This window comes from Camelus ferus, chromosome 12 (assembly GCF_009834535.1).
Source record: "Camelus ferus isolate YT-003-E chromosome 12, BCGSAC_Cfer_1.0, whole genome shotgun sequence".
Lineage (NCBI taxonomy): Eukaryota > Metazoa > Chordata > Mammalia > Artiodactyla > Camelidae > Camelus > Camelus ferus.
This window is the reverse complement of record NC_045707.1, coordinates 5,899,598-6,040,168: the sequence shown is the minus strand read 5'-3', so window position 1 is coordinate 6,040,168 and position 140,571 is coordinate 5,899,598. Positions and strand designations below refer to the sequence as shown.

General features: G+C 40.7%; 1 protein-coding gene across 1 annotated transcript; it reads right to left on the bottom strand.

Annotated features, from left to right (window-relative positions):
- Nucleotides 1–23,491: 23,491 nt before the first annotated feature.
- Nucleotides 23,492–90,422, bottom strand: EP300 (E1A binding protein p300). Its single transcript, XM_006174708.3, has 31 exons — nucleotides 89,071–90,422; nucleotides 71,870–72,507; nucleotides 63,903–64,079; nucleotides 62,558–62,819; nucleotides 61,832–61,945; nucleotides 60,692–60,937; nucleotides 55,304–55,397; nucleotides 54,611–54,748; nucleotides 52,811–52,928; nucleotides 51,968–52,142; nucleotides 49,553–49,630; nucleotides 49,243–49,352; nucleotides 47,621–47,758; nucleotides 46,592–47,029; nucleotides 45,332–45,511; nucleotides 44,962–45,106; nucleotides 42,937–43,055; nucleotides 41,510–41,749; nucleotides 41,050–41,138; nucleotides 39,079–39,159; nucleotides 37,101–37,157; nucleotides 36,355–36,432; nucleotides 34,614–34,681; nucleotides 33,569–33,719; nucleotides 33,301–33,447; nucleotides 32,550–32,663; nucleotides 31,532–31,697; nucleotides 30,616–30,780; nucleotides 29,660–29,821; nucleotides 27,021–27,302; nucleotides 23,492–26,798 (listed from the first exon to the last, which is right to left on the bottom strand). Exons 1-31 carry the CDS (start codon nucleotides 89,162–89,164, stop codon nucleotides 24,603–24,605), a joined length of 7,260 nt encoding a protein of 2,419 aa, XP_006174770.2. The 5' UTR covers nucleotides 89,165–90,422; the 3' UTR covers nucleotides 23,492–24,602.
- Between the last annotated feature and the right edge of the window lie 50,149 nt (nucleotides 90,423–140,571).

Here is a 140,571-nt window from a genome sequence, read left to right as displayed (position 1 = left end):
TTGGATGAGCATAAAGCTCTGAAACTCAGACATACTCTTAGCTGCTAGTTTAAAGCAATACTTGTGCTGGATCTGCTTGTCCCTTCCCAACTCCCAGCAACTGTGTCCCAGCAACTCGGATCACCAGGACACAGCGTTTTAACTATTATTACTTTTTAAATGTTTACTGATTTGGGCTGGTCCAACTATGAGGAGTCCTTTAGGTGAAGTTGAAACTGGGAGGTAGTTGGATAGAAGGTTGATTGAATTCTGAAAATTCCAACTAAGTATTTTGGGTTTTCTAAGTAATTATTTTGAGGGCATCCATGATAAATAATAATTTTTGTCCTTCCTATTGACAGGTTCACCTCCTAGCAAATTATTGGAAGGAACATGAGAAATGTAAGTAGGGATTTGAAATACCAGTTAAAGGGACTGAAATTGTTTATTTGCAGAATAATGGCAGTTAATTTGGTGATGACATTTCTAAGTGTACAGTTAATTGGCAGGTGCTCATCCACTGCTCATTTTTGAGGGGTGTATTTACTAATGCCTGCAGCGAGGTCTACACAGGTGGCAGTCCAAGACCACAAACACTGACAGATAGTCTGAGAGATGCTATTTTTTTTTAGCCCCCCATCAACCTGTGAAAGGGAAGAGGGGCAAGTGCTTTGTAATGTCTGTGATGTGTGCTAGGTATTTTCTGGGCTAAATGTTATCACTTGTAACCTTGTTTATAACCTTGTAATCTTGTTTTTCTTCATAAACTTAAAAGGCAGGAGGGGTTTTTATTTTAGAAATGAGGAGAGTGAAGCTTAGGAAAGTTAAGTAAACCAGGCCTGTTGGTGCCAAAAAACTTCACTAAACCACACTTTTCACATTGTTGATTGATCCAGGTTGAGTCTGTGAATATTTAATGAACAGTTACTTATGCCAGGTGCCTCTGAGTATTTTTTAAATCCTCATGAAAACCCACCATGCTTTTTGCTCACTTCAGCTGGTCACCTTGAAGTCAACTAGCAAGGTGACTTAGTCGACTTAAAAAAAAAATTGCCCACTCCCTCCTGCAGGACAGGAGATAAGCATTTATGAATCCATGGTGATGTTGTAGCCTCTCTTTCTAAATATGATGTGGTACTGTGGGGACACCAACAGTAGTAATTCCTTTAATACAATCCTGGCATCTCAGAAAGGGTGGTACAAAGTAGAAGTGTGGGTCTTACGTAACAGATTGAATTGTAAGAGCATATTCTTCCACCGATGACAAGTAAATCTGAAAATGTCACTAGTTTCCTGTGATAAATACACTCAATATTTTTAAACTTTTTAAAAATCGATTTTTATATTTAGTAGCTAACATTTATAAATCTCAATATTGATTAATGTGACTACACTGATCTGACACTTGGACCGGTTAGGTGTTACTTATGAAAAAAACATCTGGTGGAAATTCCAGCATGACCAGTAAGAAAGGTGATTGGTAGATTGTTAAAAGGCCTTTGCCTTCAGATGCTTAAAACTGAGCACTGAGGAAAATAGACAGAGGCAGCCTTGGTCTTAACCCACCTCCAACCAACCTCCACAACTCTGGTTTTTTAAAAGAGAGTATAATCTAACGAACTCTGTATAAAGCTACAGTAATCAAGACAGTATAGTGCTGGTGACAGAATAGACAGAGCAATGAAACAGAATGGAGAGCCCAGAAATAGACCCGTATCCAAATAGTCAACTGACGTTTGACCAAGGAGCAAAGGCAATACAATGGTGCTGGAACAACCTGGACGTTGACATACAAAAGAATGAATCTAGGCAGGAGCATACACCCTTTGCAAAAATTAGCTCAAAATGGATCATATACCTAAATGTAAAACACAAAACTGTATTCTATACAAAACTATGTATAGAAGATAACATAAGAGAAAATCTAGGTGACCTTGGTTTTTGGCAATGACGTTTTAGATACAGCACCAAAGCCACGATCCTTGAAAGAAAGAACTGATTAGCTGGGCTTCATTAAAATTAAAAATTTCTGCTCTGCAAAAATATTGTCAAGAGAATGAAAAGACAAGCCAGAGACTGGGAGAAAATATTTGCAAAAGACATATTTGATAAAAGATTGTTATCCAAAATGTACAAAGAACTCTTAAAATGCAATAATAAGGACACATCTCGATGGTAAAATGAGCTGAAGATCTTAACAGACACTTCTCCAAAGAACATATACAGATCGTAGATAAGCATATGAAAAGATGTTCCACATCTTGTGTGACCTGGAAAATGCAAATTAGTATGACAGTAAGATAGTACTACACACTATTAGAATGGCCAAACTCTGGGACCCTGATGACACCAAATGCTTACGAGGATGTAGAGCAACAGGAACTTTGCTGATAGGAATGCAAAATGGTATAGCCACTTTGGAAGACAGATTGGTGATTTCTCATCAAACTAAGCATAATCTTACCATATGATCTGCCAGTTTAGCTCCTTGGTATTTATCCAAAGGAGCTGAAAACTTATGTTCACACAAAAACCTAAACACAATGTTTATAGAAGCTTAATTCATAATTGCCTTAACTTGGAAGCAACCAAGATGTCATTCAGTAGGTGAATGAATAAATAAAAACTGGTATCTCCAGACAATGGAATACCATTCAGTGCTAAAAATAAATGCGCTATCAAGCCATGAAAAGACATGGAGGAACCTTAAATGCATTTTACCCAGTGAAAGATACCAATCTGAAAAGGCTAGTTACAGTATGATTCCACCTATATGACATTCTGGAAAAGGCAAAACTATGGAGACAATAAAAATATCAGTGGTTGTCAGGGGTTGTGGGGAGGGAGGGATGAGCAGACAGAGCATGAGGGGTTTTTAGGGCAGTGAAAACACTGTATGACATGGAAATGGTGGATACGTGTCATTATACATTTGTCCAAACTCATAGAATGTACAACACCTAGAGTGAACTTTCATGTAAACTATGAACTTCAAGTGACAATGTATCGATGTAGATTCGTTGGTTATAACGAATGTACCACTCTGAGGTAGGGTATAGCTCAGTGGTAGAGTGCGTGCTTAGCGAGCATGAGGTCCTGGGTTCAATCCCCAGTACTTCCATTAAAAAAACAAAAAACAGAAACCCAAAGTGGAGCCAAGTATACCACTCTGGTCAGGGATGTTGATGATGGGGAAAGCTATGCATGTGTAGTAGCAAAGGGTGTATAGGAAATTGCTACACCTCCCTCTCAATTTTGCTATAAACCTAGAACTACTCTTAAAGTCTGAAGAGCTGATTTTTTTCACTCTTTTGGCTACAGAGTTGACTGATTATTTTCTGTTCGTTGCTTCTTGGGCTCGTAAGCTAAAAGTCAAATCTCCTCCCACCCGCATTGCAAGTGTACAGGATCTGATGACATGCCTTTTGTATACTAACTTAGTCCCTCTTCAAGCTTTTTTAAAAAAACTGAAGTATAATTTATTAAAAAATTTTTTAATTGAAGTATAGTCAGTTTACAATATTGTGTCAATTTCTGGTGTACAGCATCATGTTTCAGTCATACATACACATATGTATATCCATTTCTGTGTTCTTTTTCATTATAGTTTACTACAGGATATTGAATATAGTTCCCTGAGCTATACAGAAGGAGCTTATTATGTATCTATTTTATAAATAGTAGTTAGAATCTGCAAATTTCGTACTTGAGGTATAATTTATATATAATATCCCTACTCCGCACTCTACAGGCAACCACTGTAATGATTTCTATAATCATCAGTTAGTTTTACCTGTTCCAGAACTTCATGTAAATAGAATCATGAAGAATGTACTCTTTTGAGTTTTCTTTCATACAGCATAATGTTTTTCAGTTTTAGCCATATTCGTGGAAGTATCAGTACATCATTCATTTTTATTGTTGTGTAGTATTTCATTGTACCAATTTGTTTACCCATTCACCCGTTGATGGACAATTGAATTGTTCCCAGTTTTTGGCTACTGTGAAGAAAGCTGCTGCAAACATTCTTTTTGTGGACTCATGTTTTCATTTACTTGAATAAATACCGGAGTTAGAATTACTGGGTAATAAGGAAAGCATATGATTAACTTTATAAGAAATGGCCAAATCTTCTTCTAAGATGGTTTTACTGTTCTACTGTCTACCAGCTTTGTATGAGAGTTTCAGTTGCTTTATATCCTTGCTAACATTTGGTATTGTTGTTAGTGTTTTCATTTTAGCCTTTCTGGTGGATATGAACTGGTGTCTCATGTAGCATTAAAGAAATCAACTTTATTGAGGTATAATTTATACATAGTAAAGTTCATCCATTTAAAATCTATAGTTCAATGGGTTTTGACAGATGTATACAGTTGTATAACCACCACCAGAATCATTTCCATCACCCCCCAAAGCTCCTCTGTGGAAATCACTATCATCTTTCTGTCCCTATGTTATGGCATTTCATACAGTGTTTAGTCTTTTGCATCTGGCTTCTTTCAGCATAATGCTTTTGAGATTCAGCCATGTCATGTGTATCAGTGCTTTGTTCCTTTTGATTGCTGAGTAATGACGCACCGTATGCGTGGATCACAGACTGGTTATACAGTCACCATTTGTTGGGCTATTTACACAATTTGGCTATTGTGATAAAGCTATCCACATTCACATGAAGGGCTTTGTGTGGACAGAGGTTTCTCTTTCTCTTGGGTGAATATCTGGAAGTGGGTGTGCTGAGTGGTGTGGAAAGTAGGAAACTGCCGAAGTGATTACAGCATTTCCAGTTCCCCCAGCTCGGGGTGAGAGTTCCTGCTGTTCCACGTCCTTGACAATACTTGGTCTTGTCAGTCCTTTTACTGTTGGCCATTCTACTGGGCAGGTAGAGGAATCTCGTAGTGGTTTTAATTTGCATTTTCAGAATTACTAACGGTGTTGAGTATCTTTTAATGTGTTTTTTGACCATTTGTATACCTTCATTTGTAAAGTGTCCAAGTCTTTTGCCCATTTTTATAAATTGGGTTGTCTTTTTTTATTATTGAGTTATATGAATTTTTAAAATGTAATATGAATGTAAGTCCCTTGTCATATGCATGTATTGTGAGTATTTTCTCCCAATCTAAGACTTAACCTTTTTTTTTTGATGGGCATAAAATTTTTATTTTGATTGAAGTCTAGTTTATTCAATTTTTCTTTTATGATCAATGCTTTTTGTGTTCTAAGAAATTTTTGCCTACCCTAAGTTTGCAAAGTTGAACCAACTTTAAATAACTGGTATAAATTCCACATGGATATGATTATCATTTTTATACATTGCTGATTCAACTAAAACTCACTAATAATATTTTTTAATTTACTAATTTTTTGTCTGTGTTCATGAATGGTATTATCTGTAGTTTTCTTCTTACATAGTGTCAGGTTTTGATATCAGAATTATGCTGGTCACATAAAACAAGCTGAGAAGTATTCCCTTCTCTCCTTTTGAAGGAATTTGTGTAAGACTGGTGTTATATCTTAAATATTTGGTGTAATTCACCACTGAAGCCATCTGGGCCTGGAGTTTTCTAGTGGGAAGTTTGTTAATTATGAATTCAGTTTCTTTATTATAGATGATGGACTACTTATATATTTTTATATTTTCTTGTATTTTAGTAAATTGCATTTTCAAGAAGTTTGTCCATTTCATTTAAGTTGTTAAATATATTGGCATAAAGTTACTCATAATTTTATCTTATTATTCTGTAGGTTTTGTAGGGATGTCCTCTCTTATTCCTGATGTTGGTGATTTGTTTTCTCTCTCTAATTAATCAGAGATTTATCAGTTTTATTGGATGTTTATTCCACTTCCCTGTAATGTAATTACTGATTGTATTTTAGTCTGACATCTAGATATTTGTTTTCTCTTTGTCCCTCTCTGCTTTTTGTTCCTTTATTTTGCCTTTCCTGTATTGTTTCGGTTAATTGAACATTTTAAAGTAATTCATTATTTTTCTTCTGGTGACTTTTAGCCAGTTCTTTGGTCGTTTTTCATGTGGTTACTTTAGGGATTACATATCTGTCCTTAATTTATCACAACTGGCTCATATTTAATGAAACTCTTTACAACAATATCATTGTGTCTATACCTCTATTGTCCTTTGTACTGTTGTCATTTATTTTACTTCTATAAATGATATAAATTTCACAATACGCTGTTATTTTTAGTTTAAAAAGCCAATTGACTTTTTTAAAAATTTAAGAAAAAAAAGAACAATAGTATTTTATATTTACCCACATATTTGCCATTTTTGGTGTGATTCTTTCCTTTCCATAGATCTGAATTTTCATTTCTCCTTCCAGTCTGAAGAATTTCCTTTCTCATTTCTTAGAATAATAAGTGTCTGCTGGTTACAAATTATCCCTGCTTTTGCTTCTCTGAAAATGTCTTTATTTCATTAAAATTTTTTTTAAATTGTGGTAAAAAACATATAACATAAAATTTACCATTTTAAAGTATAGAGTTCTGTGCCATTAAGTACATTCACATTGTTGTACAGCTATTGTTTCCATCTATCTCCAGAGCTTTTTCACCTTCCCAAACTAAAACTCTGTACCCATTAGACACTAACTCCCCAACAGAATAGAGTCCAGAAATAAACCCTTGCATGTATGATCAAATGACTTGCAACAAGGATGCTGAGACCATTTTGTGGGGGAAGGAGTCTTTTCAACAAATAGTGCTGGGAAAATTGGTTAGCTATATACAAAAACATGAAGTTGGACCCTTACCTTTACATCACGTACAAAATTTAACTCAGAGTGAAGCAAAGACCGAAGAGACCTCAAAGATCTAACTATAAATTCCCAAGTGATCTAATTTGAAAGACCTAACAATTAAGACTATAAAACTCTTAGAAGAAAACATCAGAGAAAAACTTCATGCCATTGAACTTGGCAATGATTTCTTGGACCAAAAGCACAGGCAACAAAAGTAGAAATCCATAATCTGGACTACATCAAAATTAAAGATTTCTGTTCATCAAAGGAAGCAATCAACAGAGTGAAAAGGCAACCTGCAGAATGGGAGAAAATAGTTTCAAATCACGTATCTGATAAGGGGTTAATATTCGAAATATATAAAGAACTCGTACAACTCAACCCCAAACCCCCAATAACCTGATTAAAAAAATGGGCAGAGAACTTAAATAGGTATTTCTCCAAAGAAGATCTACAAATAGCCAACAAGCACATGAAAGGGTGCTCAACACCAATCATTAGGGAAGTGCAAATCAGAACCACAGCAGAAAACATGTGTTGGTGAGGATATCGAGAAATTTGAACACTTTTGCACTGCTACTGGGCATGTGAAGTGGTGCAGCCATTGTCGAAAACGGTATGGCAGTTCCCCAAAAACTAAAAGTTTCAGATTTGCTAGATGAAACATGTTCTGGATGTTGGTTGCCCAACAATGTGAATGTATCTACTGAACTGTTTACGTAGAAGTCGTTAAGATGTTTAATTTTATGTCATGCGTATTTTGCCACACTTAAACATATTTGAGAGAGAAAAAAGTACACTAATTCCAATTTCTAGTTTTTGGTGATTATGAATAATGCTGCAGCGCACATTCTTGTATAGGTTTTTGTGTGAACATAAGTTTTCATCTCTCCAGGGTAAATATCAAGAAGCAGGATTGCTGAGTTATAAGGTAAGTGTATGTTTAGCTTTATAAGAAACTTGCCAAACTTTTTCATAGTGGTTGTACATTTTGCATTCTTAGTGTATGAAGGTTCCAATCGTTACACATTCTCACCAGCACTCAGAATTGTCAGTTTTTTCCCCTCCATTCTCCTGGGTGTGTAGTGATTATCTCGTGGTTTTAATTTGCGTTTCCTAGTGTCTGGTGATGTTGAGTCTCTTCTTATGCTTATTTGCCATTTGTCTTTTTTAGTGAGGTTTCCAGATCTTTTATGCATTTTGAACAATCGCATTGTTTGCTTTGTTTTGTTCAGGTTTTTTTTTTAAATTGAAGTGTAGTTGATTAACAATGTTAGTTTCAGGTGAACAACAAAGTGATTCAGTTATGTATATACATACATATATATTCTTTTAAGATCTTTTTCCATTGTATATTATTACAAGAAATTGAATATAGTTTCCTATGCTGTATGGTAGGTCCTTGTTGTTTATCTGTTTTATATATAGTAACGTGTGTCTGTTAATCCCCAATCCCTAATTTATCTAACTTATCCCTCCCCTCCTTTCCCCTTTGGTAACTACAGTTTGTTTTCTGTGTCCATGAATCTATTTTTGGTTTGTAAGTAGACTTTGTATAATTTTTTTTAGGTTCCACATATAAGAGATATCATATAATATTTGTCTTTCTCTGTCTGACTTACTTCACTCAATTTGATAATCTTTAGGTCCATTCACGTTTCTGCGAATGACATTATTTCATTATTTTTTATGGCTGAGTAATAGTCCATTGTGTGTGTGTGTGTGTGTGTGTGTGTGTGTGTGTGTATGTGTGTACATACATACACATACACACACTCCACATCTTCTTTATCCATTCATCTGTGGATGGACATCTAGGTTGCTTCCATGTCTTGGCTATTGTAAATAGTGCTGCTATGAACATTGGGGTGCATGTGTCTTTTCAAATTATAGTTTTCTCTGGGTATATGCCCAGGATGAGATTGTTGGATCATATAGTAAGTCTATTTTTAATTTTTTAAGGAACCTCCATACTGTCCTCTGTTTTATACAGTTTTGAGGTAGAAGTCCTTTCTCTATTCTGGAATCAGGGTTTATTTTTATTGCAATGTAATTGACATATAACATTATATTAATTTCAGGTACATAACATAATGATTCCATATAATGTATATATTGTGAAATAATCACCACAGTAAGTCTGGTTAATATGGATCACCACACACAGTTACACATTTTTTCTTGTGATGAGAACTTTTAAGATCTGTTCTGTTAGCAACTTTCAAATATACAGCACAGTATTATTAACTGTTGTCACCATACTGTACATTATAACCCCCGTGACTTACTTATTTTATAACTGGAAGTTTGAACCTTTTCACCGCTTTCACCCATCCCCCACACCCCCACCTCTGGCAACCACCAGTCCGTTATCTATATTTATGAGTGTTTTGCTTGTTTGTTTTAGATTCCATATATAAGTGAGATCATAATGTAATTAACTTTGTCTGACTTATTTCACTTGGGATAATGCTCTCAGGGTCCATCCATATTGTCACAAGTGGCAGGATTGTCTTTTTTTTATGGCTAAATAATACTGAGTTGTATGTATATAACGCATATTCTTTATTCATTCATCCATCCATGAATGGACACTGGTTGTTAATGTGTCTTGACTGTTGTAAATAATGCTGCAATGAACATGGGGGTGCAGGTATCTTTTTGAGTTAGGGTTTAGTCTTTAGATAACCACTGAGAAGTAGACTTGCTAGATCATATGGTAGTTCTAGTTTTAGTTTTTTGAGGAACTTCTATATTGTTTTCCATACTGGCTGTACCAAATTTATATTCTCATCAGTGGCGCATAAGGGTTCCCTTTTCTCCACATTCTTGCCAATGTTTGTTATTTATGGTCTTTTTGATGATAGCCATTCTAGCACATGTGAGATGGTATCTCACTGTGGTTTTGATTGGCACTTCCCTGACGGTTAATGGCGCTGAGCACATTTTCATGTACCTGTTGACCATTGGTATGTCTTTGGAAAAATGTCTGTTTAGGTCTTCTGCCCCTTTTTTAATCAGATTGTTTTTTGGTTTTGCTATTGGGTTGTATGAGTTCTTTATATATTTTGGACATTAATCCTTTATTAGATATATGATTTGCAAATATTTTCTCCATTTGGTAGGTTGCTTTTTCATTTTGTTGATGATTTCCTTTGCTGTGCAGAAGAAGCTTTTTAGTTTGATGTAGTCTCACTTATTTTAGCTTGTGCTGTGTGTGTTTGGCTTTGTGAATACCAGTTTTTGTTATATACGTGATTTACAGATACTTTCTCCAAGTCTATGGCTTATTTCATTCTTTTTGCAAAACAAGTTTTAAATCTTGATAAAGTCCAATTTTTCATTTTTAAGTCCTGCTTATAGAGCTGTATCTAAGAATTCTTTGCCTAACCCAAAGTCATGAAGATTTCCTCCTATGTTTTCCTCTGTCTTATAGTTTTATGTTTTACATTTAAGTCTATCATCCATTTTGAGTTAATTTTTGTAGTTGATATGAGGTATAGGTTGAAGTGGTGGTGGTTGTTGTTTGCATATGGGTGTCCAGATGTTTCAGTACAATTTGCTGAAAAGACTATACTTTCTCTACTGAATTACCCTTCATGAAAAAATCAATTGACTGTATTTTTGTGGGCCTTTTCCTGGACTCTCTCTTTGATTCTTTTGACCTGTGTGTCTGTTCTTTGTCCAGACCCACACTGTGCTTAGGAATGTGTGTTGGAGGGAGAAAGGCTGGAGATTGGGAGACTAGTTTGGAAGTTACAGCAGAAGACTAGGAAAGAGAATTTCTGAGGGCCTTTCCGGGCCCGTGGGGATGGACAGAGGGGACAAATTCATCAGTGACTCAGGAGATAGAATAGACGAGACTTAACAGTGGATGGGGAACAAATAGGTGGGAGGAATCTAGGAAGACTTCCTGGTTTCTTACTGGAGCAACTGGAGGTCTGTGGTCATTAAAGGGGCCTTAAGACTTGTTTAGGGAGTGGGTGATGAGCCCAGTACAGGCGTGTGGAGTTGGAGGTACCTATAGTATATCTGAGGTGGAGCTGTTTCCCTTGTCTTTGGGAAAAGCGTGGACCTGAGGCTTAGGGGACAGATCTGGGCCCAAGACAGAGGTTATTAGGTAAGACTCCGGAAGTGAAGGAGGTCAACCAGGAGAGTGTGTTGAGAGAACTGCAGAAATCTGAGAAGCACCAATACTCAAGAAATTGGCCAAAATTGTGAAACCTGTCTGGAAAGAGTTTAAGGAGGGTGGTTGGAGAAGGAGGAGGAAAATCAAGAGAGATGGTTTAGGGAAGTTAAAGAAAGAGTATGTTTTAGAAGGAAGGAGTGGGCAGCAGAATACATCTTGAAGAAAAATCCAGAAAAGTAAGAAAAAAGGTCAATTAAATTTTTAAAAATCAACTTTATTTCAATATGATGCATAGATAATAAAATGCATCTATTTTAAGCATTCAGTTCAATAGGTACCCACCACAAACAAAAACTCAAACATTTCCACCGTCCCAAAGAGTTCCCTGATAGTTAACTTTGCAGTCAGTCCCCACTCCACTCTTTGGCCCTAGGCAACCACCATTCTGATTTTTGCTACTAATAGATTAGCTCTACCTTTTCTAGAACTCCACATAAATGAAATACAGTATATACTTTTATATCTGGCTTTTTTCCCTCAGCATCAAGTTTTTTTGAGATTCAGCCTTGTTGTTGTGTGGCTTAGATTCTTTCTCTTGCTGAGCAGTATTCCATTGGTTGGGTGTCCATTCACCTGGTGACAGACATTTAGGTTGTTTCCAGTTTGAGGGGTTATGAATAAAGCTGCTGGGAGCATGTATATGCAGTTCTTTGTGTGGACAACTGTTTAGGGTAAGTGTATGTAATATATTGTATATGTATAAATTGTAATAGCTAGAGTAAACTCTAAAAGCTATACAAGTGAATGCACTAAAAGACACTATAGATAAATCAAAATGAAAGTGTTCAGGTAACTCACAGTAAGGCAGGAAAAAGAAAACAAATGAAAAGCAGAGACTACAAACAGAAAACCAAAACCAAAATGACAAAAATAGATAAATTTCTGTATAGCACAGGGAAATATATTCAATATCTTGTAATAACCTTTAATGAAAAAGAATATGAAAACAAATATATGTATATATATATGTATGTATGACTGGTATATTATGCTGTATACCAGAAATGGATACATTGTAACTGACTATACCGCAACTAAAAAAAAAAACCAAAACGACAGATTTAGGGCTTAATATACCAATAATTACATTAAATGGAAATCATCCAAATGTACCAATTAAAAAACAGAGACTGGCAGAAGGATTTAAAAACATGACCCAATTATATGCTGTTTATAAGAAATTCCCTTCAAATATAACATAATGATATTAAATATAATAATTGTAGGTTGAAAGTAAATATAATAGGAAAGATATACATGCAAGCATTAATAAAAAGAAAGCAGGAGTAGCTATATTTATAGTAGATAAAGTAGACGTTAGAACAAAGGAAATTGTCAGGGACAGAGAGGGATATTGTATAATGATAAAAGGGTCAATACACCAAGAAGACATTGAATCCTAAATGTATGTGCACCATACGACAGAGCTGCAAAATACGTGAAGCAAAACTGATAGACCTGAAAGTAGAAGTAGACATCTCCACAGTTATACTTGGAGACCTCAACACCAGTTGACAAACAACTAGACATAAAATCAGCAGAGATGTAGAACTCAGTAACACCATCAACCAACAGGATCTGACGGACAATCTACCCAACAACACAGAATACACATTCTTTTTCAAGTGCCCATGGAACGTATACTATAATAGATTATATCTAGAGCCGTTAAGCAAATCTCAACAAATTTGAAATTATTGAAATCATATGGAGTATGCTTTCTGACTACTGGAATCAGTGGAATCAAACTGGAAATCAGCAATAGAAAGATACTAAGGAAATCTCCAAACATTTGGAAATTAAATAGCACACTTATAAATAATCCATGGGTCAAAGATGAAGTCCCAAGGGAAATTAAAGAAAAAAATTTTAACTGAATATAAATGAAATACAACATATCAAAATTTGTAGGGTGCAGCTAAAGTAGAATAGAGAGGGAAATTTATTGCACTAACTGTTCACATTGGAAAAGAGAAAAAGTCTCAAATCAGTAATCTATGCTCCTGGGGGAGGGTGTAGCTCAAATGGTAGAGTGCATGCTTAGCATGCACAAGGTCCTGGGTTTAGTCCCCAGTACCTCCATTAAAAACAAAAACAAAAACAAAAACAAAAACACTATGCTTCCACCTCAGAAAATTAGAAAAAGATAAACAACAAACCCAAAGAAATAATAAAAATAAGAACAGAAATCAATGAAATTGAAAACAGAAAAAGAATAGGAAAAATTATTGAAGCAAAAAGCTGGTTCTTTGAAAAGATCAACAAAATTGACAGACCTCACTACTAAAATCAGGAATGAGATAGGCAGACTCTGAAGTGATAGTAATAGAATACTACAGACAGCTCAGTACACACAGATTTGACAACATAGGTGAAATGAACCAATTCCTCACAAAGTACAAATTTCCTTTATCTCATAAAATATTAATAAGTAATTTGAATAGCCCCATAACTATTAAAGAATTTGAATTCATAATTTTAAAACTCCTAATAAATCTCCAGGCCCAGATAGTTTCATTGGAAAGTTTTAACAAATGTTTAAGGAATTACCGTTAATTCTACACAACCTCAGAAAATAGAAGAGGAGAGACATTCCCCAGCTCATTCTATGAAGCCAGTATTACCTTGATACCGGAATCAAAGACAGTTAAAAAAAAAAAAAAAAAAAAAAAGGAAAAAAGGAAACTACAGACCAATATCTCTCATGAATATAGATTCAGGAATCCTTATCAAAATACTATCAAATAGAATTCAGCAATATTTAAGGAGACTTATACACCATGACCAAATGACATTTACTCCAAAGATGAAAGGCTGGTTCAGTATTTGAAAATAAATCAGTGTAACCTAGGATATTAATAGGTGAAAGAAGAAAAATCATATGATCATATCAATTGATAGATAAAAAGCATTTGACAAAATTCAACACCGATTTATGGTAAAAAACTCAGGAAACCAGAAATAGAAGGGACTTCAACTTGATAAAGAACATCTGCAGAAAACCTACAACTAGTATACTTAATGGTGAAATACTGAATATTTTTCCTTTAAGATTAGAAAGAAGGCAACAGTGTCCACTCTCACCACTGCTAGGCAACATGGTACTGGCAATTCTTGCCAGCACAGTAAGGCAAGAAAAGGAAATAAAAGGGATATGGATCAGAAAGGAAGAAATAAAACATTTCTTTCTGTGGATAACATGGTGGTCTATGTAGAAAATTCCATGGAATCAGCAGCTACAAAAACTTACTAGAACTGAGTGAGTTCAGTAAGGTTATAGGATAGAAGATGAACATTAAAAAGTCATTTGTATTTCTATATACTATCAGTGAGACTGAAATTTTAAAAAATCTTAAAAAAGGAAATTAAAATTAAAAGTATAATGTCAGTAACAATCAATAAAAAAATAAAAAGAAATACTTAGAGGTAAATGTAACAAAACACATACAGGACCTGTATGCTGAAAACTACACAACAGTGGTGAAAGAAATCAAAGGAGATCTAGATAAATAGACATTCTGTGTTCATGGGCTGGAAGATATAATAGTAAATATATCAATTCTCTCCCAATTGATACAAAGGTTTAACATAATTCCTATAAAAATTCCACAAGATATTTAAGATAAATATAGACAAGATTATTCTAAAATGTATATGGAAAGGCAAAGGAGCTAGAATATCTAAAAAATTTCTGAAAAAGAATAATAAAGTTGGAAGAATCACTCTACCTGATTCTAGACTTACAGCTACATTAAACAAGATTGTGTTGGTATTTGCAGATGGATAGACATATAGACCAATAAAACAGAACAGAGAACCCAGAAGTAGCTCCACATAAGTATGACCAACTGATTTTTAACAAAGGTCCACAAGCAGTTCAATGGAGGAAGGATAGTTTTTCTAATAAAGGGGCTGGAGCAACTGGATATCCATAGGCAAAAAACAAAACAAAATAAAAAACCCCACAAAAATCCTCAAGCTAAACCTCTGAACAAAAATGAACTTAACAGCGAAAAACAATGTGACAATGAATATATATATGTTCATGTATAACTGAAAAATTGTGCTCTACACTGGAATTTGACATAACATTGTAAAATGACTATAACTCAATAAAAAATGTTTAAAAAAATGAACTCAAAAAGGATCAGAGATTTAAATGTAAAACATGAAACTTTAAAACTTTTAGGTGATATTCAGGACCTGGGGTTTGGTTGAAGAATTCTTAGACATAACACCAAAAGCATGATCCATAAAGGAAAAAAACTAGTATGTTTTACTTTTATCAAATTTAAAACGTTTGCTCTGTTAAAAAAAAAACAAACACCCTGTTAAGAGGATGAAAAGACAAGCTATCAACTGGCAGAAAATATTTGCAAACCACATATATGATGAAAGACTCATGACTAGAAATTATAAATTTCATTTTCTGTTAGTGGCTGGTATATAAAAGTGCAAGTGATCTTTGTAAACTTTTTATATCCTGCTACCTTGTGAAATTCACTTATTAGTTTAAGCAGCTTTTTTGTAGATTCCTTAGGGTTTTTTATTTATCCAATCATGACACTGAGAATAGAAAGAGTTTTATCTCCTTCTTACCAACCATTTTTACTTTGATTTCTTTTTCTTGCTTTATATTGCTGGCTAGAACATCCAGTATAATGTTGAAAAGAATTGGTAAGAATGGAGATTCCTGCCTCATTCCTAAGCTTAGGGAGAGAGTATTTGCTTTTTCATTATATGGTGTTAGCTGTATTTTTTTTTTTTATAGATGCTGTTTTAGGCTATGAGGTTCACTTCTGTTCCTAGTTTACTGAGGATTTTATTATGAATATGTGTGTCTATTGAGATGATTATATAGTTTATCTCCCTTATTCTGTTAACATGGTGAATTTCACTGTTTGTAATACTAAGCCAACCTTGAGTTCTTGGGGTAAACCCCACTTGATCATGATATAGTATCCTTTTTATATATTGCTAGACTTCATTTGCTAACATTGTGCTTAGGAGTTTTTACATTTATGTTGATGAGGGCTATTGGTTTTTAGTTTTCTCATACAGATGGCCTCCAATTTATAATTTTTGACTTTACAGTGGTGCAAAAGTGATACATATTCAGTAGAAACTGCACTTTGAATTTTGAATTTTGATCTTTCCCTGGGCTAGCAATATACAGTACAATACTGTCGTGATGCTGGGTGCGTGGGTTTATTTCTGGATTTTCTATCCTGTTCCATTGATCTGTGTGTCTGTTTTTGTGACAGTACCATACTGTTTTGATTATGGTAGCTTTGTAGTACAGTTTGAAATCAGGGAGCATGATTCCCCAGCTCCATTCTTCTTTCTCAAGCTTGTTTTGGCTTGTTGGGTCTTTTGTGTTTCCATGCAAATTTTAAGAATTTTTGTTCCAGTTCTGTGAAAAATGTCGTTGGTAATTTGATAGGGATTGCATTGAATCTGTATATTGCCTTGGGTAGTATGGCCATTTTAACAATATTAATTATTCCAATCCAAGAACACAGTATATCTTTCCTCTATGTCATCTTCAGTTTCTTTCATCAATGTCTTATAGTTTTCATAGTACAGGTCTTTTGCCTCCTTAGGTAGGTTTATGCCTAAGTATTTTATTCTTTTTGATGTGGTGATGAATGAGATTGTTTCCTTAATTTCTCCTTCTGCTGTTTCACTGTGAGTGTATAGAAATACAAATGATTTCTGTATATTAATTTGGTATCCTGCAACTTTTCCAAATTCATTGATGAGCTCTAGTCGTTTTCTGATAGCATCTTTAGGATTTTCTATGTATAGTATCATGTCATCTGCAGACAGTGACAGTTTTACTTCTTCAATTCTGATTTGGATTCCTTTTATTTCTTTTTCTTCTCTAATTGCTGTGGCTAGGACTTCCAAAGGTATGTTGAATAAAAGTGGTGAGAGTGGGCATCCTTGTCTTATTCCTGATATGCTTTCAGCTTTTCCCCATTAAGTATGATGTTAGCTGTGGTTTTGTCATATATGACCTTTGTTATGTTGAGGTTTGGTCTCTCTATGCCCACTTTCTGGAGAGTTTTTATCATAAACAGATGTTGAATTTTATCAAAAGCTTTTTCTGCATCTTTTGAGATGATCATATGATTTTTATTCTTCAATTTGTTAATGAGGTGTATCACATTGATTGATTTGTGGATATTGAAAAATCTCTGCCTCCCTGGGATAAATCCCACCTGATCATGGTGTATGATCCTTCTAATGCATTGTTGGAGTCGATTTGCTCATATTTTGTTGAGGATTTTTGTATTTATAAGTGATACTGGCCTGTTATTTTCTTTTTTTGTGATACCTTTGTCTGGTTTTGGTATCAGGGTGATGGTGGCCTCATAGAATGAGTTTGGAAGTGTTCCTTCCTCTGAAATTTTTTGGAATAGTTTTAGAAGGATAGGTAGGTGTTAACTCTTCTCTAGATGTTTGGTAGAATTTGCTTGTGAAGCCACCTGGTCCTGGACTTTCGTTTGTTGGGAGTTTTAAAATTACTGATTCGATTTCATTATTGGTAATTGGTCTGTTCATATTGTCTCTTTCTTCCTGGTTCAGTCTTGGCAAATTGTACCTTTCTAAGAAATTGTCCATTTCTTCTACATTGTCCTTTTTGTTGGCATGTAGTTGCTCATAGTAGCCTCTTATGATCCCTTGTATTTCTGATGTCAGTTGTGACTTCTCCTTTTTCATTTCTGATTTTATAAATGTGGGCGCTCTCCCTTGTTTTCTTGATGAGTCTGACTAAAAGTTTATCAATTTTGTTTATCTTTTCAAAGAACCAGCTTTTAGTTTCATTGATCTTTTCTGTTGCTTTTTTAGTCTCTTTCATTTATTTCTGCTCTAATCTTTATGATTTCTTCTACTAACTTTGGGTTTTGTTTGTTCTTCTTTCTCTAGTTGCTTTAGATGTAAATTTAGGTTGTTTATTTGAGATTTTTCTTTGTTTCCTGAGGTGTAAGCTTGTATTGCTATAAACTTCCCTCTCAGAACTGCTTTTGCTGTGTCCCAGAGGTTTTGTGGGTTTTTTGGGGGGTGAGTCAGGGGGAGATAATTAAGTTTATTTATTTATTTTTTGATGGAGGTTCTGGGGATTGAACCCAGGACCTCGTGCATGCTAAGCATGTGCTCTACCACTGAGCTTTACCCTTCCGCTCTGATAAGTGCCTTTTGATAAACAAAAGTTATACCTTTTGATGAAGCCCAGTTTTTTTGGGGGGGGAGGGTGTTGCTTGTACTTTAGGTGTCATATCAGATTAACCATTTCCTAATCCAAGGTAATGAAGATTTATTCCCATGTATTCTTGTATGATTTTTATAGTTTTTAGCTCTTACATTAGGTCTATGATCTATGTTGAGTTAATTTCTGTATATAGAGGTCCAACTTCATTCTTTTGAATGTGGGTGTCTAGTTGTCCCAGCACTATTTGTTGAAAAGCCTCTTCTTTCTCCTTTGAGTTGCCTTGGCATCCTTATTGAAAATCCATTGACCTTAAATATATGGGTTTATTTCTGGACTCTCTATTCCAATGATTTAAATGTCTCTTCTCATGCCACTACTGTAGTCTTGATTACTGCATCTTTGTAGTTTAAGTTTTGAAATCGGAAAGTGTTAGTCCTCCAAATTTGTACTTCATTTTCAAGATTGTTTTGGCTTCTTTACATTTCCATATGCATTTTAGGATCACCATGTCAATTTATGCTAAAAAAGAAAAAGCCAGAAGATATTTTGATAGGGATTGCATTGAATCTGTACGTCAGTTGGGGTGCAGTACAGGCATACCTCCGAGATACTGAGGGTTTGGTTTCTGATCACTGCAATAAAGCAAATGTTACAATAAAGTGAGTCACATGAATTCTTTGTTTCCTAATGCATGTAAATTATGTTTACACTGTGCTGTAGTCTGTTAAGTGCACAATAGCATTATGTCTGAAAAAATGTACATATCTTAATTTAAAAATACTTTATTGCCAAAAAATGCCAACCATCTGAGCCTGCAGTGAGTCATAATCTTTTTGCTGGTAGAGAGTCTTGCCTCGATGTCGGTGGCTGCTGACTGATCAGCGTGGTTGGGTGGCTGTGGCAATTTCTTAAAATATGACGACAGTGAAGTTTGATACATCAGTTGACTTCTTTTCACAAATGATTTCTCTGTAGTGTGCAATGCTGTTTGATAGCATTTTACCCACAGTAGAATTTCTTTCAAAATTGGAGTCAGTCTTCTCAAAACCTGCTGCTACTTTATCAACTGGCTTTGTGTAAAACTCTAAATCCTTTGTTGTCATTTCAACAATTTTCACAGTATCTTCACCAAGAGTAGATTCCATCTCAAGAAAACACTTTCTTCTCTCATCCGTAAGCAGCAACTCCTCAGTCATTCAAGTTGTGTTACGAGGTTGCAGCAATGCAGTCACATCTTCAGGCTCTACTTCTGATTTTAATTCTCTTGCTGTTTCGACAGCAGGTACAGGTACTTCCTCCACTGAAGTCCTGAATCCCTCAAAGTCATTGACAAGGAGGGTTGGAATCATCTTCCAAACTGGCTGTTTATGTCGATATTTTGACCTCTTCCCATGAATCACAAATGTTCTCAATGGCAGCTAATGGTGAATGGTGAATAAAGAATGATGAGTTCTTTCCAGTAGGTTTTCAGTTTACTTTGCTTAGATCCATCAGAGGAGTCATTAACGTATGGAAGCTATAGCCTTATGAGATGTATTTCCTAAAAATAAGACCTGAAAGTCGAAATGACTCCGTGACCCATGGGCTGCAGACTGGGTGCTGTTTGAACGGCAGGAGAGCAACGTTCGTCTCCTGTACGTCTCCGCCAGCGCTCTAGGGTGGCCAGGGCACTGTCAGTGAGCAGTACTATTTTGAAAGGAATCTTTTTTCTCTGAGCAGTAGGTCTCAACAGTGGGCCTAAAATGTTTGGCAAACCATGTTGTATACAGATTTACTGTCATTCAGGCTTTGTTGTTCCATTTATAGAGCACAGGCTGAGTAGATTTGGCCCAATTCTTAAGGGCCCTAGAATATTCAGAGTAGTAAATGAGCATTGGCTTCAACTTCAAGCCACCAGCTGCATTATTCCCTTTGAAGATTGGAAGCCCGGCTTTGACTTCTCTTTAGCTATGAAAGTCCTGGATGGCATCATCTTCCAATATAAGACTGTCGTCCACATTGAAAATCAGCTGTTTTGTGCAGCCACTTTCATTGCTTATCTGAGCTGGATCTTCTGGAGGACTTGCCGCAGCCCCTACATCGGCACTTGATGTGTCAGTTTGTGCTTTTATGTTATGGAGGTGGTTGCTTTCCTTAAGCCTCACGAAACAACCTCTGCCAGCTTCAGACTTTCCTTCTGCCTTTCTGCCTCCCCTTTCCCAGCCTTCATAGAATTGAAGAGAGTTAGGGCTTTGCTCTGGGTTAGGCTTTGGCTTAAGGGAATGTTGTGGCTGGTTTAAGCTTTCCAGATCACTAAAACTTTTTTCTTATCAGCAATTAAGATGTTTTGCTTTCTTATCATTTGTGCATTCATTAGAGGAGCACTTTTAATTTCCTTCCAAAACTTTTCCTTTGCATTCACAAGTTGGCTCACTGTTTGGATCAGCCTGTCTCAGCTTTTGACATGCCTTCCTCGCTAAGTGTAATCATTTCTAGCTGTTGATTTAAAGTGAGACATGCAACTCGTCCTTTCATTTGAGCATTTAGAGGCCATCATAGGGTTATTAATTGGCCTGATTTCAATATTGTTGTGTCTTGAGGAACAGGAAGGCCCCAGGAGAGGGAGAGGCAGGGGAATGTCTGTTTTGCCAGTGGAGCAGTCACGTTACACACATTTATTGATCATGTTTGCAGTCTTCCATGGGTGCACTGTGTGGTGTTCCAAGATAGTAGCATCAAAGATCACTGATCACAGGTCACCATAGCAAGTATAATAGTAAAAATGAAAAGGTTTGAAGTATTGGGAGAATTACCAAAATGCGACACGGAGACAGTAAGTGAGCAAATGCTGTTAGAACAATGGCACCGATAGACTTGCTTGGTGCAGGGTTGCCACAAACCTCCAGCTGTAAAAAACGCAGTATCGGCAAAGTGCTTAAAGTGACGCACAAGTAAACAAGGTTGCCTGTACTTTCTTAGCAATGTTAGGCCTCCCTAGTCTTCCGATCCATGAGCAAGGATATCTTTTCATTTATTTAGGTCTTTAATTTCTTTCAAGGATGTTCTGTAGTTTTCAGTGTACACGTCTTGCATGTCTTTTGTTAAACTTATTCCTAAGCATTTTATTCTTTTTGATGCTGGCCTGTGTGTTCTTTAAACATGGTGACCTCATCATGAACATAACATTTTGGAAAACCATCTCTCTGGAGACGAGGTTCTGTGGTTGGGAAAGGAGAAGCCTGGGGAGCTTATCTTTATGATTCCTTACTTTTCTCCCCCTTTCAGTTTTTAGTCTATATTTTGAATTTACTTGGCATGGGGCCCTGTGTCAAACCTATTAACGTGCAGCCATTAGAGGGCTTCTCTACGGTGAGGGAGAAAGGATGCGGAGAAGCAGGCTGTGGAATCCAGCAGATGTTTGGCTTTCTCGGTAGCTGTGTGACCTTCCGCATACATCTGAGCTGCAGCTTTCTCATTTGTCATTTTTGAGGATTCAGTGAGCTAAGCAACTAAAGTAACACCTGGATACTGCTGGTGCCCATTGGGCCCGTTTCCTAGATTGATGTCTTAGAAACAACTTTGTTGGAGACTTGTGGCTCCTTTTAGCTCTTCCCAACTTTTTACTGTGATAATTTTCAAATATACACAAACGGTGAACTAACCTTCTTGTATTCCTGTGGACTAATCCACATCTTCCCCCTCCTAAAACTGCCTCTAGTTTGGGCAAGGACAGCTTTTCTCCCCTCCCTATTTAATTATTTCTGCCCCTGCTTTCTCCTTGCAACATCACAGTGAAGAGGTTGACACTTCAACCCAGCTATCTTCAGCCAGAGTCTAGAGCTGTAAAAGCTGGGAATTTACTGCTTGGAAATGGGTGAAAATTCTGTGTTCCCATCCAGGAGCTCGAATCAATCCTGGGCCCTGGTAACGGGGAGCACTATGGGAGACTTTCTCCGACAGACACTCAACATGTTCTCTCTGGTCCCAGCCAAGTGGATTTGAAGTTGTTTCCCAACAGGATCAGATTCTTCACTCTTGTGGGTGGAGTTCCTTCTCACCCCTCTCCACCTTTCCTGGTTCATTTCCCCTCCAAGATCCAGTTTAGCTAACTCTTTTTTGGGGTGAGGAGGAGGGGGGGTAATTAGGTTGACTTAAATTTTTTTTTTCAATGGAGGTGCTGGGGATTGGACCCAGGACCTCATGCTTGTGCTCTAGCACTGAGCTATGCCCTCTTCCAGTTTCAATTCTATCCTTTCCAGAAACTCCCAATTCCTCTCAGCCGGAAACGATTCCTCCTGCTCCCTCTGTCCCGCTTACAGCACTTAACCTTTATTTCATCTTGTTTAAGCATCATTCTGTCCTCTTTTCTAGATCTCAGGCTGGCTAGCTGGAGGGCAGGGCCGCATCCTGTCCATGCTCGCTGTCCTGCCTGGCAGACTGTAGGTGCTGCGCGTGCATACATTTGCTGGACCACTGACCTGAGGCAGGTGGATGCTCGATAACATCTGCTGGGGTGGGCTCTGATTCATGCTGACTATGCAAGTTCACTTCACACCGAGATACTGGTTGTTTTGGTGAGACAATGTAAAATAGTGGGAGAACAATTAGGAGTTTGAATTAAGCTACTTGAAGAGATCTTTTTTCTTTAGCCCTTAGCAGAGATCATCGTCAGTGTAAAACTCCATGACGATAACAAGGAAGACCTGCCTAGTGATGCCAGCGCAGCTCCCCGAGTGTCCTCATTTCACACTCACTCACAGCCGATGAAATATTCGGCTGGACGGAGGACTGGCAACCTCCCCATCCTTCCACACCCAGCACAGTACCGGACTCCTTGCTGCCATCTCTTCTGGGTTTTATTTTCACGTTTTCCTTTCCTTTTGTACAGCCTCTTTCCCCGCCGACTTCTTGGTTGGCAGTTAGCAGTAACAAAGTATTTGAACAGAACTGGGATGTAGTATTGCTGCCCTGGCTCTAAGTGCTGCTCTTTCAAGGGCTTACTTGTAACTTAGGCAGATGTGACCCCTCTGAGGTGCTCAGTCTTATCCCTGCAGGATAAGGGTGACTGGAAGACCAGGAGGTCATCCACAGGGGACCACAGAAGGAGGGCTTACATCAGGCTGTTGAAGGCTAATTACTATCAATTCAGACGGACAAAACTGACATCTAGCTGGTACTTCTTGTGTTTTCTCCTGAACTTTGGACAAATTTACCAACATTTATTTCTTAAAATCCATTTTTGTCACAAAATCACTTTAGGTAATAGTTAGCAAGGACAGTAAGCGGGTGCTTTCACTTCCCCCCCCGAATCCTACACATCAAGCACTTCCAGTGATGCTCCCAAGATAGATGTGAAGTCAAGAAGTGAAACAAAGTCAGGTGTCTGTCGCACACAGTTTATTTAACAATAGGTAATAAGAAATCAAATTTAACAGTCTATACAGTGATCCAAAGTTCATATTTATAAGTAATCAACTTTAATTGCATGATTTACAAGTTGAGGGTTTTTGCTTTCTATTTTCAAGTTTTACAGAAAGTGTGTGTGTGTGGGGGGTGGGAGGGTAAAGAGGAAGAAAGCAAGCAAAGAAGAAACCCCAGGGACATTTTGCATGTTAAAATCATCCCATTGGAATCGTTTCTTACCCTCTTTTTAATTTTTTCCTTTGTTAGATGTAAAAATAACGAAAAAAATTCTTTCAAGAAACAGAACCACAATATATAATACATCAATTTGGCAGCTGCCCCTGTATATTTTGAAAAAGTCATTTTTCTCTCTACATGTACAAATTACTTTAATACTTGAAGTTTTTACGCTCAGACTTACGGAATAGAAAATTTTCTGGAGCACAAAAGTTGACTTGAGGGGAGGAAAGGGGAATTTTTTTTCTTTTTCTTTTTTTTTTTTTTACATTTTTAAAAGAATGAACATCTTTGCACCCAGAGAAAAAAAATTGGTATTTTAATATATATTTATATATATTTATATATATATAGAATGTAATTTTAAAGTAACATTAACCCCTTTTGTCCTCTGGTTTTAGAAATGTTCTTTTTTAACTCTTCCATAAAGTGAGGAAAATAGGGAAAAATGTCAACCATCTGCACCAGTAAATAATAACTATTAATATTACATATTTTCATTAATTTAAAAAAAATAATAAAACCTATTGGAGGTGCAAGGCAGGAGCGTGTGGTTGGCTTCACAGACCTCAGCCTCCTCCCAGTGCACACCTGAACCACACACACAAGGGGAAAAGCAGGCTGGGGGTGACCAGCCATAACAAAAATATATTCTTTGTACTCTATCGTCCCTCAGGTTCATCCTGCATGTTTGCTTTAAACCACAAACAGCTACTGCACAGTTCTTATGTGTTCCAAGGAAAATTGTCTTTTAGGCTAAGAAAGATTGAAAAAAATTGTTTTCAGTACAAAAAGTCTTGTTAAGAGAAAATAATTTTTTTGCTCCCAAAATACTACAAGGTGTCTCTAGTGTATGTCTAGTGTACTCTGTGAGAGGTTTGAATTCAAGTCTGAGTTATCGGTGCTAAGTCCCAGGTCCGTGGCGCTTGCACCATGGAGGTTTGCCATGCCTGGGTTGCTAGCGAGCTGAGAAAGCATCGAATTCTGGTCCGGGCTGGCAAAATGCCCTTGTTCCATGGGGTTGCCCTGGGCAGCTACCAGTCCAGGATGTGGAGAACTGGTCTGTGGGGAAACGTGGTGTGGAGAAGGCTGAGGCTGCATCCTCGGGGACGGGCTGGAGTGGGGGGGCTGGGACTGCGGCCGCGGAGAAGGGACAGGCTGAGGAGAACGCACTTGGTTGGAGAGAGAAGGAATCTGCTGGCCCTGGAGGTGTGGGGACTGGGCCTGACTTGGGAGCATGTGCTGCTGGGGGCTCATGGGGTTGGGCTGAGCCGGCGATCCCATCTGCTGCTGAAGGAGTCGCTGCTGATAGGCCTGCAGACTGGCTCCTGCCTCTGCGCCCAGGGCCTGCGGGAGCTGGCCCATCTGTCCCATGTTCCCCTGCTGTATCTGCTGCATGTGATGCTGCATCCGCTGCTGCTGCTGCTGCTGCTGCTGCGGGGGGTAGCCAACTCCCTGGGGCTGCTGGAACTGGTTGTGGTTGGCCATCCCGGGGCCGATCCCTGGCCCTGCGCCCTGTTGCTGCTGCTGCATCATCTGCTGTCGTCTCAAGATGTCTCGGAACTGTGAAGGCATGGCGTTGTGATTCATGTTCATCTGCTGAGCCTGGGGGCTCATCCCTCCCATCGGTGGCTGGAGCTGCTGCTGCGGTTGCTGCTGGGGCAGGCCGGCCCTCGGGACGCCCGCCTGCATGGGATTCATGTTCTGCATGGCTGGACTGGAGTGGACGCCCTGCTGGCCTGGCATGGTAGGTGGCTGCAGCCCCGGTTGGCCCTGGGGCATGCCAGGCTGTCCCGGGAGGGGCTGCGGGTTAGAGTTGGCGTACTTGGCAGCCCGCTGCTTGATGAACGCCGCCAACAACTGGGGGTTGGCGTGAAGGATACTAAGCACCTGTTGCTGCTGTAGGGGAGAGCTGGGAGACCTGAGAGTCCGCAAAAGGTTTTGTAAGGCTTGTTGAGACACAGTGCCTGGTTTGAGAGGGCTCACACCGACCTGGCCCAGTCCGGGCTGGGGAGCCATGTTCAAGGGCTGCCCATGCTGTGACACTGACATCATGGCTGGCCTTGGCATTCCGGGCTGCAGCTGCTGGGGTTGAGGCAACCCTCCTTGGGCCCACGGTGGTTGCTGCTGCATCCCTGTGGGCCCCATCCCTGGCTCCAGATGCCCGCTGGGCCCTCTGGCCATGGGGGGCGGGTTCATGCCCATGGGGGCCATTGGAGTCATCTGGGGCATCTGGTGCTGAATTGGCCTTTGGAAAATTTGCACGTGGGCCATCTGGCGCTGCGTCTCAGCCGCCCTCTGAATCTGCATTGCCATTTCCACTGCAGCAGGTGGAGGTCCTGGAAGGGGTGGCTGAGCAGTCTGAGGAGGGGTCGGAGGGGTCACCTGTCCTGCTGCCTTACCCTGGGACACAGGGCCAGTGGCTTGAGTCCTGGGCAAGTAGGGCGGCATGCTGTTGGGGGGAGTGGGCTGGGGCTGTGATGGGGGCTGGGGCTGGGGCGTCTGCGGGGTGGTGGGCTGCTGGCCCGTCGGTGTGGTGGGAGTGGCGGGCGTTGGGGAGGGCAGGCCCTGCTGCTGCCCCACCACGCCAGTCCGCTGCATGCTGGCCATTCTCCGGCGAAGCATCTGGGCCTGCTGGAGCCGGTGCTGCAGTTGCTGTTGCCGAAGCTTCTGCTTGATGTTGAGGCAGAAGGGCACAGGGCACTTGTTCTCCTGGCAGTGCTTGGCATGGTAGCAGCAGAGGGCGATGAGCTGCTTGCAGATGGGGCACCCTCCATTGGTCTTCCGCTTGCAGCCCTTGGTGTGCTGCACGACCCGCTTCATCTTCTGGCAGGAGGGCAGGGAGCAGTTGGCATTTCGGCACTGGCAGGCGTGGACCAGAGACTGGATGCAGCGCTGGATGCTCAGGCGGCGGGAGTCTCCCGGGCTCTGGGTGGCTGCGGCCTGCTGGCTATTGCTCTCATCATCCAACCCAAGACCTAGTTTCTCCATCTTGTGGTCGTGGTTTTTAGTGTTATAGCAAGTGATACACAAATCATAATCCTGGGGGAAAAACAGGTGCAGGTCAACTTTCCAAGGCTGAAGTCATTCAAAAGCCTTTACATATTCCGCTTGGGCTACAAAAAAGCCCCTTTTTAGAGAAAGCTGCTTCAGCCAGACCACTCCAATGAGGCCAGGCCCCACCCACCCCCAGCCTGTATAACCTCTGACTGCGTCGCCTCTCGAGGCCCCCGCAGCCGCTCCCGTCCCCCCCGCGGGGCCTACCTCGCACACGGTGCAGTGCCAGCGCGTCTCTACATGGTGCTTGCACTCATTGCAGGTGTAGACGAAGCGATCCTGGCTCTGAGTGTGCAGCTCCACCAGCATGCACATGGTGGACCACTGGGCTCTTCGGAGTGAAGAGAACTCCAGGTGCTTGTCCCTGGCGAGGGTGAGGAAGGCATCCCGCCCATCCATCAGGTCGCAGGGGATGAGGGGGTCGGGATCAACAATGGGAGGCAGGGAGTTGGCGGCAGGGCCGGCGATAAGACGGATCACAAAGAAGACCTGCAAGACAGAAAGCTTAATTCCGATGCTGGAACTGGAGCCTTGGGTCAATGGCAGCAGAGCCCGGCTGCGCAGCTGTGGGGCTGGGACGCCCCATTTAGTTTTATGACCACACCACAAGGTTACCTGAGACAAGCCCCCTCTCTCCTGCTTCATGTAGGCCTGTTCTTCTCTGGGATGGACTATGACAAGCCTAAAAACCTACACCTTATCTTTTCTATCTCATCCAGTAATTCCTTCCAAGCAAGAGTGGTCTGGGTTAGGTAGAGCACGTGTACAGTGGACCTTCTGCCTTGAAGTGGTCTGCTCAAAGATGCAATCCACAGCTTAATCTGACTCATCACAAGGAAACACATCAGACAAATCCAAATTGAGAAACATCCTACAAAACAATTGGCCTGGCGTCTTCAACAAACTGCCCACATCATGAAAGAATATAAGGCCAGGAACTGAGACCTGGAAACTGAATATGACACACACTCTTGGACTCGACCATAAGGAGCAGACATGAGACGGTGGCACAAAACCACAGCATGGTCATGTAGAGAATGTCTTCTTTCTTACAAGGTATTTGCTGAAATAGAGATAAAGAAAATGTAGCAGGGTGTTAACAACTGGTGAAATCAAAGTGAAGTGTTTCAGAGGGGGTCTTCTATTTAACTCTCCTGTTAAGTTTGAAGAAGAAAAAAGTTGGTAGAGGTGGGAAAGATAGAAAAGCAAAACCTCCTTAGTCCTTGCTACAGAAGTGGCAAAACTTTTGTTCAATGAAGTCTGAAAATACAGAACCACCATTAATTTCCATAATCATCGCTGTAAAGGCTGCAGCAGGAAGCTGGTATTACATACGTAACAGTAAAGTGTAAAACGGCTTCTTCAAGAGATCAAGAACTTGTGAGCCACTGCTGTGTTGCCTTCTATATTCTACCAGTTTTTCGGAGGCTGAAAATCTGTGCCAACTGGCAGTAACATTTGTAATATACTTGGGTAGCAATGTTTACATAAAACAAGTCTTTTAAGATACATTTCTAGAAAAAGAACATAGAACAAGAGCACACACACTGAATAGATACATGAATCAAACAGATGCCAAAAGCTAAAAGCATCAAGGAAGGACTGTGATGTGTGTTTGACCTTGTAATACTGGGTTTGATATTAACTGTGGCTCAAAGAAAGCACTCCTAAACACTGAATCTAACCAGTGGGGGAATACCTGTAGCAACCCATTCAAAACAGGGGCAGATAAAACCATCTAGTGACTTCCTAGTTCATCGTCTTTACGGCCAACCCTCCAGTAACAACCAGCATGATTGACTCCACTGTATGTCACCCTAGAGCTAAGAAAATACTTGACTTTAACCTAAATTGACAAACTTAGATTCTGACTCCTAACAGATGACTGTCACCCTACATCCTCCTCAGGGTAAACCAAGTCCCAGATGTACTCACAACTGAAGTCACATCTATTATGATGTACTGTAAGGGCTTTCCCTAGTCACTGTGATGACAGAATTTTGTGACGCTAAATATTGCTCAGAATAGCTGATCATCATCATCTAAGTGAGGATCAGTACCTAAAGCCAGGCCTCGACTTCCCTCCCCACGTAACAGCCTCTTCCTATGAGAACTTGATTATGGTGTCCCAACAAAGTCAAACTGAGAGGTTAAAACAAAACAAAACAAAACCCAACAAAAACCAAAAACCTGACATGAATTACCCTTTGAGACCTCTCATCTTGCCAAGGATGATGCTGAGGAAAAAAACCCCAACACACCCAATTACATCTCCAAACTACCTACAACAACAAGCAAGCAATTTAAATAACAAAATAATTCAAAGTTTTAACTTTGCTGAGAAGGGGCTGTAAGTGCATATATTCGAGTTTAACTTTTCTTCAGTTCTCTCCACTTCCCAATTCCCTTTCAGGAAGGCAAACAATCAACATTTTCATTCTTTTGTTTTGCCAAAGTTCCATTACAAACTGGAACGGCCAAATGGAGCTCAAAGGAGCTTGGGCTAAAACAAAACAACAAAGAGATACCCAACAAGCCAACCTCCTGAACAATGGACAAAAATACAAACATAAGAGGACTGCAAACAACAGGGTCAGACAGACAGTGCTGGTACTCGTCCCCACAGCATCTAGACTTGTAACAGCTGCGTATCAGACACCTTACCATCCCTGTTCGCACCACCCACTCCAACCATCCTCATTTTCCCTTCTTTCCCCTTCAAATGATTTTTTTTTTCCCATCTGATTTTCAAATGGTCTCTGGTGCTCACGTCAACCTCCAACCATGGTGGGCAGTTTTTTAGAAACGCTGACCCAGTTCTGTCCACTCTCGCGGCTGTATCTCACCTCTTTGTGCTTCTCCATGGTGGCGTACAGTTTTTGCGAGAGATCATTGGACACATTGGGCATGCCTGGCTTCTTCTTATTGCCTCTGCTCAGGCTACTCTTGTTTTTGCTGGTTTTCTTATTATTCTTCTTTTTAGCATTCTTGCTGTCTCCCTTTGTCACCTGCAGGTTAGCACAAGGGGACAAGAAAATGTTAACTATTTAAGTGACGTGAGCAATACTAATGGTAAAAGACTCCATTTTTTGAAACTAGAGATCATAACCTTACACCTTCCACTAGCTGCTCTTTTTAAAGCTGTTATTTACAGTAAACTAAGGTTTACTAAAGTTTTGTACTAGTTTTCTCCCAGTGAAGAATCCTTGCACTGATGCTTCTTCATCAAGAAAATGGCAGCCTTAGCTTTTTGATCAGTAGAACCTGCAGACCAGGAGACCCCTCTGATGGATCCACACTATCCCAGACTTGAGGACAGGGAACAAGGAGCAGGGGAAGAGTGCGTGGAAGTAGGGAGCCAAAGACCTCAGTTACATTTCCTTCCACTCACATTCTAGAATTTATGGGCCTACCATTCAAAAAAAACCTTGAAAACATTCAATGATTTTAAAGGCTGCAATTATATGGCCTACAAGGCCCCAACTATTCATAATCTAGACCTTTACAGAAAGTAAAGTGTCCTGGCCCCATGCTCTAGATAGATAATTCTCTATCAGTTTTCCAGGGTTCCTTTCCTTTGGTTTCCATTACTGGAAATCCAAGATTCCATTTAAAAATGGGGTCTGATGCTAAAAAGGTTGAAAACCACTGAACTAGAACCACAGTAACTTATCTAAGCCGTTGTTTCCTGCCCAACTTAAAGAGCCCAGAGCTTTGAGGCCACAATGAAAATTTAAGCTCACTTCTGGGTTATACATGAGAATCGAGGTAGAGGTGGGAAAGGAAAATGCAAAGCCCTCACATCTGTGCTCTCATTGCTGGTGTTCTCCTCTCGCTTCCTCTCTTCCTCCTCCTGCTCCAGTTCCTTAATGCTCTCTTCCAGAACATTGGGCCAGAAATCACCCTCAAAGTAAGGCAATTCCTTCGCGCTTGTTAATCGATCCTCAGTAGCTTGTTTAAAAATATCCTGTGAAAACATCCACATACAAATGGGATTTTTTTTTTAAAAAAGCATTTATTATACTGAAATAGTCATAGGTAAGGGACACAAGAAACATGAAGGATTAGGTGGGTCTTCTGGAAGATGGCAGAGATTTTATGTCCAACCTCAATGCCCGAGAGCCATTTAGTGTTTCAGACAGTGGAAAGGCACGATCTGAGATTGGTATTTCTGGTTTCCGCAGTCCTCTACCCATGAGGACTGGGAAATCGCCTGCCTTTATGTTACCAAGAGGGAAATTATCCTTTATGTTACCAAGAACAATGGCAGAGGCAGCATCTTTCACACCGTGGCCTTTACACTCAGACAGAATGCAGTGTGGCACAAGGCATGCCTACCCTGCACGCATCCTTGAAACATCAGCATCCACTGAGAAATATGTTCTAAACCACCCAAACTATAAACAGTGGAGACTGTATGGCTAAAGAATGACTCGCTGTGCTGCTCAGGTAGACATCCAGTTCATGTTTTCCTCCCCGTGAGTAAAAACAGGTAACAGATTTAGTAGAAGTTCTTGTCGTGAGATACTCTGTAATCACCAATGGCTATTAAATAAACATCTTAATAGTAATTCATGGGGAAAAAGCCCCACTTTCAAATCAGCTTAATTTCACAAATTCATGGACGAGGGAGAACAAACAAGATTTTTGTTGAGACAGTTAAACAGCACAGAGCAGCAACATCAGTCATTTTCCAGTTCTGTCCCCCAACTCCTGACCTTGTAGTCATGGACAATTCGCTCGGACACGGCCTTGTCCAGCATCTTTTTGTACCACTCCTGCAGTCTCTTGGGCTTGGGTATCTTCTGGTCAGGGGGGTGGCAATGGAAGATATAGTCGTCTCCCTCACTTGGGGGACATGCCCAAATATGCCCTGTTGTATATCTAACAACATAAAGAGAAGAAACACTCAAGAGAAAAGATCATCCATTCTGAAAAGAATGCTACACTATATTTGGGGGAGGGGAGGAGAGGTAATTAGAAAGTTAATTAATTGGATAATGGAGGTACTGAGGGTTGAACCCAGGACATGCTAAGCACAGACTCTACCACTGAGCTATACCCTCCCACACGAGAATGCCACACTTTCAAGTGTAGAGTGGAGTCATTACAGAAACCAGTGATTTCGCCCAAGATGACACAAAGTGTACGATCCACATCAGATGGACATTTGTAGGCCAGAACTAGGCATGATCCTGGATCAACACCCTTCAAATTTGCACTAAAGGACCAAACAAAAGCTACAATGCAAAGGAAAATGAATCCATGTCGACAAGAGAGCTAAATAAAATGCACATTGTTAAGAGAAATAACCACCACAGGTGATGCGGAATACTCTAAAGCACACATACACCTTGAAGGTAAGGAACCCGTCTTATGGACTGTTTTAAATCTCTGGACCTTAGTTTGATTTTGGTTTTTGATACCCAGGTGTAAAAGAATCAAATGCAATTTATCGTTCTCTTTAATGGGTAATAATGTTCAAATCTAACTGCATTCTAATAGCTTAACCAAACAAAATAATACTAGTCTGGGATGGGTGCAACTAGGGCCAAAATATCCACCCCCCCCCCCCCCCGGCAAAGGATATCTAACCAAGTTAAGATTATAGTTCTACTAGATGAAAACCAAAGTTGAAGAGTAAAGACAAAAAGGTCAAATATTTGCATATCTTAACCTATGTCTCACCATAACACCCAGTGGTAATCAGTTTAAACAAATTGCTTTTATGCTTACCCTAGTTTCTTGACGTATTCTAAATATCCAATTAGAATTTCATGATAGACTGCAGTCCTCAAGCATTTAGGACGGAAGAAATGAACACTATCGAGGTATGATATGTATACTCTCCTACACCAAATGGGGAGAAAGAAACCAAGTCAGGTCACATAACCAGTTCCTACTGATGTGGCTACGACACACGTTCTCTCTTCAGCGCTCTCTGCTCACCTTGTCATTTGTGATGCTTACCACACGTTACTAGTTATTTGGGTAAATGACTAGATTTTGGGCCTACAGCCCTATTACAGTCCCAGCAGCACCCAGCAGGTCCTGACAACACAGGACATCAATCAACAGTGATGGATCCAAATACATCCTGGCAGAACTCTGATTCTGGCCTTTGTACTATTTTGGAAACGAAAAATTCCAAACCATATCCTATCCCATTTGCACGACATTCTTTCAGATATCTCAGGAAGGTACACGACACAACCTAGATTTAAGTACATTTTCTGAAAAGCAGTCAGTTTGTTCCCTATTTTGAATTTCAAGTTGCTATTCATATCTCTTTCCTTATTACTGTGACCACAGAAAACCAGTATTTTGTCTTTTGGGTTTTTTTGTTGTTGTTTCACTTCAATATAAAGTACTCAAGATTTTGCATTTCCAAACCAAGCACATCAAACACTGTCTTGTTCATTATGCCTTTTCACCTTATAACTTCAGACTCCCATGCAAATCAGAAAGTGGCAGTTGTAAGCCCTACCTCTGGTTGGGCGGAGGGCAGTCGGAGCCATACTCTTGCACGTGCATGCCGAAGAAACACAGGTCAACACCATCAATCTCTTCGAAGGCAAAGAGGGCTTTGGTTCGATATGGAAAGGATTCTGCCATCTCTCCACTATCTACAAACCTGTACAGTGCACATTGGAGGGAAAACCCACAACATCTCCGTAAAACTAGAATCACCAGCAGTAACCGTGTGTGCTCAACGGTGGATCCACAAGAGAAGAAAAGGGGAAATTATTCGATACCTTGCTTTCATGCCTGGTTTGACTTCCACAGTTTTGTCAGAAGCATGAACTACCCGCACAGTGACCTCTCCAGACTCAGGGTGATTCTGTCGCCTCAGAAAGTCATTCACACGATTCTCCAGAAAGGTGCCAAGCCTAGTAGACGGCAACCCTAGGAATGCAGAAATTACACATTCAGTAGTAACAAAGGTGCATATTTATTACTGTCAGTCTTATAAGGTTCAATATGAATTTCAATTCTGCTTTTTCAATACTAAAGGGATAACTTGCTGGGTTTTGTTAAAAGTTAGCAATGTAGTCAATACTTAAAAAAAATTAACATGGAACACTTCGTGAGCCTGTGTGTCCTCCCCGCAGAGCGCATGCTACTCCTCTCATATCATTCTCATTTCAGTATATGTGCAGTTAAAGCAAGCAGGGTAGTCAGTATTTTTTAAATGTTACTTTCCTCAACTTTTTATTTTGAAAAGTTTTCAATTTCAGAAGATTCAAAAAACAGAAAAGACATCCATATGCACTTTGCCTCGACTACAATAATACTTAAAAACATCTGGTAGGTGCTTTGATAAACCTTATAAAGAATAAAGCTCAGCAAAACAAAACAAACAAAAACAAAAAAACCCCCAAACGGCAAAGGCATGTATAAAACTGAAATTGACCGCCACCCCCACCCCACTGAAAAGATCACATAGGTCTAAAAGCAATCCTTACTACGTAAGGGTATTTACACAAAACCCAGGGAATCATTCATGAGATGGCAATTCTGACCAAGTATTTCCACATCTGGCCCCAATCAGGAAGTGCCCCAAATACAGAAAAATGTAGCAACAAAGAAAACACATATCCTTCTTTTTACAAATCATTAGGTCTAATGAATTTCACACCAAAAAGTACATTTCAGTACAACTTAAATTATAGAAAAAATTTGATTTTTACTTTAAGTAATTTAAATCATATTAAAACAAAATAGTTCATTTTGGATGTTTAGTTTTAACTATGCTTCAGTGAAGTTTTGCCAAAATTCACCTGTAAGAATGAAACTTACTTTTAGCAGAAAATTTATTTTCTTTTCTAGTTCGTGCAGTTTTCTTTAAACAGCCATCACAGACAAATCTAAAATATAAACCAAGACTTTGCTTAAACAACTTAGAGAAATATTTAAATTAATGTGTACTAGGGGGAGGGTATAACTCCTTGGTAGAGTGCATGCCTAGCGCCCACGAGGTCCTGGGTTCAATCCCCAGTACCTCCATTAAAAATAAACAAACCTAATCACCCCTTCTAAACAAAAACCAAACAAACAAAAAATTAATATTGTAGTATAAAATCTATCTTATGTATGTGTAAAGTTGCAATTCAGAGAGATATTTCTAAATACATAACAAAGAGTTAATAAAACTAATAAAGAGCTCTTAGAAAAATTTAAGAAGGAAAAAAATTAAAAACCTAATTAAAAAACAGGCAACAGGCATGAAGAAACGTTAGGGCATATAAAATGGCTTACATGTGCAAAGATGATGAAGAATTACAGATTAAAGCAGGAATTCTTGTGGGTTTTTTTTTGGCTAATCACATTGGCAAAAGTCTACATGCTACTGGTGGGGATGTAAATAAGTACATTTTGAAAGCAGCGCCAGATTTTAAATGTACATTCTCATTGCTCCAGCAATTCTGTAAGGATGTGTGCACAAGTAGAATTTCTTACAAAAACTGGGTTCCACATTAAGTGCTCACCAGCCAACTGACTCATGTTTAGTTGCAAGGATCACTGAAGTATCTTAATTACTCTCACCCACTCTTGAGGAGGGTACTGAAAAGGCTTATCTAAAGACAAGCCATGTAAACATCAACTGCTGTGACTTCACTGTTTTTTTCTGGAAATTTGTTGATTAGCCTCCCCTTTCCTGTGACCTCCAAACCAGTGTCAACAGTCAGTCCAAGAAAGAGTAGAGTAGAGTAGAGCTCTCGTCCTACTGCGAGTTGCTGAGTGCGGAGACCCTCCCCCAGCCCTTCCCTTGGAACACAGCTGGGATCAGCCCCGTTCCTGGAGAGTGAGAAGCAGCCCAAAGCAGTAGACAGATGAGTGTCACAATGGACAAAAACCCACTCTGTGAAAGTCATTAACAATGTGCAACCTAAGTAAATATGTGAAGAATATTCAGAAACAGAACATGGGGCCCAAGAATACCTTGTTCACTGAAGTCTGTATCTGGTCACTGTCACGCAACCCTGCCTTCCACTGAACACCGATGTAACTTACAACCCAACCCACTGAAAACATTTTAAGTCAAATCCTAACCAAGGTCACCATTTAGTATACTGTTCATTATGATGGTCTCTCAGAGGTAGAAATAGGTGTCCCCTTGGCACCCTCCATTACCCATATCTTCTAATTTTTCTACTGCATAAGTAAAATTCAGACTCTGGCAAATTTAACTGAGTCTAACACCTCCTTGCTGGTTTCTAGCTGCTACAAGTTTCTTGTAATCTCTGCTGATAAATCTTTCATTAAGTATTGATTTTTGATGAACAATGACCACCAAAGAATTTAAAAAATGAACCAGCAGAACAAACTTCCTTGTATATGGATTAAAAATGCAAGAGAAAGATTTATATTTTTGGATTCTAGGTTATTTAATGTTTTAAAACCAGATTTTACTTATCTTTTCCCAATCCAAAAAATAATTTTCAGAGACAGCAACTTTGAAAATATAATTATTGCAAAGAAGACTAAAACTCACTAAAGTTCACAGGAAAAAAGTCGAGAGAAAATACTTAAGTCTCACCCAGATGGCCAGATGATCTCATGATGAAGAACACAGATCTGATGCATCTTTCTTCCACACTCTGTACATTCAACAAACCTGGAAATGAAAAGTCAAAATGTCAAGATTAAATCCAAATCTTTAACCAAATAAAAACTTCCGATATTTCCTGATTTCTGACAATTCAAAAGACAGCCAAGGTCATGTCCAAAGAACTGAAGTAATAGTTTTAACGAGTTCCTGGGTTAAAAGTTCCTTAGTGTTTATAGGTAGAGCAAATCTCAGAAGCAGTTAAGTTCAGTCATTAAATGTGGCAATTTTAAATGTGACCATGGAAAGGCGGTAAAAAGTGAAAGATAAAGACGACTGCCTTCCAACGAGTCCAACACCATCATATCCATGTCAGGAACGCCCAGAACACCAGTACATCTCTGCACAGGGTTCTGAAAGGCCTCACTATAAAGGGGGGGATTATGAGCTGGTTTGCAAATGCAGAGGACAACAGGGCTGGAATGCATGGCCCTGAGCAGAGGTAGCTTGGTGCTTCACTTAGGCCTACATATAAAACACCAAAATATTACGTCAATTTAGTGAAATGTAAATGAATCCTAACCATAACGTGAACTTTAACTTTTCTACCATCTGTGTTAGGTATGTTACAGATTTAGCCCAAGAATAGAGAATCATCTCACTGGCTATGCAAACCAAGAGAATGAAAGGAAGAAGGAAACTCAAGGTGTACTGACTATTCAAGGGGAACTACTTACAGTTCAGGATCCAGTGTGTCATTTTTTCTCTTCGAAAATTGTTCTTTATTTATTGTACTAAGGAAAGAAGAGGGATACAATGAGAAAAGGCAACATAGAAAGATAATTAGACCACTGTTCTAACCAAAAGGAACAAAAAAACCCATCCTGTAAGTGGGTTATTTAAATCTTCTAAGACTAAACCAAGGATACAATAAACTTGTACATTCTTGCTCCCACAAAATGCACATTTACATAAAGAAATGCCTATGTTTTCTGGAAAGAACTTTAGAGTAAATCTACTCCCACTTATAGGAAAAGGAGAACCCAGTAAGAACTAGGCATATGGGTTAGTTCTTTTCCTTTTTAAATCTTGCCCACTACTCTTACTGTTAGGTATCTATACCTTTTAATAGTTTAATGTTTCTAGACTGAACAAGGTATATAAAGATAGTGTGTACAGAGGGACCTAAATCACTATTTAAAAAAAAACCTAATTAATCAGGACAGTCTAGTCAAACAACTTTTATATTAACAGAAAACGTCTATATTAAGAATATATATTTCAGGTCACTTATAGTTGGCCAAAAAAGGGTATTCATTAAGTTTCCACATGGCCTCCCATCCTGAAATCCAGCGTACCACAATGCTCATAGCCTCACAAATATAGAAGCTAACAGTCTTACTGTCAACCTAGAATTAAACTTCAGGGGGCCCAACTTTGACTAATGTGGTTCCTCCTCACAAAAATGAGGACATTTCCACATTTAAGCTGTATCCGACTGGTTATAGGCTAGAGACTCATCATTAAATGGCCTGAAGTCTTGCTACTCAAAGTGTGTTCTGAAGACAAGAAGCACAGAATGATCTGGGAACTTGTTAGTAATGCACAGATTCAGGCCCACTGCCACATTCAGAACTGGAAGAGGGGCCTCTGCACTGTAAAGTCAGAGATGAGCTGTCCGAAGGTACAGGACACATGGGGAGCCACTCGATAGCACCAACTGTAAGGCTGTCTCCCTTCCTGCATCAGGGAAAACTAGCTGGAGCAGACTTCCCTGGTTTAGCCAAGGGTCAGAAAATCTCCTTAAGGTTCAAGGGGACCTAATATCTAGTTTCCAGACCAGCACCAGTCCCCACTATGTCTATGGTGACTGAGGACAAAGTACAACTTCAAAACCCAATTTGGAAACATTAACCAGTTTTTCTCAGAAGCCCTGTTATTACTAGTAACAATTCCGTACTTTTTTTTTTTAAAATGTTCTCAGTTGCTTCTGTTTATTATAGGTTAAACTGGAAAAGAAGCTGAAGAATATTGAAAAGACAACACGCAGTTCTTTTTTTCTGTTAACAATGCAAATTTCAATGTCTAACTGAATCTTAGAGATCAGACGTACCATGAGGCAGTTTAGGCTGCGTCTGAAAAATTTTCTTGGCATTTACCAAACCACAAGAGCTTGTGAGACAGCAGAAGTCCAACCAAGTGTCTTTCTATAAGTCACTCTAACAAATTCCTAAATCCCTAATGTTGTGAAATCATATTCACAATTGTAATGATTTGGGTATTTTTAACCTGTATGAGAAAGTTGAATGGTGGTTATTTGGTCAATTTCCCTCAAACTCAACATAGCTAACAGTGAAACTAACTTTTTAGGAGTGAAGCTGGCTGTTTCCTTATAGAAGAAATATACCTAAAATGACCATCCAATACTGATGTATTCCCTAGATCAGCACTGAAAGAACCTCCTGCTGTGATGGAAATATTCTCCATCTGTACTGACCAATATGGTAGCCATTAGCTACAGATGTTTATTAAGCAACAGAAATTAGGAATTTTAAGTTTTGTTTGCTTTAAGTTAATCTGTATTTTACTAGCTCCCTGCGGCTAACGGCTATCACACTAGACAGCATAAACCAAGACCACTTAGAAGCCTGAGCATAATCACCTAACAAAACAGAGAAATAAGACAGTACTTTCCAACATAACATAGTTACTTACGTTTGAGGCTGGGAAGGGTCATCCCCCAAAGAAACGCTCTCCCCTTGGATTTCATTGAAACACTTCTCACAGAAATGATACCTGTCGGCAAGAAGGCCATACTGGGGTGAACTGTTCCGTTCACACAACACAGCCCAAGCCAAGCAACGAAGCCACCAATCACAGCAGGCCAAGGAGGGGGACGGGAGCAGAGAGCAGGTCATCAACGGCGACAAGGACATTCAATGATGCAGATTTATGGGCCCCACAGTTTAGGTTTGGTTTTTGGTTTTTGGTTTTTTGCAATCAAAGCCAAGTGCAGACAACGACAAGCATGAGGGAGAAAAAAAAAAAACACAAAACAAACGAAGAAATGAGGGATTGCAGGACAACAAAAAACATAAAACGCAAGACAACACAAAGCAGAAAGCCAAGGCAAAGCACAGATTAGCATTAAATATCTCAATGGGATCACAAGTAGCAAATGATTACAGCAAATAAAACAAACAAGTCTCACACAGACCTATACCCTTCGGTTTTAGTAATTAACGCTACTTGATGCAAATAATCAAAAGGATAAGGAAGGATAAATATACTGGGGAGAGAAGATCTGTTACTCTATCACCTAAACATGGCAATCACTCTTCTCCCCACTTTCAAAGAAAAAATCCATTAGGGATATAGTATCAAGAAATCATCTAAAAACCACTGTAGTCTGAAAAAAAGTTTCTTTTTGATCAAGGAAGCCACATAAGTACAATGAAAAGTCTGCACAAGCAGTTAAACAGACTGTGGCACCAACTGACATCATTTAAAGGGGAGAAGAAAGGCAGTGGTGTGTGCAGATACATGATTACATTATTTCTTGGTACAAAGACTGCAAGCGCCGTAGACTGGTGGTAAAAGTCCAGAAACGCTACATAAATGTCAAGATGACAGCACAAGCAAAGTTTCGTGCCAGCTGTCACTTGCTTTTTTGAACACAAGGTGCTTGTAACAACTTGAGACCACTTCCTAAGTTTTAATGAGTAAAAACTGTGGATTCTAATGACTACAAAGCATCAGGGAGAGTGCACCTAACTTTGTAAATAAAACAAAAAGTTTAAGTGATCTTTTCAAAGCTAGAAATACAACTGTAGCAAACAAGTTCAGCAAAAAAAATCACTGTGGGTTTGGTTCAAAGTATTAACTGTCCAGCCTTGCTATTACTGTCTCAGAGCCCCAAGTAAACACCTGATGCCAGCTATATTGTTGGCTGATTAAGATAGTAAGTGCAATTTGTAATTATAGCCATTGTTTGAGCAAGAGAAAATAAGGCAGCAGTGTCTAATTTACTAGAAGCCTACCATCCACTGTCATATTCAAGTCTGTGTAAGAAGAGTCTGGTACAGAGTTACTTTTGGGGGTATTCCCTTTTATTTGCTTAAGAGAGGCAAAAAACCCGTTTTTTTATATTCCTCTGTTTTTATATACTCCAAGAAAAACTTGGGAGTTTTTGGATGGATAGGCTGTACACAAAAAGGAAACATTTCCTAAAAGATACAGCTGGTTAACAAACTTTTGATTAAAAGTTTTCTGGGTAGTTTCGGGAATGGTGAAAGCCAGCAGCAATTTCATGGACAAGTAGAAAGACTAATTAGTTTGAAAATTTTGTTTTGCTAGAGGCTGCGGTGAGCTGGAAGAGGACAGTGGAAAGAGAAGTGGGGCCTGGGACCTAGTCCCATGTATGCCACCAACTCATGAAATTGCTTAACTTCATAAGGCCTTGGGTTTCTGCCTTATAAAAATATGGGCCCAGACACAAGGCTACTTTCTACTAGAAAACTGTGTAATTCTGCAAACAAAGGCAGAATGCAAAGACCAGAACTTGTGCTGTACAGCTGTTTTCAAGCAAGTTCCACATGAACCATGACTGTATGTGTGCTGGTCCTTCCGCATGCACTCCCTAGACACGCGGACACTCTGACCACAGTCCACACAGGTCAAGCTTACCTGTTCTGGTAACTGTAGTAAGTGGCATCGCGAGGGATTGTGCATAACTGTTTGCCATAGCAACAGAGTGTCTGTGGAGAGAACTCCAACTGCAAAAGAAACCATTTATTAAATATGGTTTGAAGGGCAAGCTGAAATATTTATACTGGCAATTCTGAAACAAAAGTCAGTGAAGTCTTAGTTCTCATTTATGTGAATCACAACAGGCAGTTTCGGTTTACTAGTGTATTATTTCATCACTCTGAAAGAAGCTTAACAATCATATCCTTCCACCAGTTACAGAGAACAAGAGGAGCTCAATGTGAACTGACATGCCTAGGAGAACCAGCACATGCCAGGCATTGTGCACCACAGGGAAATATGACCCTATGAGTCCCTATTCAAGATGAACTTACAATCTGATGATTCAGAATTCTAATTGGTCAAATTTTCAATTCTCATCTGTGCAAAAATTTCTTACCTTTCTGCCACAACAGTATCCAAGGCCCTGCATCACTGGGTCAATTTCTTGTTCAAAGACCTCAGATAACTTGGAGCAGTATTTGTATACCCGTGATGTTTTCCGATTATATAACCAGGCATTGTTGAACATAAGCCAAATGTCGTCCACATACTGCCAGGGCTCCTGATACTGTCCAGTGTCTAACTTCCTCTTGATGGTAGAAAGATCCATGGGGCTCTTCACAATATCAAAGTAATCCTAGGATAAGTGACACCCAGCAACATTATCCAAAATATATTCAAGGTATATGGCATAGCTGGCTATAATCATCATTAATTTTCCAGGTAATGTTGAGTTTTGGTTTGATGTGTCTGTATTTCCAAAAATATGATTGATGCCCATCACTCCTTTAAATCATCGGTCTACAGAGACACGAAGCAGCCCAGAGCAGACAGAATAACAATAACTATAGACTTTCTAGACAGCAAGCTGATGGTCTACAGAAGTGATTCCAGATACTTTACCACAGTATATGTGCGATCAGTTTAAAGACCAAGAAGTCAAAGACCTTTAACATTTTACTACTAGAAGGAGCCTAAGTCCAGAGAACGTCAGTGATCCATCTAAGGTCATGGGAAAATATAGGGGTTAAAAAAAATCCTAATGGATTTTTGCCCCTTGAAGCACTCCAATGCCTTACCCAATACCACTTAAAATCCTCAAATGAAACCTGCCAGCAGCTGGTAGGTAAAGGCAACTCTAAAACCAGATGAAGCTAATTTGGGTTCATCTTTTCTATCACGAACTACTGCTACTCAAGTGATAAAAATAAATAAGCCAAATAACTCAGCAATCCCACTCCTAGGTATACAACCAAGGGAAATAAATTAAAAGATATGTAACACACACAAACTTGTATGTGAATATTTATAAATGTGCTATCCTCAACAGCCAAAAAGTCTGAACAACCCAAATGTCTATCAACTAATGGATGGGTAAACAAAATGTATATATATCCATACAACAGAATATTGCTGGCCATAAAAAGGAATGAAGTACTGATCTGTGCTACAATATTGTCAAATCTTGAAAACATCATGCTAAGTGAGAGAAGCCAGTCAGAAAGAACCACATTCTGTAAGATTCCATTTGATGAAATGTCCAGAATGAACAAATCCATAGAGACAGAAAGTAGACCAGAGGCTGACTGGGGGATTGTGGGAGGAAATGGGGACTGACTGCTTATGGAGATGGGATTTCCTTTTTGGGGTGAGGAAAATGATCCAAAACTGACTGGGTTGATAGCTACACAATTCTATTAATCCACAAAACCTGCTGAACTGTACACTTTAAATGAGTGACCTGTACAATATGTGAATTGTATCTGAATAAAGCTGTTGACAAAAAAAAAAAAAAAAAAATCATGAGTACCAACCCATACTTACAGGGATTCCTAGAAGTTGAGGGTCCACAGGTTGACGAAAGGGGAGGGATTCTGGATCCTGTCGATAAAGTGCCTCCAGTGTTGGCATCAGTGCCTGTCTTAACTCTTCAGGTTTGAAAACTTAAGAGTACATTTGAAATTAGTTACCATTTTGAACAAAAGAAGAAAAAAAGTTCAAGTCAAAGCTATAAAAACTATGTCAAGACTCAGAAAACACAAAATTCCCTGCATTGTCTCCATGAACTATCACTAAGGGTGTACTTCCTGTCTAATTCCTGGTCGGCTTCAGATAGAGCCTTCAAAACACCATGTCTAGGCACCTTTAAATACCCGGCTCAGCTAATTTCTCAGTCAAAAACTCAATTAAGATAGCCTTGACCAAGCAGAAACAGAATCCTAAGCCTTCCAAAAAATTCATGAAGAGACTTGTCAGAATATTCCAAAAGATACACATGACAGGCGGGGGATGCTGTCAAGCAAGAATAGAAAGAAGCCCTCCTTTGTGATACAGTATATAATCAGTCAGAAATTAGACCTACTATTGTCTTATCACCAAAGAATCAGGACCACTGAAGGCTAGGAGTCCTTCATTAAAATGCTTCAGCAGAAGACTTACTTATTATTTTAATGGCAAATGTTAGGTTTAAGTCTAAAGAAAGAGAACTAAATTGTTACTGCCAGAACAATGGACTCAGCTAATCAAAATACATTTGTATGTGTTCTTACTAAATGTTTCCTAAGTCAGGAAAGATTTGCTGGTGTGTCCTGAATGGAATTAATTTAAACTACTGTTAAAAAAGCTGGTCAGTAAGGGTCCAGTTTTCAGCTTTAAATCACTCTGAGCAGCGGTTTTGTTACTTTTCTATTTACGAATTAATTTTAACTTAAAGAGGATACCCACTTATCAGTACCTCACATATTCTTTACCCCATGGTAGGGGCTGCCGTGAAAAAAATTAAATAGATGGGAGGAGAAGCGTCTTTGTCTCTCATACTTTGTTGTGCTCAAAATAAACAATTTAAGCAGATAAAGAGAAATTCCTAATGGTAAGATGGGGTTTGTTGCAGCTTACATTAAAGTATCTCAATATATAACAACCTTTTTTTTTTAAAAAAGGTTAAACTATTATAGTTGATTTACAATGTTGTGTTAGTTTCTGGTATACAGCACAGTGATTCAATTTATATATATATATATATATTTTTTTTTTTTCCCTTTCCATATTTTTTCATTATAGGCTTTACAAATGACCTTATTTTTAAATGAAAATAAAATTTTAACCACATCACTTCCAGTGCATTGCATTCATGGGAACACTTTTATATACATCATCTTCAAGAGCCAGCAGATTCTCCCTTGAGATAAGTCCTACCTGTGCCACTAAAGGGGTTGGTAGAGCCACAAGAAGTTCTAGTCCTAAACTATTTAGTAAATTAATCTCTGGGGAACTGTTTGAGTTTAACACCTTGCTAAGGACTGCGACCTGCTTGGCTTTACTATTACTCGGTAGCGTGGTTCAGAGCAAAGGTTCTGAACCAGTGTGCCCAGGCTCACTTACCAGCCTAGTCAGCCGGGGCAAGTTCAGTTACCTGACCTTGCCCAGCCTCAATTTTCCTGCCTGTAAAACAGGAATCAAAGACCCCACAGAGGTGCTGTGAAGTTCTCACAAGAGACAAAGCACGTGTGTGGCCAGTGCCTGGTGTATAGCAGGCTAACAAAATACATTACAACTATTATTGTTTCCTGCATTTTAGTCAAGGATATTATTTAATAATCTCTCTCCTCTGACAGGTAATTTTGAGAGGCTGTTAACAACCCTAGTGACTAAAGAAAGCAAATACACATAAAGGAAAGAAAATTTCTTTTTCCAACATTAGTAATACTGATGAGACCAGGTCAAGGGCTCCAGGCTTAGTGAAATCACATTAAAGTCCATTTCCCACACCTAACAGCTCAATCTCATCTTCCTGAGGTCTCTCTCTTTTTTTTTTCCTGCCTCCAGAAATGCAGAGTCTAAGAGACTTACTCTTCTTCTTTGACTGTCCTGGGACTGGAGGTGACTGGGTCGCTGAAGTACTTGGCTGGTCTTCCTCTTCTTTTGTTTCAGTTTTCAATTCAGTGCCTCTCTCTTCTGTTTCTGTAGGTTCCACTTTACAGTCTTCTGCTTTAGTCTAAAAGATGAAGTAGGAATTTTTAGATTCCAGAGACATGCAACTAGGAAGCAGTAATACCATTATTTTATGTACTCTCCCCTGTGGATGCATCTGAAGACCCGTTCTCACATGGAAATCAATAAAATGAGATCTAATTATCAGAATACATTCCTGTAACATATTTAATGGGGTTCCGAGTCTGAGATCCTAACCAAAAAACAGCAGTAATTGCCCTATTCTCACCTCTGGAATCTCCTCTGGCTGTGTATCTGCTGGTTCTGGTGGATCCACTTCCATTTTAGTCTCCATTTTCACTTCCTGTGAAGGCTGCTTCTCAGGGATGGTCTGAGAATTCACTTCTGTGCTACTAGTAGATGGAGGGTTTGATACCTGCCCTTCAATGCTTACAGTTGGCTGGGAGAGCTGGGTGGAAAGAGGGGAGAAACAAAAAGTTTGCCTGTCATACAACCAGAATGTAGGCTACACAGCAGGATGCCATGATCAACCTATTTATAGGCTAGTATCATTAAACTATATCCATTTATGGTACTGTCACGTACTCTACCTATTTCACACCCTTGAAGTAAATTGTGCTTAAGAACAGGAGACTGAGGACTTGCAAATACTGGCTGGCTGATTATACATGAAAGAGACAGCAACTGTTTCTTCAGTAACTCATTCGGTGGCAGTACGTGAGGGAGGGGAGTTTCAGAAATGACTGCCTCAGAAGAGCTCTTACATATAGAGAAATGGAAAATAAGAGTGACTGGCAACCTTCTTTTTAACTTCTCATTAGAAAAAGTTTCAAATGTACAGAAAAGTAGAGACTGTAATGAACACAATGAGCCACGGTTTCAAATCACCACACTGTAATGGGATAACTAACAAAATCTCAAATTTTCCCAAATCTTCCAATGACATACCCCATGAGAAGTTAGTATTTTCAGAAATAATATCAGAGGCTAGGATGAACCAGTCACTGATGGACAGTTTTTTATGAAGTAGCTGTGACTCATTCTGCCAACATGACAGAGAACTAAATCAGTGTCAGTGGAAGTCATGACACAGAGTTCTGCTAGTAAGGACATGACTATGGGATGTGCATTTGGATTTCCACTACACACATAACAGTCCTCTCACAAGGAAGCTACGGGGTGTTCCAGGCCCACACTCTTCTCATCTTAGATCATGATTTTCTAACTTTGGCTAGGACCACAGACACTCTTAAATCCATGATTTTGTTTCATTTGCTCTTGATAGAGCAGATCAGATCATATGAAAAGATTCTTTTAAATTTCTGTAAAATTCATGTGGTGTATATTAAGTGTCAAACCTAAACAAAACTTCTGAGCTCCTTTTATGTCAGGTATCGTTACAGGAAAAAAAGAAAGGAAACGAAGTGTGTAACAGCAGAGTCTGACCGGGGAGACAAGAGCCAAGAGACGTGGATCCCCCAGGACAGCGGGGACGACTCTGCTCAAGACGCTCGTGCTGCTTACTTACCGGAGTGGCCGGCTGCGGTGGCAGCAGTGGCGCCGTCGGGGTGGGAACAGAGGCCGCGGTACTTTGCTGTGACAGAGGCTGCTGCTGCGCCGGGTCAGCTGGAGGAGCAGCAGGAAGTGAAGGCTGTACTTGGGGAGGAAGTTGCGTTGGTGGTGGTGTAGGTGTCTGTCGTGGAGGTGGGTGCAGAGCCTGGGACTGGGGCCCGGGCGGCCCTGCTGGAGGTGTAGGAACAGGGCCTGGAATTCCTGCTGCTGGTGGCTGCTGAGCCCCTATGCTTGGGGGAGTGTGGTGAGGGGTGGGGGTACGACTAGGGACAGGAGAAGGTGAGTTCTGGTGCAGAGCTGGCTGAGGGAGAGAGGGACAGTGAATGTGGCTCCCTTGAGATCCAGGAGGCATTATAGGAGAGTTCACAGGGCAGGAAGAACCGGATATTTGTGCCTGTTAAAATGGAAACCATAAGAAGGTGCAATTCAGAACAGAATTAAAGAAATATCTCCATAGGCATTTACATTTAAGGACACAAACTGATTAAACAGAAGCTGGTAGTGAATGCCTCTGTTTTCAAATGTGTCAAAAATCCTATTCCTAGGGGCATATCTTGGGATAATCCACCCAACGTAGTAATTAAGTAGACTTAAAAAAATTCAGCAGAACGGCCTCCGCCACTGCAGAGGCATGAGACTGTTGAGCTGTTCTGTGCTCTCTTTAGCCAGAGTTCTTCATTCTGCATTGTAGTTCTTCAGTAAGACATCATTTTAAAAGGCATTCACTATTTTAAAAAATGATTAAACCTGTTCTTTTTAAAATCTAATCTTTCTTACTTATTAGCAATTAACACCATTCCTATGTCACAGAGTAATCCCTTCATGTTCAGAATACCATGTCCATTAACTGTTCTTATTAAAAACTTAATCACCCATTTTCATCCATTATTTGCTGCCACCCTTCCCTGTAAAAGCCCAGATCAAAAGAAGTTCCAAGAAACACGAAAACAAGTTAAAAAAACAGAAATCCAGTTGTAAGACATACTTGAGACACTGGTGCTTGACCGCCAGACGGAGCCAAAGGCATATTTGTTACATTCATTCCCTGTGTTGAGAACGCAGTCTGCGGAAGGAACTGGCTCTGGCTGGAAGGCTGCTGCATGCGAGGCCCATAGCCCATAGGCTGCACAAAAAACACATTCAAAACACAGAGTACCAAGTTGCTTCTTTTCAGTTATTCTACCACAGCTGGAATCACCAACCACTCTGGCCCTGCTATGGAGAGGGTGCTGCAACAGGAGCTGACCCTCATGAAAGATAATGGAGAACAGCCTCTCAGCTTACCTAACCCCACTCTGAAGAAATTACACAAATGCATCTAGAACTATGACAAGGCACAGGGGTAACTCTTTGTTTGCATACTCTTTTAAGTCAGAAGAGCAAACCACAATTTCATCAAGTCTTTGCTCACATAGGTGGTACTGTAATAGCACAAACTACAGGACTCCATAATGAGTCACTATGGAGTACCAAAGGCCAAAACCTTCGTAATCTAAAAAAGGTATTTGTCTTATAGATTAAAATGAAGACTAAGACCCCTCATTAAACATGGCAGACTGGTGCTAGACATTATGCTAGGTAACTTCAAAAAGGCCCAAGGACTGACAGCACTAGCTAACTCTGACAGAGAGGATAAGGGTTGGGGTCAATAAAGAAAGGTGAATGACAGGTTCAGAGTTTGCATAAGGAGCAGTGAAGTGCTCAGAGTCCCTCTTCTCTAGTCTCTAGAATCAGGTACCCGGCCCTCCAACACCCATGACAGTTTTCTGCCTGGGTAGGTTCTGTGTTTGGGGAAGACAGACATTAGGAAGAGAGATGACTATGTCAAAACATGCAGACTACTCAACATTGAGATTCCAGGTAAGGGTGACTGGCTGCTCTTATAAGCTTTCTAGTACTGTGACTATGAACAGTACTTGGAAGCAAACCTTTCTTTAAATGTTTATTTTATATATAGTATAATCAAAAGAGTTCTTAACTATAAGGTTCCTTACATACACTTCAGATACCTGCTTTTCCCATTTAAAGCTGTAAACTGCTTTCATGCCATCATATAAGTTCTGAAATTATTGCTTATGGAGCATTCCAATTTACAGATGTACTATAATTTAACCATAACGAATCCCTTAATGTACATTGAGGATATGGCCTTTTTCCAAAACACAGTACACATAACATCCTTAATGAATTTTCTTCAAATTATAGCCTTTTAATATCTCAGTGATTTATTTCTGTACGATAAATTTCTAAAAACATGTAAGTAAAAGAAGTGGGGAAAATTAAAGACTTTAGTATTCACTATGTAATTACCAGATATGGTTTAGTTCTAATCATGTATATATTAAAGAGCAAATACAACAGAATTACAGGAAAAAAAAAAAAAGGCTAAGGGGAGAGGGTACAGTGGTAGACCACATGCCTAGCATGCATGAGGTCCTGGGTTCAATCTCCAGTATCTCCATTTAAAAAACTCAAGGTTAAGGATTAATTACTTACAGTCAACTGTTTAAGCAAATCTAAGAATTTGTTTACCGAGTATAAACAAAGAAAAGGGAATTTCAAGATGACAGGTAGAGGACAAAAAGATTACCCAGAGGTCAAACTTACCGGGTTGAGAGTTCCAGGTTGAGCTAACTGTCCATGGTGCTGAAGAGGAGAGGTTTGCCGGGGTCCAATAGGGGGCTGAGGCATGCTCATCTGGCCAAATTGATTCAAACCTGTGAGTAAGTGTAAGATATTACATCTGAGCACCTTTATGTAACTGGAGAATAGAAGAGCTCTTATTTATGATTCTATGTAATTTTATCAGGACAAATAAAGGAACCTGCTTCCAACAGTGAATGAACAGCAGATAATAATCTTATAATACACCAGGGACTCTGTTTAAAAAGGTACATGGATTTCTTTCATTACTTACCAGGTTGTGGAGTTATCCGAGGCATCATCTGGCTTGGCACACTGCCACGGATCATAGAAGGATCAGGTAGAGGGCCGTCTAGAGTGGAATATAGAAAAGGTTAGAACCTTATCTTTCAGGCAGCTATTTCCTTAAAAACAAAAAAAGAAACTCTACAAAAATATCTTTAGTAATGTCTTACAGAATCCAGTCTGAATATGAAAGGAATAAAGCTATGAACTGGACAGGAACCCGAAAAAAATGTTAGTTCTAGAATACAAGAAGAAGCCTCAAAATGGTTTTGGCACATTTCTTTATGAACCAGAGTGCTTTCCGCACTGACAGGAAAATAATCTAAGGTCTTATATTTAAAAAGACGACTACAGCATTGAATACACTGTTGTTTGATTAAGCCTGATTCTTCCGTTGGTATGCAGAATACCTCTATACATAAGGACCACACACTGGCCAAGTTCCCCCAACTCCAATAACGTGTTTTTATGCATACAAGCCCACCGTGAACACTGACTTTAAATACACACATTATACTGCACTACATATCATGTACCTCTTAGATACAAAAACAGAAATAAATATAGATACGTAAATTCTAATATTTTCTTGGATTGTCTGCACATTCTTTAGCAGCACAGTGCTTCCCAACATTTTTCACATCAGGGTGCACCAAAAAAATAATGTTTCTTTCACATTCTGGGATGCCTGTAGTGACCCAGCTCTACCCTGCACCGCCCCCCTCCCCAAGTAGTATGTACTCAAGCTTCGGGCAAACCTGTGGCAGACTGTGCTCTAAAGAGAAGGCCACCATTTCAGACAACTCTCAAAATGTCCTCTGTCACTACTGCTCATTTACTAAAAAGTTTGCTATACTAAACAGCAACAAATAGGACTCCTACTGTATATTAAAAAAATTAGTATCTTTAATATGAATATATTGTCCTTGGTTTGCCCACTAATTATGTTTATGATTTCTTCTGTTTTTCTTTTTTCTTTAAAGCTTCCAGTATTTAGAGACTTTTCTCATTTCATTTTATATTTTCTTCAATATTCTGTATAGTACTTTTTAATTTAAAGTTTTAAAAAATTTGATTCTTCTACAGTTAATTTCTGTGTGTGAGATAAGGTGGGGATCTCATTCCATAAACATATACTCAAGGCCATTCAGTTCCACTAATATTTGTTCCTGCCTGCATCAGTACCATACTGTTTTCATTCTAATAGGAGACTACAATTTAATATGAGACTTTTAACTTGGCTCAAATTTCTAATGAACTCAAGTAAATTCTACCACACCCAAGTATCTCAAATTTGTCCACTTGTCTCTATACCTTAGTTACTGCCCTACTTCAAAGCATCAGCAATGAAGCAGTGTCCTCAACTGTAGTCTTCACTTTTTTTCTGAACAATTGTTCCACCTAATCAAAAAATACCTGTGTTTTCCTTTGCCAGTGGGGCCTCGGTGCATGCTAGTCCCTCTGCCAAAAAAGCTGATGCTGTTCTCAACTCTTCACACCACGGTCCAATGAGAAAGTGTATCTAGCACACTGCAGTTAACAAACGAGGCTGCTAAAAGCCAGTGGCAACCAAGAGTTCTCCATTTCACTACTTCAGGACCTGCGGGGGATGAATTTCTCAGCCCACCTATAATCCACTAATGGCCTAAGACTTGGTACCTACTGGCTCTGTTGGCACTATCTACATGTAGTAGGTAGTGAGCTTTCTCTGATTCAAAGTACAAGTTTTCCCTATCATAGCCTTTCACACATCATTTACACAGCCTGTATTCTTCCTCACTGTTCTATACCTGTATCGTATTTCACTGCTTGGAACCTAGTAGCAAATCAATGAATGAGTAAGGGAATGCATAATAATCTTGGCTATCTGGTTAATTCATCAAGTCATGAAGGCTGCTTTAACTAGAACACTGAACTGTCAAGATGAATTTTAAATGATGCTTCTAAAAAATAAACAGTTCTTCCAATATATCGTGTCAGGAAGAAAGTGTGACAGTGTAAGTAACATGATATTGTTTGTAGGACGTATCAAAGTCAGTGAGGCCTCTGCACCTGCTCAGTCTACATCTATTGGCTGCATACAATATACAAGTCAGTGAAAACCTGTGGACTATCAATTCCACGATGTCACTGTGAGAGAAGAATATCTTCTACGAGAGAAGAATATCTTCGGTACTAAAAATACCATATAACCAAGACATATAAAGCAGCAAGTCCAGTAATCTTAAATATACTGTTCAGCTACTGCTTTTACTGGAAGCTGAATTATTTTCTTTGAAAAGGCAAAAAAGAGTCATTTGAAAACTCTAGAATAGTTACCAAAGCTACTGAAAATTAGTGAATTTGGTTATGAACCATTTTATTACAATTTCTCCCCAAAATAACAATAATAGAAAGCACTCACTTGAAGTCATTCCTGGTTGTGGCTGTCCCATGTTAGGCCCTGGGTTCATGGAAACTGGCCCCATGCTTGCAGCACTTGGTAGCATGTTCTGTTTCTGTAGTCTAGTCCTTCGTTTTTCTTCTAGTTCTTTCTGGATTTTATAGATCTTCTCAGCTAGCAGGTGGTAGTATTCCGCCTTTTGGAATTTTGTAGAGATGAGGAGAAAAGATGAATTACCATGAGGTAACAAAAAAATGAACTAAGAATAGATACTAGCTTCATTTAAAGAGGTAGGAAGAAATGTAATGGGAGAAGAATCAATCTAATCTACTTTCTTAAATCATTCCAAATATGAGCTCATGTTTGGAACGATCGTGTAAAAAGCTGCTTTATTATGAACCTACAGAGTAAAGCATGACCTCTCAAAGTAAGTTTACAAACTATGTGCTGGCAATTTATAGCATGTGGAAAGAATATGCTACATTTTTGAAGAAGTGCCAATTTAGAGAAGAAAGTTCAACTGATATGGAAATACTACTTGAGATGAAAATACTAAGCAGCTGATTCACCATATTCTAGTGAAAATAGCACAGAGCTGGTAACAGCTCAACCACTTTTCAGCTGACAGAAGGACAACCCAGATAAAGTGCCTCGTGAGTGCACTGTATTATTAGGAGGAAAAATGTAAGATTCTTGACATACACTTTAAGAAAATTGCTTTGTTATCGTGACTCCACAGTGAGACTAAGACAGAATGGCTAAAGGGTATCCTGTGAAGTTCAGTATTTTCCGTGTACATGTAACAACGAGGAATAACCAAAAGAGGTCCATTTTTGACTTTATATAGACAAAAAAGATGCTCACTCGATTATTTGCAGATTCATACATGTCCCCTTCCACTTTCCGGGCATATGCAACTAGGTTTTCCATCCGCCTGTCTTTTAAAGCAGCAGGATCCGGAGTAGGAAATATGGCTTGAACACTAGGAACAGAAAATCCTACCACTATTATACCATGTCAGTTTTTCGTTCTTGTCATACAAATATACAGTATTTTAAACTTCTTCCTGATTAGTAGTTCCCCATTTTTATACCATGAACACATTAGGTAAAATTTTAAAATGAGGGGTAAGATGTGCTCAAATATAAAATACTGACCAAAATGAAAATGTCTCTGCGGTAAACAAAGGGTTCTCCTGATCAGAATCTAAGAAATGACTCCATAAAAATACTCTCTGGTCCCTGTAACTCTAATGTGGAGCAAAAAAATTATACTGTGCTATTTGCATAAAGGAAGTGAGGAAACATAACCTTTGTCATAGTATCAAGTAGCAACAGCCTTAAGATCCTTCTACTTTCCTAAATTCAGCTTAGTCAAATAAAACCTAATAATCTACAAAATCTTAAAAGATAAAAAAAAACTTGAAGTGAAGGGGGCAAAAATGCATAATAATTCTGTTAAATTCAGTATCTTTTACTCTCCAGCAAGTCCCTACAAAATGCTTGGCACTGACATTCCAGAAGATTGACAGATGTGATTTCAACCACTAATTTATCATATGGACACCTTATGTTCACCTGTACCTGAAACAACCATGTGGAGAAGAAATAAATGGAAGCTTAGAAAAATACCTAAGTTAGTAAGAAAAAAAAATCCACAAGCATATAATAAACATTTCACATTAACTCAGATAACAAATCCCAAACAATCTACTGTCTCTGTTCATTAAATAAAAGTTCCTTAACAGCTGGATCACAAAATAAGTTTGTTTTCGTTATTCCTTATTAATTTACTGTATTAACATCTCAGTTTTCTCTTTGTCAAATTCCATTTTTAGTGCTATCATTTGAGAATTCCTAAATGAAACTCAAGTATAATTGGTAGGCTAATGTAACATAAAAATAAAGATAAAAGACAGGTCACAAAGTTCTAAGCCAATTAAAAAAAACGAATAAAACGAAAAGCCCTCCATTAAGTGAGGGGGGGGAACTGATACTTCCAAGAAAAAAAGAAATTCTGCATTTTTTTTTGAAGTATAAACTCTGTAATCAGTCAAGTCTAATCTCTATCTTTAGGATATTGGGTGCATTACATTTTACCACTCCATATGCCTTCTCCCTCTTTCATCTGAGAAGAGAGTGACTGTGAGGCAGTGTGCCTGGCATATATCAACTTCACAACAAATAGCGCAGAGGTATTTCACAAACTATTGATATGTGCACATTTGGAGGGACAGAAGACCACAGAGAAACCACCCAAACAGATTCAACTTGTCAAGATAATAAAAGCTTTACCAGGGACAACAGAAAACAGCACTGACACTACTATTCTAATGATCTAAGACCTAGCTTTTCTTTTAAAATGAGTTCTGTAAAGGCCACTTTACAATTTAAATTTAAAGTGAAAACATCTTAAATAATGAGTTGATTACTGTCACTAGGCAGAATTGTTTACATGCTGTTAAAGCTGAAAGACTCGTAATGAATAATGGCGAAGAAGTTGAGAAGCAGAGAATAGGAAGCAGGAAAGCCACAGAAGAAGTATCAGCAGCAACAGCCAGGCTACAGAAAAATCACTAACATTTCTCTTGTGTTTAAGTGCCAGGCAGATTGGAAGCATGTTGACCTGTAACTGTTTATGAATAAGACATGCCTACAATCTTACAGTTTGTGAACAAGATGATTTCGAAGATCCTGAGTAATATCTTCATGCCACTGTTTCCGAATTCCAGTACTGGATGGTTGAGCTGCTGTTGGCATAGGACCCAGTGAGGCCACACTGGCATTTTCACTCATCATTGGGCTTTAAAAAGGAGTCGTGAAATAATAGTTTTAGTGAAGAAAGGTAGGAGAAAAGAGGATCTCATTTAAGTAGAGCTGATAGGGCCAATACACCATGACAAGTCCATTTACATAAAGAAGTCTGGGGGTGTGCATGTGTTTATATCTGTGTGAGGGAAAAGAGTTATTAACCCACAACATTTTGTTGTTTGGAGAAGTGGATGATGTGTTTAGAAGACTAAGTCTTGTGTTACATAAAACTAAGCTGTCACTTTGACACAGCTCATCCCAGGGAATCCACTGGACAATGGACTAATCCTTAACCCTGGGATAGAGCAAACTCGTTTTCTAAGCAGCTGCATTTGCAACACCCTACTGTATGTGGGAAGGTGTCTGCTACCCCAAATAATGGATACAATTTTTAATTAGGTTATAGAAAGCATAAAGTATGAACTCAAACATACTATTTGTCTTCATTCATCAAGGATATCTTCTAGTCAAGGAAATTTAAAAACTCAAAAAAGGAATCCTAACAAGTGTCTGAAACCTGACAAAGGGCACAAACCACAATACTTACTTTTGAGAATTTATGGCTGAATGCAACATCGAGTCAGAAAGAAGATTTGACGTTTGAACCCCTACACCTCCGTTTACTCCCATAGGACTAGCACCTAGGTCAAAACAAAAAACATGATAGAATATCTTAAATACCAGTAACAACTTAAAAAAAAAGAGAGAGGAGGTGGAGAAAGAGAGAGAGAAGGAAGAAGGAAAAGTGATGAAAGTCCTAGAAGAAAATGTCACAAGAAACTTTCATCTTTGAAAGACAGACCCAAAATAGAATCTTTAAGGACATTTGAGTAATAAGGAAAATAATCACCATAAACAAAGTTAAGAGACAAATGACAAATCAGGGTTAAAAAATACTAGCAGTACATATAAAAAATCACTATTTACAATATAACTAGCAACACACATATAAAGGCTAATTCACAAAGCACCTTTACAATCCAGTAAGAAAAAGACGAATAATCCAATAGGAAAGGAACAAGCAATTTACATAAAAAGAAATGCAATAGGTTTAAAAAATGCACATATGCTCAACTGCATTTAAAATAAAACTTAAAGTAATATATTTTTCTGTATGAAATTTTGAAATCTTTTTAAAGTTTGAGAATATCAAGGGTTGAGAAGGGTCTGGGAAAAAAAGAATTTTCTTTTAAAAAATTATTATTATGGGGAGGTTAGGTTTATTTATTTTTTAATGGAAGTACTAGGGACTGGACCTAGGACCTCATGCATGCTAAGCACGCACTCTACTACTGAGCTATACCCTCCCCCCTAAAAGAAGCATTTTCAGTGAAAATCCATTGGTGTGTAAACTGACTCACTTTATTTGGTAATTGCTAAATAAATGAAAAAATGCATGCACATATTCATTGATTAGGATTTCCATTTCTGATATTTGTCTTACAGTTATACTCATACATGTATGTACAGATGTAAGAGCAACGTCAAAGAAGCAAAAAACTAGAACCAGAATTGCTTAGGGAACTGAATTATACATGCACGTGCTTTTGTAAGCACAGTTTATGTAAGGACATAAGGAATCTAAGTATGATGGTCCCTAAAGAGGGTAATAAAACTGTCTGGGTTAGAGTTAAACTATTTTTTATTGAATATTCCTTCAGACTGGCTTGAATAGCTCTATGTGCATGTATTACTTTTTTGATTAACAGTTTTAATGAATATTCTATTTCCTTAAAAACATAAAACAGCAATGTTCAGATTTTCATGCGGTTAAAATTTTTTTGATACACAATTCTATTAATATACTCCTCAAGGTATTTTGGTTAAAGACAAGAAAACAAACAAAACTTCCCAGTAAAATGCAAATAATGAACTAGATTCTATCTAAGTCAAATCCTGTTGCCTTTTTTCATCATGCTTCCTACATGCTTAGGCAGAACTTTGCTTCTGACAGCATCAGGGTGGCTCTGAAATGTAGCTGCTGGTAGTGGTCTTTAATTGTCTCAACTGCAATTCTTTATTTGTCACCACTGTGTTATTTTTAGAGAAATTATGTACCCTTAAGGCATATTTTTTAATTGGTGGTAATATTATGAAGGTAAAAGAAAAAAGTGATTACACTGAGTATCAGTTTACTTATCTTACTGCTTTCTGATGGTACATGAAAACATAGCCAAACATTCTCTACAAAGTATCCAGGTCCACTTAATATTTCACATTGACTGTGAGTAATGGCTCATAACTTCAGAGGGAATATTCTTACACAGGATAGTATTTAAGACCCTAGGAGTGAGCATTCACTTGAGAATACAAAAATGTAGGAAGTCAGACACTACTGGCACTGACAAAGAGTAAGTCAGGAGGAAAAAATGAACAAGGAAAGAATTCATGGCACCTAAAAAATCAGGGAGTATATTATATGTATTTTTAAGCCCAAGGAGAAACCCTCAGCCCTAGGAGTATATATTTTTTCTAACCCCTAATAAAATCTTTATAGGAATATGTTAATTTAATATGAACTAGAAGATTAAGAATGTGGTCAAATATGGTCATGGAAGGCTTACAGAAAAAAGCTCTAATTTTGGGCTCTGGAGTGGATTCCCTCTTCCCCTCCCTGCTACAGAATCTCTATAACCTGATATACGTAGTAGCTACTTTTGTTTTGTCTACTTAGTCATTTACCTGCCCACCCAGACTAGAGATGTCTTAAAGTAGGGACCATGTTACCCCCTTTACTAGTTTTTTCCAGCACACAGCACATCTGAGTGAATGCTGTTAATCATTTATTCAAACACCCTTGTCAATCAAAGGACCTAAAATCTGTAACTGAGAATGTCCCAGCATTACAGCGGTTCTGTCACAGAGGGAGACACATCTGTCACTGTGAATATTTTCCCCATGGAAGCATTAGTATAAATGTCTGCTCAGGCACTTCATCCTACCTAGTACTATATACTTCAGGTAAAGGTCGTATGACACAGACCCTTACTCATAAGTAGTACTTCTTAATATCTGACAGTCTGTTGGAACATAAACTAGATATGATGTCTACCAAATAAGTGAGATATAAAACCTTTAGAAGAGAATACAAAACAAAACTCAAGTTCTTGATAGTAACAGTTCCAGAACTTCCATGAAATAGCTGAAAAATGGGTAATCAATAATTTGAAGGTCAACAATAAAACAAGAGAATAGGGATACTATAAGGGCTAGCTAAAAGCAAAGAATCCCAACAAATTATTAAAACTTGATGGCATACCACACGACAACCCATGACATACTCATCCCCAAAGTGTTTAATCAGGATCTAATTTTAAGGAAACAGTCAGACAAATCCAAATTATGGGACAATCTACGAGGCTCATGAAGTCACTGTGTGATGAACAAAGAAAAGGTGGGATGACTTCTAGATGAAAAGAGACAAAAGACACTTAACTAAATGAATGTAAAACACTTGACTTTTGGGGACAACTGGATAAATTAAAATACAGACTGTACTAACTAGAGGATATTAGCAAATGTTCAATTTTGCAGGTGTGGTAACAATACTGTGGTTATGGAGTTGAGTATTCTTTATTACTAGGAAATACATGCCGAAATAGTTAGCAGTCAACTGTGAAGATCTCTGAAGTCCACACAGACTCAAAGCAAATGTGGCAAAAATGTTGAAAATTAGTAAATCTAGATAAAGGGTATCACATAGTCTCTATTGGACTATGACAATTTTTAGCAGGTTTGAAAAACCAAATTAAAATTCAGGAGAAAAAATGTACAGAAGTCACTAAAACACTGCCTTTACTTTAAATCTGCAATGATTATGAAGGAAGAATCTAAAATATTTTAAATCACTACTGGGGAGATTACATAGATGTGCTTCTATGGCCCAAATTTTCTGACAAAGCTTTCCTATCTATCACTTTGGCAGGGCCCCCAAGGATACATTAGGGTTAAAATAATATGGGTGAGAATTGACAGAACTAGCCACTTGGAGCTCAATCTTAGAAAAACATAAAAGATAAACATTTTAGGTTACTGAGTAAGTAAAACAATACTCAAGTAAACTGCTTTTGTTTACAAACAGGATAAAAATCTCACACTGTTAGGGAACACAATTTAATCCTGTTTGTGGATTTAGCCTACTAGATCAAGTCCAAACCTGAAGCATCTTGAAACTTGATTAATCTTACTCCTAAAATAATAATTTTAAAGACACTGAAAAAAGGGAAAAAAAGAAATTCACGAAGCAAATTTTCAAGTAATTTTGTGGGTATATACAAATGTATATACAAGTATACAGATGATACAAGAAAAGATGAAAAGAATTAAACTAGGAACTATACACAGAAATTTGAAAAATTAATGGAAAATAATTACAAAAATGAAAACCTAGGCCAGAGGTAGATAACTTCACTGGGTCAAGATTCTAAAACTCAAAGAAGATGTACTCTGTATCACTTGGAAAGGGAGAGAAAAAAGCAATCATAAGTTAAAAAGAGAGAGAGTAAAGGTGAAATGAAGTCCTCAGATCTCTCTTTTAATACATACATAAGAGCTTGAAAATAAGCCTGAAAAGGCAGGAATGCTCTCCATCCCAGTTTCTAGACCAGTTTTTAAAACTCTTCACTCAATAACTGTTTAACAAGTTAGCACTGCTTTTCATGAAATAATGCACATTTCAAGATAAAAATAACAAAAATCAACAAGATTACATTTTTACAAGAGTGGTGTGCCCAACTGTTTTCTCATTTAGAATCAAACAGTGGGCAGAAACTAAGCCTACCGCACTTATGAATGGAAGGCTAAGAGTGGGTTTCATAGGCAAAACCATGATGGATTATTCTGAATCAGACTTTTCTAGTTACAGAAAAACATCATCACCAAGAACAATTTTAGAATAACAGGCAAAGTATTAAAAAGCACAGGCTTACCAGAGCTGGATATTTAACTATTTATACAAAATGGCTTATATGTTCGACTGCCTGACAGCAAAGGGATAATTATAGGGCAATTCTCCTTTATCTTACCATATAATTAAGAGAATAAAAACCACTGTGAGTTAGGATATTAGAACACTGCTCACTTCCCCTTCCCTCTCAGTTGTATCATAGGAAGAGGTTAAGCAAACAAGTATATTTGATTAACTATTTCAAAGGCAAGCAAACTACTTCTGTTGCTAGATATATCTGGAAATCTACATTAACAATAACTAAACATTTCAAACCAAAAGAATTTTTCAAGCCAAAACACAACTGTTTCTTTGTGCCTTTTAAAAAAGCAAAAATAAATAAATAAAAGGGGGGGGCCCTTAAATGTCCAACAGTAACAGACGGTTCTATACAAAGAAATACTATACAAGCATTAAAAATGATACATTAAGTATGGAAACTGAAAAGACCTTCACATTTCGTAAAGAAGTAGCCTGTTATAACACATGGGATCCCATTTCTAGAAATATAAAGTCATTGGGATTAGGAAGGATATAAACAAAGTAAAAGTTGCCTCTGATACATGGATTACAAGGGAATTTTTATACTACAATGTTTTTATGTTTTCAAATTTTCTTCTTTTTTTAATATTGAAGGACAGTCAGTTTAAGATGTGTCAATTCCTGGTGTACAGCATGTTTCAGTCATACATATACATATACATATACATATATACATATATTCCTTTTCATTATTTGTTGCAAGGTACTGAATATAGCTGCCTGTGCTATATAGTATAAATTTGTTGTGTATCTATTTTATGTATAGTATGCACTGCAATCTTCTAAAAATTACTTTAAAATGAGTCATGTTACAAAAAAAGTAAGAGAGGGAGAGAGACAGAAACAATAACAGAGAGACCACGATAAACCAAGGAGTTAACCTTGCATATTACTTGGCATTTACACGAACTGATAATCTCATCTGTCACTAGGAGGCCACAGACTTACTCATGTTGCTCATGGGTCGCATCCCTTGAGGAGACTGCCCCGACTGCTGGTTCTGCTGGTTCTTTGCTTGCACCTGGGGCTGTGTCGGCATCTGATTTACTTGATAGGGTAGTCCAAGGGCTGCATAAGCTCTTTCTATAGAGCTGGGATCAATCTGACTAACAGTGCTTAGGCTGGGAGTAGACTGTTGACCCACCCCTAGAGAGCTAGTATTTCCAAGTCCAACTGGTGCTCCAGTCAGAATTGCTGGAGAAAACAAAAGAAACAGTATTACAACATTAAAGATGGTGAAAAAGAAAACACTACCATGTTTGAGTGAATTTTAAACACAAAATTGTTATGTGATTATGAAATACATGCATCTCATTTCCTATTATTTCCCTGAAGAAATTACTGGATGCATAACTGAGTGGTCAAAGAATCACTGGCATGTAAGGCTTTTGATCCAAAATACCCAAAAGCCTTCCCATAGACTGTATCAATGTTCCCACCAACAGTGCACAAATGCCTCAAAGCCAATACCAGGTAGTATCACTTCTGCCAATGTGACAGGATAGACATGGTACTTCTTCATTTCTTAATTTAATAGTGAACTTTATGGTATTCCCTCCCTCTAGCAAACTATTTCGTAGTCCCAATTCTCCACTGGGCTATTTACGATTTATCTTTATGGAATTTAATTCCTTTCTAACATGCTATATATTGAGTTCCAAATTTGTCTTTCAATTCTTAAGTTTTGTTTCCAGAGGAGTTGTGGGAGCTGCACTTTCTACTTTTGACCTGTCTTTTCTATGAAAAGAAGCTCCTCATCACCCCAGGCTTGTAAAACTAATCTCAAACCTTTTTTCTTTTTTTTTACATAATTTCAGATAATCTAAATATTTAGATCGCTCATATAAAAGAGTAACTTGCCCAATGTCAAAGCAATGATCTTTCTGGATCGTATTTTAGGTTAAAAGTAGTTCAATTCTAACCTTATTAATATGACATTAAGTGGTAAATGGAAATAATCTAGTATTAGCTCTAGGCAGTCAGAGGAACTTCACATAATCAAGAAATACTTTAAATCTCACCAAACTGCATTGGTGAGAGTCTGAGAATACTTTTGATATAAAAGCTTCAAAAGATTTAAACACTTACACTGTTGATTTCTCTTATCCCCAGCATTCTTAAGGGGGAGACACACAGGGCAATCATGCCTTGTACAATTCTTCCAGTGTGAAATGATTTGTCGAGAAGATGCACAGTGTGCCACTAAAAAGAACAAAAATGATTGTTTTTCCAAATGCAGCTTATATTTTTATATTAGTATCAACTAACTTATCAATCACTTAACAAGGGCTACAAATGTTATTAACCCATTACATCTTCATAATACCTCTACAGAATAGTTGTTAGTACTCATGTTTTATAGTTGAGAAAACAGGTAAAAACTGGTTAAGTAATCTGCACAAAGTCACAGAGCACCCAAAGTGGGATTCAAACTCAAGCTGGTCTGGCTTCCAGAGCCCCTATTTTCATCATAAAGTTGTGAAGTCTATTTTATTCTATAAAAATCTGTAAAAATAGACTTCTAATGACTCCATAAATACACAAATTATATTAAGTTGAGTAACATTGTTTTTGTATTTACACTATGCTACACTGGGGCAAATCAGTCAGTAGGAATCATCACATCTGGGAAGTCTCTAGAACTTCCTCTCCTACCACATATCTCTAGATACTCATTCACAAAATGATACTGACTTTTACCATAACCTAATATAGAGTAAGGCATTATCAATAAGAAGTCTCAAAATAGAGATATTTTGAGTACTAACTGTAAGTATTAACGGCTGAGCATGAAAACGCCTTGAGCCCACTCACCTTGGCAGGACTTGCCTGACTGGCAGTGTGTCATGTGGTTAAGGACATTCTTCATTGTCCGACAGTGGGGAAGGTTGCACTGCCGCACTTCCCCATTAGCCTGCTCCCGGCGCTGGCACTTGTGAGCGTGCAAAAGGAGAACAAGCTGCTGCTGGATGAGCTTGCGCTTCTCTGGATCAGCCGTGTGTGCTCCAGAACCCATCCCTTGGGCTACCGGAGTCACCAGGCCCGGCTGCTGGACCTGCGGGGACTGCTGCTGGCCCTAAGGGATAAAACAATAAAGATACATTTAATTTTAGGTGTCATGGTGTGCTACCTCCCTATTAAATATGCACCTGGAGATTTTCAATGAAAATCTTTAAGGACAGACTCCATTTTTTTTTGACACAGGGGATTCTAACATAAATAAATGAAGCTTTCTACAATCAAGAAGCTCAATTTAATAAGAAAACAAATTACTACATAAACCAAGCAATAAAACCAAAGTACGTATAACATAAAGAGAGCAAAAGAAAGAGGAGAACACGGTAAGCTCCACTGTGAGGGGTAGAAGGAAGGAATCTGTAGTGAACAGTAGGTCCAAGTTAGGTTTTGAAGAATAATGAAGATCTTCTTGGGAGACCTGGCACGGCCTTTCAGGTGTGTAGAAAATTAGTTTTTGTAAACTCTGGAGGAAATTTGGTTTTTCCAGTAAAAAAGTAAACATTTCTGGGGACAGAAATGCCATGTATTATTCATCTTTATATCTCCAATACTTCGCTGAGTCCTGAAATATAAGCATTCAATGAATATGACTGAATGCAATTCCTATAGTACAATTTTTTTTCCAAAGACAATTTTTTCCATGGACTACTTGCTATATTTACAACCAGAAATAGTTCTACTTTAGAAAAATAGCAATGTTAGAGGCTTTGGAAATTTTTCCGTAACAAAAATCACATTTAAAATTAGTGTGTAACTTTGAGAGGGAAGTTACTTCTATGTAGGAGTATCAGATACATATTAGTTGGTGTGGTCACTGAGAGCTGGAATCCTGTCAGAGAGTCCTTCCCAAGAGGAAAAAGGTTCCGTTTTCATATCCTACAGAAAGAAATGTTCACAAGAAGGATATGGCAGGACATCAAAACTTTCACTGTAGCAGCCCCACTTGCTCCTATTTGGACCAGCACCCTTACTGATCAATACAAGTAACAAAACACTATGTGAAATAGAAGGCAGAAGCTTCCTCGATCACAGGGGCCATCCATTACATCCTACTGTGTATAGCAGATGATATCAAAGTTTAACATAATTCTTTTCTTAAAGTGTCAGGTGGAAGACAAATTTTAGATAGATTACTACTCACCATGTTGGGCATTCCTCCACCAGGAACTGCCTTTTTGTCCATTGCAAACGGAGGTAAGCTATTTGGTAGCACAGACTTTGTTGGAATCTGGAGACCAAGGCCACTGGTTCCAATCTGCTGTCCAGAATTCTGAGTATATGGTGAACTGTAAGGATTTGGGTTGTTCATCATTCCCATCTAAGAACAAGAAACAGAAGAGAAATTAAGATTGTTATTCTCCATACTAATAGAACATTACCATTTCCTTTCTTTTCCCACTTCCTAATTAACAGACAATTTTAAAAGAAAGTCTCTGTATATATAAACATATTGTAATCTGAGGGTCCCAGGTACAGTAAATTTAGAGCTGTCTTCTATAAATAAGATAAATGTTTTAGAAAAATCTGTGTGTTCATTTAGCTATATAACTGCTAAGCAGGGTTTGCCATTTTTCTCCACTTTAAATGTACTAAATGACTTTCATTTAATATGCAAACATAATAAATTCAATTCAACTCAATTAATCATCAAATCCTTAAAAATTAAATTACAGTTTGATTTGTCAGAGCATTTGAATGCTTATTCCAGCATTTTGTTTATAAAAAAGGTAGAAAACTCTTAGTTTGGGGGATATGTCCTTTTTTTTTAAATTTTTTTTAAAAAAATTTTTGGAGGGGAAGGTAACTAGGTTTATTTATTTAATGGAGGCACTGGGGATTGAACCCAGGACCTTGTGCAAGCTAGGCATGTGCTCTACCATTGAGCTACACCCTCCCCCTGATATGTCCTTTTTTTATTTAGGAACACAGTAGACTTTTTCAATCTGAAACCTTTAAAAAGATCATCCAAACTTCAGAGTCTGCACCATTTCTTGCTGTCTTACACCTAGCTGTTTTTATTAAATTACCTCCTTTGTTCTTAAAGTAATTTGTGTGTGTCTGCAAACCTTATCTACTTCAAAAAGTAAGTTTTTCCCCTGTGTTTATGCAAGTCCACCTGGAATCATCATACTGGATAATGATTAACTTAAAGAACAGAGTATTAATTATTCAGAAGCCAAATATTTTACTGGTAATGATGCAACTTACAGTTCTATTCTTCCATATAAGGTCCCACTATAAGTCAATCATCACCCACTAGAAACATACAGCAAGAACTCAGAACAGAAACTAAGAATGCTACCACTGCTGACCAATTACAAGGAGTCATAAGGGATTTCTATATTCTTCTCAAACGTTCTATCAGAGGGTCCTTCGAATTCTACATCTAATCACCCACCCTCCATCGTTTCCATGTATCCGTGCCCACTATCACTGTCTTAATTCAAGCCCCTCATCACAGCTTTTATAGACTGTCTAACAGGTTTTCTTGCCTTCTGTTCTAACTTTTTTCTATTCATAAAGGGGAAAAACCATAGTATACCAGACCCTTCATGATCTTCATAAGTACTGACTACTCTCCATGGCATCCTATCTCCTGTACCCATTAACTTGCAAACCTGAGAGTATCACGCTTCTCGAATCTCCAACATTTGTTTAGGCTTTCCCTTTTCCCTATAACTAGGCAATGGTACACCCTCCTTTCCTATTTGACTTCTGAATGCTAACCTGTAAAGGAAATAAAATACTAAGTTTGTGAATAGGCAGTCTAATTTTCATTTTTTCTTGCTTACTTGGCTGGTACAAAGGTAAATAAGTAGCTGCAGATTCTATCCATCCTTTAAGATACATTTCAAAAGTTACCACCTCTGTGAAGTATCTATTATTCTAGACAGTTCTTTTTCAACCCAAACAGAAATGTTCATGCCTTTATTTATAATATAACATAGGTGATAAAAGTATCTGTGAAAAATGTCTTCTATCCACAGACCAAAAGATAAAGAACCTTAGTTGATTTTTCTTTGTAGCCCTGTCATCCCAAACCTGGCTGACAAAAGAACTCGCTGACTCAGGAAAATAGAAACACAAAGTAAATTGTATGAACTCTGTAAGTAAAATTCAGTTCTTTATATCATATGCAGTCAACTCTGCAAATTTATATGAATATAACATCTTCATCAGTTCAAAGGTTCGCCTGTAGTGGGAAGGCAAAATATTAAAGAAAAAATTAAAGAACATTTCCCAGAAAGGTTAGAGACTAGGAGTTAAGTAACCTGCCTAGTGCTCTAATAATGATAGGGAACGAGACTGTGTAAATTGGCACAGTTTGGGCGTATCATAAAAAAATGGGGGTGGCCTAAATGGTAAGCATCCAGAGTAAAAAGTGTATTGTCTCCAATAACTGGAATTTCCTATGTGAATCTGGACAGTAAGATTGTAGGGACAATCAAATGAATATAGAAACAGGCTTAAATTCAAAGTTCAGGTTTCAAACATGGCTAGGAGTGCTGCTACTACATATGCTTTTAAAGTACTAATATTTATATTAATATAGTTCCAATGATATGCACATCTCCACCTGGAGGAGTTATATTTCACTTGTGTTTCTTATTACCATGCAAATTCATGACAGACATAAAATGAAAGCCATTCTATCATAGAACTTGCACGACAGACCATAAAAGACCAAAAGACAATAGATTATGCTTGTAAAGAGTCCATAATTTACATAAATTAAAATGCTGGGCTTTGTAAGATGCCTTGGTATCTCGTTAATAAGCATAATGTCTTTATCAAACATCCTAGTAGAATCTGGTCTTTCACACATTTGTTCACACAGACACTGCCTTGTGCAAACAACTACACCAATTGAGTTTCAACCAATTCCTGATATTGCTTGTTCCCTCAATCACCACGTATTACCTAGAAACTCCAAGTTCACTCTATGACAGAGTACGGTCTCAAATATACAGACTGCACTAACTGCTGGTCAGCTGGCAGTAATTCATTCCTGATACTTCTGGTCACTCTGACCAACAAAGACTCTCAGGCTTGTTTTCCCATCTCCTTCAGAGTTCTGCCGCCAGCATTAGAAAATAAAATAAAACCAATGCCCCTCATCCCTACCCTATCCCCCCAACCCTTACAGCTCCCCCATCAAATATAACAAGAAGGGAATATACTATACCTAATTTCTGCTATACTGTAGTTAGTTATTAGAGCTCGTTCCCTTCCCTACAGATAATGTGATCCAGATGTCCAACTACCCACCACCTACCTGAACCACAAAGATACAGATCTCTACCTAAACTGAAAAGGCAGAGGACCAGGAAGCCACAAACAGTTCTAAGGCAGCTAAAACCAAAGGACCTGCAGGGCACTATTTTATCTTTCTTTAAAAAGAAATCTAACTACACAGGTTGTGTCTAAGCATTCAATATATTAAAAAGAAACCTTACGGAACACAGGAACACATATAACACATGATGGTGAATAAATATTGACATATAAATAGGAAAAATAAAAACTAGTGCCCAAAATACAACAAATATAACAGTTTAGAAACATTAAACACAGTGACAAAAATCTCTTAAGACTTGCAAGCATCAACAGTAACACACAACAACACTAACTGTGACTCCAAGATTCACCAAATAATAAAAACAAAATTAAACTACATTCTGACATTTCCTCCTACCTACTGGATTTGATAATATTTCTATATCCAAGTCATATGCCAGGCATTATGTTAAGCACTGGGGTAGGGGAGGAGATATGCTGATAAACAAGGAAGACTAGGGATCTCTCAGATCCTACATCCAATCCTAAATATTTTTCAGACTCATTCCCATTACTTTTATACCACTGCCTTAGTTAGGGGGCCTCATCACTGCACAGGGACTATTTTAAGTTGATACTGCACACCTAAAACCACATCCATCCAGATTGTAAATCTGAGCATAAGATTCTCCTATTTAAAACCCATCAGAATATGGCCTTTAAGGCCCATCTTTTTCTCTCTCAACATGGATTCTTCCTCCCTGCCTTATACTTAATACCTTCCTAACTGGTCCTTCCTGCTTCATTCCTTGCCTATCCAAGAACACCCAAGTTCTAAAAGATGCAAGAGATAAATCATTACTCTTAGTTTAAAATTTTACAGGTTAAATACTCTTTAACATCACATGCCAAATACCATCACAAACTGATATTAATTTTAAGAGAAGAGCTCCAAAATGGACATTAGCACTCTTACCTCCTTAAAAAAATTTTAAGAGAAAAGGAAAAAAGAATTATTCCTAATGCCAGTACTCCTTTGGATAAAGTTCGCAGTTGGCTGTTTTTTGTTATTGTTGTCTTTGGTACTAGTTTCATCAATCACAAAGCATGTAAAACCTTGGATATGTATCTATCTGGATGCCAGGTAACACTTTATAGCAGGTGAGGTAACCAGAGACATAGAAAAGAGGGTTAGGATTTGTATATTCTTTTCCCCTCGATCTAGGGCTGCAGAGTAAAAACTGAAAAGTAACACATAAAGAGGCTCCAAAGTTCTATCTGTGAAAGGTTCAGGGGTCACTAAGATGGATTACAAAAAACAGGCATGGCTCCTGCTCTTACAGGTCTCAGTCTAGCAATGATCATGTGTATGTAAGTTACAAGTAAGCCAGGAGGTGAAATGCTGAGACAGCAAACAAAAAACCCCAGTATTTGTTTTTAGCTGTGTAGGTCTTATGAATATTAAGAATTACAATAACAGAATGACATTATACTATAGTGATGAACGAACATTTTTAATTCAGAAAGACAAGAGTTCTCTGTAGTAACCTCCCTCACTTTGTTTCCTTACCTGTATAATATGAATAAAACTATCATTTCATAGGGCTGATGTTAGAATTAATGGCCCCAACACATATTAAGTATCTTTAATAATCAGGAGTTCCTTAGAATTTGGAGCTAAACACTGATATACGTACAAGTATACTGTCTGACACTGAAACTAGTCTCCTTAATCATACATAACAAGATCCTTCATAGAATAGCTTTGTTTCTATTTTCTAAGGGAACCCCCCCAAAACCCCTCCAGAATATTAATAAACACTTATTGAATAAAAAGTCCTTAGTTTCAAAGAAAAGTAAACCTTCCATCAAATTTATATAGTATTAATCCACTGAAGTCTCTGGTACATCCTCCAGCCAGCTGCTATCCATGGGGTACACTGATTTGATCTCCCCATTACAACTGAGAGCTATGCTGCTACAGACTCCAGCTTTAACTACACGATGTGGCTTTAATTTCCCCCCTCCTCATAAAAATGTTAAAAGAACATCACAAAATGGGAACTACAATACATGCACTTGCTAAGACTACTACTCTAATAATAGGTGCTTACTACTATATGCCACTCACAAAGAGCTGACTTGTATTAACTGATCTAGTTCTCCAATAATCCCATGAGGTAGGTGACACTTACTCTTACTATTCACATTCCACAGATGGGAAAACTGAGGTACCGTAAGCAATTCAGTGTAATGTAGCTACTATGTAAGTGGCCAAGTCCATTTTTAACACAGGCAGTACAGCTCATAGTCCACACCAATAACTATGATGCTTTTTAATTTCATTTCTTCCTTCATACTTAAGGGGTGGCTATTGAAAAAGGATTTTCAAAATTTTTAAATTTCTTTTGTCACCAGCATTTTTGAGGAGGCAGACATAGTGTCTTGTGAAGTTAATGGGGACTGAAATGATCTTAACTGAAAAGCTTTGATTTGCAATATGCAGGTAAATAGGAGGAGGCTGGTGGTATAGACCAGATTCTCATCCAGACAGTATCGATCAGAATCTGCACACTATTCTGCCTTTCACTGTACCCTCCTGAACTCACTGGTCAGAAATAAAGACCTAAAACATTTGTCTCTGATTATTTTATGCTGACTAAAATTAAAGATTAGGGTGAAAGGGGGTATGATCCAAGTTTCTTCCCATAAGCCACCATCAGCAAGACTTCTGAAAGACTGTCATAGTAATAAAGTCACAACCTACCTACCTGCACATTTTGAATCACAGATTCATTCATAAAAAGAACTGTGTACAAAAGCCACTACTATGTGCCAACAGGGTTCAAGTTATCAAGTCTCAGTTTCTCATCTTAATTCCTAATTCTTAAATATCACCAGAACTCTTACTAGTTTTACAAGAAAGGTAACGAATATAATCAACTCTACAATTTTAGGACCTGGTACTTTGGAAGGGCAACTGCTAGCCAACAATTTGAACAGGCTGATTTGAATTTATTTTAATCTTTAACAGGAAAATACAGAGAAGGCTTTTTTCCTCTCAAAGAGAAAACTTTTATAAAAGTACTAACTTTTATAGCAATTCATTTCATCCCCAAGCCTCCATAACTCCAAAAGACTGATTCACTAAACATTTAAAACTCTTATGTGTCAGGCACTGCTGTTACTTGGTTTACAAGTATCAACTTACAAATATAAAATATAGGTGGGACTCATTTAAAAATAAAGCTTTTATATTTGAATCCCCCTCTCCCATGAAAATACAAGCTCCACAACGATGGGGATTTTGTCTGATTAATTTATTGCTATTCATCTAGTCCCCGAAACAATGCTGATGCAAGAAATGTGTGATCTGGATTGTAAACAGAACGGTACCCCACTCCAACCTAGGCATTTTCCTAATGAGCCCTTCCTTACTATTTGTATTTACAGCACTTACCTGGAACACTATAAATTTACATCTTACGTGTACACTTAGAAAGTTTAAGTTCCATAAAATGAATTGATTCACTGCTGTATCTTCAACATCAAAGCTAGGACTGAGTAAATATTTGCTCAATCAGTGAAGGTTTAATGTCTGTCATCCACCTCCACCCCCAAATGTAAACATCAGGAGGGGCAGGGACTCTTCATAGGTATGTTCCTTGAAGAGGTACTGACTAAATCATCTACTTTTCTGTTTCTGGTTCTCACTTCAAATATTCTAGGTAAACCACATCCACACAGCAACATAAAAGTGCCAGAAAAGGATAATCTATAGAGTAGACACGGATGCCAAAAGAATCCCTTCCTAAGAGGTCAATATTCTTTACTGTGTAGCAAAAAAAATATTTGGGGGCTTTCATGTATCTATACGTGACCTCAGCACCCCCCACCTCCCAATTCATCCACATGTCTTAATTTCATACTTAAACTCTCACCATCACTATTCTCAGGAACACAGAAGTCCTAATGCCTGCTCAAATTATTCCTCTTACAGAACAAGCTTGCTCCCAACTCCTTCTGAAAATCTTATCCATCTCTAACATCACCTTCCAAATGAAGCATTCTCTTTCATTCAACATGTATTTAACAAGTACCTGCCAGGCAGTGGCAACTATAATGTGATGTCATTTTAAGAAAAGGAGACTAAAATGTGTAGGGAAAATATGGAGGAATAAGCATCAAATATATGCTTATAATATCTTAATTATACAAAGTACACATTTAAAGGGTTTAAAAAAATGTATTTAGCATTCTCTACCTAATACGACAAAGAAAGTAAGCTTTAAAAAAAAACAAAAGCAGCCAAAATCAGGCTAACTGGAAAACCTGGAATGTTGGTTAAAGTTTCACAGTAAACTAATGCACCTCAATTTCATTAATTAAAGGAAAAAAATAACACATCTTTTAAAAACTGGGAACAACTGAAGTCTATCTGAAGACAGTATAATGCTAGCTATCACAAAACTGTGGGTTTTTTTTTTTTTTAAGGAAGGCTGTGAAGGCTAAAATAAGATGAATTAAAAATGAGATGAAAATATTCTAATACTTGTGCCACAGGGCCCAGGAATTAACTGGCAATCATTTGGAACAAACTGTGAAGGTATACAGTACTAGTCAGGTGCAAAATAAATGTATCACTTACATTACATTTAATGTAAGAGCTTCATAAAATCTGTGACAACCCTTGGCATATATGTGGGAAATGCTATATAATGTAACAAGATTAAACATGTAAAGAATAAATGAATAACTGACCTCAAGCCCTCCCCCTCCATCATTGCAACACTCCAAAAACATACTGACACACACCAAAACTGTACTCACCTTAAGAGGCTGGGGGCCTCTCAATCCTGTTTGTCCTCCCATCTGAGGAGAGCCTTGCTGCAGTGGCTCAGTCATTAAGTTGCCAGCACTTCCCATGCCTGGGTTTGGGTACTGCATATTAGGTCGCCCCCGGCCTGCTCCAATTGAACCGTTCATGACTTGATTAGGCATCATCCCCTGTCCATTGCCTGCAGTCAACATTCCAGGATTCATGCCCGCATTCATCCCTGTGTTCATTCCCATGGCAGGTTGATTTACTGGACTGTTCATCATACCTGGTGCAGATGGTGCGGGACCCTGATTTGGTCCACTAGTGCCCATCCCCATGTTGGGAGAAGTCAAGCCTGCCTGTGCCATTGGGCTTTTGACCATGCTATTTATCAAACCTAATCCAGGACTGTTCTGTTGGGGCTGGCTGGCCATGCCTTGGCCTGGGCCACCAACCCCCATATTGAGGTTAGGGGAACTACCAGACCGTAGCAATTCTGACAGCTGTTTATGTTTAGAGGCTGCATCTTGTACTATGCCAAGACTTGTCTGAAGCTGACTAATATCACCACCATTGGTTAGTCCCAATTCTGTAGAGTTGATTAATTCATCTGGTAAGTCGTGCTCCAAGTCAAATAGAGAGCCAAAATCTAAAAAACAAAGAGGAAAGACAATAGTTAAAAGTATGACAGAGTCAAAAATTACAAATTTCTCTGTACTTTGTTCTTGATAATAAGTATTTCTAAATCTCACTCCATGGAATACTATCTATTTGTATTGCAGTTTTTCATGTTATACTGAAAAGTTTTATATATGTATGTATAGTATTTGGTCATGCCAACAAGTTTAAACACTTACAAACTGTACCTAAAATAAGACTGAAGGAAAAAAAGGATTACATCTTAGTACAATACCCATTACACAAGTTGCCAAGTTTGTACTGACAGTCATGAAAAAATAAACAATTAAACTGTATGCTATTCCAAAATTCCTTTGAAGAGGTTAAAATAACTTATCCATACACTAAATTCAGAATGAAACAAAGGATTTAAAAGATAACAAAGAGAAAGACAACTGATAAAAAGATCTGACACTTGTAGACCATTCAGTGTAAGCTCCAGGAAGATGGGCTGCCTACCACTCTTTACCAAATTCCTATCCCAGTGCCTGCCACAAAGTTTAGTAAATTTGCTTTCACCGGGCCTCAGACTACAGATTAGTTTTCCTTAACCCAAATCTGGCTGAATAGGCTAGAAACCCAAGCCTCTGGTTCCTTCAACAACATATAAACCACCCCTACTCCACCTCTGCCACACCCCCACCAAAAAGAGGAGGCAAATTATAGAGCGACCCCGGGTTTCTCATCCTTGGCACTATTAAACATTCTGGGCTGGATAATTCTTTGTTGTGAGGGAAGGGGAGACTGTCCTGTGCACTGTAAGATACTCAGCAAACCCCTGGTCTCTCCTCTCAATGCCAATAGTATCCCTAGCCCATTTGTGACAGTCAAAAATATCTCTGGGGGGAGGGTACAGCTCAGTGGTAGAGTGCGTGCTTAGCATGCAGGAGGTCCTGGGTTCAATCCCCAGTACCTCCTTTGAAATAAACAAACAAACAAACCTAATTACTGCTTGCCCCCCCCAATAAACCAACAAAAATATCTCTAGATATCACCAAATGTTCCCTGGAAGTGCAAAACTGTCCCTGGTTGATTTGTTGACAGTATTAACTCATACAGATTAAGGTGTTTGAGTTTCCTTTTAATTCTCCAAGTAGTTTTCACATTAAAAGGGCATTGTTGGGTATTTAAAAATTAAATATACTTGAATCTACAACTAATAATCCTGTTAAAAATCATCCACCCACTGAAGACAAGATATCACTTTAATAATGATTGTCTTGGCCCAGTTACCCTTGGTTTTTAAGTACAACTCTTCCTCTATGTGCCCTTCCTGTTCCTGTAGCATTCTATCATGGCACTGAAATTATACGTGTCTGTCTCTCTCCCCTACTCTCATGCCATCTGTTCCCCACCACCACCCCTCCACCTCACCCCCGCACCCAGGCTGTAGCTCTTTGGGAAGGACAAGTCTTACCACTTACACACCAACTCCTTGCCTAATGCCCAACAGAAAAAGCAACTGGTCATATTTTAATTGAACTGAATTGCATTCCAGGATCTTGGGACATGATTTAGAGTTCAGACTGACAGAATTATTCTCTTTTCTTTTGAAAAATCATACATGCCCCTCCATCATAAAAATAAAATGCATCTTATGAATAGTTTTGCAATATAAACAAAGTTTCAAATAAAATTTACCTGACATCACTACTCAAAAGACCACTGCTTAATATACTGATGCATTTCATCATTTCTTTCTATTTACATAATTCACAAAACTGTGATCATACATACTTTTAAGTGATTTTGCATTCTACTTTCCCCCTGGAGTATAGAAGGAAACGTTTATCACTGGCATATTTTTAGGGTTAAACATTTAGAAAAAAATTTAAATGTCTACCTATATAGCAATTTTAAAAATATGCATGTATCTAAGTGATAAAAGGGAAAATAAAAAAGAAACTGAGTGGTAATCAAAATACTACATTTCAAAACTTAAAAGGCTTATGTTAGAAAATAAAGCTTGAAATTAATGAGTTAAGTATCTACGTTATGTTAGAAAAACAGTGGAAAAAGATGATCAAAGATAAAAGCAATTATCAACAGAAGAAATACAACTGAGAGGTTAGCAACAAAATCAGAAGTTGGTTCTTTGAAGAGAATAATAAGATAAACTTCTGGGAAGTTAAGAAAAAAACGAAATAAAAAGAAAGTAACACTATTAATCAATTTTACACAAAAAATTTGAAGAGACAAAAATGAGTAAGTTCCTGAGAAAATACTCAACAAACCTTAATCAAAAATGAAATTATATCAGATAAATGTCCCAGCTTCTCCATGGCATAAAAGGAAAAAAAAAAAAGAATGGGAAAAGTTGTTACCAAACAAGAGATTCAACAACCAGATGTACCTTGTTTGGGTCTTGATTCAAATTAATTGTGAAAATACATTTTAGACAAGAATCAGAATAATATAAATAAAGGCTGAATAGTGGGTAATATTAAAAAATTATTAATTTTGTTGGGTATGACAATAGCATAGTTACTATGTTAAAATAAATCAGTAAATCATTTTAACTAAGATACATATTTAACTATTTCTAGTGAAATGACATGTCTGGGATTTGCTTTTTAAAACTCAGTAGAAACTCTAGGGGGCAAAATTATCAGTAACCTGAAATAATAGGCACATGGACGAGTTCTTTCTACTATTCTGTTAAACTGAAATATCCCATCTTAAAAAATTTAAGAGAGACATAGAAACCCTGAACAATCCTATTGCTATTGAAAAAAAATGAACCATTGGTTAACCTTTCCATAAAGAAAACACCAGATCTAAATACTTTTATAGCCATGTCCCACTGAACTTTCAAGGAAAAGACAATTCAACCTTTCACAAACATTTTTAGAAAATAAAGTACTCTAAAAACCACACATGGCCAATACTAGAAAAAAAAAATCATGAACACAGAAACAAGAATCCTTAAAGGGGAGAAAAAAAAAATCAAATTTATCAGCATCTTAAAAATGTAATTTCATGATCAAGTTGGGATAATCTCAGGAATCCAGAAAGGAGAGGTACGCATTAGAACCTTAGACCACCTACACATGTTATTTACCACATTAACAAAGGAGAAAGAAAAAGTAAGATTCATCTTAATGGCTGTAAAAAAAAGCACTGGATAAAAGTCAATACCCAATTCCTCATTAAAAAAAAAAAACTGTAACAATCAAAAACCTGATGGGAACTTCCTTAAATCGACAGAAAGGTCTCTTTCAAAACCTAAAAATTGACAGCAAATATGCATAATGGACCAATATTAAAAGTAGCCTCTTTACATGTATAACTGAAAAATTGTGCTCTACACTGAAATTTGACACAACATTGTAAAATGATTATAAATCAATAAAAAATGTTAAAAAAAAAAAGTAGCCTCTTTAGCATCAGAACAAGACAGATACCCAGCTTCTATTCAATGTTGTAAAGGAGTTTCTAACCAAAGCAATAATACAAGAAAAATTAATGAGTAAAAAGATTGTAAAGGAAGAAACACAACTTATTGTATGCAGATGAAATAACTGTCAACATAGAAAATCCAATGCAAAGAATTAGAAATAGTGAGGTTAGCAAGGTGATGGAACATACCACAAATATAAACAAATTAAACTGCATTTCTGTATATCAGTAACAAATGATTAGAAGTAAATATAATAGGGGAAAACAGAAAAAAATCTGACAGTATTATTAGATAATATGTGTAAATTGCAAAACTGAAGACCACCTAAATAAATAGGATATTATCACAAACATCTGGGTACAAGTCCTCAATATTATATAAAGACATCAGTTCTTCCCCAATATTGACCTATAGCTTCAATGCAATGCCAATCAAAATCCTAAGTTTTTCAGAGAACCAGACAAGATAATTCTAAAATACACACAGAAGAACTGTTTCCATCTCTGTATAATAGGAAAGTACCCACTTCATAGGTTGTGAGGATTCAGTGAGTTAATACAAGCATTTAGAACAGTGCCTAGCAAAACAAACAAACAAACAAAAGGTAGAACAGTGCCTAGCACATATTAAGCACTATGAAATGTTATCTACTATTATTATTCAGTGGAATCACTACTTATGAGACAAGACTGGCTTATAATAATGAGAGCAAACTTTTATCAAGCACTTTCAGTTTGTCAGGCACCGTCTGCGGCTCCTCAATAATTGTATTATTCTTGTTGATCCTCTAACAATCTCAGAAGTAGATAATAGCCACATACAGAGAGTTCACTGAGGAGAAATCAACTTCAGTAATAAGGAAGACTTGCTCTAGGCCCTAGTCTTAAGGATTTTAACCTGTACTACAGCCAAATCTGTTGTACTTGGTTGCTGTTTTATATTTATGCAAAACATTTAACATCACATTACAAAGTTAGGCTCCACTGTGATGCAGACAGGAGGGCTTACATTGCTAGACCTTGAAAATGAAGGTTATAGGGCTGTTTTTTTAATGGCAATCCTGTATTTTCAACAGATCTAATTGTAGTGACCATTCCATTAAGAAAGATCCATCAGGCTTCAATTCAAAGATTGACTGAAATACCCCATTTCCTAAGATGACTCACTTTGTTACACCTCAACTATGCACTTCATATTTTCTATCTTTTGTTACAGCTAAATACTTGTGTGCATATTACTTCTTTACCAAATTGTAAGTATCTGAAGGATAAGGGTCTCATTTAACAGATACGTACATTTCCTTAGTACCTAGCACATGCTCAAGGAATGAATCGGATAATGTTTCCAACAATTCTGCAATCACATACTATAATTATTTGTATCTAATTGGGTATTTACAACATTATAATAAAGTTTTCTTAACCTTTCCTTAAGACTTGTTATTTTCAATGATTACATTTTAAATTTGGAAGACTATGTTAAAAAGTCATTTGTACTCTGACCCATGATTAAACAGACATTATTTCATCTGATATCATTGACTGTCATTATTACTTCTAGGCTAGTTTGATTTTTGCCTCAAAGTTCTGGACATTTATGATTCCTAAATGTCATCAGCTATCACTGGTGTCTAACTTGACACTGCTCAAGGAGTTCAAATAGCTGGATTCAAACCCAATTCTACAAGATGACCTCATTTATCAAACTTTCCAACTGTGAGCTCATGTCACCTCTTTTCTCAAAAGGCAGTAAAACTTATTCTATCTGCCACTTTCATGGAGCTGTTTTAAGAACCAATGAGGTGATCCTTAATGTATTTTTAAAGACAGATTCTAAAGCATATAAATGTGTGATCTATGTAAATGTGTAAATTTATTAACCTTCTTCTTTAAAGTTATATACCAGGTGGAACACACTAAAGGATCCTTTGGGATCATCTAGTACTGTTTAACTGGAAACAGACAAAATAAAAAGCAGAACCACGTTCAGTGAGGAGGAATTGGGAAAATAAAGATCCATTTTCCTCAGGCTTCTTAGAACACTGCCCCTGATACACCACTGGCTTCCACAGATTATACTATTTTGTTATTGAATATGGACTCTACTGAAGTCCCTGGATCCCCAATTCAATGCTCCTTCGATGCAAGCAAGCAGACAGACTTCATTTTTAGCAGCTGTTTTAGATTACTGAACATCATGAAAACTATAACTTTTTTGAACATTTTTAAACTGAGAAAACAGGTTTTTTTAAACAAAATTTAATTAGTATTTCTAGACTGAGAAAAGTTCCTCAAACTGTTAAGTAATTAATTCTATACCAGTATGGTTAAGAGTCGTAAAGCTCAAAAACCTAATAAGTGGATTTTATTTTAGCCACCAAACTTCCAGTCTTTCTCCATTAGATCCTTTCACAAGGGGCTTCCCAGGAAAAACAAAACAAAACAAACAAAAAAACCCCAAACTGGCAGCAAGCTCATAAGCAACATACTATAAAAAGGCCACTAAAAATAAGAGACTACATCTTTGGCCAGTTTGTCATAAATAGCAAATAAAACCCAGTGGTCTAAAACTAGTAGAAAAACAAGTCCCAAACTAAAAGCAATATGTATGAAGGTGCAATGGAAAAATAAATTAAAATTTAAATGCCGTAATTTAAACAAATCCTATGTAACAGTGGATTTTATTATTGACTAGCCTCAATTCATGCCTCTTACTAAGATCCTCAGGTTCTTCCTTTTCCTTCAAAAAATGGGAAAAAATAAAAGTTCAAATAAATCACTATCTCAGGAGAAAAAAAAAAAATCACCATCTCAGGCCCTCATCTCAATTTGCCCTTCACAGGGATTAGTTCAGATTAGCTGAATAAAATTTACATGTTCAACAAATATAGTAAGAAGCAACTTAGAGGGTCCTGTAACATAATAGCTTGGGATTTTTACTGTAGAGAGAAAACTAATTTACTGAAGAATTTCAAGCAGAAATATGAAAAACACAAAATTGCATTTATTAGAGCCTACACAGGCAAACAATATGAAGAATAAATTGGACAGAGAAGTCTAGAGTCAGGGAGACTGGTTAGGACGCTGCTGCTAAAGGGGCAGTGGCATCAAAGAGGCCAATCAAAAGAACTCTCTGACTATAAGTAGGAGGTTAAGGAGAGAAAAAGAGGAGAATAACTCCTAAGTTTCTGGCCTGGATAACCTAACAGTACAATTATCCAGAAGGGCAACCAGAGGAATTCATGGCAATGTGAGAGAGAAATGTGGAGCTTAAGTAACCATCAGCCATTAAGGGAACCACTGGAAATGCCAGTAATCTTAACCAGGAAAACATGCTAGCTAAAACCCAACATTCCCCCGGCCCATCCACCAGGAATAGTGTCTTGGAAACCAGGTTCCAAGAAGGAAATGTTGGTGGTGTTCCATGCGCCAGAGAGAATTCACTCAATATAGATAATAGGAGATATTTAGTAATTTAGAGCAGTGGGGTTGTAAAGAGCCAGACTGCAGTGGACTGAGAAGTAGGAGGCAAAAAAGCAAATGACAGCAAGTAGTTTTTCTAGATATTACAGCCAGCTCTTACATATTTAATTTGCTGACACCTCCTTTGATTGGAAATTTACAAATCTGAAATTTATTCCATTACTTTTAAGCTATCCTATGGCAAATATTACAGAACAGTAGTATAAACAACATGAAATGAATGAACTCACACTTATCTCCAGTAAGGCATTTCCTGCTTACTCTCTAAAATACCAACCAATCAACATCATCAGCAGGCTACTTCTGCCAGTTTATTGACAAGTTCCCATATACAGTTAATGGTGCTCAAATACAAAATGACTTTGAGTAAAATGTTTCTTCATCTGAGTGTACATTCAGTCCAAACACAGTGACACAAAATGTGACTAGCAGGACAGATTTAAATATGATTTGAAATTGAGCATAATACATTAAGTTTATACAATGTACCATGTATTAGAAATGTGTCAATTTAAACGAAAATGAATTTGGACTGAACATGTGGGAAACTAGTGTTGAGTCAAAACATCCTTTCATTATTACATACTGATTCTGTAGGTCACCCTTGGTGTCTTCTGTATTGCTATGGTCCTCACAGCAGATTTAGCCATAAAATCTCTTGTAAAATACTCAGCTCAATTAGCCTTTCCAAAAATCAAAAGATCAAGACAATTTCATGACACATGAAAAATTAGACAAATATTCCCCACTATGATATAAATGAAGTATAACCTTCAAAATTAGGATTACTAACAATACAATCCCAAACACTGTAAGTATAAATAAAATTTAGTTATAAACTAGAATGCAAAACTGAAATAATTTTGGCTCAAAATCTAATTCTACTGCATAACAGTACCTCTTCCAGTTTTTTTCCCACTTAGCAGGTTCAAACATTTTTTGTTGAATATATAGGCTTACTTTTGTACTTCAAGTAAACTGAAGTCAAATAAAAACTCAGTTCTGCTCTTAAACTGTGTATTTTAAGCAAAATACCCATATTAATTATTCTAAAATTAGTAATTCTTAAGTATCCACTTAGAAGACAGAATCTATCCATCAATTCTCCTCCTTTCAGTTAGTTTTCTCTGCAGCATTAAAATGCTTTTTAAAAAATGGACATTCCAAGTACACATCAATAGATGAATGGATAAAGAAGACACAGCATATACACGCAATGGAACACAACCCACAACACAGAACAGAAGGATATTGTGCCATTTGCAGCCCTTGAGTTGCTTCCATATCTTGGCAATCATAAATAATGTTGCTATTAATAAAAAAAAAGTTCATACTGTATAGCACAGGGAACTATATTCAGTATCTTGTGGTAACTTATGGTGGACAAAGAATGTGGAAACAAATATATGTATACTCATGTATGACCAAAGCACTGTGCCGTACACCAGAAATTGACACAACATTGTAAACTGACTATACTTAAAAAAAAAAAAAAAAGAAAAAGAAAAAAGAAAAAAGAAAAAAAGAACATTCCAGATCTCAAAACCTTTCTTTCATCTAATCCCATGGTAAGACCAGAGGATGGGCAGGAGCTGGACAATTTTAGAGTGAAGAAAAGAATAGGATGTGAACAACTAAAGCTGAGCCACAGCAACTCAAGGAATTCAAAGTAGGGGGAGCCAGGTGCAGGATGAGGTGGGCAAAGAACGGGGATTTAAAAAAGTAAGGATTAGAAGTGAAAGTCAAATCTATAAAACTTTTAATAATAATTCTGGTAACAGTTTGGCTAGACATGAGACTAGCAATCTCACAAAGATCTCTTCTCCTTGTTGGTTTGGGGCACTACTACTCTTAAATTAACTTGGCTGTTTGGGGTGCTTAAAAAGCAAGACATTTTAAAACACCATGGCCTTTAAAAAGAGGTGATTTTTTACAAACTTCATGAATTTAACCAGGTTAAAATAACAATCCCAGCCTTCATCCAATAGTTCATTTAAAAAATAGTATTTTAATATTCTGTAGATGAAGCAGAATTAACCTAATCATAAACAACCACCTATCAAGGAAAGAAAGATGCATGAACACTTAAAACTATAGTACGTAATCTGAAGGAATGCTAAGAAAATGTAATGAGATATCCATGCTGGAAAGACAGGTAAGACTTCTAATACTTTCCAAAACAACTGGTAACAACCTGTCAGTTACATACAAATTTGACTGAAGATGATAATCAATATTAAGTTTTATAGGATCATATAGCTATGTATGTTGGCAGCTGCTGAATTTTGAAATCCAATAGTCAAAAGGGCAAAAGTGCAAGTTAATTTCCAAAATGTGCACTCTTAACTGCCTTGCAATCATGACATCAAAAGGTATACCTATACTTTGGAAGTGAATGACTTGAAGTTTTATTCTTAACTCCATTTGAGTTAGGACTGAAAATTTAAACAGAGATGGAGTGCTATATAACTCATCAAAAATGTGACTTGGGGCCCACTTTTAGAAGTTTAACGTTGACTACCTGCCTATCTTTATCATTATAGTAATACTTCTTGGTTTGATATTAACCAAAAGATGAGGACACTATTATTCATATTTTAATAAATACCCACTTTACAAATCAACTCAATGACATGTTTATATTAAACCTGAACTGTCCACTAACAACTATCACTGATCATTTCTTAACTTTGAGTGAGTGTAGTAACGTCTTGTGAGAAGCTCTGCAGTGAGGGGTGGATTTGTTTGCTTAACTGGGGTTTGCTCCAAGGAAATGCCTATAGGGGATCCTAGATAAAGCTATCATACCACCTATTTAAAAAGAAAAAAAAGCCTTCTAAAAATTGAATATCTGTAAAGACAAAGGTGAGTGTGACTGGTTTTGGGGTTTTCTTTTTGAGTTACCTGCTATGGTTTCTACATGTACGACAACTGGTAAACAAAACTTGGATCTTAAAAAAATAAACAATTCACTTTGATAGTTAAAATTTACCAAAAACTTGAAAAACGAACAATAAGTGCATTTGAAGAGATAAAGCCTTGGTCTTCCTGCCATTAGTTTCCCTCCCTGCTACTGATCCTATACAGTGTCACTAGAATTACTCTTTCCTCGACCATGTCACTCTTCTCGTAAGATTTTTACCCTGATGGTGAGATAAATGCCCAATTCCTTAGCATATTCGTCTTTTCATAATAGAATCCGAACATCCTTTTCCATCTGTCTCCCATGAAAACAATCTACCACACAATCTGTCTGTGTTCCAGTCACATAAAAACCACTTGTATTTGTTCCACCTGAGATACCTTTCCAACTTGCCCTACTTCTAAGAAAAGGTACGTTATTTTCACTCTCCTATCCCCAGTCAAACATATATTTTCTCTATGAAGTTCCCCCCAACTACTCCAAACCCGTCCTGTCAGAAAAATCACTATCCTCTGCCTTTATCTAGTACCTTTAAAAGACTTACAGGAAAACTTTGTTGATGTGTGTACCAACTCCATCAGATCCTAAAGGCTTTGAGAGCAGAAACTGCACCTTGGTTCATCTTTACATTCCAAATACCTAAAGCTTGCTGGGTAGTCAATATTTGTTGGCTGAAAAGAAAGGCACTCCAAATGAAAACAGTGACTACTCAAGTCAGGAGAATCACACAACCTGAAAATGTCCAAAATGTAACTCATCACAACCCTCCTCCTATCCCTATCATACACAAACACTTCTCTTCCCATGTTTGTGATCTTAGTAAACGGCATCCTCAGCAATTCAGTTGCCCGAACTTGAAACTTGGGAGCTATCTTGATTCTTGTATCATAACATCCTCACATCTAATCAATCAGCAAGTTCTTTGGGCCACCCATGCTCTCGTTAAATCTTTTCAGTTCTTTCCATCTACTAATCCAGGGCACCCTCATCACAGCTGGAATCCTGAAACAGCCATCTCACTGGCCTTCTGCCTATTTCTCCCGTTTCTTTCCAAACCATTCCTCATTTTAGTCAGTTATCTAAGGTACAACTTTGTCCATCCATTTAAAAGAGCTAAAATGAAAGTCTAAACTCCAATACGCATTCTAAGTCCTGCATGATTGGCCCCTTGCTCAGCTCTACAGTACTATTTCTTGCTATTCCCCCAAGCCAGGTGAAATTTACAGGTTCCCCGATGGACCACACTCTTATTTTCAGCCTACGCCAACTCTTAAAAACACTTCATCTATCCTCCAAATCCCAAAATCAGAGAGCAATTCCTCAAAGACAGCACCAGAGTTAACAGTAGATATAGGTTAGGGGCCCCTGTTTCTCCCATTGTACACTATGCAACACTGGTCACGTCAGAGTTGAATGTCATTCTCCTCCCCTCGTCTATGAACTCCAGGAAGGAAGGGTCTATGTCTGTCTGGATTATCAGAGTATTCTGCTTTGAGCGTAAAAGCCTCACATACAAAAAATATGGGTCTAATACAGGCCAACTGGCAGCTTGTCAACTCTTTTAAACCTGTATTTTTCAGATTCTGAGTCATAAGCAATAGTGGGTCACGAAATCAATATAGTGGGTCACAATCAAAACTTAAAGAAATGCAAAAAAAATAGAAAATATCAGAGGATAATACAAGTAATAAAGGTAAGTACTGTTTGTTCACTTGCTGAGACAGGGTCTCTGGTTCTCCGTGTACAATGTAGTTCTTACTTAGGTGCGGTCAAAAATTTTAGGGGGGAGGGTATAGCGCAAGTTGTAGACTGCATGCTTAGCATACATAAGGTCCTGGTATCTACTCTAAAAATAAATAAGTAAACTTTATTACCCCCCAAAATAAAAAAAAAACTTTTAAAAAAATTTTGAAAAGGGGATACACTGCCCTTCTACTTTACTTCCTCCTCCATTAGGAAAGTCTTCTTTTATGATCCAGATAAACAAATAAAAAATAATGTTCAACCACATGATTCTTTATAGCAAATTCTCATCTTGAGTATTTCCAATGAGAACAATCTGCTTTCTGATTTCTCATTATGCCTTACATATCTGAGGTGAGGAAGCTTAGATAGAGAGGTTAAGCAATTGGCTCAAGGTTTGCAGTTAAAAAAAGCAGGTCTGGAATCTGAACTCCACTAGTCTGACTCCAAAATTCATTCTCTCAACCATTCATTTTTTTCCCGTAGTTTAAATTTTACATTCTCTCTCAGCTAAATTACTCCTAACTGCCTTTTGGAGCATTTATAAAAAAAAAAAATCTACATCTAAAGACAAATGATACTCAAATTGTTCAGAAGAGGCTTAAAATCTCAATATTTATTCTCTTAAATTTTTGAGAACTGAGCAAAAATTTTCCCATTAAAATTTCAGGAGAAAATCACTACCCGTCTCATGAAGAAAATCATCTGCAAAATTCAATGTTTTAAATATTTCACACTTGGCATAATTTAAGTTTCAACTTGCCCATTAATTTTTCTAATGCTTGTCATACTTAAAAAAAATCAAATTCAGAAACTCTCAAAGGAGGAAACCCTAAAATCTCAAAAAATCACACAAAACAAGTATGTCTTATTTTCCCATTAATTGTTGGGTGTATATATTGGCAGAATAACTCCTGAATTGTTTTTGTAAATATACCAGGAGGAAGTATTTTACACTCCCACTTGTATCTGCAACATTCTTCCTACTCCTTTTTTCCTTTCCTTTTTACTACTTAATTCCCTTACAAGCACCACTATGCACTAATTTTCAACTTCTTGTTTCAATTCCCTGCCTTTTTATAGAACAGACTAAGGAGATAGCAGAAAAGCTAAACAGAAAATAACACCAAAAGGCAACCAAGGCAGAAACTCTTTCCCCCCTCCCCATCAACCATTCACTGGACATGCCAATACATTTCTTACCTCTGCAACAGAATATGAACTCTAGCTGGAAAAGGGCACTCATTGTAACACATACAAGATTTACAATTTAACAAAAGTCACTCTACCTCACTATCAACCACAGATAGCTTTCTTGAAGTCCTATAAACGAACTTACAAAGCCTTGAGAACATGTAACTTCCAAAGTTCAAGGCACTTAGTAAGATGTTTTGCAATTTAATTTAACACTGAGGTCAGCAATACCTCACTGGACTAAAGAGCCATAACTCAAAAACTACAGAAGCAAAACTCTCATGTAAATACTCATGCCTAAAACATAAAATTAAAATATAATCTCACAGGTGCAAGAGCTGAAAAAGAATGGCCTCCACCAAAAATACTCTGGTTAGATGATAAACCACTAATACACAATGGTGTTTTCAGAAAGTAAAACTGACTTTTTAAAAATCCTTGCCACTTCTCTATTGTGTACACTAACCTAATGGTCAAAATGCAGCTTCATTTGCCCCATGTCTTCAAAATGAAGGCAGGCAAAAAATTCAAACCAATTTTGACACCTGAGTACACAGTAGGGCCACAAAACTGTATCAACACCAGAAGGATCTTCTCCCCTACTTAATATTGCCAGAGCCCAGTGCAGTCACCCATCTTTCCAGAGTCTGTTCTTTCCGTACATACAGCATTAAGTGTTTACAAAGCAGTGATAGAACATGTTCAGTGAGCAAATAAGGCAACATAGCATCCTCATCATTCTCATCACTCAGGTTATTACTAGAAATAGGTTCAAGAAACATTTCCAGGACTTACCTGTTAACTATTCTAGTCAATAATTTTACCAAAACATTTCTACAAGCGGCTTTTATGACTTCTTTGGGGGGGAGGGGGCACAGTGGAGAGGGTAGAACAGAAAGTCATCTGATTTTTCAAACAGTTTTGACCTAAACATACCAGTTAATAAAATTTTCAATGGATGAAGTGCAATTATTGAAACATGAACATAAAAATGCAAAACCTCTAACTCTCTTCCCATTCTGACATGTAAAATTTGAACTTAATTCAAGTTAATCAATCTGGAAATTTTTTAGAAGAATCTTTGAGAATTAAGTAAGTCATTTTTATTCTGCATCAGTGGATAACCTCAGAAATTCAGAATTTGGGATTTAAACACTAATTTGTAGTGCTTTAGCATGTCAACCTAAAAGGATTCCAGTTTTCTTTCCTATAAAACTGGCACACGCAAACACTCTTGGCAGGTACATTCACACTACTAAAACTGCAAGCCTCCATCATTTAAAAAAAAGTTTCTGCGGTCTAGAATTTTGGGATGATTTTGACCGGCTCTAGGTAAAATTCATAATCAAGTACCAAGAAACAATTTACACTCACGTTTATAAAATATCTAGGTGGCAAATCAAAAGTAAAAATGTAGAAGTTAACAAGTTTGAAATGTAAAGTTTTAAAAAGTGAAGTGTCTCCATTAAAAGTTGCCTGTAAACTTAGAGTACACAGTGCTGGATGCAAAAAACAAACAAAAAATCAAAATGTAATGGTGCCCAACTTGAAGTTCACATGGGGACGGTATATGCTTAATACCCATTCCCTCTTCCCATCAAAAAATCTAGACAGGTTAGGATTAAAAATTGGACACCAAGAATTCCTGGAGTAGAATCTTAAGGGGGGGGGGAGGCACAGGAGGGGAATCAACCTTCACTACAAAATTTAGAACAAAGTAACTAACACTAAAACAAACTCTTAGTAGTGAGATTGAGTTAATCTCAATGTTGAAGGTTTCTTATTATAAAAACCCATTTGATACATTTAGGACTCATAACTATTTAAAGATATTTCAAGTAGCAAAACAGTTTCTGTGTATTACCCAGGTAAGACACTATCAAAATAAGTTAGCTAAAGTTACCAAGTACACAGATCAAATATGGAGAATGCAGCAGTGCACCTGAACAGAGGTGTCTGAACAGAGCACAGCCTCCCTTTCAGGCCTACCACTACTCTAAGACTAAGCTGCTCAAATCAGGAATCATAATAATGCACGTAAAAAGTCTTCTCTACACTATCCCAAGTCACTGGCTAACTCAAATGTAAAATCCATTACCACATTACACAAAAACTAAAGAGCAGAAACTACCATAGGATACAAAAACTAAAGAAACACCATAACAATCTACAGGTGAAAATGTGGCTAAAGGGGATCTAAAAACCCTTCCAAGCAACATTTCAGTAAGTACAAAGGAATATTCAATATGTGTATGAATTCTGAGGAAAAAAGACAGTTTAAAAAAAAATCCCTGAAGACTACAGAAACTTCAAGGAATGAGGACAGTTCAAAGTTCATGCATCACCAACGTTACAAGCTTGAAGCAGAGGAACTCTGCAAAAATCCTCAATCTTTGCAGGTTATCTCAAACTCATAATACATCTTTCTTATAAAAGCAAAGAATCCAAAGCATTTGCCATATCCTTACATTTTCACCCTTTGAAATGAAGCCTACTTAGAACCATGCTTTAGAAGTTCTCTACAAACTCAAAGGGTACATTTAACTCCATTATGCACTCTCACTGGCAGATGGAGGGATGACGTTGAGCCTGTTCTCAGAGAGTTAAAGAGATGCTCTGTAGTAAGGGGGAACATCTTGTGGACTGTCAGATGGCCAGCCATTCTCCGTCTTCATTATGCTGGCACCTCAAACAACTAGGGCAGCAAAAGAGAAGGTCGGTGGCCATCAGGACAGTACCAAACTAACTGTAACAAGGAGATGATGGAAGTCTCCCTGAATTTCTCTTGACAAAAGGGATAGTCCACAACGGAGTAAAACAAACAAACAAAAAAAACTGTAGAGCTTTTTAAAACTGAAATCTGGATCTCCAGATGTTTAAAGTGCAAAAAAACAGAACACACAAATATAAAACCTAATGCACATTTTAAACTTTCGTATCATCAGCTCATGTTTGCTGTTCACCACTGGGACTCTTCCGACTCTGATCTTAATTTCGAAGTACATAACTCCATAAAATCGGTTCTTACCGCCTCCCCCGAACCCTTCTCAAAGAGAAAGTAACTACAAACTGCAAAGAAAATGCCTCTGCTCTCCCACAACCTAAAACCCCAGAGTTTCAGACATTTTGGTCTCGCACGAAAGAAATGAGAGATGTAAAATGAACTGCGCTCCATATTGATTCTTAAAACAAATAAGGGGAGGGGGGAAGCAAAAAAGCTAGAAACAGTAGGCAAAATAATCCGTACCAAAATTCAGGGTTGGCATTAAACTTCACGTCAACCCAGAAATCCTGGATCACACAAGTAAATACCCAAGATTTTTTTTACACCCTCATCCTCAAAAGAATAGCTTGTGTGAAAACAAATTCTTAGAGTAGAAAGTAAAGGAAACAGAGTAAACTACGATCAAAAAGGATCCGCAATTCCTCATTTACCAACAATAAAAGAAATTAAAAGTAAAATTGCATAAAAAGCCCTTAAACACAAATGCACTGGCGTTTCCAAAATTAAACTTCACGGGAGCAACAATAAAGGCCATTTCTACAGCACCACTCAAGAGCTCTAATTCCAGAACACACATAGATATGACACAGTGTTGCAATGAATGTATTAGGAAGCAAAGAAAATGGTTGGGCTACTGGACGTCTTTGACCAGCTCATTCAAACACCTTTAAAATTAATCAAGAGGCAGAGAACTAAGCGAGAGAAAGGAAGAAAATATGGACGAATAAAGGTGCAGCGAGGAGAAAACATTAAGAAGGAGGTGGAAGGCCGGGGCTCCCAAGACTAACCTGTGCCATCGCTGGCGGACGCCGAGAGGGCCGGAGATGAGAGTTTAGGCCGCTTGGCTGAAGGCGGCCCCGGTTCCACGACATTCTCGGCCATTTTTAATTCTTTCGGAGATACAGGCGAGGAAAACGAAAATTCTCGGGAAATCTCTTCTTCAGCCCGGGGTCCCCGCCCGGATCCCTGGGGTGGGCTTGGGGGGCTCCGCGGGCCCCCGAGGAGGGGTGGGGGAAGTTCCTTTTTCTCTTAGCCGAATCGCGGTGGCTGAAGAGGGATGCGGACTCGATAGAAAAGGTAGGGGCAAGTGCGAGGGGCCGGGCCCGAGCCCAGGCCCGGAGGAGGGCACAAGAATACAAATCCGCCGAGCGCGTCCGCTGCGGCGAATTCCGGAGAACTCGCGACTCTAGAGGCGCAGTCCCCGGCCCGCCACGGCCGGCCCCTGCCCAGCCGAGGTCTCTCGGAGCTCCGCCGCCGCCATCAGCCTCTTCCTCCTCGGCGCTGTCCTCCTCCTTCTCATCGCCACAAGGAGGCGGGGGCGAAAAGGGGGGAGAGGAGGAGGCGACGAGAGACACTCACCTCCTCCTGGTGTCCCCTCCCGGACCTGAGCCCCCACCCTCCGAACCCTCCTCCTGCCGCCGCGCTCCGCGCCGCCGCCGCACCGGCCCCTAATGGCCGCAGAGAGCTCGACCGAGCCGAGATCCAGGCTGGCGCTGCCGCCTCACATCTCGCAGCGGAGGCGCGGCGAGGACGCCGGGAGCGGAGCTCGCCGGCCCAGAGGGCCAAGGGGGCCGGGCCGAGCAGCGCCGCCCGCCCGCGCCGACGCCGAGCCCACCGAGGAGGCCCCGCTCCGGCGGGCGGCGCAGGCGGCCTCCCCTCGCGCCGCGCTCTCCTCCTTCGCCCTCCCCTCCCGCGGAAAATAAATAAATACGGCCGCCGCTACGGCCCCCACCCCCGGCGGCCAGGTGCCGGGAGCGCCCGCCCCTCGGGGATCCGCTCGGGGCCGCCCTCGGCGGCGGGCGAAGGCGCCGCGGGGCGCGGGGTTATGTAATGGTCCCCCCTAGGCGTCGACGCCGGTCTGGCTCCCGGGCCGCTGTGGGGGTGTGTGCGGGCGGGAGAGGGCTGGGGGTCGCCTCAGCCCGTGCGCCCCGGGCCCCCTGCCACTGTCTCGGCCCCTGTCGCTTCTCTCTGGCCCGGCTTCCCCTCCGCACTCTCGCTCCCGCAGTTCGCACTCAGCCCGGCGTCCCGCTTGCCCACTCTCGCCCGCTCCCTCTCGCTCTCTCTCCCCCCCAGCCTAGCACACAAACAAGATGGCGGCTGTTGTTTCTTCCCTCTGCCGAATCTTCCTTACAGGCTAGCGGTAGCAGCGGCGGCCGGAAATGAGCCAAGGGGGGGGTGAAAAAAAGGGGAGGGGTTGGGCCTCCGGAGGGAGGTGGCAGGGGGCGGGGCCTGGGCTCGAGCTGCTCACACAATGGGGGAAGAGGACCCGGGGGCGGGGCCGGTTCCAATCACGGGATCCGCCCAAGGCCCCAACGCGGTTGGAGCTTCCGCAAACTCCCCTGGCGTCACCCGGTGGCTCCCTTTAAAGGGGAGGATTTGAAGAAGGGGGGTCAGGGGCGGACTCGGGATCTATTTTCAGTCGGTGGACACTTACGGGGGAAGGTGCCTGGGTTGGGTCTCTGCGTAGGAGACCGGTGGGAACCGGGGGTGACGGAACCCCGCAGCTACTCCGGGAAGGCGCCAAGTCACCGCACAGGTAGCCAAAGAGGAGCGCCGTGGGGCTGGCCCTGCGCCCCAGGCCCTTGGGCGGCCAGTCTTCCGAACCTTGGTTGAATTTACCAGGCAGGGGATACCCAGCCGCCCGGTGTTTCGGGCCAGAGACAGCGCGTTCCTCTCTTCATCGCTTTCCCAGAGGGGCGGGCTCACATGCAAAAATCACACCGATTACGAATTGTTTCCTTTTTCTCTTAATTTTACAGTTTAAAAAAAAAAAAAGAACATGTATTAGTTTAATAATCAGAAAACAAAAATCACAGCAGTGGGAAGATGTTTTAGGACCAGATCTAGATTCGTTTCTTGCCCACCACGTGTCCACATGCCCCTGCGAGGTAGCCTTCTCACCAGAGACTTGAATTATTTTTCTAACACATCTCGGACCTGAGGACAGTTTAGGGTATTTCTTTTCACCCACTCTCAACAGACCAGCTTAAAAAAAAACACGTTTAGGCAGTGCCTTAAAGATAAACTGTAATGATGAGGGAAAGAGCAGAAACGTACTGTGCTGAAGGTAATGTCAACATGGATTAAAGTAAAAACGTAACGATGGAGGAAAATGCTTGAAAATAAAATGTGGTGTGTTTGACAACAGTTTTGCAGAAGAGGGCCTGGCCAACATCTTTTCACATCCCTACACACCGCAGGATGCCTCTGTGTTTGCCCTTGGGTAAACTGGTACTTGAGGAGGTGGCAAAGTCCCCCTAAGGAAACCCCCAAACCAGTATCTGTGGAGATAGTTAAAAGCTTTTAAACGTATTTCAAATCTCATGCTCCTCAACTTATGCTTACTTACTGTCGAGTTTACTTTGTCTTTTGTTGCTGTTTATTGCCTTTCAAATGAATGAACAGGAGAATAAATAAGAACCCAGGAGTGAAAGATCCTAATGAAGCAGCTCAGGTTGCCAACAAGGGTGAATTCTGTCGTGTGATGTTCAAGCCTAATTCACCCAAACTGTGGTAGAAAAGCAGGCAAATTGAGGGCAGTACCTATCTGTCTTCAAGCTGGTAAAGGATGGATTCACTATGTAGGGCTAAGGTCAACACTGGCCTTCAGGAGTGATTTACTCATCATGAATAGTTTATACCCACATTCACAGTAAAAGGGACAGAGAAAAGACATGTGGATAACACCTGGGAATTGGGCTTGTAATTTCCTCGTGGGAGGTTTTGCTCATCTGATTTTTTGAAGAGTTTCTACCCTTTGGGAAAAGATTTGCCTACTTTTGCAGAGGATGTAGCTTGAGGTTAAATAGCATTCAAACCTACCTGGCCCACCTAACCAAAACTACTGTGGAACCAGGGACAGGGACTCTAAAGATCTGAGGAACATCTCATGAGAAAATTCTGAAAAGAGTAGTCAGGGGCCATGGACCTACCCACAAGGTAAGGCTCTGCTATGAATGGAGAATCAGATGCATGGCACATCTTCCTGGGATTAGCTCCTCTGGGTCTTGACCCTGAGTCTGATGCTCAGGTCAGCCATGTTGGAAGTGGCTGGAGAAATAAGCATCACACAAAATGCGGTCAAGGTGAAATTTTGGATGTTTTCAAAAATGTAGAATTGAATCTTCAGCTTGGATTTGATCTAGCCTCATCAAATGAAAATTTAATCAATTGTCGAGTGCTCCGTGTAGGTGAAGAGTAACTTCATGAAGAAGGAATTGTCTGCCAGCAGCAGGGAGTGGGGAGGAGGAGGGCATGAGACAGGCAGGTATGAACAGGGGTACTGACATCAGCCTGGACTGGATTTAAATTCTGCCTCTGTCACTTAGCAGCTGTATGACTTGGGCAGGCTCCTCGTTGGTGAAATGGATTTCTTGATTATACCTACTTTACTATTGTGAAGACTAAACATTATAATTTATTGAGTAGTCTTGTCATAGTGCCTGGCATACAATCAGTACTCAATACACCTAGCTGTTCCCAGTCATCCCTTCCACAAGGGAAAAGATCTTACCTAACTCAAAGAGTTGCTAGGAGAATAAAAATGAGACCATTGCATGTAAGGTGTTTGGCAGCTCTCAGAGCTTGGTGATTGCTCCTGGGCTACCACAGGGTCATCCAACTCCTTTAAGACATTCTCTCTTCACCTTGAAACCTTCTGATCACTAATCCAGCTTCCCAGGTGCCCTGATTGCCAAATGGAGACCCCCAGATAGTGGACACAAGAGTAGGAAGAGAAAGGTATTACTCCAGGGTGAATCCATCGGTTGTACCTGGTCAAGATGCAATCCATATGATCCACAGGCACTGGGCCCCTTTCCCCAGGATCTATACCTTTTTTGGTGTATTCCCTATTCCTAGGAATAATTCCACTCTCCCTCTATTTGTCCAGCTGAAAATCTGGACACCATCCATGAATCCACAGAGTCCTCCCTCTTCCTTCTTCCTCACACCCAATCATCAAGTCCCACAGATCCTACTTCCCTAATTATTTTCCAATCAAGAATGTTGAACAATGTGCAAGTATCACCTATTCACAAAAATTAAACTAAAAAGGGCTTTTATAGTCTCAACAAAGGTTTTCCAAAGCACTTGTCATCAAGGGAAAAATGGTTCACGAGCTTGGGTTGCTCCTGCAAATCTGAACGTGAATGGGGTTGTGGAAGAGGCTGCACGTCCATCACAAGGAACTATTGACTTATATGCTCTTGTAAAATGTTGACTGTGTTTGCAAGAACAGATTTCTTTTATATCACACATTTAATAAGATCTGTTCTTTCCTAACTACTTCAAAACATTAATCTGAACATTTTTAGTGAAGCACAAGACTATATACTTTATATATAAATTATATACTTTGTATATAAAAATATCTTTTTTTAAATGAAGTATAGTTGATTTACAATGTCATGTTAGTTTCTGGTGTATAGTAAAGTGATTCAGATATCTATCTATCTATATATATATAAGATATATGTATATCTATATATATACTTTTTCAGATTCTTTTCCATTATAGGTTATTATAAGATATTGAATATAGTTCCTTGTGCTATACAGTAGGTCCTTGTTTTCTGTCTATTTTATATATAGTAACGTGTGTCTGTTAATCCCCAGCCCCTAATCTATCCCTCCCCACCTTTCCTCTTTGGTAACCATAATTTGTTTTCTATGTCTGTGAGTCTGTTTTTGGTTTGTAAATAGAATTTGTATCATTTTTTAAAAATTCCGCATATAAGTGATATCATATATTTGTCTTTCTCTGTCTGACTTACTTCACTTAATATGATAATTTGTAGGTCCATCTATGTTGCTGCAAATGGCAGTATTTCATTCTTTTTATGGCTGAATAATATTCCATTGTTACTCAGCCACGTTAATAAAATCTGTTCTTAAAAAAATTTTAATAGCCAATATTGGCAGGAATGTGGAGAATTGGTGCTTTCCAATATTGTTAGTGGGAATAGAGTGTGGTACAAATATTTACTTTCATACCAAATGTTTATAGACTTTGAAAATCCCAGTATCTCTAGGATGTATTCTGCAAGTACACAGAGATGAAAATATCCCTGCAGCATTGTGACAGTTCCTCCCCAACCCAAGAAAGGGGGAAACAAGCCAACAGCCCATCTCTACGTGAATGGTTAAAAAACAACAACAATGGATGTGATTCCATTTGTATAATGTACCTGGAGGAGTCAAATTCATAGAGACAGACAGTAGAATGGTGGTTGCCAGGAGCTGGGAAGAATGAGGAATTAATGTTTAAGAGGTACAGAGTTTCAATTTGATAAGATGAAAAACTTCTGGAGATGAATGGTGATGATGGTTGCACAATGGTGTGAATGTACTTAACTGTGAGCTTAAAAATGATTATCATGGTAAATTTTATGTTATATGTATTTTACCACAATTTATTTAAAAATATAAAAATGGTTAAGAGGGGGCGGGTATAGCTCAGTGGTAGAGTGCATGCCTAGCCTGCATGAGGTCCTGGGTTCAATCCCTAGTACTGCCATTAAAAACAAACAAATAAACAAACAAACAAACAAACCTAATTACCACCCCCCCAAATCCAATAAAATAAAAAAAAAAGTTAAAAATGGTTATAAATTTTATGATATATATATATGTAGTATATATATATATATTTTTTGTTTTACCATGATAAAAAACAAACAATGAAACAGTCTTATGCTGATGAGATATTATGTAGTCATTTAAAAATGAATAGGTATAAAGGAGGGGTAGGTACAGCTCAGTGGTAGACCATGTGCTTAGCATGCACAAGAGCCTAGTTTCAATCCTCAGTACCTCCATTAAAAAATTTAAATGAAAAAAAAACCTTATCACAGAAATATTTTCTTTGAACCAGCCCCTAGAATAATGGAAATAAAAGCAAAAATAAACAAATGAGACCTAATTAAACTTAAAAGCCTTTGTACAGCTAAGGATACCATCGAAAAAACAAAAAGACAACCTACAGAATGGGAGAAAATATTTGCAAATGATGCAACCAACAAGGGACTAATTTCCAAAATATACAAGCAGCTCATACAGCTTAATATTAAAAAAAACCCCAAGAAACCCAATCAATAAATGCGCAGAAGACCTAAATAGACATCTCTCCAAAGAAAACATCCAGATGGCCAACAAGCACATGAAAAGATGCTCAAAAATCACTAATTGTTAGAGAAATACAAATCAGAACTACAATGAGATGTCACCTCACACCTGTCTGAATGGCCATGATTAAGAAGTCCACAAACGATAAATGCTGGAGAGGGTGTGGAGAAAAAGGAACCCTCCTACTCTGTTGGTGGGAATGTAAATTGGTGCAGCCACGATGGATGACAGTATGGAGTTTCCTTAAAAAACTAAAAATAAACTTACCATATGATCCAGCAATCCCACTCCTGGGCATACATCCAGAGAAAAATATAATTCGAAAAGACACATGTGCCCCAGTGTTCACAGGAGCACTGTTTACAATAGCCAAGATATGGAAACAACCCAAATGTCCATTGACAGATGACTGGATAAAGAAGCTGTGGTATATTTATACAATGGAACACTACTCAGCCATAAAAAAGAACAAAATAATGCCATTTGCAACAATGTGGATGGACCTGGAGACTGTCATTCTAAGTGAAAGAGAAAGAAAAATAACATGCGATATTGCTTATAAGTGGAATATAAAAAAAGGACACAAATGAACATATCTACAAAACAGAAACAGACTCACAAACATAGAGAACAAACTTATGGTTACCAGTGGGGAAAGAGGCCGGTGAGGGATAAATTGGGAGTTCAAAATTTGTACCTCTTGGGGGAGTGATGGAAATGTTAGCTATCTTGATTGTAGTGGTGGTTTCATGGGTGTAGACATCTATCAAAATTCATCAAAGTGTACCTCTGAATTATGTGTTGTTTGCTGTATATGAATGTCACAATAAAGATGTTAAAAAATAAAAACAAACAACAACAACAAAAACCTCATTACTTCCCCCCGCAAAAAAAAAAAAAAAAAAAAAGAGTAGTCAGCTATGTGGATGTGCTACTGTAGGAAGATATCCATATATTCCTAAGGACAAAAAGAAAATTATAGGACAGTAGGTAAAGAATGGCTTTTATTTTTACAAGTGTAGTTAATAATAATACTGGGTTAGAAACGGAATGAATATGCAGCACACTGTTAACAGTGTTGGGGTAAGAGCAGTGCTATGGGGAGCTTTCATTCTGCATTACAGATGTTTGTGGTGTGTGAAATCAGAACCAAAAAGTGCTTTTTCAAAAACTTTCAATAGTTCCTCTTTGCTGTTAAGGTAAAATTTCATGTTCGAGAAGTGGCTCTTGCCTACCTACCTCATTTCTTTCGACTTCCCTCTTGCAGCCAAGTGGAACTATTTCTATTCTGCTCCTGCCATGCTTTCTGTGTTTCTGGGACATCCACACATACGTCCTTTCTGTCTGAAACCCCCACATCCCCCATCCCTTTTACCCACCTAATTCCCAGTCCCCCTTCAGGTCTCAGCTCACATAGCCCTTCTTCTGAAAAGTCCTCCCTGATCCCCCTGAGTTCAGGTTCCTGGCTCCTCCCACCCCCTCCTATGGCGAGCATCCTACACTTCTGAATCACCCCACATTTCACACTGTGTTATATAGTCCTTGCTTCCCCACAGCAGCAGGAAGGTGACCATGTGGTCCGTCTCTCTCTCTCCCCACCACCTAACCCAGACCTGATCCATAGTAAGAACTCAATTCAAACTTCTTGCACAAATTAGAGGACATCATTGATTTGTGAATCTTGTCTGGGTTGGGGGTGTCTCCCTGTCCATTCTCATCTGTTCTACTGCAGCAACAGGGACCTTATGACCCTGAAAAGGACATGGTCTAGTTTTACCTGTCCATCAAGGTGCCAGCCAGTATTCCTTTCTCCTGGAATCTTGAATATCTTGACCCGGATTATTTATAATTACAACCAAATGAGAATAAGCATTTGCATTCATTAATTATCTGGGAAACTGGGGCTCTAAAGCCAGTAAAATATCCTTTACGAGACCCCCAAAGTGAGGCAAAGGGAAGGCTTGAACTCAAGTCTTCCAACATCACATACAGACCTCTTACCATTGAACCCTTAGGACAGGAAGCAGCTTCCTCATATCTCTGGCTCCTTGGACAGGAACTACCACAGAATTTACAGCCAATGATTGTGTGTTGAATGAATGAATGAGTGAATAAATGAATAAAGGAAGAAGAAAATTCTGTACAAAAACACACACTCACAAACACACACACTCACAATATCTTTTCTATAAAATAAGAACACAGAGGGCCAAAACACAAAGCAGCCACAGAACTGATCATTGTCCATGTGTCCATGTCCTTAGGTGTGGTGTCCCAGCATCAGGACTGAAGGGGACTGGCACAGCCTAAGGTAACCAAGACCTTGCACTTCTCATATGCTGAGCCAGCCTTTACTGGGCATCTTCTCCGTGCCCTGCACTTTGCTGGATACTGTGGATTCCAAGATGGAAAAGACACGATTCCTGTCCCCTGGGCACACCGTCTAGTTAGAAAGGAACTCATGGAGATAGTTCCTGGACAGAGTGGTGAGGCTCTCTCAGGGCAAACAAAGATGGATAATTGGTGAACAAGAGCACCTGTCACACTGGTGCACCCGCTGCTCACCAAGGCTGGAGCATATGCTAATGAGAACAGCCAAGCAGCAGAGGACACTGAAAAATGGGCCTGCCCAGGCCACAAAGGACAATATGTGCCATGCTGGCAAGTTTGGGCTGAGACCGAAGTCCCGCTCTTTCAGTTTGAGTTTTATTGTCATTTGATCTCTAAATTAGCACATCTGCACAGTAATTCAGTGGAATATTAAACTATGTTAATCATATGGCAAATAAAACTCTGACTGCAAAATAAGAAAAACCATGACCTAGAATTTGGTACTTGATATTCTAAAAGGTCTTCCAAAGGGTGGCAAAAGAGACAGACATGCAAATAAGATGTTTTCAGTGCTTTGTACCCCTAAGCTGATGGTACTATCGCCACAGTGTGTGGGCCTATCAGACTGTGACTCTACCTAAAGGATCTCAAAATAGCTCTGCTCTGCTCGCCGTGGCAGGCAAGCTTCTGCTCTATTCAGCAGTAGCTCATTCTTTACTATTGTTGCTATGTGACAAACTATTGGCTCTCAGTGTTAATCCAAGCCTGCAAGAGAAGGAGGGCGGGCAGAGGGCTGTGGGAGAAGCATCTTTCCTAGAATCTAATGTAACGAACGGATCCTGAGCATTTCTGAGGTACCCCCACGGGACCTGGCCCTGAAGATACAGATTTTCAGATCAAATCAGTGACCATTCATTGACCAGCTCCTGTATGGGAAGCATGGTGCTGGGCTCCGGGGATACAAAGAGAGACAAAATTCACATGGTTTCTGCCCTCAGCTGCTCACTATTTAGTAGGAGAGACAATCTTTTAAACAGGAAACTATAGAGGGAAGGGTATAGCTCAGTGGTAGAACGTGTGCTTAGCACGCACAAGGTCCTGGGTTCAATCCCTAGTACCTTCATTTAAAAAATGATAATAATAACAAATACGTAAATAAGCCTAAGTACCCCTCCCCCACCAAAGAAAAACAATAAAACCCCCACGAAACTACAATCTGATGTACAAGATGCAACGAAAGAGGCTTGGGTGCTATGTGGACACTCATGGTGATGAGCTTGTAGGACACCCAGGGACAGCTGGACAGATAGGTCTGTAGGGAAATCAAACTTGATCCTTGCCCTGGAGGATCTTGTAAAGGAGTGAAAGAAATAGAAATGTAAATATAATAGATCAATTACAGTGCTCTGTAGTGAAGGCTAACACTGAGGTTCACACAAAGGGCCTGAAAGTTGTGATGTCCCTCGAGGAGACAGCCTAGGGGCTGAGTCCTGGATGATTCAGAGTGGTTATCTTGGTTAAAAAAAAAAAAAAAGGAGAGAGAGAGAGGCCTAGGTAAAATAATCGAACAACTCCCCTTTGGCTCTGTAGTCCAGGCGCAGGTTGGGGGGTGCCCAGAGCCGGCACAGTGAACATTATAAAGCCCAGAACCCGGACAACGGTCACAGGTAAAGTGGCTCACTGGGGAGGTGAATGTATGGCATCACCTGGCGACGTAAGATGTCTTGGGGTGCGAACGTCACTGGAGGCAGACAAGGCAGGAAACTCAGTGTTCCACGCTCTGCCAACCTGACAAGCATCTCATTCCATAGGATGCTTCAGGTGCATCCCCAGGAGACTCAGGTGGACTACCTGCCTGGTCATCCTATCTGCAGCCTCTTTACAGGTTTATTCTTTTCAATACTTCTTGGACTCATCTTGGCATAAATCAAAGCCAGAGCAACTTCAAGTCAAGCCCAAGTCAATATTCTCACCCATCCTTGAACATCAATTAAATTCTGTGCTTTGACCCAGCTCAGCTTTCCAGGCAAGAGAAACAGACTCTACAAACCCCTGCTGAAGTCACTGTTGCTGTCACTTAAATTGTGTAGAACAACTAATAGGAGACTCATGAAGTCCTTTATTAATTTATCAAAAATGGTTTGAATTGGCATCGTATTTGGCAAACAAAGGGTTAACTTATTTAATCCATAGGACACTTGCAAATAGAGAAGGAAAAAAAAATTGGGCAAAAGAACTTTCCCACACAATAAACAGTTGTGGCTGACCAACCCTAATGGTGACTCCCAATAATTCCCACCTCCTGGTGCCATGCCTCTGTGTAATTTGCTCCCCTTAAGTATGAGCAGAAGCTGTGACTCACTTCTAACCCATAGAATATGGCAAAAATCATAGGATGTCAATCCCAGATCAACTGCATCAAGAGCAGGCATGCTGAGGGAGCCCACGTGGCGGGGAAATGTGGGTGGTCTCCGGAAAATGCAGGAGGCCATCACCCGACAAAAAGCTGGGGCTCTCAGTCATACAGCCTCAAGGGAAGGAATTCTGCTAACCCTCTGAATAAACATGGAAACAGATTCTTCCTCATATGAGCCTCTGAATGAAAATACAGCCCAGTCAACACCTTGTGCAGCCCTGGGAGACCCTGAGCCAAGGATCCAGCTAAGCTATGCCTGGATCCTTGACCCACATAAACTGTGAGATAATAAATGTATGTGTTCTTTTAAGCCACTAAATTCATGTTAACTTGTTATGTAGCAAAAGAAACCTAAAACAATAGATCAGGAAAGGAATACAAACAGTTGCTGTTGTTCCACATCACCCAGGACATTTGGTATCGCCAGACTTCTTAATTTCAGCTACTCTGGTGGGTATGCAGCGCAGTCTTGGTGTGATTTTAATTTGCATTTCCCTTACTGTCCATTTGGATCTCTTCTTTTATGAGGTGTCAGTACAAGTTTTTGTTCAGTTGTCCGTTGGCTTGTTTGTCTTTGTCTGATTGATGTGATTTGTAATTTCCCACTTTGTTATTTGTCCGTTAACTTTGCAAATGGATCTTAAGTTTATAAGACGCTTGCCCTCAATTATAAAAAGAGATGACAAAACTTCGATGGTATTCTTTTTGTTACTATCAGTTCGCCTATAGAGCAAGGCTTTTGAAAATATTGGCATGAATATGAAGAATGTATAGTAGGATATTATAGATGGGCGTGTAAATTGGTGAGCTTCTATAAGATCAGTCTGGCAAAATTAACACACTATGAAATGCGTGTATGGTTTGACTCTGCCATTTCATTTCTAGGAATTTATTCTATGGATATACAGACGGTCCTCAACTTACGATGGTTCAACTTCAGGATGGTGAGAAAGTGATAGTCATTCAGTAGAAACCATAGTTCGATTTGAATTTGGATCTTTTCCCAGGGTAGTGATATTTAAGAGAATACTCTCGTGATGCTGGGTGCTGGCAGCGAGCCAAGGCTCCCAGTCAGCCACACAGTCACCTGGGTAAACAGCCAATACATTTACAACCATTCTGGACCCAGACAGCCATCCTGTTTTTCACTTTCAGTACAGTATTCAATACATGACATGAGATATTCAACACTTTATTATAAAAAAGGCTTTGCATTAGATGGTTTTGCCCAACTGTAGACTAATGTAAGTGTTCTGAGCACGTTTAAGGTAGGCTAAGCTAAGCTATGATGTGCAGTAATTTAGGTGTAGTAAACGCATTTTTGACCTACGATATTTTGAACTTACAATGGGTTTGTGGGGACATAACCCCATTTAAGGTGAAGGAAGATCTGTGTGTGAAGGAACATATGTGTGAAGTGACATGTTCAAGGATATTCAAGGTAACATTGCTTGTAATAGCAAAAGATTAAAAACTACTTAAACACCTAGTGGCTGGTGACGTCTTAAATAATTTATGATACATCTTTACAAAGGACTGTATCAATTAAAAACAAAGTTATATAGGCTGAAAAGGAATATATTTCAAGATACATTGTTGGGTAAGAAAATAGCCAGGTGTAGCATACTGTGTATAATAAGCCACCACACCTACAGTGTATATGAATTTGTGCTTGTATTTGCATAGAACATGTTGGAAGGAGCCTCAAGAAGATAGATACAGCAGGTGATTGGGAATCAGGGTGGAGAGAGACTAACTTTTTCACTCTATGTCCCTTTGTACCTTTTGGATTTTCTACCAGGTGCATGTGTGACCTATTAAAAGTAAGTTTTTAAAAAAGTAGGTTAAATAAATTAAAAATGTATTGAACTCCTATTAGGGGCCAGGCCTGTGCTAAATCCTAGAGATATGGTGAACAAAACAGAGATTTTGCCTTATGGGGCTCCAAGTCTAGTGACAAGTGACAGTCACTGAAGCCACCATTGTGGTGACATAGGATGAGTGCTATATTAGGGACACTGAGGCACTTTAGAGGAAAGTGACACTCAGCAGGGACTCTCATGGAGGCTTGCAGGTGGGCAGGCAGCCTGACATTCACGTGAGGAGCAGAAAGAACGGGGAGCCGGCCTGCAGAGATGGCTTACGGAGCCCACAGCCCCAGCAGAGGAAACGGCGTTTGTGGAGGGAGAGCAGAGCTGTGTCCATTTGAGGAAGTGAAAGAAGTTCAGCTCAGCCGGAAGCTGACATGAGTGAGCTAAGCTGGTTTTTAGAAGAAGCCACACTAGCAATAGGGAGAAAGGATTGAAAGGGGACAAGAGTGGAGGCCAGAAGACCTGTTATGAAGCTTCTGCCGTCATCAGGCAATCAGTGGTAGTGCCTGCCCTGCCTGTGGGGGACTCTGTCGTTCAGGCCTCTCAGTGATCTGGGGAGGGAAGTACTGTCCCGATGAGAGTCTACAGATTTGAAGGAGGTTAAGGACCTTGCTTGAAGTCACAAGGTACGATGTAGCAGCATCAGCATTTGAAACCATTTATCTGTCTGCCAAGTTCTTGCTCTTCACCCATCTCTTAAGGGTGACTCCCAGATGTCAGGTTTGGGCAAATGAGTGGTTGATGATACTATTAGTTGAGAGAAGACACAAGAGAGGGAAAAGATTTGAAGAAGAAAATAGGAATCTGATTCTACCAGTTTAAGATCTGTGTAAGACCCTACCTGAATAGGTTAAGTACAATAGGCTGTTTTATATGCAAAACTAGAGAAAGTTCTGTGCTGGCAATTTGGGCATCATCAGGATGAAAAAATGCCTGAGGTCAAAGGAGTGGGTGAAACTAGACTGTGACAAACTAAGAAAGAGCAAACAGGAGCCAGTACAGTTTCTTTTAAGCAGGGAAGTCACATGATCAAATCTTGCCTGTAGGAAGACAACGGTGGCATCAATGTGGAAGACTGGTTGACTTTGAGAAACAGGGAGTAGAAAATCCAACACAGGTATCTGTGTTTTCATTTAGTCATCTCCAAGCATCACCAAACACTTCGTGCCAGGGCTCCCCAAGCCCAGGGAACACAAAGACAAACTAGAACCTGTCCTTGACCTTGTGGAACTTTGGGGCCAGGAACGAGTGAGATTCGTGAGCCTTGTGCTACGAAAGGGGTAGGTGGACACAGGGTGCCATGGAAGCACAGAGGAGGGAGAGGTCTAAATCCACCTTGGGCAGGGCGTCTGTAATTGATGTTGTGGCTGGAGGTACATCTTGACAGACAGGTAAATGAAACCTCGATGAGTAACAGCCAGAGCATTGCAGGCAGAGCCAGCAGTGTGCATGGAGGTACTGCTGATTAAAACGCCGCATTCAGTAACTTTGTGGGATTCGATAAGAGCGGGGCAATGGGTGCATGTTTGGCAAAGGGAAATAGATAAGGTTGGAGGTCTTGGTAAGCTCCTAAAAAGTTAGGGTGTGCTTAAAAAGGAGATTGCATTTTATTCTGATCTATGTACTACTCAACTTCCTCTAAGTTATGCTATATAACAAAAAAGTTTAAAATCTCATGGCATATGGCAACGTATACTTATTTTTTGGTCCTATAACACGAAGGGTGCAGGTTGGTGATCCCTCTGCTAGACGCAGCTGTCCTTCCCTGGTAGCTTGGATGGAGGCATTATCCTCTATCATTTTTGTGATAAAATTCGCCAGGAGGAAAGCAAATGCATTTTAGGCCAAGGAATTTTTTTTTTTATCATTTCTCAGGGAACATATCAATAGGAGGAAATGGTGTTTTTCATTGGACTAGACAGTGTGGAGTTGGAAGAAATGAATTCTGTGCTGACAAGGTGAGTTTGCCTTTTTGGTAACTGATGAGAGAAGCAGCTACAGCTACTGCTGATTCAGAGATTAAACTGAATGCCTAGATTTTACATCTGTGTAAGAGTCCAGAGCGCCCTGATCGTCTTTGAAGGTGGAAGAAGGCTCCCCTGACATCCAACCAGACTGTGACACAGAAGGGAGCTGGGCTGGGACTACTCTCCCGCCAGGAGGGGTGGGGAGCCCCAAGGGGCAGGAGTGGGGCTCAAAGTGAGGAGGGGCTCAGGGAGAGGGCTGTCAGGAGAAACAGGGGAAGTGAGAGAGAAGGGAAGGAGGGAGGATTCACATGCCAGAAGTGGGGGGGCCTTCACTCCTCCCCAGTCTCATTTTCTGGGGCCCCCATCTCTGCCTTTAAAATGCTGAGCCCCCAAAGCTTAATCTTTGGCCCTCTTACACCACCCTCTATCTCTGGGCAGGCATTCAGTGTCACCTCTACCTAGGTACAGTAAGTGTTTGTTGAATGAGCTGTGAATAAATGAAGGTGAAGACTTCTGGAGCAAGATGGCGTTATGAGGTCGTGTTCCCCCCACATTCCTAAAGTCCCAGTACCCAGTATCTCAGAATGTAGCTTAGAGATAAGATCCTTAAAGAGGTGATTAAGTTGAAACGAAGCCGTTGATATTGTGATATAAGAAATATAAGAATTGTCTCCAGTTTATGGCATAAGATTCCTAAAACCCTTGTAATTTTTTATGGGGGGAGGTGATTAGGTTTACTTACTTATTAATCTTCAGAGGAGGTGCTGGGGGTTGAACCCAGGACTTCGTGCATACTAAGCATGCATTCTACTGCTTGAGCTATACCCTCCTGCCCCTTGTAATTTTTTGAGTGGTAAGCGTGAGAGGAATGTGATTCATAAGTCCCTTTCAGTCATGTCTGAGTTTATGTTAATGAGGTGACTTGGTGGGTCCCCTGGATGGCTTCAGGATAGGACAGGGGTGAGGGTGGGGTCCCTCACCAGAGGAGCCAGCCATGTGATTAGAAAGTTGGAACTTTCAACTCCATCTTTCCCTGCTCACTTCTGGGGGAAAAGGGAGGGGCTGGAGATTGAGTTGATCACCAAAGGCCACCAATTTGCTCAACCATCCGTAGTGCAGTCACCGCAAAGCCCCTAAATGACCAGGTTGTAGAGCTTCCAGGTTGGTGAACACATCAGGTGCTGGGAGGGCAGCAGAGGGCATGGGAGGTTTAGCACCCCCTCCCCCGATATCCCACATCCATATGCATCTCCTCCATTCGCCTGTTCCTGAGTTGGATCCTTTATAACAAAGAGGATAGTAAGTAAACTTCTTCCTGAGTGAGCCATTGTAACAAATAATTGAACCTGAAGAGAGGGTCATGAGAACCCCTAATTTATAGTCCCTGTCAGAAGTATGGGAGGCCTGGGAATTGTGATTGGTGCCTGAAGTGGGGGACAGTCTTACAAGAATGAGCCCTTACCTGTGGGGCCTGGTGATGACTCTGAAGTTCATGTCAGAATCGATCGAATCCTTGGACACCCGGCTGCTGTCTCAAGAGTTGGAGAATTGGTTGTTGGTGTAGAAAAAAATCCACACATGTGGCATTGCAAAAACAGTTCAGAATGGCCATCTACAAGCCAAGGAGAGAGGTCTTGGCAGAAACCAACCTGCAGACACCTTGATCTTGGACTTCTAGACTCCAGAACTGAGAAAATAAATTTCTGCTGTTTATGCCACCAAGCCAGTGGGATTTTGTTATGGTGGTCCTAGTGAACTCACACCTATGTGATGAAGCCCATGGGACAGAGGGACCTGTGGAGGACCAGGCACCGCTGACAGAGGACAGTTGGATATGTAGGTCTCAGGCTCACAGTGCAGTCTGGACTGGATAAAATGAGTCTGGAGTTGTTGGACAGCAGAGTCTGTTGTCTCTGTCTCATATGGAGACTATGAAAAGTGAGAAGAAAGACAATCAATCGTCAGTCCCTTAGATTGTCTGGAAGGACACTATTGTAGACTTCCCAGCATCCAGGGATTCCTCCTTCTTCCTACCGGAACCTGAGTTTTGTTCAGCTGTTTGCCCCTTCCTCATTCAGCCCCTGATAATCTTGAACCGGACCGGATTCCCAGCTCCAGCAGCTGATCCTGTGTAATTTGAGCCAACAGGGCAAGCTCATTCCTCCTGCCAATGATTGCTTCCAAATTTTAGGTTTAAGCTAATCACCCACGGCCGTATCTCTGGTCATAGTCACTGTTCTAGGGTTTGGCAGAGACTGTAAGCAGCTCTCGGTATCCCTTCCTTCCTTAGACCTCTCAGTTTTTAGTTAGGCATTTGCCACCCTCCTCATAAAAACTGTATTTCCCAGCACCACTTGCAACTAGGTGTGGTCCTGGAGTAAGTTTTGACCAGTCAGTTGTAGATATAATTGATGAAGGAAGGTTCTGGGAACATGTGCTAAAGGGGAATGTTTTAATGATGTATTGCTGCATTAAAAATCACTCCAAAGCTGAGTACCTGGAAACAAGAAACATTTGTCTCTTGAAGTTTCTGTAGGTTAGGGATCTAGGAGTGACTTGGCTGGGTGGTTCTTTCTTAGAGGCTATAATCAAGGTATCAGATGGGGCTGCCATCATCTCAAGATTCTACCAGGGGTGTTGGTGGGATTTACATCTGGCTATCAGCAGGCCTCAAAAGGTCCATTTCCAAATTAACTCAAATGAAGCTCTGCATAGGACGGCCTCACAACATGGCAGCTGGATTGCCCCCGAGTGAGCCATCCATGAGAAAGAAAGAAATCCCCCAAGAGAGAACCACTATCTTTTCATGAACTAATCTTAAAACTAACATTCTACCAAATTTTCCTTAGAAGTGAATGAATGAGTCCAGTCCACTCTCAGGAAGAGGGAGGTTATACAAAGATGTGACTACTGGGAGGCAGGGGTAACTGGGAGCCATGATAGAGGCTGCCTACCATAGAGGGAATGTGCTCACCTCTTTACCTTTTCTTTTTGCCTGCTAGCTAGAAGACAGAGAAGGTGGCTGGAACTCAAGCAACCATCTTGTACTATGAGGTGATCTTGGAAGTGCATGGTGCAAATGGCACAGCAAAAGGATAGAAGGAGCCAGGGTCCTTGTCATTGAGAACCATTCTCTCCATGGTGTCTCTGGGTTTTTATTTAGAGAAATAAAAACTCTTAACTTGTCTGAGACATTGTTATTTTGGATTTTCCCATTTCTGCCAGCCAGACCTAATCCTAAGTGATCCAACTTCTCTTTGGTGTGGCCCTAGCAGCAACTCCATTTAGTAAAAGGGGCTAGATTCTTATTATTTTAATATTTTAGATACGATCATTACAAGGACTCACTCTTGATGGCTGTTTATTAAAATCACTTTCAGTCTCTTGCTCCTTTAAGTTCAGCCCCAAACTGTTCTATTTTCCCGTCCTTGACACATCCTCTCTTCCCTGTCAGCTATTTTCCCATTAACAGGCAGATACATACTTGAACATCTTCGTAGAACATTGGAGAAGAAATTGGTGTAGAGAAAGAAATTAAAAATCCAGAAAGGAATGAGGAGTGCCTGGCAGAACAATGCCTTAGAGCAGGGGTCGGCAGACCGCAGCTGCTTGCACTTGTAAATAAAATTTTGTTGGAACACAGCCCCACCCATTCGTTTACCTATTGTCTACAGCCGATTTCTTGCTACAAGGGAAGAAAGGCCAGCAAAGCCTAAAATATTTGCTATCTTGTCCTTTACAGAAAGTTTGCTGACTCTTGCGTTACAGGAGGGGGTGGGGGGGCGAGTGGGAGCACGGCAGTGTCAAAGATGCTGGTGAGGCTGGAGAGATGATGAGCAGTTCAAGAGAGTGACTGCGGGCCCTAGCCCAGGAGGAGAAGCAGCTTGACTAAGGTGAGGCTGAGAGCAAGGAGAAAGATTCAAGCGGAAGAAATGGGAGGGGGGCTGAATGCTTCTAGAAGGCAGGGGGAGTGGGACTGTGGGACAGCCAGCGGGGATGTTAGAGACTAAGATTTCAGAGGCGCTGAGACCCTTGGGACCGCAGTGAGGGGTTTTGACTGGCCCCCACGGTCAATCACAAGCACCAATAGCTCTCCGGCCCCTTTGCCTTCCGCTGCCTGCCCCTGCCTGGGGGCCAGTTGCTGAGTTTCGAGGAATAACAGGAGTGGATAGACTGACAGGAGAGGACACGAGGAGACTCAGGAATAATGGTGAAGAAGTAGCTGGAGGCTGCGGAGTTAGAGCCCCCAGCCAGAGGAGGTGAAGGAACCAGGAGGAGCCTCTGCTCTTGTGGCTGCTGGGACACGGCCAGGTCCTGCAGGTGCCAGTGAAAGCAAGCTGCTGTCGGTGAGTGTCCAGGCTGGGGCTTTGTTTGCCATGGAAGGGGAAGCAAAGGCCAAGGGGAAAGGCAAGGAGGAGGTGTGATGGGTGAGGGAGCTCAAAATCGTGTAGCATTGAACAAAGCAAAGAAAGTCAAAGACTAGGCTGGATTTCCACAGACTTACTGCAAGATCAGTAACATGTAACTAGCCCTTTGCAAGTATTAAAATAATCAGTGACTAGCTACCGAGAGTACCTGTAAGAATTAGGATTAGAAAACTGCAAAACAAACAAAACAAGAGTTTATTTTTCTCTCCGGTAAAAGTCCAGAGGTAGGTGGTCAGAGGCTGCTATCAGAGACCCAGCTGCCTTCTGCCCCCTCGCTCTGCCCCGTGCATCTTCCTTTCCTGGTTGTCTTGCTTCCAAGATTAGCAGCCGTAATATTTCCATTCCAGTAAGCAGAGGAAGAAATGGAAGCAGGAGGTCCCTGTAAGGGCCCTCCCCAGAAGCTGCAGCTGTCATTACATATCCCACTGGCCAGAACTTAGTTACATTGCTGCCACCAGGCAGCCTTGGAAGTATGGATTTCATCCTGAGTGGCCACATGCACATCTAAATTTTATAGACCAAGTAGAGAACATATACTGGGAAACAATCTTCTCTGCCACATTCTGCCCGTATACAAAAGACGTATATACAAAGGATGTATACAGAAGATGACCATGTTGCTGAAGGCAAGTTGGTGTGTCCACTGCACCATGAGGCCAGACTGAATCATTGGAGTTTGGAGCAGAGAAAGTTTATTGCAGGGCTGAGCAAGGAGGATGGGGTGGCTCACGCCCAAGAAAACCCCAAACTCCCTGAAGGGTTTCAGCAAAGCATATTTAAAGTCCAGGTTGGGGTGGGGGGGTGGTCCACAGGGCATATGATCAGCTCATGCACAATTATCTGTTGGTTAATGTTGAGGGAACAGGAGGAGGTCAACACTATCAACCCCTGGGCGCCAGAAGGTCTGAGGACCACATGCTCTCCATCATCAAGTAGTTAATTTCTTCCCTTTGGTGGTGGTTTTAAGCATCTGAAAAACTCAGGAAATATACATGAGGTACTATTATCTGGGTACTTAAGAGAGGAGCTACAGCGGAGGATATGGGGGAGGGGTCTGTCCCTGGAAGGCCCCACAGGGTCCTGCTCAGTTAAAACCATCCATCCAGTTTGCATGGGAGAGTCATGGTTTACACTGTATACCATATAGCTATTAACAGAATTCCTTTTAACTCACAACTGAAAAAAAGGGAAAAGTGTGCTGCTCCAAAAATTACACATAAAATTATCATATGATCCAGCAATTCTACTTCTAGGTTTATACTGCAAAGGATTGAAATCAGGGACTCAATAGATACTTGTATACCCACATTCATAGCAGTGTTATCCATAATTGCTAAAAGGTGGAAACAACCAAGTGTCCATCAACAGATGGATAAACAAAATGTGGCATATACATGCAATGGAGTATTATTCAGCCACTAAGAGAATGAAATACCAGTACATGCTACAACATGGATGGACTTTGAAAACATGCTCAGTGAAAGAAGCCAGACACTAAAGGACAAATACTATATGATTCCATTTATATGAGCTACATAGACTAGGCAAATTCATAAAGACAGAAAGCGGCTACAAGGGGTTGGGAGACGTGGGAGTTACTGTTTAATAGGCACAGGAGTTTCTATTTGGGATGATGAAAAAGTTCTGGAAATGGACAGGGTGATGGTAGTACAGAAATGTGAACGTAGTTAATGCCACTGAACACTTAAAAATTGTTAGAATGGTAAATTTTATGTTATGTATATTTTACCACAATTTTTAAAAAGTGGGAAAAAAAAAGCTTAAGGTATTTACCCAAGAGAAAAGAAAGCATATTGTCCATATAAATACTGGCTGTTCAGAGCAGCTTTATTTGTAACAGCCCCAAACTGGAAACAACCCAAATGTACATCAAGAGGTTAATGGATAAACAAAGGGTGGTGTACCCATACAATGGAATACTACTCAGCAAGAAAAAGGAATAAATTGACAATATATACCACAACATAGATGAATCTCAAAATAATTGTGTTGAGTGAAAGGAGGCAGATAAAATAGTATATGCTGTATTTATATATAAATTTATATTGAATTTATATACATTGTAGAAAACGCAAACTAATTAATGCACAGTGACAGAAGTAGATTGGTGGCTGCCTAGTGGTGGGGGCGGTACAAGGAGGGTTAGGAGAGAAGGATCACTAAGGAACACAAGGAAGCTTTGCTGAAGAGGTGAGATGTTTTCTTTATCTTGACTGTGGTGACAGTTTTCATGGATATTATACAGGTACAGACGTATGTCCAAACTTTTCAGTGTGCACACTTTAAATACATGCAGTTTTTTTGTGTATCAATTATACCTAAATAATGCTATTAAAATAAACATGCCTGTAATAATTACACTAACATGAATAAACAATATTAAAAAATAAATATTTTTTAAAGTGTCCTTGTTTGGATGATAAATGGTCACCCTATATATATATTCTTCCCACTTATCAAACACACTCACTTGCTCCCCAGTAGAGAAAACCCCCAAATCCCATTGTGTCCAGCTCAAAGTCCATAACCTATCCATTGGGTCCAGATATAGGTGCGACCTATAAGCTAAGAGACAAACTGTCTTAAATATATACTAGTGGAGGAGGAACAAGATAATCACAATAAAAATGACTGTTCTAAAAAATGAGAGGATGTGGAACACACAGCAGATGCTGGTTCACTGCAGTGGATAATGTCCTCTGGTCCTCTGACCAGGAACAGAGCAGAGTCCCTCCCCCAGGAGTAGACTGGTTACTGGTGCACCTGTCTGATAACCCCTAGCTCTGCCGTCTGCACAGTTTCCAGCACCGGCTTCCTGCTGGTGCAGGTTTGAAGCCTGGAAATGGCTTCAGGGGTTGAGTAGTCCCAGATTTCTTCAGACCAAGTTGGTGGTTTCTTTGGTAATACAGTAGTCCCCCCATTGTCCACGGTTTCATTTTCACGTTCACTTTCTGCAGTTTCAGTTACCCAAGGTCAAATGCAGTTCGAAAGTATTAAGCGTAAAATTCCAGAAATAAACAATTCGCAAGTTTTAAATTGTGCGCCGTTCTGAGTAGTGTGATGAAACCTTGCCCCATCTATCTTTGTCCCACCAGGGACATGAATTATCCGTTTGTCCGGTGTCTCCACACTGTATACACTTCCCACCCCTTAGGGATTTAGTAACCTTCTTGGTTATAGGCTCCACCATTGCAGTATCTCAGTGCTTGTGTTCAAGTAACCCTTATTTTACTTAATAATGGTTCCAAAGCGCAAGAGTAGTGATGCTGGAAAACAAACAGTAGATGTGTATATACAGGGTTGAGTGCCATCTGTGGTTTCAGGCATCCACTGGGGGGTCTTGGAACGTATCCTCCACAGGTAAGAGGGGACTACTGTTTGACTGTTTAATCTTTCCAAACACTTAGCAGCCTTCCACACTGTTTGCTTCACGTGTGAACGACCACAGCCAAAGATCCCACCTAGACATAATTTTTGGGCCCAGATACTCTGGTTTTCTACAAAGGAGCCTCTGTGCTGAGCCAAATGCAGCCACCTTCAGTCCCTCTAAAACAAGATGGGAAGGCAAATTCCTTAATCCCATTTTTGCCTTCAGGCTCATGGCCTCTGGGGGAAAGTTAGTCTTATCTCTTAATACTGCCCCTAAGCCACTCTTCAAAATTGCTTAGGTTTGAAATACCGAGCAGGTGGCTTCTTTCAGCCCAGACAGTCCCCGTGTTCTGGAACTCTTGGACAATTTGGACTGTGGGCCGACCAGCAGAGTACATTCCTTTCTACCTCTGCTGAAGACTGGAGCACTTCAGTCTGTGCCCTGCCCACAGAGGACTCTTGGAAGCAGCAAATAGCACACCACACACGCGAAGACTGCATTTTCCCTACCAGTTCTCCAGCCTTCCCGCGCTGCTTGTTTGGAAATTGCCTTCCACGGGCGGCCGGCACTTGTGACCCACGAGTGTGGTGTGAAGTCAAATGGCTGTAACCCATTTTCTTTTTTTAGGTAGGCTAGAACAGAAAATATCAGATGCATGCAGCCCAGGGCAGGAATAAAAGCTCCACTCCCCTAAATTCCCTGCTCAGCTGCTCCCAGCTCCCTGGATCACCCTGCATTGCTGGTGGGTGGCCTTCAGCCTCAGGCACCAAGTCAGTATCTGCAGACTGGGCAGAAGTTTGGCGAAAGATGAAAAAGCAGGTAAAGGGTGCACCAATAGTGTCATTTTCTGTTCCTGGAAGCTGCCGTACTTATAACACTTCAACTTATATCACACCAGCAAGGGTTTAGACATTTGGCCACATCTTGTGCAAGGAGGGCAAGAGATGTTACCTTTATTCTGGGTGATCGGGTGCCCATTTAGTTATAGTCCAAAGGGAAACATGGAGAGAGGATGTTAATTATAAGGCAAAGAACAGAATACGTGTGTGTATAGATTCAAGGCATCATGAATGGTAACCAGTTCTTTCTTTTCTTTTTACTTTTTTTTTTAACCAATTATTTCTTTCTAAACTCTCAGAGCTGTTCTCACATAGGAAGAAGATCTGTGTTCTTGGTCTGCCTTTGACCCATTCCTCTTCAACCCCCAGATATAGTGCTTAACCTTAAAAGTGGAGTCAAGATTCCTAGGTTCAATTCCAGACTACCTGACTTATCAGCCGTATGACTTTTGTTCGCAATTTTAACTTTGTTTCAGTTTCCTTGGCTATAAAATGATGGATACCAATATTACTACAGCAGAGTATTTTTATGAGGATGAAGAATAAGTTTGTAAGCAAGGAAGCAGAGTGCCAGGTACATGGTAAGCTCTTAATAAATGATAATTCTTATTTATTATTTAGTTGCTCCTTGATGCCTGAAGGCTTAACTTAGCACGAGAGTCTTCCAGAATGTGCCTTTGGTGCCTCTAGTCTGTCCCTTCCCCATTGTATGGTCCCTCATTTATTTTTTTTTTTAATAACCTTGTTTCCAATTAAAAAGTAATGCAACTCAACAACTCCACCTCTAGGAATCTATCTTAAGGAGAGACTCCCACGAGTGCACAAAGAGGTACCGGGTGGGCTGCCATTGTTGTAACAATGACAAATTGGGAAACAACCATCAATAGGAGAATGTTTGAAAATTATGGAAGAGCCAGTCTCTGGAATCCCACGAAGCCATTTAAAAGTCCCAGACTCCCCCTGACACTATACTCCTCTCCTGTTTCCAGCCTTCCTGAGGGTCTCACATACTCCACTCCTGTTCCTACCATGGGACTTCTTCTATGTGAGCCCTCCCCTCAGCTTGGCATGTTCTGTCCCTGGTAGATTTCATTTAGATACGGCTTTCCCTAACCCACCTCTCCCAGTCTAGAGTCCTTCAGCCTATCTCTAGCACATCACCCTGTTTTTTCCTCAATATAGCACTTTTCCCTAATTAATTAATTTGTTGTCTGTCTCTCCCAACTGGAACATAAATGCCAGGAAAGTAGTGCCCTAGGCTTGTTTATCATTCTGATGAAAATCGAGCCTGCTGCAGAGCTGGGGATTCAATAAACATTCACTGAATAAATAATATTAGTTATACTTATTAAGTGCTTTCTATTTTTATTTATTTATTTTTGTTATTTAAAAAAATTTTTAGAAATTTTTATACAATTTTATTTATTTACCTATTTATTTATTTATGAGGGGGAGGTAATTAGGTTTACTTATTTATTTATTTATTTTAGTCTAGGTACTGGGGATTGAACCCAGGACCTTGTGCATGCTAAGCATGCATTCTACCACTATATCCTCCCCTCTAAGGGCTTTCTATTTTCTGGGCATTGTCCTACATCCTTTATGTATATTAATGTAACTAGAGCCCTTACAACAATTCTATGAGGCATTTACTATTATTATCATATCACTTAACAGATGAGGCATTTGCCTAAAGCCAAGCAGCTAATAAGTAGCAGGGCTGAATTTCAACCCAGGGAGTGTGGGTTCCAGCTCTTGTCACCTTAACTCCTACACAACATTGCGTCTCAACTGTCAAGGACCAAAGTGCATAGAATGTAGCTAGAGCAGTGCTCAGGGCAAAATTTATAACTGTAAATGCCTATTTTTAAAAAGGAGAAAGATCTCAAGTCAATTACCTAAACTTCCATCTTAAGAAACTAGAAAAAAAGAGCAAATAAAACCCAAAGCAAGGAGGAGGAAGGAAATAGTAAAGACTAGCGCAGAAACAAATGAACTAGAGTCGAAAAACAATAGAGAACATCAGCAAAATCCAAAATTGGTTCTTTGAAAAGATCAACAAAAGTGATAACCTTTTCATTAGGCTGACCAAGAAAAGAGAGAGAAGATTAAAATGACCAAAATCAGAAATAAAAGAGGGGACATAAACTACCAACTTTACAGAAATAAGAAAGATTACAAGGGGATACCATATGGGGAGAAGCTGGTCAAAGTGTACAAGCCTGGATGAGTAAGCCCTGGAGATCTCTTGCACAGAATGGTAACCAAAGTTAATAATACCATGCTATGTACTTGAAACTTGCTAAGAGAGCAGACCTTAAGCATCCTCACTACACACACATACAAAAAAGCTAACTATCTGGGGTGATGGATGTGTTAATTAACCTGATTGCAGTAGTCATTTCACAAAGTATACATTTGTCAAATCATCGTGTTGTACACTTTAAATACATACAATTTCATTTGTCAATTATACGTCAATAAAGCCGAAGAAAAAAGATAGGAAAAAAAGGAGAACACTCTGAACAACTGTACTCCAACAAATCAGTAATTCAAAAAAGTGGGCAAATTCTGGAAAAGCACAAATATCGAAGCTGACTCAAGAAAAAACTGAAAATATGAATAGGCCTATTGCAAGTAAAGTCAGCAAATTAATAATTAGAAACTTTCTCACAAAGAAAAGTCCAGTCCCAGATAGCATCACTGATGAATTCTACAAAACACTCCAAGAAGAGTTAATACCAGTTGTGGTAGGCTGAATAATGACCCCTCCAAAGATACCTGTCTGTCACAATCCGAAAAACCTAAGAATGTTTTTATACGACAAAAGGGCTCTTTGCAGATGTGATTAAGTTAGGAATCTTGAGATGGGGAGAGCATCCCTGATTATCTGGGTGGGCCTGATGTAATCACAAAGGTCCTCAGTAAGGTCTGCTTGCAAGGCTGGCCCTTGGCTAGCGTCTGGGAACATAGATTTCAGGACTGGTAAGATTGGCTCACTGTGCCTACACTGTTTGTACAGATAATGTGGTTTATGCTAAATATCTGATTTCCTTCTGGGAATCTGGAATTTTGGTACATGGTAGGCAAAGGAAGCCTATGTGACCAGCCTCTATTAAAAATCTTGGGCACTGAATCTCAAATGAGCTTCTATGATAGACAACATTTCATGTGTTGTCAGGACTCATGGTTGGAGGAATTAGGTGTGTCCTATGCTAACTTTTTTGTGAGGGAGGGAGGCAATTGGTTTATTTTTATTTATTTATCTTTTTACTGGAGGTACTGGGGATTGAACCCAGAACCTCGTGCATGCTAAGCATGCGTTCTACCACTTGAGCTACACCCTCCCCCTCAGGTGTGTCCTATGTTGATTCCACTGAGAGAGGACTCTGGAAGCTTGTGCTGGTTTCCTCTGGACTTTGCCCCATGTGCTATTTCCCTTTGCTGTTTTTACTCTGTACCCTTTCACTATAATAAAACGTAACTGATTACATACTGAATCCTGTGAGTCCTCCTTGTGAATCATTCATTCTGAAGGTGGTCTTGGGGATTTGAAAACCAATTAATGTAGTATATCACATTTATAGACTAATGGACAAAAACCGTATGAACATCTCAATAGATGCAGAAAAAAATCCAACACCATTTCATGACAAAAATACTGAACAAACTAAGAATAGAATGGGACTTCTGCAGCCTAATAAAGGGAATCTATGAAAACCCAATAATTTTTTTTTGCTCCTCCTTTCTTTTTTTTCAATTGAGTTATAGTCAGTTTACAATGTTGTGTCAATTTCTGGTGTGCAGCACAATTCTTCAGTCACACATGAATATACATATATTCATTTCCATATTCTTTTTCACTGTGAGCTACTACAAGATATTGAACATATTTCCCTGTGCTTAAAAACTCATAATTAACATCAAAATTAAGAATGAAAAACTGAATGATATTCCTTAAGATCAACAACAAGACAAGGATGTCCACTGTCATCACTTCTATTTCACATTGTTCTAGCTAGGGTAATCAGGCAAGAAAAAGATATAAAAGTCATCCAGATTAGAATGCAATAGATAAAACAATATCTATTACAGATGACATGATCTTGTATAGAGAAAATCCTAAGGAACCCACTAAAAATCTACTAGAATTAATAAATGAGTTCAAGAAGGTTGCAGGATACAAGGTCAAAATATGAAAAATCAATTGTATTTCTATATGCTAGCAATGAACATTCAAGAATGAAATTAAGAACACAATTCAAGTTACAACTGAAACAAAAAGAATAAAATACCTAACTATAGTTTTAATAAAAGATGTGTAAGTTTTGACTGGGACATTGTGCTACACCAGAAACTGACACACTGTAATTGACTGCACTTCAATAAAGCAAACAAACAAACAAAAACTATGTGAAAAAGGAGAGTAAAAAATATGTGTAAGTTTTGTACAATGGAAAGAGCAAAACATTGTTGAAAGATTAAATCAGATGTAAATAAATGTAAAGACATCATATGTTCATGGATCAGAAGGCTTAATGTTTTAAGATTGATTGATTGATTTACAGACTCAATACAATCTCTACCAAAATGCCAGCTGGCTTTTTAAAAAGAAATCGGTAAATTGATCTTAATATTTAAATGAAAATGTAAGGAACCCAGTGGAGAAAAGGGAACCCTCCTATACTGTTGGAATGTAGTTTGGTACAGCCATTATGGAAAAGAGTACGGCAATTCCTCAAAAAACTAAAAATAGACTTACCATATGATCTAGCAATCCCACTCTTGGGCATATATCTGAAGGGGACTTTAATGCAAAAAGATACATGCACCCCAATGTTCATAGCAGCACTATTTACAACAGCCAAGACACAGAAACAACCTAAATGTCCATTGACAGATAACTGGATAAAACAGTTGTGGTATATTTATACAATGGAATACTACTAAGCCATAAAAATAAAATAATGTCATTTGCAGCAACATGGATGGACTTGGAGATTGTCATTCTAAGTGAAGTAAACCAGAAAGAGAAAGAAAAATGCCATATGATATCACTTATATGTGGAATCTAAAAAAAAAGAGACACTTCTAAATAAACTTATTTACAAATGAACTTATTTGCAAAAGAGAATCAGACTTACAGACATAGAAAACAAACTTATGGTTACCAGAAGGAAAAAGGAGTGGGAAGAGATAAATTGGGAGTTTGAGGTTTGCAGATACTAACCACTATATATAAAATAGATAAACAACAAGTTTCTGCTGTATAGCACAGGGAACTATATTCAATATCTTGTAGTAACCTATAATGAAAAAGAATATGAAAATGAATATATGTATGTACATGTCTACATCTAAAATTATGTAATATTGTACATCAAGTATACCTCAAAAAAAATAAAAACCTTTGTGTTTCAAAAGACACCATCAAGAAAGTGAAAAGATATGCCACAGAATGGAAGAAAATATTTGCAAATCATGTATCCAGAATACATAAAGAACATTTATAACCCAATAATAAGGACAAATAACTTTAAAGTGAGCAAAGAATTTGCACAGGTATTTCTCTAAAGAAGATGTACAGATCAACAATAAACACATGAAAACATTTACAACATCATTAGCCATCAGGGAAATGCAAATCAAAACCCCATAAGATACTACTTCACACCTACTAGGTTGGTAACTATCAGAGATAGACACTAACAAGTGTTGGTGAGGATGTGGAGAAGTTAGAATCCTCATACACTGACGATAGGAATGTAAAATAGTGCAGCTGCGGGAAACAGTTTGGTGACTCCTCAGAGAATTAAACATAGAGTTGCCATATGACCCAACAATTCCACTCTGAGGTATATATCCAAGAGAAATGAAAATATCAATCAACACAAAAACATATACATGAATATTCATAGAAGCATTATTCATAAAAGCTAAAAAGTAGGAGCAACATAAATGTTCATCAGTGGATCAATGGATAAACAAATGTAGTATACCCATACAATGGAATATTATTTAGCTATGAAAAAGAATGAAGGATGTGGGTATAGCTCAGTGGTAGAGTGTGTGCTTAGCATGCGTGAGGTCCTGGGTTCAATCCTCAGTACCTCCATTTAAATAAGTAAGTAAATAAATAACCAAATTACCTCCACCCCCTGAAAATAGGAATGAAGTACTGATACACACTGTAATATGGATGAACCTTGAAAACAAAACATCACCACTACAGTCACAAAAGGTCACATATTGTATGATCCCACTTACATGAAATGTCCAGAATAGGCATATTCATGGCAACAGAAATCAGAAGAGTGGTTTCCAGGGCCTCTGGAAGTTGGGGGAAAGTAGGAAGTGACTGCTAGAGGGTGCAAGTTTTCTCTTTATGGTAATGAAAAATGTTGTAAAATTGACTGTAGGAGTGATGGTTGCACAACTCTCTGGATACACTAAAAGCCATAGAGTTGTTTGCTCTAAGTGGATGAACTGTGTGGTCTGTGAATTATACCTCAATACGGTTGTTAAGAAACATCAAGGGGGCAATCACGTGGGCCCCCTGGGAAGAGAGGCTGCAGCAGAAGAAGTAAACTGAAAGTTATTGGGCCACAGCCAGGGATGGGAGATCTCTTACTGGAGAGATGAGTAGAGGGGTAAGAGGATTTGGGATCAAGTCCTGGAACCTTTCCTCACTGGAAAGAGGAAAGGAGGTGGGGTTCAGGAAAGGAGGCCACACAGGTGCAGCCAGTGGGGTAGGAGGAACCCATGTGATGTGGACTTGCTGAGGCCAAGAGAGGGAAGTGTTTTGAGAAGGGGGAGGTGGCAATTGTGTCAAAGGCAGTGGAGTGGGCAGGAAGGTGCAGGCAGGAAGCAGGGCCAACCCTGGGGTATCGGACAGCTTGGGCAAAAAGCCCATGGTGGGTGGGGCTGAAGCCTCCCTCAAGCAGCAGGTGAAGGTGTGGTTAGGTTAAGGAGCAGGAGAAAAGGCACAGAGTTTGGTGTTCAGCACATGAAGGACAATCTCAGCTCTGCTGCCTTCTGCCTAAGTGACCTTAGGAAAGACACCGAGCCTGCTTCCTCAGCTCCCAAGTAGGGATAGTACTGCCGGCCTTTTAGGGTTGATGAGGAGGTTGAATACGGTGCCCTTTGCAAACTGCCTGACACACACAATGCACTCTGCTGTTAGAAGCATGGCTCCAGAGCAGGCAGCTAGCTGTGTGATCTTGGTCAGTGTCCCTAACTTCCCTGAACTGCAGTTTTCAGGAGGTTCAGCAGCATATTAGTAAAATCAACCTCCTGGCTTGTTGCAACGAGTTAGATGAGAAAAATGCAAGGAAAGCATTTGGCAGGGGGCCTGGACGCAGCAAAATCTTCGCGAAGAGCTGGATGTTCCCTTCTACTTTCAGCCCTTGCCCTGGTGCAAGCCGTTGTTGGGTGACAATCAGGGGTGATGGAGAGCAGATCCTTCTAACCAAGATTCCTGCAGGGATGGCCCAGGGCTCCTGAAGAACCACTCAGCTCAGCCAGCCTGGCATCACCAGGCCACCAAGAAGATTCAGACTGGGAGCAGAGCATTGGGCCTTAGCTGGAGTGGGGTGAGTGTGTGCAGTTCGGCAGGGTGGGGAGCCTGTAGCCTCTCCTAGGCTTGTATTGGCTCCCAGGCTCGTGGCAACATGATCACCGCCTTGACCCCGAGAGGGAACAACTGCACGGGGGCCATCCCATGACTTGAGTCCCTGACAGAAGGCCCCCTTAACTTTGAGCAGCTGCCGCTTCCACGCCAACAGCTGGGCCCAGCGGGCCATAAATCACCGAGGACACGAGCCGAGCTGGCCTGCGAGGTCAGGGCGGCTGCTGGGGGTGGGGGTGGGGTCGCAGGCAGGGGCTCAGAAACCTTACCCCTGGCGCCCAAACCCCACCCATTCCATTCAAGCCAAGGGTAGTGGCTTTGATGCCTTCCTGGGCAAATTTTTCTTAAGTCAGCAGAAGCCTTTCGACACAACAGAAGAGATGAGGACGTCCAGGGGGAGGCTACTTGTATAAGCCAAGCTGGGAACTGAGAAGTCTGACATGAACGTCACTGGATCACACGCTGAGGGGCCGGCGGGGACCAGCAAGCCCGCGTCCCCAGCCGGAGGCCCCGCATCCGTCTTGCCTCTGCCCTGGCTGCCAACCCTGGGGCGCACAGGAAGCCAGCTAATCCTACGGATTCCCCTAACGCGCAAACACACACTCCCCGCCGCCCGGGGCCATCAGGCAAAGGCTGGGGGACCACAGCCCGGGGGCTAGGACACACGCCCCAGGGAATGCTAGTGCAGGACACCAGAAGACAGCCTGGATTTTTCCATTATCTGATGAGAGTGCATTCCAGGCAGTTCAGCCACGTGTTTACTTTGCTCCCGTGTGATTTGTCTAGAAATATCTGTAATGGCATTTTCCCTTTAACATCGTAATAGGCAGTGGAAAGGAGAACAGTATTAACCATTATTTGTCATTAGATTCCTCAGGGCAAAGAATAGGCATGTGGTGGAAACAAACGTGGGTGTCAACTACCTTCTGAGAGCAGTCACCACAGTGTCTATATCTTGACAAGAATGAAAGGAGAGAGCAAACATGGAAACAGTTGTTTTAGGGTGCTGGGATGATCTGGTTTTGATTGTTCTTGGCAAACCTGACTTATGGGGTGGGGACGAGGGTAGCCCTGTGGCGTGGCAGTGACTGGGAAGGGCTTCTGGGGGTGGGGGTGATGCTCTGCCATCCATCTAGGTGTGCGTTGTTACCTGGGTGTGTTCACTTTATTCATCAAGCTGCACACTTATGGTGTGTGTGCTTCCCTGTATGTTATACTTCAATAAAGCATTTGCTTTAACAAATGTTTGTGAATGATATCTTCACAGCAAATCTAAACGATAAAGTACTTTCAGAGGTACTGATAGGGTGAAAGGGACGTTGGGGGTCACCTGAACCAATCCCACTGTTGTACAGACGAGAAAGGAAGACTCAGAAAGAAACTGGTCGCTGATACCCACTGAATCGGAGGCTGAACCAGAACTGAGACCTCAGAGACCCCTCGCGCCTATTCCACCAAACCAGGTGAGACTGCCATAACCCAGATTAAGAAAACCTTTCGAGGACCGTGATTTTACTGATTAAAAAAAAAACATTTTCACATTTTTTTAAATTAAAAGGTTGATATTTTATTGCAACTAGACTTATCCTGTTGATCAATTTGTAAAGTATAGAAATATAGAATCACTATGTTGTATAACAGGAATTAACATAGTGTTTCAGGTCAAGTATACTTCAAAAACAAACTCACAGAAAAAGAGATCAGATTTGTGGTTACCAGAGAGAGGGGTTAGAGGGAAGGGGAACTGGAGGAAGGCAGTCAAAAGGTACAAACTTCCAATTATAACATAAATAAGTACTAGGGATATAATTTATGACATAAAAATCAGCACTGCTGTATGTTATACATGAAAGTTGTTAAGAGTAAATCCTAAGGCTCCTCACAAGAAAAAATATTTTTCTTCTGTTTCTTTAATTTTCTATGTATATGGATGGATATTCAAGAAATTTATTGTGATGAACATTACAATGTTGTATGTAAGTCAAATCATTGTGCTGTACACGAACTTATACAGCACTGTGGCAATTACATCTCAATAAAACTGGAAGCAGCAAAAAAAGACGATATTTTATCTAGTTTTTGATTTGGTTATATGTGCAAAAGCTACAAAATTCAAGAGTTACAAAAAAGGTATACAATGCAAAGCCTCATTCCCGCTCTTACGGACTCTGTCCCACCCCGGCTCAGGCACCACTGCAGAGACGTCTGCGCTCCTTTCTGGAGACAGTCTGTACGTAGTCACAAGTTCCTTTCTTACTCACACAAAGGGAACATACTACGCACACCGTTCTATACCTCGCACCCATCATTTCATAACACATTGAACCCTGTTCATTTTAATACCCTTAGCCCCTGACACCACCCCTCTACCTACATTTTTAAAGGCTTTAGAGTACTCCTTTTTATGGACTATTTAAAACAAATCTCTTATCAGCGGACATTTAGATTGTTTTTAACCATTTGGTATTAGATTATTGCTGCAATATATAGATTTTCTAATGTTATTTTATATAAGTATAAATAGATTAGAGGATAAATTCCTAGAAGTAGTCATTAGTGTATGAAGGGTGTAGCCGTTTAAAATTTTAGTAAATATAGCCAAATTGCCAGCCACAAATTGTGCCATTTTATAGTCTCACAAGCAAGGCATGAGGGCACCTGTTTCTCTGTACTCTTGCAACACAGTATTTTCAAACTTTTTGGACTGCGCCGATCTGATAGGTTTAAAAGGGTATGTCAGGCTGATTATGAAGTATGTTTGTCTTATTATGAGGCAGACTGAACATTGTTTCATTTGTTTGACTCATTTGCTTTTTCACAATAAGAACCATCTGTCCATATCCTCTCTCCATTTTCTATTCCATTTTTAATTGGGTTGTTGGTTTTGCATTATCAAATTTTTATTTGGAGGATATACTGTATAGAGTGGAAAAAATCACACCCATTCAGCACAAGATCACATAGGCTTACATATTTTTACACTGTTACAACTAATTAGTAACAATATCTACCATGTATTGAGTACTTCCTGCGTGCTAGGCGTTGTGCTAAACAATCGTAGGGGTACATGAAATTTCTAGTTCTGCTTTTTCACATAATGTAGCAGGAGTGGTTTTTCATGTTGCGACATTGTCTTTATGATTCTCATTTGTCATGGCCGCTTAGCATGCTGTCAAGATTGTGTATTTCCTATCATGTAATTAGCTGTTCTCTGTTAACTTTCAGTCGCTGCTATTGCCTTATCATTTCTGATTAGTAAACCCTTCAAATCTATTTTAAAAATTAGATTCTTACATGGATGTTAGAAGTTGCATCTTACTTTAACATCAAATAAATATCCTTAAAATATTTAATCATTGTATTTAAAATGTTTGTCTTATGAAATAGAGGGAAATGAAATAGCCAAAGTAACTAGGATTTCTGGAGGGCACACATAAACACACAGGTGTACATCTGCACGTTGCTCTTACTGCCTACCACAGCTTCTTCCATTTGGTGAAAACTTCCCTCCGGATTTTAAATTAAAGATGGGAAATTATATCACTCTACTTGCTGTGAAAAGTTTTCATTTAATACGAACTTTATTTGTAAGCACTTTAAAAACTAAATCAAGACAAACACTTTTTAGTGTGACTGTCTCCTCAATATCAGTATAAAAAGCAAGTGCAATTTCCCTTCACATAACATAAAACTGTAATAAAAAGAATAGTTTTTGCCCTATGCTATCTTTATAAGTATGGTAGTAAAACTGAAGCAGCTGCCATATGGAAAACCTTGTTTTACAAAAAAAAAAGCTTATTTCTTTTATTTTTCTAAGTGAAAATGCTTTTATAATGATGCCAAGTGAAAAAATAAAAAATAAAAAATTACATGTGCATGATTGAAATCATACTTAGAAAATTAAATATATCTAATAAAAGGGAAAAAAGACTATAAGGAAATACACAAAAAGATTTACAGTTGAATTACCAAATTTTCTTCTGTAAGGTAATACTAGTTTTACAATGAAAACCAAGAAATCTAAAAAAATAATTTTAAGGAAAAAAATCATAACAGCTATTGCATAATAACCTGATTTATGGGCCAGAACATTTAGGGAAGACTTTCTGGGGTCCACATGTATAGTGGCTCATCCCAAACTACATAGCAGGGCATTCATTGGTTGCTTTCACCCAGGCATGGCCGATTCAGAATTCAGCCTGGGCAGGACCTTTCCCCCTGGTAATAAAACAGGGCAGAACTGATGTCAAATGTGGGCAGGGACAGACCTGAAAGGGGCTTCTTCCCACTGGAGCTTAAGGTTCATCTGCTCTGTGGACAGACTTCAAAATGGGGACAACGTAACCGAGCACCACACACACAAAAAATCATTGTATTAAGTGGTTGTGGTTATAGACGATTCTCCGCTTCCATGTTATAGAGCATTTTTTATTTAAAAAGTGGGCAGAGATGAAGAGTTCCCAGAGACAGAGAAGAGTAGAAATCTGAGGAAGAAAGTTGCAGTGAAGGGGAGGGGGCAGGGTAGGCGGACAACCAAAAGAGTGAAGACCTCTCTGGTCATTGTGACCAGCAAGCCCATGAGGGCATGTAACTTGACTGTAGGGTAAGACCACCCCAGCCTACAATCTGTACACCTGGATGGGTTCAGCTGAGACAGACCAAATCCCACCGGTCCTCAATACCCCAGATTAAAGTGATCTGCCCTTCTGAGCAGGAGCCTAGGCTGTTACGTGGGCTTATTTCTTTGCTGCCCTGGTAAATGGATGTTCAGCACCCCCCGCCTCCCTGCCTCGGGTCCTCTTATCAAAGGGAATCACCCAGCTGCTTCCCAGGGATCCTGTCCCCGAACACCCAGGACTCTGCTTGACTCTTCAAACCTGCAAACAGGTTGTAGGTTGCAGCTTTCCTTGTGCTGTGACTCTGAGGTTTTTATCAGTAACAAATTTGGTTGCCAAGGCAACCACGCAGTGGTTTAGTCTTCTGACACTCATCCACCTAGGCTGGTTTAAGCGGCAGGAATTTGGGGCTGTATTTGGTGTTTTGTAAACTCTATCATTAAATCCCCTTTACCTCAAAAAAGCACATAGAAATGGCCACTCAGTGGCTGTCCAGGTTCCTCTCCCCTCCTAGGTCCAGTTCTTTCTCTTTTCCTCCCAGCCTATCAGACAAGCGCGGAGATGATGAGAAGGAGGAGGGCTTGGTGTGTCCACGGGAGGTTCAGTGAGGATCCTGGGGGTGGCCCTTCACTCTTGCATTGCTCCTCACAGCTGGCTGTACAAACCCCTCCCTTGCTGATGCCACTGGATCAAGGTCACACAGCCAGGGTGGCAGAACTAGACACAAGTTCCAGCGTTCTGGTGTCCAAGCCATTGCTCTTTTTGCTGTGCCAAGAGGGGGAAGCTGGGGAATCACAGAGGAGGAGGGTCTCCGGGGACTATGAGACCAGCAGAGGGTCACTGCTGGGCTACCCCACCAAGGTGCCGGCCTCGCCAGCCAGCTGGGCTTCCTTCAAGCCCTGTGAGAAACAACAGGTTCCTGTAGTTCAGACTCACAGAACCAGGTACCTACCGTGCTGTGCTGAAATAATCCATCATCTGCCTGCCTCCTGGTAGTGAGGCCTGTTTTTGTTTTCCTAGCACCTCTCTTTCCACTGGGGGACTGACCCTATCCTGTCCCATGGTGGGACAGTCACTCCCAGGGCCTTGGCCACCACGTAATTGTGGGAGTGGGCCCCGCAGTCAAGGTCTGGACAATAATGGTGTCCAGTCTCCTGACCAGAGTGACTGGTCGAGGGGCATGTAGCTCAGTCTTGGCCAATCAGTTCTTTCCAGTCCATCTTGCTTAGGGACACTAGGAGGCACAGGGTTCTCCTTGCAGGTTGTGACCTTTGTGGGTGGAGGCTGGAGGCTGCCAGCAGCTGCCTTTCCCACCAGATGGAGAGGGTCCAGCTGTGGCTGGAGGGAATGAGACAAACATGCGAGGAGAAATAGGGACAAGCAGAATCAGGGAAAGGAGAGCCTTGCCCACGCCAGGCCATCTAGCCATGCCTACAGCCATGCCTGCCCTGGGCCTCACTGTTACCGGAGCAGTAAGTTATCACCCACTCTCTACACTAACTCAAGAGGAAGGCCAGGTATATTTCCTCTAGCTGGGTTCCAGAGTTACCCATGATTGGAATTACCAGTCGCTGATTATTATTTGGATAAGTGAAATGCTCCAACATCAGTGAGTAAGCAGAGCACAGGGCATGGTGCTGAAGCCAGATTCCATGGGTTTGCAGAATCACTTGCAGTAGAAATCTGGCTGTGTTACTTGACACATTACCCCTAAGCTTCATTCTTCTTGTCTGTAAAATGGGGATGACAGATACATGCACCATGAGTGCTCAATACAAGTACGATACAAGTGTGGATGGTTACTATCTCAGGATTGTTACTGTTTTGGCAGATTGTAATAGCACCTGACACCTGTAGTGAAGTCTGACTTTGTTAACTCTCAGTCCTTTTATGTTGTTAATATTTTCATTTGTATGTTTATTATATGCATGTGTGTTACGATTATAATTGTTGGCTACTATCACTTGCTACAGTGAACATTTTTGGAAGGCCCTGCGTTCAGTCCTTTCCAGGGCTGACCTCGCAGCAGGTGTGTGCGGGGTGGGAAGGGATGTTGACAAGCCCTCTTCACATGGCTGCCTCCACAGGAGAAGAGGGCACTTCAGCCAAATGCCCGCAAAGAACATGTCCAGCCTTTCTTCCTCCCTTTTTCTTGCTTCTCCCTAAGGCAAAAGGCGCTAACCCAATAGTCAGAGCTTGACAATCTTTTTTTTAGTGGGTGGGGTCACTCTAAGGTGATGGGCAGGTGCCCAGTCTCCTTCTGTTCTAGCTGCGATGAGCTGCATGGCACAGGTGGCTGGTCTCACTCTCTTGCAGGTTTTTTACCTACACCTGCTGGAATGTCCCATCAGGCCACATCGTGGGCCAGCTGCTTCTATTTCCAGCAGAGCAAGGAGGAAGGTGGACATGGGCCCGTGGCTGACAGGAAGGTCTCGGCATAGTTAACCCAATGGCCTGCACCACAGTTCTAGGTTGCCCAGGTCAACAGAGTACTTTTATCTAAAGTAACCTATGAAGATTCTGTACACGGGCTTGGCAAATACAGAAGAGAGGTTGAGAGAAAAACTAATGATTGAAGTAATGTTGGTTCCACTCACCGCTTACCTGCGAACCTCTGGCCAAGTGGAGAGAGAGGAGACCCAGACCTGCCCTTTCTCTGATCTGCTCAGCCCCAGCCTCATTGCCCCTGTGCGTCCGGCCGTCTCACTGCACTAAATGTGGTTCTGCTGCCCAAGGATGGGAACTGTTCGTACAACATTAGCCTTCAGATGCAAGCTAACGACTTCCTCCGGTGCTGACCAGCGATGTTCTTTTCTAAATCAGGAGGGGAAACTGCTTGTGTTGGACTCACTGTGGGACAGGACAGTCCCCCACGTGGCACCTTCCCAGGGAGTCTGAAGAGCAGTTTTAACCCTGACCAACTTTCACCTCAACTACTAGCTTTAGCGTCTGCTCTCCTTTCCAAGGTAGCCTTTCGTGCCTGCTCGGTGTGGGAGCCCTGGAGGGGAGACGAGGTGAGGAGCCTCCCGCACCCCTAAACAGTGAGTTACTTGTGTTCAGAGAGGGTGAAGCCTCCTGCCCGTGGCTGCACCGCAAAATGGCAGAGCCTGGATTCAAACCCAGGTCTGCCTGCAAGCACAGCCCCTGCTCCTAACCACTTGACTGCCTCTGGGGCCTCATGTAGTAGTTTACTCAATCTTGCGCTACAGAGATGGCAAAGCGCAGACCAAGGAAGCTGGAGGGAACAGGTAACCATCCAGCAGAGCCTCTTCCCAAACGTGGCCCCCCTTTTCCCAGCATTACTTTAGGGGCTGGTCAGCTCACCTCCCAGACACCTCCAGGGGTGGTAAGCTTTTTATTTCCCTCCAGGCCACCCATCTCATTGTTAGAAATGCTTCCTTCTAATCAATGGAGCTCTGACTGTAAGGTTCCAGCTCTGCCCTCTGGACCCCACCTAACCTGTTTGCCAAATCCACAGGACTGTCTTTCACTTACCTGAGGCCTGTGTCCCCTGGAGGCTTCATTTATGAACATCTGTTGTTCTTTTATATGTCAAATACAGAGACGCACACAACACTCTGACTGCCCTCACGATGCTCCCAGAATAGAGGGGGATCCAGTGGGGAACACAGAGACCAACAAATCACAGGGAAGAATAGAGTTAAGGGAGGCACCACAATGGAGGGGACACATGGAAGTTGCCATGAGCAGGGACTCCTCCACCGATGCAGCCCCAGCACTCCTGGCTCCCATCTGGGCTTCATCAATGTTGAATGAACAGAGGAGCTGGTGACGCCAGGGAAGGGTGTCCTAGGAACATGCTCTCCAGGCTGGGGCTTGGAGGAAAGAATCGTATTGGGCTGGGGAAGATGGAGTCTGAAAACCCCTGGCTTTGCAAAATCTAGATTACTTTTAACATTGAAAACTCAGGAGATTTCACATTAAAAACTGGTCTTGTGGCGTCTCCTGAAAAGCTGGAAGAGCTTGCAACACGGGGCCCCCAATTCCTCCCGGTGACCATCTCTTTCTGCTGAGCAGCGGCTCCCTCCAGGCGTGAGCCACAGTCCCCTCCCATCAGCTGCTCCCACTTACACTCTCCTGCCTGGTCCCCGCAGGCGTCTGTGTAGACTCGTGTTGAACCCGCCCACTTAAGTTTCCTCATTACTCTTATTTAGAAAGCTTTTAATTCCATGATTCTCAACTTGAAGGATGTGGGAAAGATAGCCTCTTACTTACTGGAAAGATTCTAACACAACTCCCTCCTACTGTCCTTCCTCTCCCCACGCACAACAAAGATCACTGTTGGAAGCCCAGCCTCACCCCTGCCACATTGGCAGCGCTGAAGTGTGGAAATTCCACCCACGAAGCTTCCCTGATCCTGCGGGAAGATGTGCAGATTCTCATCGCACACAACAGCAGTTACCCCCTCCTCTCTAATCATCACTAGTTTGTCACCTAGCAACACAGCATCCATCTGGGTAGCAACTGCTCACCAATTCATTCATCCCTTCAGCAGACACTGACTGAACTGCTCCCACGCCTGGGATCGGCAGGGACTCAAAAAAGATTTGTTGCATGAATGAATAAAGATATAGGGATGAATGAAGCCTGAAAGGAGATCATACTTGGAGCAAGTGGAAAACAGATTTTCAAAAAACACTTGTAACACGGGCCGTAATAGATATGTGTATGCATATGTAAATTCCAAAGAGGAAGCCACAGTCCTGTACAGGGAAGTCAGAGAAAGAAGAGGGAATAGTTCAGGTAGGTCTTGAGAGAGTGGCTGGAGTGTGCTAGGACTGGAAGAAAGACCAGGAGAAACCAAGTTCCTGGGCAAAGAAATGTCACAGGCAAAGGCCTTGGGGTATGGAGCTGCATGGCTTGTCTGAGGCCACAGGGAGGTTCAATATCAACAGAGCAGAGGGTGTATCAAGTTTCCTCAAATCTGCATCCACAAAGGTGCAAGCCAGTCCCAAAGTTCAAACAAGATCAGAGTTCTTTTTAGACAGAGGGCAGACTTGCATCCCTGTATGGCCCACTCTGAGCCAGGGCCTGGACTGCCCTGGTCAGGAGAATGTGTGCACAGTAAAGCTGAAGATGAAACAGGCAGGAAGGGAAAACAGGAACCATCCACGTGCCAGGCCCGGCCAAGATGCTGCCTTGGTGGTTCCCAAATACTTTCTTACTTTCTCCCCTCAAGGTGTTACACGGCCCCCAGGTCCTTCCTGCTCGGGTCCTGCCGGCCTCCCCTCCTTCAGTGTGTGCTCCCTCCTCACTCTCTCTTCCTTCTTACTCATGCTGCTCTGTTTTCCCTGTTTATTAATTCCTTTGTTCATGTCCAGGCAGGAAAACGGAGACCAAACCGGTGGTTTTAGCAGGGAGAAATTAATGCAGGAAAGCAGTTAAACAGCTATTGGTGGACCAAAGAGGCAAGGTTGGAACTCCTAGGTAACACTGCAGGGAGCAGCTGCCTCCCCTTGGCCTGCGAGGACAAGGGCGGGGGCTGGGGTGTAGAACCACACACCTGGAGGAGGGGACTCTGAAAAGCTACACCTGGCGGTGCTGGCGTCACTCCTCTCGTTTCCTCAAAGTGCTCATTGTTCGATGCACCCCAAGGCCCCCTGGTGCAAAGGCACCAAAGACTCTCTGCCCAAAGGTCTCTCTGCCACGGGAACATGCTCAGCCTGACAGTGGGCAGGATGGACACTCCCCCGGAGCTGCCATCAAATGGTGGGAGGCGGAAGTTAGTGAGTAAATGCCGCGCTTTCCTAACCCTAGAGCAGAACAAACCCGAGGAGTGCCATGCACACCTCCTCCAGGGAGTCTGCCACGGAGTCCTAGTTGCCCACAGCGGTAACACTCATTAATGTGCCCTGTATCCCAGCCACACCCCGTACATCAGCTTCCTCACCTTTCCTGTCTTGCTTTCCCACTACTCTCACTGCGGCTTCCTGGGATCATTTTTAAAATCAGCTATCTGCTCTCAAATTCCTGCCTAAGGCTCTGCATTTGATGGAATCAAAAACAAGATGTTACCTGAAGTGGTTCCGGGAATTAAGCTCTCTGAGTGGGGTTTTGGAGTTGGATCATTTGCCAGCCAGACGGCAACAAGGGCCCTGTTACTGACGTTGAGTGGGGTGGAGGCAACCCCCCAACGCTGGACGTGCTCCTCTGGTAGGTGAGAGCGGGGAACAGGTGGAAGAAGCCGCGGTGCCTCTGCAACAACTTTCTCACTTGGAAAACACGAGGGCAGTGGATTATTATAAGGATATAGGGCTGGTTGGCTGTTTCATCTGACTTAAAAGCTCAGAAGGAAGAAAATAACAGTCTCTTCAGTCAACTATCAACTCAGAGCCTGATGCAAAAGCCACAGAGTCTCCGTGGCGGCGTCTCCTGCAACCAGAGGACAGACGGTGCTGAAAATCAGGCCCAAGGTCTTATTTATGAGCTAACAAAGGAGGCTGAACTCAGCCCCAGCAAGTCTCCTCTGCTAGGAACTGGAAAGGGAAGGAGCGGGGCTCTGAGGCCTGGACGTGACATTTGAGTAGATGCAGCTGAGAACCCTAAACACCCAGATTCGCCCTAACCCTCTGGGACAGTAGGCCTGGCCTCCTCCTTCACTAGGGGAAAGCAGCTCCCCATCACCTGGAGACCAGGTAAAGGCCTCATTAGAGGCAGATGGACTTGTCCTCCTTGAGTTCTGCCCTTTCCTGCCCTCCAGGATTCTAGAACGAAAACTAGGGTCAAGTCTTACCAAAAAAGCTTCAGACCCTGGCTAATATGTTTCAGCAGGAACAAGGAGAACATTCCTGGGAATGGAACCTGTGAGTGATGGACCAGGGAGGGTGATCCCTGGAATCATAAGCCTGGAATGGAGAGAGTTTATTGATGTGGGGGGAGCCGCCTCATGATTCAGGATTTATATTCTGGCAAGGACTTCTGGAGCCAGTGCTGATACCCTCTGGAATGACCCCTTAAATGTTGGAAACCATGAATATTGTACAGAAAATCAGATGGAAATGCTAGCCGTGCTTTGGCAGTGTGAAGAAAGGGTGAAAAAGCTGGGAGATGTAAGCATGTTAGAATGGATTTATTACGTAAAACCAGTGAAGCTGACCATGATCTCTGCAAGACACTGTCTTCACCAAAGCAGCACAGAATACACCAATAAGAGGTCCACATTGTTGAGAAACTCAGTGGTAGTCACCCTCTGTGGGCCAGGGTTTACATAAAAGATGCAGCTAAGTGCCTGGGTTCCCTAGTCCAATATGCATAATGGGATTCTGAAATAGCAGAGGCCGGGTGGTAGCACTTAATCAACAGAGGCACGGTGGGCACAATGACTGGGGGGTGGGGAACAAAATGGGAATGGCAGCCAGGTGGCCTTTGACATAGAGATCTTGTGGTAATTGATGTTTTTTGGCAGATGGCTGTCACACATTAAATTGGAAAAGCCTTAATCTCTCACCTGTTTAGCAGGCATGAGCTGGTTCTGATGCCCAGAATCCATCAAATGAAGGAGAGGCCAAGTCCCCTCAAGAAAGGACCCTTAATGCCACAACAAGTAGTGTATACCTATGTAGCTTCTCCAGAAGGACTTTTAGTCATTTACCAGAGTAATTAATTGTACACCACTGAACAGAGGAACGCCAAGAGCTTTCAAGGGCTCTTAGATACAGGTCTGAGTTGACACTGATACAAGGAAACCCAAATACAAAGAAGTGCAACATAGAATCCTCTGGGCTCCAGACACAGTTTTGCAGCCCCCTTTGAAAGCAACAATTTGATTTGGTAATTGAGGTGAATCATCGCAGCCAATAGATTAAACTCTACCAGTTGGAAAGAGCCCAATGTCCGGATTCCAATTGAATGGAACCATAGCTTTGTCCCCTAATAGTGGGAAATATTCCTCCTTTGGGAACTGAGACCTCCTATCAAGCTTCAAGGTGTGGGAGCAGGAATTGAAAGAAGTACCAGTGAGAGAAGCTGCTCCTATTTCAGACCTTCAGACAGCAGCACAAATAGATCACTGGTTGAAAGCACGGGTAAGACAGACCTCCATCCTTTCAGGGTGTTTTTCTCAACTGGCTCCAGAACAGAATCCTCTGTAGGTCATTCCACCATTCTTTCAGGCCAGCTGCTTCTAGGTGATGGGGTACATAGTAATATTACTGAATTCTATGCACGCATGCTCACAGCTACAGTTCTTTTGCGAGGAAATTATTCCCTTTATCAGAGGCATTGTTGTGTGGAATACCATGAAAGTGCAACAAGCATTCCAAAAGCCTATGGATGGTGATGCTGGCAGAAGCACTGCTGACAAGAAAGGCAGATCCTGTCCAGAATGCATGTTTATTCTAGGGAGGAGAGTCACTGTCCTCTCCACGCTGAAAGGGGTCCAGTGTAATCAACTACAGGCAGGTGGCTGGCTGGTCCCCTCAGGAATGATGGCATACGAGGTGAGGGGAGGTCAGTGTTGGTCTCTGCTGTTGGCGGGTTAAATGCTCAGGAATGGCAGTAGCCAGATCAACTTGTTGAGGTGATGGCCTTGTTGTTGCCCAGGCATATTCTCCATCCCTGCCACATGGACCCACCTGAACCAGGGTGGCTGGGGAAAGAGGCTGACTGACAGCCGCAGAATATGTCATTTTGTCCACTTGATTATTGAAAGCCTCCTCTACAATAGATGTAGATGCCCTGTAGGGGGATTTCTCTTCACCATTGTTTTTCAAGAACGCTCATGATTGGGGTTGTAATGCTGATGGGTGACAGGGGAAAGGCTGATGGAGAACTTTTAATGGAAGGATCAGGCTGAAAACACCTGCTCAGTCACAAAAAGAGACAACCAGACTTTATGTAATGTAACAGGAAGTTCACAGCACTGTTACAATGATGCCATCAGCAAAATCCAGAATGTGGGAAACTCTGAAAAACAAATGATCTGGTTTCTTAAAAATTTTTTTTAAAGAGGGAGAGTATATGTTATAAAGTAAAGAGGCTTAAGAGGGCGGGGTGTGGGAAGGGACAGACTAGGATTTCAAAATTTGTAGATACTGACAGGCGTATGTAGAATAGATAAACAAGATTGTACTGTATAGCACAGGGAAATATATACAAGATCTTGTGGTAGCTCACAGCGAAAAAAATGTGACAATGAATATATGTATGTTCATGTATAACTGAAAAATTGTGCTCTACACTGGAATTTGACACAACATTGTAAAATGACTATAACTCGATAAAAAAAAGTTAAAAAAAATAAAAGAGGCTTAAGAGACATATCAAACAAATGCAATCTACGGACCTATTTGGATCCTGATTTTAACAAACCAACCATTAGAAAAAAATCACTTATGGGAAAATGTGAACACTGGTGAATGGATATTAGATGATATTAAGGTATTACTGTTAATTATTTTTAGGTATGATAATTATGTTTAAAAAAATGAAGTCCTTAGCTATTAAAGATTGAATCCTTATCTGTTAGAGGTCTGAATGCTGGAGTCTGTGATTGAAACAGAATGAATTCTGAGATTTGCTTTATTTACTTACTTATTTTGGTTTTTTTGTTTGTTTGTTTTGGGGAGAGGTAATTAGGTTTATTTATTTACTTATTCATTTTAGTGGAGGTACTGGGGATTGAATCTAAGACCTTACGCCTGCTAAGCATGTGCTCTAGCACTGAGCTATTTGCTTTAAAATAAGCAGGCAGGTATAGAGGAAACAAAATTGCCTGTATGTTGATAATCATTGAAACTGCATGATGGGCATGGGTTTATTAGATTATTCTACTTTTGTATAAGCCTTAAACTTTCTGTATTAAAAGGTTGTTTTTGTTTTGTTTTGACGTTTCCTGACCTCATGCTCTCTTTGGCCTCATTTCTCTAGTTTCTCTTCATATCAAAATTCCTTCTAAGATTAATCACTCCCTCACTCCTGTTCTTTCAGTCCTCTCTGGTTTGGTTTCCAGCTCTGTTGCTTCTTTGAAATTACTCCTGCCAGGGTCACCAAGGGTGTCCCTGTTACTAAATTTGATGGTCAGTTTTTGTCCTCCTCTTCCTTGACCTCTCAGTGGCATTTCACACTGTTGGTCCCTTCCTGTTTCTTGGAACACTTTCCTCCCTTGACTTCTGAGAGACCACACTCTCCTGGTTTCCCTCCAACTTCGTTAGCCATTACCGACACCAATTCCAGGCCCAGGATTTTAAATACATTTCATGTTCTCCACTTCTGTACTTAAATCTCAAGCCCTGCTCTCATCTCTGGGAATTCTCTTTCAGCACCTATCTTTGTGAGATCTCCACTTGGATATCTAAATGGCAGCTCAGATGTAATATGGCTGAACTTTATTTTGACCTCCCCGCCCCCCATCTGCTCCTTCCCCAGTCTTCCCCCATCGCAGTTAAAAGCACTGCCATCCATTCAGCTTCCCATCCTTGAAGACTCTCTCCTTCAAGACCCCCATCTAATCCGTCCACAAATCTGGTCTCTTCTACCTTCAGTTAGTGCCTGAATCAGGCCTCTTCTCACCAGCTCACTGGCTCCTGTCTGCTCAGCCCTCACCGGGGGCAGCCTGATGTCCCAGGAAGCACTGCCAGGCCTTCACCCACTTCAGTCTTTCCACGCCTTTCACTGTTTAATCTCTTCTATCTTAATCTTTATCTCCACTCCTTTTAAAAAGTTTTCTAAACAAACAGTGGTCTTTTCATCAAAACCCGGTGATTGTTACAGGGGGCACAGCTGAACCTGACGATGTCACGCGTTTGTTTCACAATGACAGGTAGGGGTGGAGATTGAGGAGCAGACAAAACCAGAAAGTCATGGTTCGGTAACTGTATCTGGGTGATGCGCGACTGAGGGCTCATTTTACCATCGTGACTTTCATTTATGTTTAAAAAAAAAAGTCTCCAAGATAAAATTAAACAGAATATCCAAGATTGCCAACTCCTCTGTAACTTTATGGACGGGAACTCTAACCGGGCTCTTCAGGTCAGACCTGGTTACAGTGATCTCGACAATTTAGTAAGGGTTTACTGTTATTGAGTGCTATTAGTGCCGCACTGATCGTCCCCGAGCTCCACCAGGGCGAGGGGGAGGAGTGTCCAGCCGGCTCACAGCTGCGGCTCCCGCGCCCGGCCGGGCGCCTGCTCCGGGCCGGCCGCCAGAACACCTTTACCGCGGCGGGGCGAGACCGCGGCTCCCCCAAAGCTCCGCCCCGGCGGAGGCCCCGCACGTGCAGCCGCAGGGACCCGGGGCGCCTCCCTCCCCCGCCCCCGAGACACGCCCGGGTGGCTGGATCGGGACTGTGACCGCGGGACGGGGGTCAGCGAGGGTTAAGGGTCGACGCCCGGACGGAGCCCTGGGGTTTGGGTGCGTGGGCCGAGGGCATCTCGAGCTGAAGCCAGAACAAAGGTTGGAAAGAGCAGAGCCGGAGGGCGCGGCGGCCCACCCCGCGCCGGGGCGGGAGGGCGGGCGCGGCCCGGGAGCGGCCCCCTCCGGCGGGAGCCAGGTGTCGGGGTGTGGCCGGCCCGAGCCGGCCCGGGCTTCCCCTCTCCGCGGAAGCGCGCGGGGCGCCGGCGGCCTCTGGACGAGCCGCGGGGTCTCTGGGCCGCCTCCCCGAGCCGAGCCCCGCGTCTCTGCCGCCCGCGGTCGCCTTTGTGTCGGGATCTGAGCGAACGAAACCGCCTCGGGTTTGCTTTCTGGTTCGAGTTCCCCTTTCAGACCCACCCCCACCTCCCTCTGCCGGGGCCCTCGGAGGCCGGAGGAGAGACTCGATCGTTTACAGCAGACGCGGACCCTTCCCGCGCTGCCTCCGGAAATGGCGCGGGCCCCCGACCTCGGCCTGGTCCCCCTGAGGCAGGTGTGCCCGGGCCGCACAGCGAGACGGCGGGACTGTGAGGGTGGGTGGCAGGGCCCGCGGTCCCCGGCCCCGGGCCGGGTGCTGGATGGTCGAGTCCCTTCCTTCCAACCACAGTACTGATGAGCCCCCCTCCACCGCCACCCCAGTGATTCCGGGCACTGGGGTCGAAGGCACGGGGACAGGATGGACGGGGCACTGCCCGAGGGGCAGGCAGCGCTTGCACACGCCTCTCTGTGCTTCCTGGTCTGCAGACTGGGAATGGCATTTGTGCGCTGCGCCCGCCCTGCTGGGCAGGACGCCCCTCGGCCTCCTCGTTCCCGAGGGAAACGTGCGCACCAATCTAGCAAAGGTGTCACATAATACGCTTCAGTGTGGGACAAACCCTGTTACACAGGTTTTCGCTCCTTCCTCCCATTAAATATTCTTAGGCTTCTGGCACCAGGCCTGTGCTGGGCGGAGGCTGCAGTGATGAAGGAAGCAGGCTGGGCCTGGAGAAGCCAATAAAAGAGCCGACTCTTTCCCTCCGGCCAGGAAGTGGGCTGTGGAAGCTGCCGGAAGCCAGCCTGCCCGGCCGTCCTGCCCGGGGTTCCTCCGTGTGACAGGGCCCGCGCTCTCCAAGTGGTGCCATTCATTTGGCGTATTTGCTCCCTGACATGTTTTTAGGAAGGCCACATGGCCCGAACAGGCTTGGTGCTTCAAAATGTTGGTGAGGCAGTCGGGGTAGACTCTGAGAAGCCAGAACCTGACCCTTCAAGAGACTGAAAGAGCCTGTGTCTCCTCTGTTATGGAGAGCTCTGAAGGGAACCCCTTTCCTCCCCAACTTTCCTAAGTCCTGCGGTGCTTAGTGCTCGGTACCTTCGTCTTTCCCTCGGTTAGTTCCAACACTGTAGCTTCCTTGGTCTTGCCCAGGGCAGGTCCCCAGGGTGTTCAGTAGGTGAATATTGAGTGAATGGAAGAGTACCCCCCCACCCCGCCCATGCACCCCACAGAGCTGTAGCAAATGAATAATCCCACCCACCATTCACTGAGTGTCTGTGTTGTGCTAGCTTTCCATGCCAAGTGCTGAGTTCATGCTCTTATAAAAGAGAGGACATACACGGGTCACTTGGGCAGTTCGGCCAAGCCCAAGCTGGACCCTAGCATTATATGGCCTCTGGAAGCAATGGGCTTCTCACCCTGCTCGGCCAGGCTCGCACAACTCCAGTGCAGGGGCTGGAGTCAGCACGGGGGCCTGGGCTGTCATTCTGGAAGCTTGCAAGACCATCACTCAGCCAGGGTCCAGATCCTACGGATTCTACCTAAATGTCCCTCCAATCCATCCAGGTCTCACTGTTTGTCCCCAGATCATCATACAAAGCACCCTTCCCCTCTGACTGACAGTTCTCTCTTTTCAATCCACCCCTACCCTGCACCTTCTAGAAAAACTAAATTCCATCCTTAAAACTCCTGGGAAGCAGGCCTTTTGCCCGATGAATAATCTGCCTTCTTGGGGTGGCTTATGAGGCTCTCGGCTGTATTTGTAGCCTGTTATCCAGCCACCCCACTGCAGGCTTTATGAGGCGGCAAAACCGAACAGTTCTCACTTCCTTTCCTTGCCTCAGCTGGGCCTTCCACCTGGGGTCCCACTGTCCACACCTGCCTCTCCAGGCGGGGCTGAACGGCCTAGATGCTGCCAGCTTGAAATCATCTGTTTGCTCCTCTGGTTCCCCTGCGGGTACTGTGAGCTTCTAGCCAGCAGGACTGTCATTTTGCAGACTCCCTAACATCCAGCACAGCGTGTGTTGGATTAGTTGAATGAATGACAGAATAAGTGAACGAAGGGGCTGCAGATTGGACCAGCTTGTCCTCATGGGCTCCAGTGAGTTTCCAGGACAAGCCTCAGGCAAATAACCCTAGTCTGGTTACACTCCCACTCAACACAGCAGAGAAGATCATGGGCAGGTTTCAGGTGGGAGCTGCGCCGGCCACCGGTGAAGCTAGGAAGCCCCCGCCTCACCCCAGGGCGCTGCTGAAGCCTGTGTGAAAAGGCCCATGTGCCCTGCGCTTGTCTCAGGCCGCCCACTGATGGTCCCAGAAAACTGTCCTGCACCCGTAATTTCACTGTGTGAGGATGCCTCTAAGGTTCCCTGTCAGACTTTTCTGCAGAAGGTGGGAAGATGGGATTTAATATTAGCTAATATTTCCCACATGCCAGGGGCATGGGAGAGGCCTGGTGCATCATCTCGTTTAATCCTCACTTTTTCATTTTACACATGGAGAAAATGAAGCACAGAGAAGTTCAGTAACTTGTGAGCATGCACAGTGTCAGAAAATGTCCGAGCCAGGATTTGATCATAGGTTGTCTAGCTCCGCTATGGTATGTATTTAGGATAAATGGGAGGGCCTCTCACAACTCACTGCTTGCAGGGGCCACCGGCTACATGGTGATAAGCTGGTCTTCCTTCCCTCTCAGTGCAGTTGAGACCCTGCAGAATCAGAGGGAACCTGCAAAAGCCACCTTGTTACCAAGGCAACACCCCTGTCCCTGCAGCTGCGATGTTGCAGGCAGGATATCAGCCGCACCAGCACATGCATCACCTGAGAAGTTCAGGTGACACCAAAGTGGCTGCACCTGCTGGGGTTCAGGGAGGCGAGTGGTGCCAGCAAGAGGGTGGGCCCACAGGTGAAGGGCCCTGTTACTGTCAGACTGAGGCAACTTCCAAAATACAAACGTGCAGAACAGTGCCCATTGTGGAACAATTGCTTTTCTACTCAAAAACCTTCAGTGGCTCCAAATGATCTGCCACGGGGGTGCTTTACCCCTTTGGGATGAATAGGATACGGACTGGCTGCAGTGTGTTTTCTCATCATTAAAAACAAACATCTGGATTCTGCCTCTGCAAATCCTCTCCCATCTGGGCTTGTTTCTTGCCCCCACCGCTGACCACCACTGACCACCATTGACCCAGCCCAGACCTATTTTAATTTTTGCCTTGACCACTGTAATAATTTAGCCCTTATTCTCCCACTACCAGCATCCATTAGCTCCACAAGTATTTCTTCAACCACTTTTCTTCAACTGCTTGCTCTCAGCTGGAGGCGGTGCTCAGAGCTGGGGACTCCACCAAGTAGACCTGCCCCCACCTCCTGGAGCTGGTGTGCCAGCATGAATGCACACAACCCCAGTTAATGTCACAGCCAGTAATGCTGAGTATAAAGAGGTGGGGAGCTCAGGTGTCCCCCCAGAAGGACAAAGATGAACTGGGGGAGGGATCAGGTGAAGGGCAGAGAGTGGAGAGAAGAGGCTTGGGGCCTGGGCAGCACTGGAACCCAGAAGGCATCATACATATGATACAGCAGGCAATGGATGCCGGGCCCACCGCGGGCAACAGGGAGAGGCAATGAGTTTGTCCACGTTCTAACCTGGCCACCCCTCCTCCCCACAAGCTGACCATGATAGCCCTGGGACCTGATAGCACGCTCCAGCCTTGCTCTCCTTTGTCAAAACAGAGAACTGGGTGAGATAGTCTTTCAAACATTTGAACAAGTTTAAACCCTAGAGAAAGGTCAGATTTGCAACACAGAAAATTTTCTCAGGCTGGAGGACGGCTGCCCCAGGCGTCTCTTGCTTCTCCCTAATCCATCCCAGGGTACCTGAGGTTACAGTAAATGTCCCACACCCCCTCCCCCTTAACTTGGAATGTTGGACTTTCTATTTTTTCCTAGTAAATTGGAAATTGGGGCCCCTTAGGTGATCTGCTCCCTCTCACCTGTTTCCTAAAAGACTTTCCTCTCTGACACTCCTCCATTCACCTAACACTCGAATAAACTTTAACTCCA

What these genes read in the sequence shown, in the direction of transcription:
- EP300 (XM_006174708.3), bottom strand. Translation starts at nt 89,164, where the DNA reads ATGGCCGAGAATGTCGTGGAACCGGGGCCGCCTTCAGCCAAGCGGCCT. An exon ending in GCGACCCATGAGCAACATGA is followed by an intron (nt 55,398 to 60,691) that starts GTAAGTCTGTGG and finishes GTTTTGACCTAG; the next exon opens with GTGCTAGTCCTATGGGAGTA. An exon ending in CACCGCAGCCGGCCACTCCG is followed by an intron (nt 45,512 to 46,591) that starts GTAAGTAAGCAG and finishes CTTTCCACCCAG; the next exon opens with CTCTCCCAGCCAACTGTAAG.